Genomic DNA, 144,179 nt, shown 5'->3' with positions numbered 1-144,179 from the left:
GTGAAATTGCTTTTATACAGCTTGAAAGCCTAAATATTGCCAGCCTATTACTGTAAAATACCAAGAGTTCTTCTAGTATCCTGACATTATTTTATTTTCCAATTAACACAGTCTACTGTGCTAACACAGCTACACTACTTTAGCATGAAAGATACAGTCCATTCATTACTCTATTTTAGATACTAAGAGCTGTGTATCTTATGGTGGATTATAATCTTATTTAACAAGACGAATGTACTCCACATTTGTCTGAAGTATGAAGTCCGCTTAGTTGCATGATTAAGAATTTAAATTAAGCCTTTAGAATGCCACTGTCAAAGTGTCTCTTGACTGGGCTTTGTCCTTGGGAACACATGCACTCACGTGTTTTATTTATGGCAATAAACCCCTTTCAACTGGTCACATTTCTCCCTTGGCTTCAATGAGGACTGGAACAGTTCCTGAGATATATTCAGTTACAGAAACTGAAGTGTATAATCTTGAATAATAACGAGAAATTGTGCACCAGGGGTAGCACTACAGATTCAGATGCTCAGCCAGTGAGAAAGACTTTGCTCCTTCATAGGACAGGAAAACACATGCACATGCCCTTGATGAATTTTGAGACATTGTTATTTCTTCCAGGAACAAAATTCAGAGTGACTGCTATGCCACAAATAGATATGAAAATAATGATCCTCTCATTACCAATGCTTCTGGTTTTTGGCCTGTAATGCTTTATTCCATTTTGTCTCTAGAAAGGGCATCATTTTTTCAGTCTGAAGACTATTTCCACAATTCAGATGAACTGTGAATTATAACAAATTTAATAATTAAATATAAGAACACATCTATCCATTATCAGGAGATATCAGTAATGGAATGGTGTTTTCCATATTATGATTTATATTCCTGTTTACAAATCAATTCATCAAGGTCAGAGGAAGACACTCTCTCCTGCAGGACACAAAATTTTTCCAGACACCTGCATAATAAGCTGCATGTGGTCTTTCAAAAAGTAGTACTAGATTCACAAAAACTTTCAGAATCAATTATTTCTGTGGTGGCATTATTGTTTTTAAAAGACATGACAAACCCAGCATTTTGTGTTACTATTTTGACTTTCCCATATTTGCAATATGTGCTGGTGTTGGAACAGGGGAATAAAATACCTTTCTTTCCAGTATCCAAAATCTTTCGTACTTCTGAAATGTATGTTTTCCACCTCCACTCAACTTATTCAAGAATTGGCAGCTTCATATTGCCAGTTGTCAATCAAATATTATTTCCTGGGATTTAAAGTTTCTTAACAATTTGTCAAAATTTAGAGTTGAAGTGAATGTTGAGGCTGTGATAATAATCACTCAGCAAGCTTTCCCATTGCTATGTGGTACCACACGCTCTCACTGTTTTGTCGTACTGTACTCCACAATCTCTTTACTGTGTAATTTGGTACTGCTCCCAAAATAAACTGACCTGGTCCTTCTGCCAAGTACTCCTTTCATGCTGCATGCCAAGTATTCAGCTTCATGCCACCTATTCAGCTTCATTACCACATTGGTGTTTGCACATCAACACAACCAGACATTGGAGAATTTATCAAGATGAAAAGTCACCTTTATTTTTTACTGAGCAGGAATGAACACAGAAGGAGGGATGGTCTCCTCCAACATTGACAGAGGATTAGACTTCCTTAAGTAGCACCACTGGCCTGACTAAAATGTTTATGCATTTATAACACCAATTTTCTATCATAAGAAATATATTTACACTTGGTACTAACTAAACTATAGTTGTAAATTTTACTTGTTCTAAAAAAACATGTTATGTATGGCAGTAGACGAGCAGTGCAGCAGGCAACCAAAGCAGTTGTGGAAGCTCCATCCCTGCAGATTTTTGGACTTGACCAGACAAAGCCATGGCTGACCTAGTGTTAGTGATAGTCTGCCTTAAAGCACAAAGTTTGACCAGAAACCTTCAGAGGTCCAGCCACTTTTCTATGACCTATGATCTGAGGTACTGAAACAAAGCTGGCAAGTACTCAGTTAATCAAAACAAATCCATGACAGTCTTGGCTTTTACCTCTGAAATCTACTCTATCCTGTCAATGCAGGTTTTCAAAGCACTCTGTAGATAACATTAAGTCAAATGGAATGATGTTCATTAATAACCATGAGCTTCTAAGCCTCATCTCAGCCTTAGAGCCCTAAAACACCAGATTGCAGCTTAGATCTTAGGTCTCAGATTTCTTAGGTCTCAGATCATTTTATTGACATAGGAATAAGTTAAAATATCTCAGCAGTGAAGTCTGCAACTAGCCATTCATATATTTGCTTTGAACTGACTCATTCAAAAACCAAAGGCCAAAATTCTGATCATGTTAAGTATTGAAATCAGACCCTTCCTTTACAGAATCACATAATGTCAGGGATTGGAAGGGACCTCAAAAGATCATCTAGTCCAATTCCCCTGACGGAGCAGGAACACCTAGATGAGGTTACACAGGAAGGCGTCCAGGCGGGTTTTGAATGTCTCCAGAGTAGGAGACTCCACAACCTCCCTGGGCAGCCTGTTCCAGTGTCTCTCACCCACACTGAGAAGAAGTTTCTTCTCAAATTTAAGTGTTCCAGTCTGAACCCATTACCCCTTGTCCTATCATTGGTTGTCACCGAGAAGAGCCTGGCTCCATCCTTGTGACACTCACCCTTTACATATTTATAAACATCAATGAGGTCACCCCTCAGTCTCCTCCAAGCTAAAGAGACCCAGGTCCCTCAGCCTTTCCTCGTAAGAGAGATGCTCCACTCCCTTAATCATCTTTGTTGCCCTGTGCCAGGCTCTCTCCAGCAGTTCCCTGTCCTCCTTTAACAGTGTTCTTTAACAGTTTTCAAAATATCACTTCACCACATCTTTTAGAAGCTATGCTGAATGAATATCTGACAAAGTTTATTCTGAGCATATTCTATTACTGTTTGGTTTGAGTTTTTTTCACAGCACACTAGGAAAGTTTACTGACACTCCACTGGTTAAAGCGAGTTGTTACCCATTTTGCTTAATAAATATTAAATTATATATCTATGTAGATACCACTTATACCCTGTGGCTGCACAGGTCACAAACAGAAATTCACTTTAAATTTTTTAGCCTTCAGATGCACCAGTTCTTACATTATAATAAACTAGTACATGGATACATCCAGTGTACAATTTGTTAATGTCATGAGCAGAAAAATTACATAGCACATTTTGTAGAGCCCTGTCAAAAAGATTCAGAACAGTTCATCACAAACACTAGATAAATACGTTTTAAAGTTTCAAAACAATTATTTTCTTATCAATGCACACAGTTGGAGTTGCCACATGACAGGACCCGCTATTATTTCAGCTGATATTACTTTTAATCTACTTTAAATTTAGAATGCTCATACCACCTTTTAAAGAATAAATCTTCCAAACTGATTAACACTATTAACTCCGAGAAGCTCCAGGTTAGTGTATCATTACTCTCATTTTGACTAAATTGAATCATATTGCTACAAACATAAATTGCTAAGCATCAAGATATATACTGAAATTTGTGATAAAATCTGTTACAAAGTGACACTGTATTTAAGAAATTTTAACTGCACTAGAAGCGGTTTGCAGCAGCAGCAAAAAAAACCAGGGGGACCAATTGTTACTTTCGTGAAACAAAACAACATAACAGTTCACAGAATCATAGAGTGTCCTGAGTTTGAAGGGACCTGCAAGGATCATTGAGTCCAACTCCTGTCCCTGCATATGACAACCCCAAAATTCACACCATGCGTCTGAGGTCATTGTCTAGTCTCTTCTTGAACACTGTCAGGCTTGGGGCCATGACACCTCCCTGGGGAACCTGTTACAGTTCTTACGGTTATTTTCCTGGTAATTTTAAGAATTATAGTAAAAAAAGTCTGCTAACAACAAATCAGTAATTTCCAATTTAAAGACTCTAGTAGAAATTAAGAAGCTTGCAAACACTGAAACATGAATGCACTAGTAGTTTCCTGAGGACTGTAACCAGTGTGTCCCATTTCCTTTATATTTGTGCTTTGTTTTACTATACATTTCACTGCAGTCCTCCCTACCTTCCATAGGTTAATAACCAAGTATGTCTAATACGGCTGAGCTCTAGTCACTGCTAAGGCCTGGTCTACCAGCAAATACACAACAAATTGATCACATAGAGATTAACAAAGTATTCCCTCAGCCAGTTAGGTCTGGGTGTGGTTTAATCTGGCAGGCAGCTAAACACCACATGCACTGGTTTGTTCATTCCTCCTCACAGTGGGATTGGGGAGGAAATCAGGAAAAACAAACAAACAACAAAACAAAACAAAATGGTAAACACTGTGGGTTAAGATAAAAAACAGTTTAACGGGACAGAAAGGGAAAGCAATAAAAATAATAATAATAAAAATGATAAAAGAATCTTCAAAACCAGTGATACACAATGCAATTGCTTACCACACACCGACTTGACCAGTGCCCAGCCCACCCCTGAGCAGCAACGCCCCAGTTTGTATGCTGAGCATGACATATGGTATGGAATAATCCTTTGGCCAGTTTGGGTCAGCTGCCCTGGCTATGCCCTGTCCCAGCTTCTTGTGCACCTCCTTGCTGGAAGAGCACAGGAAGCTGAAAAGTCCTTGACTTAGTACAAGCACTAATTAGCAACAACAAATAGGTCAGTGTGCTATCAACATTATTCTTATAAAAAATGCAAAACACAATACTTTATCAGTTACTAGGAAGAAAATAAACTCTATCCTCTTCCCTAACTTGAACAGGTTTCTGCAGTAACACTACCGAGGAACTGCATATTGCAACGCATTAGTCTAAAAGCACACATAATTGCAATGGCCTGTTGTGGCTCACCACAAAAATTTCTGACCAAAAATATGAACACAAAACATTTTTAAAAGTCACAAAAATTATTTTAAAAACTCCACACCTTTTCTTCCCTAATTAAATATAGTTAGGCACTGTTATTGGAAACATTTTCTTGTGGCCTTTCTCCCACCCAATCAGTTGTGTTCATAAGCACCACCATAAGACTTTTTACTGTCAGGTAATACCTCTGTAAACTGATGAAAAAAACTAGGATAGTCATGAATTTGTGTTACAGGAAGTATTTGGTTGCTGGAGCTGTTAACAAATCCATGCTCCTGTTATATCTTAACTTTGGCCTGTTCTCAAATACTCCAAAGACAAACTCAGATGGCTGACTTTTACTTTGATTTTTCAAGAATTTTACACAAAATACACTTCATAAAGACAGAACTTTTCTTCTGACTAAGAGGGAAGTCTCATGCTGAATTCACTGGAATACCACCAAATTGAATTCTTAAACATAAGACTATGTATTTGAAGAAACAAACAAACAAAAAAAACACAACCAACTTGTTTGCCCAATTCATAATCATTCCTAAATGATGATCTTCTTTTAAATTATTCTACTTTTCTGCAATTTATTCCTAAACAGCAACACTGTCATTATAATCCTCTGGGAAAATAGATGCCTAAATAAACAGCTCTTGTATTGATAAACTGTGGGAGTCAACATATGTAGGCTGAAATCTTTTGATTTCAGTAGCATTTCACAATAGCAGGCGACCTGGCCTGTATGCTTCCCGATGAAAAACTGAAGATCTCTCATACTTAATTTGGGAGTCCAAGCACTATTGTATTTGCCTTAGTAATCAACACTCAGTATAAATTGTACTTTAGCAATACAGGCTGGCAGAAACAGAACAAAGTTTCAGCATGTATTCAATCTTCCACTGATTTAGCAAGTGAACTTAGCCTGAATGATGAGCACTTCCAATATGCAGTATTATAAATATCACAGTAATACACAGGAGTAACCCTACTCACTAGAAGAAAACCAGAATAAAAATGGTACAACTAGTTTCTATTCCCAGCAAGTGAGAGTATATGAATTGATCAATGCAGCATATCTTAATAAAAAAATCAGAATATTTCTCTATATTTATATCTATAGACAACTAATGTTATAATATTATTTTTAGAGTACATGTAGCCCTAACTAGCATACTAAAAGTACAGAAGAAGTTGCACTCCTTTCTCAAAATAAAAACACCTTAATTTTAAATAGAACACAAGCGACAAGTCTTTAAAAAAATGAGAAAACTGAAGGTGACAGAAATAGCAATAAGGTCACACTGCTGTGCAACATAACATTAGGAGGTTAAAAGCCTGCAAGACTGATTATTCCAAATTTATTTTATTTTGTGCTATATCCAGAAATCTGTTATTGCCAACTGTTGTTCAAAAGAGTTACTGTCATTGGTTGGCTCAAACGGGATTCCACACTCTTGTAAAAATTTTAAAGGGTTATATTCCTCTTGCCTGAGTAGAAGCACAGTTCCTGAAATTAGAAGAACTCAATTCATGAACAAGTTGGTAGATATAAAAGATTAGCTCTCTTTCATTAATCTTTAGTCATCTGCACTCTCATCTGATCTCAGTTTGCTTTCAGTGTGGAAACCAACCACCTGATTGTAATAAAGAGAATAACTATATCTGTGAGGCTTCCTACACACTATAATGGATAGATGTTGAAGCTATGTAGGTGTATGCACTCATAAGATTTATACCTCATTATTCTTCTTTTACTATTTTTGTTTATTTAATTAAGCAACTTTGTATCATTTTTTTGGCAAGAGTTCAAAATACTTATTCTTCCTTCAACTAAATGTAAGATCTTACATAGCTAAACTGCACACCTGACCCACTTAAACGGCCTCAGCTCACTGGTTTTCTTTGTTTCAGTACAGCTAGAACCAAACAGGAATGACACTGGCAAGATAAAACCTAACTGCAGAATCCAAACAGATACTCATTATGTATGTATTTAAATGCGAGTGATGCCTACTTAAGGAATGAGCTGAGATATTAAATTCCTCTATAGGCTTGTTGTTATATGCCATGAAGAAGAAAACCATTGTAGAGCTCAGGAAGAACTAATGGATATGTCAGAGGCCTATAAACATTCTGTGAGAAAGACCCTTTGCATAAAAAATGTGACAGCAAGCTCCATTTTTATCCCATTCATTTTAAACCATTTTTTACAGAAGCATATATTACTTCAGAATATTCAGTTTATACTAGCAATATGTCTAGCTTACATATCAGGAACAAGGATAAGATATGACCCAGACAGTAATGTAAGTTAAAATAAGATGACTCACGGGCCAAAAAATGGGATGGCTACTGTCCCCTTTGCCACTCTGTAGAACTACTACACCCCACCCTTCTTGAAGGTCTTAGTGTCTTAAAAAATGTAAGGTTATGCACATGTCAATAATGTTCAACAAACTCCATCCATGCTCTTCTGCATTCTCCACTTGTGCCACATTTACTTGTAGAAGATTGTAGCTTTACAGCAGTATTTCAGAAATGGCCTTTCCTGGTTCTTCATAAAGCTGAACAGCATCCACAAGGCCTGCTTCTCCCAGTTTGGCAACTCCATCTTCAGATACATTCTCTACCCTGTTTCCACATTGTCCACAATTATTACAGTAGTTGGTAGTACATAACGTCAATTACCTGTTACTTGGATTTGTTGGTCACTATCTCATGACCAGTATTCTAGTATCACAACAGATGTCAGCACAGATATCAATGAGCAGACTGGGATTTTTTCCCTAAGGAAGAATGATTTATTTTCCTGCCTGCAAACAAACATTTTTTTTTCTGAACGGTTGGCTCATTCTCAGCCCCAGACATTTGCATTCCACATTCAGAACAGATGGCCCCATTTATTTAAGAGAGAAATTCTGCCTCACATTTCCAAATTAGTCTTAAAAATCTGGACATCTGGCTTAATGAGAATAAAACAAAAGAAAAATCATCCACTCAGGCTGATGACAAATTAACATGATAGTGCAATAGAAAAGGAATAGGCCCAAGAGTTGAACTGATATTTTGTGAGCTGTACTTATCAAAAACCTGAAAAAGCAAGGGTATTTTCATTTGGCAGCATCATGGAACACATCATGGTAAAAGGCATGGAGCTAAAACAGTAATTGCTCAAAATACAATTTTTTGAATGGATATTTCTTAGCTTTGAGTACTTCTGTAACCACATGGATTTCGCATTTGAGTTTGCTCCTGCACCTTACATCTGAACTTTATAGAATCCTCATCTTAAGCATTTGTAGTAAGATCTGTCTTGGAATATGTTGGTAAAAAATACTAGGAGCTGAATGGATTTTGCCCAAGTGGAATGAAGTAGCTGTTACACATAACAATATAAACCCTTTTCCACATATCCACAGAATTTGCAAGGACGACCCTTCCCAGAGAAACAGACAGTTAAAAAAGTCTGGAAATCACAGACTGAGCCAGATATTAAGAGCAAGGTTAGCAGAGAGGTACAAAAATTGTGTTTATATAGACAAAGCAGTGCCACGCAGAGAGAAATGAAATAAATACCCCTACATGAGCTAACTCCAGTACTGGAAGCAGTGTACTGCACTAGCACTATGCTCTTCAAGACAACATTCTAATCCATACCAGAATGGTAACCATGGGCATTGCTACACTAATTACATCCTAGCTGACATCCTTAGATATAGCTTAAAGTACCTTTGCCCAGCACTGTCAGTGTCTTAATTACAGATGGCTCTTAGTACACAGGGGTGAGTTTTGAGACCACAGTCTGACAAGACTAGTTGCTGAAAGCTAGTTGTAGGAAAGGAAAAAAGAGGTAGACCAGTAGACTCCATAAGTCAGAGTCATCTCCTGGAAAAGAAGTGTTGAATACCTTGGGTCACATCTTCAGCAACTGTAAGGTGGCACAGAGCCACTGAAATCTCAGAGCTATGCAAAACTCTAGCATGATCACAAAATCAAATCCAGTGCTGAGCAGTTACTTCCGAATGTGTTTACTTCTGCATTATCCACTGGACTCTCCTTTCTTAATTATGGTAATCACCTACGCACCTGCCAAGATGTGTTGTATAAGTATGTTCCTTAGGCATTAATGTCCCCTTTCAGAAAACATTGTCCTAAGGGTGAGAAATAAATATAGACAGCCAAAATTCACAGATGTTCAGACTTGTGAAAAGTGGGAGCATTTAATCTTTGAAAAGGCATCTATGCATATTTAGTAGGAGCTGATAGGTGATAAAAATCAATTCTACAATTAACAGGACTAGCAGGATATGTTTAGGAAAGGGAGTGGAGACCTATCCACAGAAAACCATGGATGATAAAGCTGCCAGGTAAAATAATTTGCTGATTCTCAGACAGTCACATCACCTGACTATGGAAGAAGCAAAACAGGCAGCAAGTGTTAATACAAATGGGCTTATAAACTGAGTATCATAATGAGCAAATATGTACTATGTAGCATGTGCAAAGGACATCTAGCCTTTATTATCAATGCTATAAGAAGGAATGCTTTGTGTGTAATCGGGTTCTTAGACTTTTCATATCCAACTGGTGTGAGCAGAGATAGCGCATGTCAGTCACAGTTGAAATATAGGAAATCAGCAGCTACCTAGCCAAATTTATGCTTACTCCACAAGCTCATGGAACAGACAGCAGAACCATAGTACAGACTTCTCAAAAACAACCACACAGGTTTTTGTTTGTTTTTTTGTTTGTTTGTTTTGTTTCGTTTTGTTTTAAAAAAGGAGATAAATTTGATTATATTGTCCTAGTGGAAATCCTCTAAGAGTGTTATCAAAATACTTCATGGTATTTAGACTGCATTTAGAAGACTCATTACAACTTAGGTACAGAAACTAGCTGGCCTGGCAATACACAAAGCAAGAGCTGGGGTAGGGAACTGCATTGTGCTGGCTGGTCATTTGAGGTTTTTATAGCATTCCAGACATACACTGCATTGCATGCTCAGCTCCACACTACCACAGTTATGTGGTTATCACTATCAGAACTACTTAATTCAGGTTGGGCATGTTAGTGTGAATTGCTGTCATACCTAAGACTTCAACACAGATACTTCCTTCTCCCCTCCCTGCAAGAAAGCTTGAAAAACAATCGGTGAAACTTTAGATCCTAGGCTAATTAACCTCTGGCAATCCTAAAATCCTTGTCAAGATCTGAATGGCAGCAAAATACTAATTCTGTACGTAAACATTCAAGAGAAACTTTACACAAGCCATCAGCTTGTGTACAAGCTGATGTACAAGCTGAGCAGCTGATAAAACATTGGTGTGGTACAGACAGAATCTAAAAGAAAAGCACATAGAGAAGAACAATGCACTAATAAGTTAAAGGTGGGATGTCCAATCTTCCTTACTAAAATGAGTCACTCGAAAAAAGTTACAAGCAATGCAATAGCAAAATCTGCACATGACACAACAGTGTTGCAGATAATCAAGATTAAACACTGTGAGAAGTATCAGAGGATCTTTACAAAGCTAGGCAAATGGGGAGCCACAAATAAAATTCAAAACTGTGCCATTTGAAGCAAAGGTGGTCTAATCTGAACATTTTTTGGTTCTCAGTTAACTGTCATTCAGCATTGATCATTTCATTAAGAATTCTGGTCAGTCTGTAATAATGTCCCAAAAGGCAAACAGATAGCCAAGATGTTTAAAGAAATGTTATAAAATCCTCACAGAAAGCATCACTGTGCTTTCACCTGCAAGACACTGTTCCATTCTATTTACCTTGTTTCAAAAATTTAAAAAATTAAGAGCTGTAGGAGAAGGAGAGAAAGTTCAGCAAAGCCTCATTCTTTTAGTTTCATCCCTATTGTGTGGCCAACTGGCAGCTTTGTCTGAGCAAGGGCTAATAGTCGTCTGCAGAATTCCAAACACCTTTGGACAGCTAAAAAAATGCATACAGTGGCCCATCGCTAAGGATCACAGTAACATTCATTTGCTTCATTCATTTAGCTTTTTCTCTTGGGCTCTACTTCTCTGACATGACTCTACAAATTCTGCCTCTCTGCTTTGCCGTTCCTGCTTCGTCAAAATACAAAATACTCTGCAGACAGCCAAGTATTCATACTTGCAGATCAAACACTTGAATTATATGACTTCTCTAACTTGCTTAATTCAAATAAATACAGTGAATTTCCAAAGGTTCTGCAAATCCTGACATTTATTTAAAATTACAAAGCCAAAAATACCTGACAATCTAATCTCCTTCCCTCCAATCTCTACCACATAAAACCAGACTTCTGTACCTACAATTTTCCCACTGTTCTTCAAAGACAAACTTAATTATGTGGCATCTGTAAAGCAGTTGCTATTTTTTATGAATTTTATGTATTACTATACAAAAATATAGTAGCTGTTTCAATAAGTGTAGTTTAGTTATTTATGAAAAAGTCGAAAAAAGTTTAAGCAGATAATTTACACAAGTTAAGATACGAATCAAAGACTTTTCTTCTCTACCCTCATTGCCTCCCGAACAAAGAAGATAAATAAACTTCTCACTGAGAACATAAATATAGACTCTTAGTTATTCATAATCTCATCCTTGAAAGCTGTTAAAAAACCTGACATAGTTAGGCTTCTCACAGACTCTTTAACAGTGTACAATCATACCACAGCAATACTTGTTGAAGAGGGTCCAGAGGAGTGCCACCAAGATGATCAGAGGGCTGGAACACCTCCCCTGTGACAGGCTGAGAGAGTTGGGGTTGTTCAGCCTGGAGAAGAAAAGGCTCTGGGAAGACCTTATTGTGGCGTTTCAGTACTTAAAAGGAGCCCATAAGGAAGTTTGTGAGTGACTTTTTAGCAGTGCCTGTTGAGATAGGAGAAGGGATAATGTTTTTAAACTAAAGGAGGGGAGATTCAGGCCAGACATGAGGAAGAATTTTTTTACAATGAGTGTGGTGAAACACGGGCCCAGGTTACCCAGAGAGGTGGTAGATGGCCCATCCCTGGAGACATTCAAGGCCAGGCTGGATGGGGCTCTGAGCAACGTGATCTAGTTGAAGATGTCCCCGCTCATTGCAGGGGGGTTGGACTAGATGACCTTTGAAGGTCCCTTCTAACCCAAACTATACTATGATTCTGCAGTGCAAACAGCATCAGGGATATTTAACAAAATCACAACATAAAATGCCAAATGAAAGTAAACGAGCCAAACTTACTGAGGCTAATCATTCTACCTCTACCCAACAGACATACTTTTCATTCCTCATCAGCAAAGTCCCAGGAGAAAAAATGGAGCTTCAAAGATGTCAGCTGATGACAGGTATCCAAGATCATCAATACTGGAAGTGACAGTTGGATGAACAGCAGATTTGGGGCTTTCCTGCTCTTTGACAGGAGCGATGGTTTTGCTTTCTGATGCTTGCAACTGCCTTCCCCAGATAATCTTTATGTGACTACCTCTTTTGACTCTGCTCAGCATTGGAAGATGTCAGTTTTCTGTAGTCTATGGAACTGTATTTTAAAGAATTCATGTATGAACGGGAAATGGTGAAGCATGGAACAATAATAATTAGGAATCTAGATGGCATGATCTGTGAAAAAAGATTGAGACTGTTTACCTTAAGGAAGAAAAGAGTGAAGCTGAAATATAAAGCAAACTACAGATCCTCCAGTACCACCAAAAAAAAAAAAAAAAAAAAAAAAATAACCTGTTCTCCATGTCTTTGATGGACAGTCAAAGGAGCCATTGATATAAGTTTCTGGAGCAGAGAGGAGGATTAAGTAAGAGAAAAGCCTTAAAATGTTCAGGAAAACTTTCTAACAGTAAGGATAGATTAAGGTCTGAGACAAGGTATTAACCATGTTTTGCCCTGTCTCCTATGACTGTCACCCTGCTACTAAACTACGAGAGCTCAAGACCTCTTTTCACTTTTTAAAAATATGAGAAAACGGTGACAATTGAAGAGTTAGATTTATTCCACAACAGTCTGAGAACCAGAAGTTCATGTGTTAGAAATCCCCAGGCCACAGAATGCATGAGCTGGTTGACACCTGAATTAAAAAACAAACAAACAAACAAAACCACACACATACACAAAAAACCCAAACAAAACCAGACTTCAACAAGAACCTTTAAAAACAAGATCTTTTCAAAATGGCAGTAGAGTATATTACATATATGAGCCATGAAGTATTGTTATAAATAAAAACTAAGACACAAAATAAAGGAGTAATAACAAGTGATCAATTTTCTTTACTGAAAAAGTAAGTTGATCAGTGCAAGATCAAGCTGTTTCTTTCTTTTTAAGTGTAACTGAAACAAAACTAGAACAAAGGGTGAGTAGTAAGCAAGAAAAAACTGCAGGTGCTTCAAAGTTATTTAGGGTGGTCAAGTCCAGACAGGACTGTGAGAAGTTTACAAGAGAAACCAAAGTAATCACCAAAATGGCAAATGAAACTTGGTCTTAGTACCTACAAAATAACCCACACTGGACAGGAGAAAAAAAAAAAAAAACAAAACACCATACTTTCATCATCCTAAATTAACTGTGTGAACTTGGAAAAATAGTCTGGTATCACTGTAGAAAACTCATTAAAGATCTCAGCTCAATGCTGAGCTGTGGTAAAAAAAAGCAGACGTGATGTTTTGAAGGATAAGAAATAGGATGGTGAATAATACAGAAAGTATTGTAATGCCATGATATGAATCAGTGGTGGAGTCTCATCTGGAATGCCATATGTGCTTCTGATTACCCAGTCTCAAAAAGGATACTGCAGAACTAGGCAAGATGCAGAGAAAAGCAATGTAAATGATCAAAGGGCTCGAAAAATTACTTAGCTTCTGAAAGGAACAGACCGTCAAAGACAAATGTGTACTGTGATGAAGTATGGAGAAAGTAAATAGAGGTTTTCCTTCTTCCTGCCTCATAACACAAAACCAAGGTCATTAATTTACATGAAAATATCACAAATCCAAAACCAAAAAGGAGATACTTCATATCTAACACATAATCTATATAAAGCATAAATGTGATTAAAGACAGACAAGTGCTTTTACTCAGTCACGTTCTTTCTACATGTTATGAAGCAATTTAAAAAAATAAACTAAAGAACTACTGAGTGCTAACAAAGTTTGGATGGAACAGTAAACCAATTAGGGATAAGGAGTAAGCCAAACCCAGGAGGCACATTAGCCTCTGCTTTACAAGCAACTTCTTGTACTTTCTCAGCTACCTGGCAATGGCCAGAGTTGACTGCAGCTTGCTGAACTAAATCAACCACAAAATTGATCTTACTCTGGTCTCTTCCCTGCATCTGTGAGAGATGGAGTGATGTGTGTTGCAGCAATAGAGCTGTTCATCAGCTAAGTCAGAGCTCTTAGGAAATGACACACTACCACATAAAGAGTGAAAAGCAGTTTATAAGAGATTATTGAAATGCATTGATCAAAGTTGAATTTGGGAATCACAGGAATGCTAAACTAAAGTTGCTGACTGTGGAAGGAACAAGGATGCCCTGAACACGACTATAAAATCTAGGTGAAAGGGGAGAAAAAGTTTATTTACTAAGGCAGAGATGTGCATATGCAACTGGCAGAGGTCAAGCTTAGTTAAGGTATCTCATTCTAGGCCTCTCATAGCATTAACTAACCTATTTAGAGGTGAAAACATAACAAATTATGCTTTGTTTAAAATGGAGTATAACAGCATGACAGCAAAGCTGTGATGGCACAAGCTTCAGAAAAGGCACACGTACAAGATTTATAAATGAATTAACCTGTTATAAATAGGTGAGAAACAGCAATTCAGTCCAGAAAGCAACTCTGAAGAGTGACTTCAGTTTCATCTTCCACAAAGGTACTTAGAAAATGAACTTATATTTCAAAGTGTGCATCTGATGGACTAGAAGAGTTTTAAGCACAACTCACCCAGTCACCTAAATTCTGTAAATGCCAGAATGAAAAGAAATACAACTCCTCTTCCACAGTGAGTAATCTGTGATTTAAATACATTCAAGGTGAGATTTTCACAGAAACTAACAAGGATTATACTTTAGCTCCCATTAATAGTAAATTGTAAATTGCTATGCAGTTTTGCAAATCTCTTTACAGAACTAAGACTCCTTGGCTATTGACATCTGTTTGTTTGTTTATACATGCACATATATGTATATGTAGGGAAACTAAATGTGGCCAGGACTCTTTCCTGACAGTGAGGTCAACTGGTTATGAACTGATTTGGTCTCTACTACTAAACTAAATTAGACTGAAAAAGAGAGGTGGTACCACCTAGAAATGAATGTTGGTCAGTGCTAACTCCCAAGAACTGCCTGTGAGAAGGAGCAGCTGGCCTGGGCCAGGGCACAGCAGCCACTGTTCTGGCAGTGCAGCAACAGAGAATCACAGAATCAGAGAATCACAGAATGGTTTGGCTTAGAAGGAACCTCTGGAGGTCATCTAGTCCAACCCACCTGATACAGCAGGTGAACCCCTTCTAGTGTCAGGCACTTGCCCTAGTACTGCTTGCTAGTACAAAGCAGCTCCTGGAGCCCTTCTCCTGATTACCAGCATCTGGCCTGGCTTTTTCTTCACTTCTGGTGGCATTTTTGTCATTACAGCAGGGGAGCACATCAAATAAAATAGAATTAATTACAAAAGACCTGACTGGACAGATATTTTTCTGTCGTGCAGAAAACTTTTTTTCTTCTCCTCTGATGCACTTAGTTGACACAGAATGAAATGCATGTGATATTCAGGTGACGTCAGAGCTGGCACATGGCAACAACATAAAAGCCATATATGGACAAGGAGGCTGACTGCCGCCTTCTACTGCGCAAGGACTTATGACAACATCATACTCCGGGATTTGCATGACTAAAATTAGGCAAAAATACTGTCCATGAAAGAAAGGCAAGGCAGTCTATAAGCAGTAGCCAGAGGCAGCTTCAGACGTGTCAATTCAGCTGTGTAAAGAATGTGCCAGTCTCACTGTTGGAATAGTTTCCACACTTAATATACAGAACCAGTCATTAAAAATGAGTGGGAGTAACATGAAAGGGTGAGGCATATGGCACACAGTGTGCTACCACAGCATACCATATATTCCAGATAATAGTGTGCATTAGAAAATCCATTTACACTTTCACTGCTGACAAGTACAACTACTGCCAATTAACCTCTCTCTCCACCTCAGCTTCTGTTTCAAGGCAAATTCCTGGCCCTGATGAATCAATGGGAAATATGCCATAAAAGTTAGCAGGAAGATATTTACTTTGGGGGGTATGCGGGAAGTGGGGGGGAGATTCTGCAACTCTTTGTTTATATTGTCTTCATTCGGCTATGTATACTTATTACATATTTTAATACATACCACTTGTTTAACCTCTCCACATTAGTGTCCTTGATTTTTTGTATTATTTTGAAATAGTAAACACTGGAAAATATTTGACTACCCAGATCACTATCAGTTTCAAAAACGCCAGGTAGGTGTTTAAGAGGCTCATGCCTAGAAGAACATCTCATTTCAAGTTCCAGTCCTTCTTTGAGCTTTGTATGAATGGGTGCTCTGTAAAATGAACAATGTGAGGCATAAGCAACATCAGCCAACTCATTACTGGAGGTCTGCGTGGCAGCAGTTCGAAGAGGTGAAAGATTTGCTCAGTGCAATGAGAACCACATTCTGATGTTTCAGGGCCTAATCCTGCTCCACAAACATCAGGGCAAACCTTACCCTCATCTTCTTCTGTAACAATTGGATTACCAGTGACATCCCACTGCTTTCTTGAAAAGAAAACACAAGCACTGTTAATTCACATGTCACAACAGCGGTAGCCTAAAGGACGCAGATAATTTCAAAAATGATATGAAAATGATAATATCCCATTCCAGAGAGACTGTACAGTTTGCTCTTCCATACATGGATTGTATGGATTCACGTTGGTGACTGATTAGTATAGATATTCAGGAGCTACATGCACTATTTAAAGTATTTCAATGCAGCAACAGGTCACTTTGATCCATCACACAAGAAAGTAGGTCGGAACTCATGTAGGAAAAAGGAAGAACATGCAGAAACCTGTTTCAGTTTTGAGGCTGTTTGAATAAATATTGTGTTATGTACGTAAAGGCTTTGGGTGAAAATACAGCTACTGAATGAACTCTGACGAAATTGCCAATACGTACATGCAGAATTCCTGACTAGAAAAGGTGAACACAACATCAAGCTGCACAGAAAAATATTTAACCTACATAATACACCTCTCAGTGTGGGACAGTTTTATTTTTCCAGAAATTAATGTCGAAACATTCCCTTTGAACAAATCCCAACACATCAGACTATTGCAAAGTCCATCTGTATAACACTTCCTGAGACTGAATAGTCGCAGTGACGACAACAGTGCTATCCACACGTTACGGTACTGTTCACTATTGGGAATGCTATGACTCAGTTTGGTCTGCACATTTTATTACATTTAACCATAAATCTTAATCATAGAAATACAACTGCATGAGCTTTAATCTCATAAACAGAAAATAAAAGTACTTATTTTATTGCATTCAGTAGGTAAAAGGCCACAGGAAATCTACCCACTCCAAGTTGACTCTACCTATCTTCATCTTGTAAGAGATATTTTTAATTAATTTCCTGTGTGAGATTCTGCTATCTCGGGAACATTAAGTTAAGTGCTGATATTCAAAAGCAATCCACCTTCTGGGTGAAAAAAATGTGGTTCTTTAACAAGCCATAGGTTTAAATACATTGGTTAAGCAGGAGGGTATTTTCTTCTTATATCACAATATAGATTTGTACAGACATAAAAATTTCCTAGTCCACTTTCTGCCAGTCATTAATTAAAAAAAAAAATAATCATTCTGATGTTATTTTGTTCTTTCCAACTTCTAAGGCTGAAAAAATCTTATTCTAAGTATTAATTCGTCTGGTGCCTCTATACATTGTTTTCCATTTCTATAATCATATTTCCCTCAGCACATTAATAAATTCAACTACATTTACAGAAAGACTGAAGCAAAGACTTTTTGCTGGGGGCAAGGGGACCAAAGGGAAGATCCAAGGCTATAGTGCACTTCCTAAAATGTAGAATTATAGAAATTGTGTGATCTATTGCTCCAGTGTATAAACGAAGGAGGGGAAGGGATGGAGAGGAAATTCAGACATATTTCTAAAGCTTCAATGTAGCAGAACCCACATATGCTAACCTTAAGACAATGAGCAACTCAAGTGACTCCAAGGATGCAAACATCAGCTGTGTTTGTTGAATCAAAGCCTACAAATGCATACTGTCATTTGTTTTGTTCACAAGAAACATTTGCTATAAAAGGAAAATGGAACAAACAGCAAACTTGTCTGAGTCAAGTGCAAAGTTTGTATACCTGATGCTTTTACAGGCTTTATTTGGCAATCTTTTTTTCCATAGTAGTTCTCCAAAATAAAACAGCAATGAAACAATGCTAACAAAAAGCAGTTGTCCAAATAAGTGGGACTATGAAAATACATTCACATTACTTAAGTTAAACTAACTTCTTCTTTATTGCATTCATCTAACTTTTTAGTATGGGGACACTCATCCTCAGTCCAAGCCATTAAAAAGAGAAAAAATTAAAGTAACATAGCTGTCAAGTGAAAAAAAAATAATCTAGTAATATCACTTCATCCTAAAATAGCACATTAAAAATGAAAAAAAAAAAAATCAGCCCTCCTAGATATAAACATATTCAATGATTTGTATGTTTTTGTACCTGTGAGATTGCTAATAATGACACCAGCCAAAAAAAGCATTTACCCAGTACAGGAGATCAATATAACTATGCCCATCAAAGGTAATCAAGGAAATGAATCATATAATTTAAGCTAGGAGTCAAAGTCAATAGTTTATTTCTAAAACAACAATAAAAATAGTTTATTCTATGCGGCATTTTCCGTATTTATCATGTGCTACAATGGTTTATAAAGAAGAGAAGCATGTATGAAGAATGTTGTCATACAGCTTAAAAAGGATGATATACACCTCTGGAATGGTCAGGTCCAGAGCCAGAATAAACTGGTATCTTATGTTCCACTTAAGCCTTTGTGCTGACCCCCAGTAAAATTCATTCTGAAGAAGAATTTAAAATGGTTTTGTTTGAAATGAGAATCCGTTCCAAGGGGATTCTAATGTCAAAATCTTCATCCCACGACAATTAACGGCTGTAAATGATATTGACTTCAGTAAAGCCAGGCAAACAATTTTTGTAAAGGCATTTTTACCTGTCATCAAAAATAGAAAGACAACACAGAGAATGGCTGCTAACACACTCCAGATAAACACAGATAAACATTTCAAAAACTAAGAATTCAGAAATGTAGTCGTAGCTTCATAGATGTAATGCAGCCAGAAAACATCCCCTTAACTGTAAAAGTCTTTGCATCTTGAGATGAAAGTTTTGGTTGCTAGAATGACTTTTCAATGTCATAAGGTACAAAACTGTAACACGTTCTGAGATTTACCTTCTTAAAAGGCACAGAATAGAGCAGACAGATTTTCTGTTATTGAGGAAACAGCTAAGAAAATTCCTTTCTTCTTCCACAGAACAGTCACACATATTTCACTCCCATTTGATTCAATGCCACTTCACATGCATTCAGCCTAAGTGGCAATGGTAAATTGGCCCAATGAATTTACACCAGGTGATACTGAACAAGATGAACAAGAATTCAGTTCTTGTAGATAAGTTGCTAAACATGTGATTTTTGCAAGACCAGTGTAAGTTTGTGAAGAGTTTGGACAAGAAAGATTTGAATCAGCATTACCACACACAGGACAGACATTAAGAAAACTTTTTTTGGAGATTGAGATAATGTTTTGGTGAGATCTGTTTAATAACAGAGGATGCTGGAAACAAAAACTAAGAACAAATTGTCCCTTTGTGCCTTGGCATAGTCCTCACGGTATTGTATCACTACAATTACTTTAACTTCACAGACTCATTTTCCATTATTTCATTTTATTACCCAGTTCTTCAATGAAGTCTCTTTGTTCTTTAGTACAGTGAAAATTGGAAGCTCTATAGTAGCTGTCTTCAGGTCAAAAGCATGCTTCTTTAAGTCCCTTTTTTACTTCATTTTGTTCCTCCAGAACAAGGAGCTGAAAACAAGAGCCAAATCACACACAGAGAGTTTACCTCCATGGCAAAAAAAAAACATCAGGCCAGAAGACATGTCTATATGAAAAGATCTCCAGTCTATTCCCTTTCTGTTCTTTGGAACAGGCTTCCAAGCTTAAGCTGAAACTCAGTCCCAGCCACTGATTAATGAGTAGTCTCTTTACAGCGGCCACAGAATAAAAAAGCCGGGTTTTCCTGTAAAAGAATAGTGTATAATGCTGGTTTATTCACACTAACTGAGGCATTGTCACCTTTGTACAATGATCAAGACAGTATTTTTTCCATCAAAAAAAAGATAAATGTTTGCAAACTATTATTGGAAAAACACATTGCAGAAAACAAACCCACAATATTTCCTTCTATTTTCTTCACATGTCTTGAAGATTTCTGAAAGCTGCTAGGGAAAAATTAAAAGAAAAAATACTCAGCTGTGAAATTAAACTAAATTTAGCAGGGAAACAACAACAAGAAGGACAAAGAGACTAAAGGAAAACCAGGAGCTACAGACACCTGGACTAACTTTCTGCAGTGCTTTCCCCATTAATCCTGAAGACAATAATACTGAAGGCACTGGATTCCACGTCAGTACTTTGAAGACACACACTATCATAGAATCATAGACTATGGGCTCACTATGAAGTTTGACACTAATTTTATAGCTGTTCCTATCACAGTGTTATTCATATGGGTAGCAGTTTGCAGAATCAAACCCATTCTCCACAATTTCATTTGAAGGGAACCGAAATTGCAACAAAATAATGACTTTTTTCTGCAACATCATTTTTTTAACAAAGTACATAAGATAAACAATGAAACTAATTAAACAGACTTCTGTAATATGGTGCTTTCTGTTAATACAGTTGAGTTCATTGTTACAACTAAGTGAAATCAATAGGGTTAGTTTATAGAATACACTTGCAAGCAACAAGTGATACTCATCAGTAGATGGGACAGTAAAAGCAGGTTCTTATTTCACTCAAGTCCAACTATATTCCTTATGACTGCTTTGTATTGTGAACAGTATTCTTCAAACAAGAGAGACTGGCAGAGTTACTATATAGCTGACTATAAAACAGAAACATTGCAACTGATCCTTCACAAAGAACTCTAAAGAAAGAAAAAAAAAAAAAACAAGCCAAACAGATAAAAATATTTTCCCTAGACACTTTGGTGTGGTTTGGGTTTTTTTTTTTGTTGTTGTTTTTTTGTTTGATTGGTGTTTTTAACATCTTATTCTTCTTATAACAACATAAAGATGTCATAGAAATTGATTTTTATATTAATGTTATTTTCTTACAGATATCTGCCTGTATCCTACCACAAGTCCTTTTTTACATAATTCCATACACCAAAACACAGAATTTTGGAGCAGAATTGATCACACTTCATTTTACCACTTAAGGAATATAGCATTTTGTGTCAGTAAGTTATTAAGATGCCCTCTGTGTTCAGAGGAGACAGACAAGCAGTCTCAGAGGACAATTCTACACGCTCTCAGGGGAGGCTGCGATGGCACCTGAAATGCTCCTAAGTCCAGGCAGCTGCTTAACCCCATCCTCCCTCAGCTGCACATTCCTATGGGCCTTTACATGTTCACATTCAGTGAGATGAGGGAACAGATACAGGTGAAAATTAGCCTTCATATTCAGGTGAAAGTACTCCAGGCAACAGCCTTTCAGGAACATAAAACCCAATATGAGTCACGAAACACCTACAGAAAAAAAAAAAAAAAAAAAAAATCTCTGTGTAGAGAAAAGCACCCTGCACCCAGTTTCATTTCAAATGGTTATAAAACTGTGGCCTAAAATAGGATGCAGTTCCAGACTGCCCCTGCTTCACAGAAGAAACCTAGACAACATTATGACTAGTGAAATCATATGAAACCCACATAAATGTCTCTGATTTCCCTATAAACTACAGAGCATGGTTACGAGATTTTTCCTATGGTGCTTTTGAAGCAAGCTTTTTTCTTATATGCTCCTCAACTGTTTGTGTGAAGCTTCTTTCCAGTGAAGATGCAAACAACAAACCAGTCCTCCAAATGTAAGATTTTTTTGTCCTTACCTTTACTGTAACATTGCAGTCATAAACTTCTTCATGTGTAGTTGAGTACCACCTTAGAAAGCTTCTGGTAATAATTTAGAAAGCCTTTAGCTTGCTTCTGCAGAGTTGATAGTCATGGAACCTGAGAGCTGCAGAAAAAAAGCCTTTAATGAATGACTACTATATACAATTTCTAAATCCCTGTTGAGTGCTTCCATGACTTTTTTTTTTTGTTGGAACTTTATTCATCTGTATCATTATCAGTTCATAAATTTGAAAACCCGGAGAGCTGATCCTGCAGGGTTTCTAACCATGATGAGACAATCTCCATGGATTATTTTTAGCGAATAACTATTTTTGGAACAACCAAAAATATTCTACATCAGAAAGTACTGAAAATAATTTGGCACATACATTGGAAAAAAAAAAAGCAGCATGGTTTCTTTTTATTCTTCTTCTTAATACTACCTAATAACACAGTTTATCCAAAAAAAAAAAAAATCTTCTTTGTAAAAAGACTAAGTTTGTCATATTTCTGGTGAAAGAGTAGACTTTGCTTTTTTAAGACTCAGGATACTTAAATATACATAGAAAAAAAAAATCTTTTCAAATATTTGATTTTTATATCACTTACTCAGGCTGTTCATAAAGTTTGAGAAGACAGCACCAGACCTTCCAGATTTCCTATAAATGGTCATTGTGCCCTGGTGCAAACCAAGTTATACACGGGACACAGTTTATTACAGGAAGGTATGTGTTGAACTGGTATGTGGCTCACTGCTGCAAGACCCATTGTTCACGTGGGCATAGCTGCATTCTAAGCTATTTTCACGCCTCTCCAACATGCATCTCACATTTTGAATCCTATTCCCACCAGCCAGTCTAGTTATACGAAGACCAAATTACTTTTGTATCCTAGAGCTCACTGACTGTGTCTTTCTGGGCTGGTGCCATGCTAACTCCTGGAGCTACCAAACAGACTCACAAAAGGCTCCCTGGTCTCCTCATTCTTTGAAAAGAGTCAAAGATCAAGAAATCCACAAAAAACATAAAACCACAAAAAACATAAAACCACAGTCTATTTGAGTAAATCAATATCATGGCTGAGAATATATATACAACATACTAAATAAGGCCTTGTTAATGCTAAGAACATTCAGGTAGCTTTGCCAGAGGACAAAGTACAAAATGTAAGCCTTCAAGCATACTAGATGACCATGAGACCACAGTGCATCAAGTCTGACATTGGCACAAGGTTCTTGAAACCTTCTATAGGTAGGTGTCAGCCCCTGTCCTCTACCATCACTGTCCATTTTCCAGCCCAAGAAGTCTCCAGCTGTTAGCAAACACATAAGGTATTGGTGTTATCTGTTAAAACATATATCTGAAATCTATAATTGTTCCTGGGTCTTGGTATTGCTGTCTTAGATAGCTGTGCACTTTTCCAGTTGAACTAGTCCCAAATCACATGCTCAAAACAACATAGCCCCTTAAATAGCTGGCAGGCCTACATTGTAACACCCATCCATGAGCCTCTGATGTCCCTTTTCTTTTTATCTCTCCTGCTGACAAACATTCAATATTATGTAATTAAAAATACAATCCCATCTTAGTCAATGTTTACTTTCACTTCTGTTCCAGGATGTTTTCCATTGCCCTGATTACCGACGAGTAGCATACTTAATCTGCTAAATATACTGAATTTTAAAATAAATACTTTATCCAGGAAATGTGATTACTGACTGTTCAGGACTGTGTGTTCTCCAGTTCTCTTGGAAGAGTACCTGCCTCATCATTTTAACAACAGAAATGAACACATGACACAGAAAAAATATTAACAATCCACCTTTTTCACATGTTCAAGTCTCATTCAGGAAGGTTTAACTTTGTAAAAAAAAAAAAAACCACAGCAGTACTGTTTTTCAAACGAAAGCTGTTATAAGCAACATAAACACAGAAAATGTTTACATTAACAAGTAGTGTGGCAATAGGAGCAGATCTGTATTTGCAAACCTGGAAATGGAAAAACAAACAAAAAGCACCAGGTATATTTCCTGGTTTACAGTGTCCAGCAGAATGGAGATCCAGGCCATCAGAGATACCATAGACATGAGGCAAACCCAACAGGAGTCAGTGTTCACTGGAGTCTCTGACAAATAAAGATGTGTTCACACACACATGCAAAGAGCACAAGCGAAGGCATTACTCAGAAGCAAAAGGATAGAGAAACATGTGGGACAACTTTATAATTACCCAGGAAGCACTGACATGGGTAGTACTCTGACTCAAGCAGGAGGGAAATGCTGGACTTATCAGGGAAACATTCTTGGAAAGCAAAATTGAGACTGCCTACAAGAGGAGATATTTCAAACTGTTTCTCTTCCATTGCATCATTGAAATGGCATACTGAAACGAAGCAATAAATTTCCTCTCAGATATTTATTCAGTCTGTCATCCTGAACTAAATATCATGTAAAGTACGCTGTCATTGCTGTTTATCCCTATAGATCAGCCAGTATAGATCTGTAAAGATCTGCACAGAGTCATTTTTTGAGTGAAAATCTCCATATTAGTCATTTTTTTGCAATCTAATCTCTATGAAGACAAAGGCCTGCCTTTCAAAAATCTAAAATTGAAAGCCTCAAGTTATTGATGTAAATAACTAGACAAAAGTTTCTGAAATGTAGATTTCAACAGGACAACAAGTAAATCCTTTGTCAAACTTTTCTTAAACTGCAGCTATCTTTAGCAAAAAGAAACCATCCAGCCATCATGGTAAAGACTCAGGAACAAGTTGAAGACCAAACAGCAAGAGCAAGTTGAAAAGCAAAGGGTAAAGGGTAGTCCTACTGAAAAAATAAATTCCGCTAAGGTCTGAGCTCCCTTCTTGAAAACTACTAGCATCCTCTCTCAGTGTGCTTTTTAAATGCAGTTCATTAATGCCTAATACTGTAAAAAAATTACACACCTTAGTAGTCCTTCAATCCTGAGGATATAATCTCCACAAGTAATGTGCTCAGTCTATTATGTCTACTGGAAATAGAGCTGTTTAGTTGTTCCTTTCCCTAAACTGTTCATCTGCTGTCAGTTTAAATCTCTTGTGCAATATTTGAGCCTTCCAGTTACTGTAACAGCAATTTTAGCTTTCAGAAGGCTTCCCCTTCCTCTTAAAGACTGAAATTTGTTTTGCAATTCCGTTCATTTTATTTATAAATATTTAATTTTCATATGCCTCCTTAACATTTGTTCTAAGTGGATAGTAACATGAATTTATTATGAAGTGTATTTATCTTCCTGTACCTCATTAGTGCTCAAGAGTTCTCTTGCTCTACAAAGCATTCTGCTAAACAAACTTCTGGAGGCTGAATTTAAGCTCATGGACAGAATGAAGCACAAATTTAGTATGCAGTTCTTCTTTTATGTCCCTCTGCAATCTTCATCAAAACCACATGACCTGCTGGAGTCGAGAAACAGCATTAAGGCTGGTGATCTGAAAACAGGAGAGATGATCTGGATTAGTGTTAACTTCTCTGTTCCCTACACAATTGCATCAACATTATTTCCAGGAATAAGCCAAAGTGGCAGCTTTGGGGGTAATAAACACACACGCAACCTAAGAAAAAGGGAAGAAAAAAAGCCAGTCCTTAAAATGAAACAAGAAACTCTGAGTCAGAATGTGTAGTTGTTATCCAATATTATAATACTTTATACTAGCTGTTATCCAAAATTACATTAGGTTTACTCACTGTTCATGTCTCTCACTTAACTGAATGAATTGGACAGTTCAAACTGAATTTGAAGCTGCTTGGAAAAAAAAAAAAAAGAGAAAGAAAGAATGAAATTAAGAATATATAAAAAGTTCTAAGATTCAAAAAGAACCCCTCCTCCCTCCCCCCCAAAAAAAGCCAAAAACAAACATACAAAACCAACCCCAAAACAAACAGACAAACAAACAAACAAACAAACAAACAAACAAACTCACCACCACAAATTCCTAACATACAGCTTGTTAGTGAAGGAATAACTGATGAAGGAAATAACTAACAAAGAAATAATGGAACTTTTAGCCCATCTGCACATCTCATTATGACAATGGCTGATGACATTTTCAATGTACCTTCAATTCCATCACAGGTATCAATTATCCTGCTAACATAAATATCCTGAAAACACCCGCCAAGAACAACACAGCGTGATTTAAATCTAATTTGACTTAGGTGCATCACTACCATTTCATAGAAACAGGTTGCAATTAATGGAATTTTATTTGTAAGTTTAAAATATTTATGATGCAACTTTCTTGGCTGACTATCAAAAACTCTCTGACCTCTTCCCCATTAAGGAGAAATTAGAGAGAAGTTAGTAGCTGGGCAATTTCAAGCATATCTGCATACTTCTTCCCCTGAAGCCAGCATCACAACTACTTTAGGTTTTATTGGTAAGTTCACAAAGGGAATATGATTTTCTCATTAATACCAAATAATTTGGGACCTGGAGAGAAAAAAAGCGTAGAAGCAGTTAATTCAGTATTGAATTATGTTATCAGAAATCACTGCAATGCTAAACCCCTTGAATACAGTAACTAAGTACAACAGTCTAAGTGAAAACCATACATTACACTTATTATTGTTGGCTTAATGCAGCACAGAGAAAAAAATTAAATAACACTGCAAACATTTAACAAAAGTATTAAAAAATGAGTGCTTTTACTCTGCACAGATAAAAGGGCTAGATAATGTATGTTGAGAATGAAAGAAAATGCATTACACTCTTAAATCAGTGCGAAAGCATATAGTCAAAACTAGCTCTGCTGGTCCTCTTGAAACATCATGATTATCCATTCTCTTTAAAATGTACTGATACTAATATCTGTGTGTACTTCAGGTAGAACAACTAGTATTTTGAAAAGTTCATGCTGGTCTGCTAGAATAAATACTGCAGTTCTTCATGTCACTAAAATACCCATTAATCTGCCATACTGTGATATTTCTGACATTTGGGTTACTATTATAATAGCCTTTAAACCAGGTTTTATAGTTTAGAAATGATTAGGTTTTGCTCTAACACATTCTCTTCTTATTCCCAGACCAAACACAATGCTCAGAACTGCCAGTAAGGTCCCACAATAACAGACACACTTTTTCAAAATACTGTTCACTACAGATGCCTCTGGCATTTAAGTTTCCTGAGTAGGAACTCCTCCAAAAATTAATGTCTATGACATCAGCTTTTGTACTAACAATAACTAGATACTAGACATTTACAGAAATCACTTATTTTATTACAGAAATTTCTGGGCTTATTGGGGGTTTTCTTAGCTACTGTGAGTGTCTTAACAAGCACACTATTTATTAGCAAAGCCTTATGACATTGAAAACAAACTACCATAGCCAGTTTAGCCTTCTTGACTATTTCTGAATACCACTAAAAAACGTGGTTTGCAGTGAAGTGCTAACTTTAACACCTACCACAATTTTTAAGATTGAAGTCACTAGTATGTGCTTAGTACATGGCAACTCAGATCATATCAGGTTACAGCCTGACAATACAATTCAGTTATTGTTGTTGTTGTTGTTGTTGTTGTTGTTGTTGTTATTACAGCTTCAGTTATTATTACAGCTTCAGTTATTATTACAGGAAAGGAAAAAAAATCCTTGACAGTATAATTATTATCAAAGAAACAGAACGAAGATCCATAATCTGCATAATTCCCAAATGCCAGAAAAGTTCAGCTCATTAATAGAAACATGATTGGTATAGGCCATGTCTACTATTTAAACCTCTATACATTTTTATAGGATACAGGACGAACCATTAATCTCTCAAAAGATGACTACTGATGACTATCCAGTAAAATAATAAACAAAAACTAGGATAATAATTCAGATAAAATAGATTGATTAGTTCCTGTAGGAAACAAGTGAGCAGAAAGAACATTGATACCATCATTGTCATATATTAGTCAAGTTGGCTAGTATGGTATCAGAAAGCACTCCAATAAGGAAGTGATGAAAGTTAAAAACAACCTACAGAAACCATTGGTAGGATAATCAGCTTTGAACAGATACATGATGTAGCGTATTTGAAGGAGCAATTTTAGACATGGAATCTACCAAAAAGGAACTGAGACATTCTTGCAAGACTAAGTGGCAACAGATATGGAAGTAGGAAGCCATGAAAATAAGAGACTCAAAAAAGAGGTTTGATAGATGCATACAACACGAAAACAATCAAAGCAGTGATAGCAGTTCAAGAGATTACATGGGACTTTAACAGTACCTTACATTTTCAGCATTGACGTGCATCGTTAGATCTGTAAAAGTATACTACAGGTAGGTTTTAGATGTTTGATTTGGTGCTTAAGATCCAAAATCAGATATTCAGCATCACGACTGCTACTTGACCCTGAATATCAGCACATTCAGTTTCCATTGCTCAAGATAGCTAACATGTCTAGTACCATCTTAATTTTAATCAATTTCATTTCTGTGGATAGTTACACATTCCTCTGCTCCCCTCAGCTGTGACACCCTAATCAAGGACATCCTCAGAAAACCAGGCTGAAGACAGACAGCAAGACTCATGACAAGCATTCCCTAAAGATGGGGCTTAAAACCCATGTCTCTGTACTCCCAGATGTGTGAGCTAATCTGTAAACTGATCCTCTTTTGCACTCCCAATTAATATTTAATTATTCCACACAAAGCAAAACACCTTCAAAAGGAGCCACTGCAACCATTCCACCTCTGAGTATTTTATAGCCAGGATGCTTTCCTGGAAGATAGGAGACGCTGATTAGAGCTCCCTCCGGCAGAGGAAGGCACAAAACGCAAGCCTGCTGCCTTTTAACTGCTGAGCTAGTGCATAGCATGCATTGGGAGTGGCAGGCAAGGAACAGAACAGTCAGAGTTTTTGAACAAAAAAGGCAATATGGCCAATTTCAGGAAAGGGATCCTGAGCTGAAGGAGACCATGGTATCCAAATCCCAGACAATGACACTGCTTAAGGCACTCCCTTATCTGAAGTTCTTTTCAAGATCTCTCCCACGCAGCTCTCCACTCAGCTTGCTGGGATTTGCCATATAACCCTCCTTTTCAGAGGGGCTGCCTAAGCAACTAACCTTAATGATGCTAATTCACCAACACCGAGCACCAAGGCACTGCAAAGCTCAAAGGTACAGCAACTTGTGCTTCTCTTTGTGAGTGTGGTGCCCAGACAGTTATAGGAGAGGTCAAGAAGCAAGGTGTCACTGCCAGAGCAGTGAAATAACATGGATGACTTGGGCAGCAGCACCATTCTGAGTGGACACAAGGCAATACAGTTTAAAAGGGAGCAGCCCAGACTCAGAGCACTTACTGTAACTCAATGGAAGGTCATGAGGAAATGAAGAAAACCTTTTGGATACACCGTGACATTCAGAAGAAAAATGAGCCTACTCCAACTACACTTCTCCACATGCTCCCGTTGTGTTCCTCTCTTCCATTATTTCCAGTCTTATCACCAAACCTTCCATAATTTGTATGCCACACCAGCTGTCTTCTTGAAAGCTACCATCTTTCCACAGCCTTATAGATAATATCACTTCTCTCATCACACTTATAAAATTAGCATGATTAACCATTAATCATTAAAATAAAACATTCTATGTGTATCTCTCTCCCTGAACATACATAAAATTATTTTAGATTATTTGTAACATAGAGTGTAATTTCCCCTAATTAGGGATACTGGGTTAGATTCTCAGTTGTGATATGAATCATTATATTTCCAAGAAACTATCTGATTTACCTCACATGAATATCTCACTTGTCTAATTAATATGCATCAGGACATTATGCAGGAATGCTTTCCACATGGCATGCATGTCCATGAATTCAGTGATACATCACACACATTCCTTCCAGGCCCAAGATGTCAGAGAAGGTGTCCCACAACACTGCTACAGTTGCACCTGTTCAGGTAGGTGCGGTTGAAGCATTACAGCAATAAGCACATTAGATACACATGCAGGAATGAGTTACAAATGAGATGGCATAATAACTTCAAGATTTCCATAGGCCATTATCATTCAAAAAGAAACACTGCTCCTTTGCATTGTTTTCCTTCTTCTTTCTTGTCAGTATATCCCATAGCACAGAAATACTTAGTACAAAACTTAATACATCCTGAGCTATCATTTTTCTGACAACTGCCCAGTCATTTCCAGGATTAGACAACACATGTCACACATGTGAAAGTCATCTTATCTAGGCAAGGGTGGGTGGCACACGGACACTTCATTTACTGTACTAAAACAAACAATCATAAAGCGCAACCTTTCGCATGACATGGTGGCAGCTTCAATCTTCTTTTTTTCTTCCTTCTCAGATTAGATAAGGACTACAGCCACTCCATTTCCTAAATCCATCCTCAAGTTCTTAAACAATTCTTCCAACTGAAACCAAATCAAAAAAACACAACAACAAAGCCACATTCAAAGCACTGCAGAAACACTGCAGTGCACTTAAGTTTTTTCATGCTGTACAACAAGGAAAGAATCATGTAGAGTTCCTCATGAATGTTTGGACCTCAGCAACCAACCACCTTTCTAAAGTTAATACTAGGCTCAGCAGCACTGCACAAGATAACACAAGCCTGTATGATCACAGGTAATTACTCATACTCTGTGCGATTTGAGCTTTCATCACAATACCAAAACTGTTACAGCTGCATACAGTAGCTGTAGCAACTGAATGTTTAGTCAAGAGTATTTACATTATCTAAATGTCTCATCTAAAATGTGCACGCATGTAAAATTCAGCTACATTTTACCAATATACGTACTGAAATGCTATAGAAATGAGAAGCAACGATGCCAAGGTACATAAACCAAGGTTTATCTTGTGAAAAGTTACGATTCCTGTTGACATGTAGAAGTTCAGGCTGTTGCAATCAAAAGGCGTGTTTGCAAGTCTAACATTTATAATTACACAAACATTCCCCCACCCTTAATGTCAAACACACGGAATGCCTTTCTGACAGTGAGAGGCTTTCCAGCTGGTGAAGAAAACAGCACCAGGAATTCAATTTGTATATTATTTTAAACTTTTATCTATCTACATTTCCAAAGAGAATGGAGTTCATTTTTGTTCCAGTCTGCTACTCTAATGCAGTCAGATGCTATAATAATGGATAGGATATATAAATATCAGACATACTTATGAAGATTCACTTAAAAACTGCTCGAAAATATTGCTAAGCTAATGCATACCTTTAATAGACGGTAAACTGTTCATTATAGAATGCAGAGGTTCAACGTTTATTTATGCCTATTTAAAGTATATTAATTGCTAACAGATACATTCTCCATCTGTGACAAGCTTACACTCTCAATTAACCAGACATTAGCCCTTTGAAAACTGCTTACCATGAAACAGTATAAAGTTCAAACTAAATACACTGGATCAACTATAAAGGGGTCTGTCTCCTCCAGACAAAGCTATTTCCACTTTGGAAGGCAACAGAGTCAACCGAAAATGCAAGGGATGGGCAAGTAACCTTTCTGGCACCAACCTTTTTGTGACCCTGGAAAAACTGTCCCGGGTTCCTACACCTTCTCCTGCCTGTCTGGTGTTTAGACAATAGTGATCTTGGATAGGTATTCAGGCCTGGAACCATCCCATGTTAGTAAGATACCTAACCAAAGTGCCTGCCCCAAAAGACTAATTGCCTAGGCTTCTTGTATAATTGGTGGAGACCATGACATAAATCTTCTATTGATCCATACAAAAGCTCTTCTGTACTCCTTTGATCATGTAGAATACGGGTTTAAAAATGGAATCAAGGTAATTGATTATACCTGTGTTGCTTCAGAATAAAGAATTTAGATACATTTTCCTCCTTGACATAGTCTAGGTTTTTTTCCTATAAATAGAAAACAATAATGTATCATTTCTGAAAGCAAATTCAAAACCAGGAGAGGGGGGGAAAAGGCTGTAACACAGAGGGATGAGGCTAGATTTGACTTACAGGCCTATCTTTCTAAAGACTTTCTATATGACTCAGACATATATTGGGAAAAAAAAAAAAAAAGTTGCATATACCACAGGGAAAACTCTGAGTGACAGTAATGCCAAGATAAAACTAGCCATGGAAGCCTTTCTGTGGACGTAATTGACAGTAATCATATTCACAGGTTTCTTAATGGAGTACTGCTGCTTTCATTTTTTTCAGCACAAATGATACAGGTGTTCAAAATTAAAATATGCAGCATAGTACTGATCACATTAGGCTTCTGATTAAGATGAAAAAAATGATAAATATTAGTTGCTATTGCGTTATTTACTATTCAGTTAGGTGGTTTATTAAGGGCTGTGTTCAAAATTTCACATGCCAGCTCAAGATCCGCAGAGGCTCAAAGCAGCCTGAAGTATAGACCCATGCTTAGTTTTCCTCATAGGACTCTCAGACCACACCCTGCCTTTTCTTTCTATGATCATTCCAGAAATCAGGTAAAATGGCTAACATCCATGAGGAGGTGAAACGCTGCTTTGAATGGAAACTAATTCTGAGGACTTCATGGAACTGTGGCATCGGAATGGCTGCGGATCCACAAATCTCTTCTGTCATCCCTTCCAGGATCCAGTGGTCTCTGCACTCCCTCATGCTCTTACATCAGAAGAGCTTCTGCTGCACTTCAGGACTGACAAGACACAGAAGCTCAGCAGCAGGACTGCTTCCTGACAACCAGTTTAAAATAAATTATTAGAGGACAACACACAAAGAGTACCCCCCTAGTCAGCACATACTATCAGTGTAGCAGAGAGCAGATGCAGGTGGGTACTATCACAACAATCCACAAACATACGTTCTCCTTAACATAAGCTGCTGTAGCAGTGTGTAGAGTGGAAGAAATAAGGGTGACAGATACCATACCCAGCAGAACCACTTCCAACTTTGTACCAGGCTTTAAGTGGTAGGCGTCTCACTACCACAGCTAAGATGTCCCTGCCCTAAAGAGCAAAAATCAGGCACAATTGTATCAGTCCATATCTCAAACGAGTTTTTAAGCAACTATAAACAAGCTGGATGCTCCAGATAGAGAAATTCTATGCATGTGGCATAAAAAATATTTCATGTTGTACCTGCTTTACTAGCTAACAAATGAAAGTTAAGTAGCTCATAAGCATCAGGCTGATAATGCAACTGTTCCCAGCATAAGTAAACTGCAGTAATTATTAAAGAACAAACGAAGCACTTGGTAGCAGGACTACTGTTGAACTTGGCTGTTTTTTCCAGTTCCAGTCTAAGAACATATCGTAGCCTAACAGTATGTTTTTCAGCATTTGTTAATCTGATGAGGTCAGTCTGTTGAAGTTAATTTTTATTGCCCTATCTCAAATAAAACTAAATGGGAATCATTATGTTACCTTTCCTGATCATGCCTTCAACACACCTAGCTTCCTAGAGGATAAACTACCCTCTGCTGGAATAACAGAGAATTTACAGAAAAGAAAACATTTCCTTAAAGACTTCTTGCAAAGCTTTTTAAAAGCACTCAGCTGCGAATATAGCTTATCATTTGCTGCAGGCTTACTAAAGCTGGGTTTATTCAAATGATTTTGCAACCAGTGTCCTCTCAAAGATAACTGACCTACTACACGACTCATTCCCACAAAATTAGCCTTTTTCCAATGAGCATAAGTAGCTTTTTCTTAGAACCAAGTTTCTGATTTACAAATAGTATCCAGTCGCTTGTTGGTTTGTATTATTTTTCTTGGTCCTGGATCTTTCAGAATTCAAAGCTTAATGTGATCTAATTCACTCCATGCAAGATTTGATTCCATACAGTAGCTGTATAGCACACAAGAACTTTCCAAATAATTGCAATGGCAAGTATTTATAAAAAGGAAAAATCTTCCCCAAATTGCTCAGTCCCAGCATTTATTAGAATTCTTCCACCAGGCAATGGAAGAGCTGTTGCATTGCACTATTAATTGTTAATCCATCCTGACAGCTGGAAGCACTTTCAAACCCAACTCCACATGGGCAGGATAGTACAAGAAGAAAGTTCTATTAAACTTTCAGCTGATCGTAACTCACACCTAGCCTCAAATCACACGCCCATGCCAGCCTTCATGCTGCAGAGGTAGCATAGAGCCTCAGCATGTACTATAAAGGATTCTGCCCTCTTTCCGAAGATGTTCTAGGTATCTTCACAAAAGAAATCAAATTTCACCTCAAAATTACTGACAATCTTCTAGGAGTGCTTCACCAGGAGAACAGAGAATACAATTTGTACAGAGATAGTGCATTTTCCAGAGAAACTTCAGTTTATTTTACAAGGAGGTGTTGAAAAAAAAACCAACAAAGCCAAGTATGACAACAAAGAAAGGAATGCTACAAAACCGTATCATGGGTTAAGCCACTTCCATGGCTGCTAATCTGGCTGCAAAAATCACAGGTCCACTGACTTCATCACAGGTGTCTTTGGTACACAGCCTGATAAAAGTACGCTTGATAAAAGTTTCAGCTTTCAAACAGAAATGCTCAGCTTCAATTATTTCTTCAAAGCTACAGAATATGTCTAACGCACTCCCCAGTCCCGTTATCACACCTCCAGAAAAAAGAAAAAAAACAAAAAACAACAGAAGGAAGGTTGCCACTTGGTTGAAATTTCTAGCACACTGATACCATCACAGAGTTACAGCCAGGATCCTCAGACAGAGTGTTCAGTCTTCACATCTCTCACGGAAAACCTGCAGAATGTATCGGGTCGAATAGGACCTGACAGATGACGATTTCCTGTGTGGTGCTGGGGTGTTTCAGCTTCCGACACAGCTGTCGGTACAGCACCTTGTCACAACAAAATGAACCACCACACGCAGCCAACTGCAGAAAGCCAAAACAATGCAAACATTTCCTAATATTTACAAAGTTTATTCCGACGCTCCCTGTAATACCAATCTAGCAAGTGTTTTAAAAAGATATTAGTTTACTTAAGTGAAGGTGCCACCGTTTGTGCCCAAGATGAATTTAATTAATAACTTTTTTTTTTTTTCTGCATAAGGTCTGACTTAGCTACTGTAACTTGTTACTTGTACCTCATCAGGTAAGACCTGAAATAGCCAAAATTATTTTAAGCACTCCAAAATATGAAAATATGTTGACAGATAATTCTAATAGTGCTCTTTTATGAACTTCCCTTTTAAGCTGTTGGCCTCTGAAAGGTAAGAAAGAACTGCCAAACTGAAAAAAAAAACAACAAACAAACAAAAACCCAACATCAACCCACAAAACTGAAAAAACAGTATAAGCAACAGCTGAGGAAGAAGCTATCTTAATCTATAGTGCTGCAAAGAAACGGGCTGGAAAAAACAAACAAACATACAAACTTAACAGCATTTTAACCATTAATGCAGGCTTCCTAACTGCTAAAATAAAACTACCTACTGCTGCAGTGACAAATGGTATCACAGAGGAAAAAGTCAGTGTACAGCAAAGATTAACAGCATCGTTTAAACAGGAAAAAACCCTCAAACTGCAGTAGCGTGATTGACTAACATGGAACACATGACTGTGGAGTGAATTACAGATCTGTGTTTCTTGGCACGACAGTGTCCTATGGGGGAGCAGAGGTGCCTTGCACGCCAGCACAGCGTCAGGTCCCCTGGCAGGGGCATTTGCAGCTCTTTCCCAGACAGTCACACAGTGAGAAGCACAGGGACAGGATGGGACAGGGCTGCTCTCACTCCCCAGAGAATTCCCCTGCCCAGCAAAATCCCCTGTTCATAAAGATGTCTTATCAGGTACAACGGAAATGTGCCAGAAGTGCTAGTAATATTGCTAGCCATACTAGTAATAACCAGAACTCTTAAAATAAATTTAATACTGTTACTGTCTGTGATGATTTTATATGAAAATATGTGGGCAGGAAAATATTATAGGCTTAAAATATAAACTTATCAACTTACAATGTTACTTCTATTCAAATTATATTACAGAATTGCCTACTTCCTTTCACACATTTTTTCAGCTAACTCCTTGCATATTTTTGCTTTTCTACTGATTAATTAAAGATTATTATGTAATATTTGATCCAGTCTCTTTCCATTGTCTATTAATAATGATTTTATTTTGGCATACAGAGTTTAGTCTAATGTTTGTTTGTTTGTTTGTTTTCCTGAAAAACTTTATTTGTCAAAAGCATGACAGCTAAACAAAAAATTAAGCAAAAAGGCAACAAGAAAGTTTTCCCACAGCTAAACTTTCCACCAGAGAAAGGTTGACCCATGTCAAGTAAGTCAAGAATGTTACTGAATTTCAGATATTTAATCAGACTTCACCATGCAAGATGTTTTTCAGACCTGCAACACATCAAGAGCTCAGTCCAAAGTTTACAAAATTGGCTGTATAGCCACTTTTACTGCCAGCTGAACACACAGCTACTTCATAAGTGGAGGCCAGCGGAGCACCTCCAGAAAATAGCCACCAATTCATGTGCCTACATGAGCATTTGGGTGCTAAAATCACAGTTACATATAGCTTAGAGAGCTTTGCATAGTTCATTTGTCCATATTCCAGCTGCCTCTGAGCAACACAGGTAAGGTTTTGGACATATCAGCTGGCTAAAGGAGCTTTATAAGCAACATCACGTGGCAGCTGAGACACACTGAATAAATATGAGCCTTGGAAGAAGAAAAAACAACATCAAGTATTGTAATTTAAATATTTCACCAAGCTAGAAATATGACCATAGTTGGTTATAGAAGCTCGTTTAATCAAGCTATAGTAGTTGATTCATGTATTTCACTATTAATCTTTTAGAAATTGTGACAACATTAAAACCAGAAAAAGTTTACTCTGCAGCAAGTAAAAGTTTATCCTAATAACTTCCAGTGTGCATGTTTTCTATCTAGTATTTTTCATATTAATTAGATTTTTTCCATGGATGATTGTAACTCCAAAGATTTCTATTTTTCTACATTATATTTTTGACTTATCACCTAAGTGGTTTTCACACAAACAGAAGTTTTCCACTGGTTACTCAGTGCTACAACGTGTGACATTGCTGCTATGACAGCCTGTCTACTCATGTTGCAAGTGGAATTTCTTCAGTTTTTCAGTTCCACTTTAAGTGTCTTCATTGCTCTGAAGACTAAGGCTTTTGTGTGATTATACTTTTCATCTTGACTAGGAGTTCTAGTTATCAGAACCACCAGATCAAAGGGAAACTCCTAAAATTTACTGATTCTTTCCTAATAACTCTAAAAGTTTTACACCATGGGTAGATACAATAAGCTCACATCCACACATCTGTGACTGATTTCTATCATATTCTCTAGTTAAAGAACTATTTCACAAAACTGATCTTAATATCCTTGCACTCAAAACTATGCTTTTGTTGTTTTTTCACTGATTTTCCTAGCTTCCCTGTATTTTTAATTATTTCCTTAGATGTATCCATTATAACACAGACCTCACAGAATGAAAAATACTGTTCAGTCCTTCATGTACACACATGTGTATATGTACCCACAGAAGGACATGAGCACCCTCTACTATACATTGAGGCTTCTGAGGACATGCAGTCTGTTATGAGACAGTCAAAAGAGCTCCCAAGACTGGATCTGTGGGTAAGAAAATAAAAGGAAAAAAACCACACAGAAACACAGAAACATAAATAATTTCCTCTGCCCTTAGTTATTAAGAAAATTTGAACCACTTCAGGAAAGCAAGGTAATTATTTTCTTACACTAGAAATGACTGCTGCACCTGTGTTAACTTAATCCCATATTATGGCCTCTAATGTCAGAGCACCAAAGTCTCAGTGTAGGAAACGACTGTTGAGAAATCTTGTGCAATTACACCACCTGAATCCAGAGCTTTCTCTCCACCTGGGTCAGCTTTCCTGGAACAGAAAGCTGTTTAGAAGATAAGAAAAAACAACCTTTGTGCTGTGCTTTCTTTTCAAAGTATTTGAAGTGCTTATAATTTGCTTCTGACTATTAGGCAAATCTAACTAAGCAATCTCTACTCCCACATGTAGCTCTGTGCTTGTGACAGAACGATTCTCAAATTTTGTAAAAGATAGAGAGCTGTCAAAACTAGCAAAACATTTAAAAAGTTCTATTTTCTCTGAGCAGACCAGACTGCCACACTACTATCATTTATCTATGTATGCGTTATTTCAAAACCAACTATTTTTTCTAAAACTGAATTTTAGTTTTCAAAGCAATTAGACAACAACACTAAAAAGCTGATCAAATAAAATATTGCGTTTTTTCATGTCTGTTCATACAGCATTGAAAACCGAAACCCTTTCCCACCGTGCACATTTGTTCTTTCTCGTGTATGTTGTTCTGTCAGTACTTTTGCTGTCAGTATGTCACATTATTGTGACTTTACTGAATGCACACAAATCCACAGACATCACTTCCAAAGGCTTAAAACAGGAGAGGGTGGAGGACAGTAAGACTGGAAAAGATCAGACTTTTGTAATATATTTTGCCTTAATGTCAGAGAAGAGATTCTTGTAAGGATATAAATGTCATCCTTAGGCACAGGTTTTGTGTCCCTCATAGCAACCGATGTCACCTACTGTATTAGAAAGGGCGCTAAACCAGCTAGACCTGGGTATCAGATTCACTGCCGACCCAACAGTGTTAGCATAGATCACTACTACTTTCCCCTCCCGCAGAAACACCCATGTATGTACCTGTTGTGGTGGCAGGTTTTTGTGGATGTATCTGGACTAGAGACTCCACCACCATCACTGCCTGGGTGCAAGCCGACATGCAGGCATCCCATAAATGTGGCTGCTGTCCCTTCATCAGCCTGGCTGAAGACTGAACTAATCTTGAGGCTTTGCGAGCAAGTGTAACCCTATTTCCAATTCATACGTGGCAGTTTCGCCGTCAAGGCAAAACAAGTTGTTGAAACAAACACACAAACACATCCCTCGAAGGAACACACACCCTTCCTGAGTTCAGTAACCTCACTGATGAGAGGCCAGATACAAACAGCGCATCAGGAGATCCGCTCCCGGCAGCGCCAGCCGCCGGCCCTGCTCGACTGATGCGAGAGCGGCCGCTGCAGCCGTCGTGCTCCGGGCTGTCACCTCGCTGCGACTCCGCTCATCCCTGTAACAAACGGGCGCTGCCGCGGGTGACTCGGCAGCCGGCGGAAGCCTCCGGGGCACCGGCTCCCCCTCTCTCCGGGGGGCCGCGGGGGCACCAGCTCACCCCCTGCCCGCGGCCGGCGGGGCCCGGGACCCCGCCGGGCCCGGGACCTGCGCCAGGCCGGCGCCTCGGTGAACACGGCTCCCCCACAACGCCCGTCCATGGAAGGTGCGAGGAGCCCCCGCTCCCACCCACTAACGCGCAGGGACGGGCCGACTGAGGCACACGGTGCCTCCGTGCCGCGGAGCAGCAGACGGCCAAGCAGGTGCCCGCTCCGCGGGAGGTGCTCTCCGCTCCCTCACCCCCTTCCTTCCGCTGCCGCCGCCTCGCCCTCCGGGCGGCCCGGGGCGGAGGTGCCCGCGCCCGGCCCCGCGCAACCTGCCCTCAGCGCCGCGGCCAATGGGGCGAGAGGGCGGGGAGCAGCGGCGGGAGCTGCCCCGGCCGCCTCCGCGGCCGCCTCCGCCCTCTGCGACGAAACTCGGCGGGAGCGCCACGGGGAGTTAGACGGTCCCGCGACCCGCACCGCACCGCCGCGCCGGCCGGCGGGAGGCGATGAGCGGCGGCCACCGCGCTCCGGCACCTTCCCGCGCCGATCCCGGGGGCACCTGGTGCCGCCTCCTTCCCGCCCAGGGCCGCCCCAGCGCCGTGCTGAGCTCTCCCCGGCGTCGGGGCGAGAGGCGGTGAAGGCGGCTCCGCTCGGCTCCGCGCTCGGGCCGCCCCGATCCCCCTCCGGGCTGGGCGGCGGAGCGCTGCGGTCTGCGCGGGGAGAGCAGCGGCAGGAAGAGGCGGCCTCGGCTGCCCCGGCTGCGGGCGGTTGCTGCCGGACGGCACCCTGCTTCACCTCCTTTTTAGAAGTTTTTTTTTTCTATTTTCAACTAAACCGCACTATTATTTTTTTTTCCTCCCTCATTTTTATTTTCACGCTAAACTATCTGCTTCCCTCCTCTACTCTGCCTTTTCTTTTCGGACCCACTCTTACTTTCGCTCGACTCACCAGCAGCAGCGTGGGCATCATGTCCTTCAACCCCACCATCATGCCACCTGCGAACAGCTCTGCCAACGGGACTGCCAGCGGGGCGGAGGGCGGGAAGCCCCCCACCATCCCCACCGTCATGTTCATCTTCGGCGTCGTGGGCAACCTCATAGCTATCGTGGTGCTCTGCAAGTCCAGGAAGGAGCAGAAGGAGACCACTTTCTACACGCTGGTCTGTGGGCTGGCGGTAACTGATCTCTTGGGGACCTGCCTGGTGAGTCCAGTCACTATTGCCACTTACCTGCAGAACCGCTGGCCGGGAGGAGATGCACTGTGTGAGTACAGCTCCTTCATCCTCCTCTTCTTTGGACTCTCTGGCCTCAGCATTATCTGTGCCATGTCTATAGAGAGGTACCTGGCCATCAACCATGCCTATTTCTACAATCATTACGTAGACAAGAAGCTGGCGGGGCTCACGCTCTTTGCCATCTATGCTTCTAATGTCCTGTTCTGTGCCCTCCCCAGCATGGGGCTTGGCAAATCTACCTTGCAGTACCCTTACACTTGGTGTTTCATAGACTGGCGAACAAAGAAGGCCACTCATGCGGCATATTCCTACATGTACGCCGGCTTCAGCTCCTTCCTAATCATGGTCACTGTCATCTGCAACATCCTGGTGTGTGTGGCCCTCATTCGCATGCACCGCCAGTTCATGCGACGCACATCCTTGGGGACAGACACCACCTCCAGCCGTTTATCTGACTTTCGCAGACGCCGGAGCTTCCGTCGGATGGCTGGAGCAGAGATCCAGATGGTTATTCTGCTCATTGCCACTTCCCTGGTGGTGGTCATCTGCTCCATTCCCCTGGTGGTGAGTAAATTTTTGAAACCTTTCCTCTTTTCCACCACTCGCACCGTTGGTCTTTTCTCCTGCTAGACTGTGCCTGTAGGACAGACTCCTGTTTATCTGGTGCTGCAAATGGTTATAATAACTTAAAGGCTGTTAACATACATGCATGGGGAGAGAAAGTTGTGTTGATTTATATTTACAAGTAAAGAAACACACTTATCCCAAGTCCTGGGCTCCTTTGATTTGTTAAAATACAGCGCCAAAAATTCTCAATTATTTTTCCACTGCTCAATTGGAATCCACGCAGCAAAAATCTTACTGAGAGCTAAAGGCGCTTTAAAGTTCACTTCCAAAATTAATTTGTGATGAGTGAGGTTTGGGTCTGGCCTGCATTTCTGGATGTTTATTGTGTTTAAAAAATGTGCACGCTGTTGCTGAAGGGCACAGCAGTCCTTCATGTGCGGAAGCAGGAGAGAGCTCTGTTCACTTGGCACCAGTAACATGCAGAGTGCTTTGTGCCCAAAACCTGAGCTGAGCTTCCCCTCCCAAGGGATGCACCCACTACCTCTGGAGTGGATCCCACACAGACATCCCTCCAGCAGCTCCCTGCTGTGGGAGGAGTAAACTCTGTGGAACCACCTGTCTGTGTAATGCTCAGTTAAATGAGAGTTGGAGGAATCTGGCCCACATAAACCTAGAGATCATACTGAAATGTCAGACAACATTACCACTAACCATTTGCTAATTTTCTGAAATGGCTGATACAATTAGTGTCATTAAATTGAACATGCGGGATCCAGTTATTTCTATTCCTCCACCTTATCTCCAAGGAAGGCAAAAAGTACAATACCAGCTGGAGGCTCAGTTCTTACTTGCCACCCACCATAATAAAGCTTGGCAAACCTCTCTCCTCCTCTGGCTTGGAGACATTAAACAAATAGCTGGCTTGCCTTATTTGCCACCTTCCAAAACACAGTGTAGAGAGCCAAGCAGTGGTTGTCATACAGAAAGTGTTTTTAGAAGGATTGTTTTCAGGAGTGTTATTGTTGGTAGGGCGATCCCTTTGCCTTAAAGGGGCTACAATGTGTGTGAAATGCAGCTGGACAGCTGGGGACGTGAAACAAATAGTGTAGACCATGGTAAGGAAGTTTAGGGAAGTACATGTGAACAGGACTTGAGAGGTCAGCGAGTCCATCCCCCTGCTTTGGAGGAGCTGTAATCACAGGGGTCGGGCCTGTTTTGCCACATTACTGACATGAACAGGAGCCAGTGAAGTGTAGCTGTGCTGCAGCACCAGGGATCCAGCTGTCACTCAAGGCTGTCCCAGGTTCTTCGCGTTGTCATTTTGCATTGCACTGTGGCATGACTGAATGCGGTGCCCTGCGTTCGTTGCTTGGCATCCCGAGGAAGTCAAGAGGGGCTGTCGTGGGGTGTCGCTGGGAGCTGCACTTGTGTTAGGTGGGGAACCACGAGCAACCTGCCTGCAGCCCAGCTCCAGAACCAGCACGACTAAGACGATTTGCTGAGCGGGAGGCATCGGTTTGTGGAGTGGCCAGAACCCTGACAGTACCATGGGTTCACAGTCCCGAATTTGATTAATCGAGTGTTAGAACAGCTATTTCACAAAGGAACAATATTGTGTTTTCAAAAGACATATTCTTAATGCAGAGAATGGGTTCTGGGGATTACATACAGCGTTGTAATATGATACAGGGTATAGCTGAAAGACTTCAGCAGTTTCAGAAAAAAAGCCAAACCTTACCCTGTGGAGGAGCAGCTAGAGGAAGGCTGAGAAGTCTGAACATAAAATGCAAAATGGAATTGCTCGTATCTATCTGGAGCTATAATATTGAAACACACACACACAAAAAAAAGAAAGAATCAAGAGGGAGGGGTTACCCAAAATGGAACTGGATTGCTGACAGTTAAAATTAATGAACCTGCATGAGGCAAAGGGTTTATTATTTAAACAGTAGCTAGTGAAAAACTTGTATATAGCAGAAGGTACATCAAGGTGCAAGTGATGAAGTTGTGTAGCTCTCTCGCACCTTAATTTCAATACTTACCAAGACATATTGTTACCTTTGGAGTGTTCACATCAGTTAGTTTTTCCCTGCTAAAGCAGCACATCTTTTCTATATCTAATATGACGCAAGAAGCTGTCATTTCACTTAGGTGGATGACTAAGAAAAAAAGGAAGCTTTCTTCTAAAAAAAAAAAAAAAAAAACACAACAATAACCACATATATACACATCATCATAGTGTCCAACTGTGGTTAAAGTTCTTCCTTGTTAAGTAGCTTATATAAGTCATTTGCCTCTCCCTGTGGGAATAAGCTATAGCCATATATGCTTCCCTCTGCCATGGTGTACTGCAGTGTATGCTGCTGTATTAAGCCTGCTGGTTGCATATAGACTGAGGTTAAGAATTCAGATAAAAACTCAGAGAAGTGACACTTTTATGCTATAAATCCCTAGCAAGAGCCACTAGCAGAGATGATAAATCACTAATATAGACATACATTTTCATGAGTCAGAGAAGTTTCAGGGAGGCTCATCTATAACTGGACAGCCTGGCAGTCATCAAGAAGGTGCGAGTGGTAAGGTGCTGGTGGCAGCATGATTCAGATACACAAAGCAAGCTCAGAGGGTGCTTTGTGACTGAAGTTTTCTGATGAGCCGACTTCCCACTGATGATTTCAGCTGAATAAACCATCACTTAAGTCAAAGCAAAGCAACTTCTGAGAGACATAAACTTCTAACATTTTAGAATGAACACTTTCACAACATAATAAAATCACAGACAGAGGCAGTCCAGGAGGCTACTTTTATTAGGGCTCAACAAAAAATTTTCAAGTCTTAAAATATGGAATAGCTCTGAAATAATAAGCAAAGGCTTGCCTTGATTTTAAAAGTGGTTAAAGAACAGCAAGCTGAGTCACAAAGAACAGCAGTTTTTAATAATGAGATGCTCCAGCACTCAGTTTACGAGTAGGGTTGTTTAGTGTCTTAATGATTTATTCATAAAATCAGCAAAAATTTACAGTGACAACAAGTATTATAACAAAGTTACGGAGGATTGTGCAAAAGACTGAATGAATGAAAAGTTGAACAAAAAACATTACTGGAAGGGAAGTTTTTATATAACCTGATGGGTTCTCAATGTGCAGAAAGTGATGTGAAAGACAGGAAGAAGAATCTGACAACAGTTTAAAAATGAAATAAGGAAATACGTTATGTGCTGACTCTTGTCTGCACTCTGCACTGGTTATCTCATATTTTTAAATGTTTTGAGTTTTTAGAAAATAGTATTGGGCAGAATTTAAACTAGAGAATAAGTTATATTAGGAGAGATTTTGTCAAGAGTAGAGTAGAAATTATTATCAAGCTTTTAACAAAACAAACCAAACCCCAACCATACACTACTCATAGTCTGTAATCCACTTCCAGCAGTCTGTCAGATACTAAGATTTTTAAGTGCGTGATCTTTGTCTGATTCTGACCACTGAATTTTGTTGTTAAATTATGGTGAAGTGGAAAATAAAATGGGGATGCATATCTGGTTGATTGCATGAAATAATCAGAAGTTTCTAACTGAACTTTTAACAGTCTAAAAGTTTAGATTTTCTTTTGGCTTGGTCCATTTCAACTTTAAATATCAGGGAGTCTCTGCAGGCAACAGCAAGGTGGCAGACATGATTTTTAAGCAATGGAGTGGACACCAAGCCCTTGAGAGGCAAAGGTATTGACTTGTAGAGCTGTAAAACTTGTTCCTGCTTACTACTGTACAGTTTTTATATTTATCCTATCAGTATGTAGGGAGATTTTGAGGGCAGGTAGAATCTATGAAGACAATTACCAGGGTGACTGTAACTATGCAAGTCACTTTATAGTACTTCATAGGATTAGAAATCATCATTTGCATCTGTAGTTAGTGAAAAGGTAGAGCAACAAACAGCACACAAGACTGATCCTACAGGTACCTATCATTTGAGCGTAACCTCAACATACCTTGGAGCTATGCGCTTCTTAACACAATGGCGAACAAATTGCCAGTACTTTTAAGATAGATTGCCTGAATTCTACAGCTACAAAACAAACACATAAAATCTCTTTTGAGATTTTAGTTGTTGTAGTTTGCTTCTTTCTTTAATTAGGATTTCAAATTGCACAAATTCAAGCACCAGATTAGCTAAGTTAGTACTAGATTCCAGTTACTCGGCATTTACTTACAACGTGCAAGGCAATACCCTTTATCATACTACCTCCTGCAGCGGAAAACTTGTATCCAAAACAGGATACGTCTCTTGCTGTTCTTGTAGATGATACATAAGTAAACACTTTTTTCATCAATATGTAAAGAAATTATAAAACTGACATTCCGACACAGGTTGATTTTTACCTTATTTTGATGTAATCTCAGCAACAGGTCTGAATTGATAAATGCTTTTGACATTCAGGGAGGCTTCTAATAAAAGACATGGAACATTTCTGGGAATTAGAAACAGTTTTGTACAGTCTAAAGTTTTCACTAAATAGGTCCATTTTATGAATCTTTAACCTACATATGCCGCATATCTGTCAAAAGGAAATAAAGCACGCAGAGATAACGTAAATCAAGTTGTGCTGTGCAATTAGTGATTGTCCTTTTCAGCCACAGAGCCAGCACTTAAAGACTTTTTTGTCTTTCCATAAAGTCTGCCAGGTAGACAGAGAGAGGTGAAATAGGTACCTCAATCTCACATGCTGCTTATCAAAAGAACAATTCCACTATTAAATCACTGATGTGGAACTATAGCTCCAGTTAAAAAAAAAATTAAAAAAAAAAAAAAAAAAAAGTCAGGTCTCCAAAGGTGGACTGTGTACTTCTTCAGCCACCTCCAAGTGTGCCTTCTGGTTCTGTGATCTGGACGAATTTATCAGGAAATGCCCCTCCCTGTCACACCTCTGATCTTCCTGGTAATGACTGCCTTTGGTTGTATTAGCTGCTAGGAGGGCCCCACTCCCGCAGCGCTGTCCTTTGAACTCGGTCTCTCACACGTACCTTTCCCATGATCAACTGGTCAAATACATCGACCAGCATTTACACATTCTCAGGGTGTACTACCCTGTATAAGGAAATTTCAGTACATAAAAAGAAAAGGAGCATCCAGAAATGGCACCAGTTGAATCCCCTGGGGAAATTTGACCTTTTCATATGTTTGTATTTGTCATTTGTGTATGTATACATTTGACCTCTTATGATTTTGGGGGGGGAAAGGTCTCACACAAATGGCCAAGTAGGTATTTCAAACCCAGGTTTTAACCGATGGTCGACGACGTCGTGTCTGCCGGTTCCTCAGCCTTCCAGGCTGGAGAATCCCCACTGCTGCGTGTCAGGCCCCGCGCCGCTGTCGCCAACGGTAGCTTGACTTGCACAACGCGACAAACTGAGTCACGGAACCTGTCCCCACCTGCCCGGTTAACCCGCGGCTGCCCGTTCGGCCCGTTCCTGGCGCTGCCGGCGGGGTGCTCCTGCCACCTAGCGGCGCGCCCGGAACACTGCCCCCTTCCAGCCCTCCCCCGCGCAGCCTGCGGACGGAGAGAGGCCTTAATTAACGGCATCTTTATGGAATCGGCAATTAACACCAGCCCAACTGTCTGCGTTTAAAAATTCTGCCCTGCGGAGGGAACTGGTCTCGTCTCAGCCGGTGATACGTGGAGTCATGCAGAGGCAGGGGTACTGGGTAGGAGGCTAATCTAAAATAAATAATGAAAAAAAAATAAAGCAAGTATAGCTTAATAAAAGGAAAACACATACAAATAAGTTCAACATGCACACGAATACTCTTTGAAGTACCTGAATTGAATGTTTGGTTTAACGAAAAGATAAGGTTTGTAAATCAGTTGTCAAAAAGATATCTGCAGTATTAGAAATCATTAGGAAAGTTGCTAAGAATAAAACTCGTATTGCTCCATAAAGTCAAGATTTTCCTATATTCTGAATTCCATGGGCAGGTTTTGTTACTCATAAACCTAGAGAAAAGTGCTGAGAAGCAAAATACAAGCAATTATCAATTTGACAGTTGACTATATGCACAGAACTTATAAAGAGAGGCTCTGCATTATTTTAAACATACTCCACTGATAGCTTGGGAGCACACAGAACCTCTGAATTCTGACAAGCTGAATGCCACCACATTGCCCTGCTGCAGGAAAATTTCTCAAAAAAGAATTGCGAAAATTTTCACCACACCTAGTAAACTTCACATTCAGAGCTTCTAATAAAAATTACTTAGGAGGACTGTTCTAGTTTGGCTCTGGTTTATTCAAACACTTGCCTTCCTTCTCGTCTGTAACCTTCTCCCAACCAGGCAAGATTTGATCCATTTCAGGAGTAAAAGACCAAGGTTTAAAAAAAAGAGACAAAACCAAAACAGTACTAGATTTTTATTGTATGAGATTAAGAAGATAATTAAGGGATTTATTTTGACTTAATGAATCTGAAGAAAATAGCATCTTCCACTACCAATTCTTTTCAGTGTCTTTCCTAGACTTTCTTACCATTGAACACTGTGTAGGTCTTGCTAAAATGGAGGACAGCTACTTGAGACTGGTCAGCATAACAAACTGATATGATGTCTTCCTCTTTGGTGACACTGGAAAGATAACAATTGATATCAGAGAACTGGACTGTGCCTTTCTCACAGTAGCATTTACAAAAGTAGCTCATAAACCAGGACAGAGACTGGGTTACTGTTTTTTTTCTGGGATTCAAAGGAAGAAAATGAAGGAGACATTTCTTCGTAGAAGGCTGGAGCCTAATGAGTCTTAAATTTTGTGCATGATAAGCTAAAATTGCTACTTAAATAGTCACTTAATGCAGCAGCTTCAACATTTTAGTTTCTTGATCACTTCATCAGTATTTTTATGCTTTTGTAAGTAGAACCAAAATGCTGGCTTATGTAGGAGAGCAGAGCAGTCCAGTCTAGTGCTGCCATCACCTCATCATCTTGAGCTATTAAAAGTCTCATAGCTGGGGGACTTTTCCTTTTTTTTCTTTTTTCCTCAATTTCTCTTTTTCCAAAGCATGCTGCAACAAGCAAACACCTGAGGGTATATGAACAATCCCAGTAAGGAGATAGGTGCCAGCAAAATGCTTTTCTTAACCTGGGAATCAGCAGCTCTGGACTTTTTTCCAGAGTCTAGTGTACTTGGATTATAATCTATGTTTCAGTTTGTTTCTAAACAAACAATTATTAGACCTTTGCTAGAGGAACTGCTTGTCCAGGTCTCCTCATTCAGGTCTCTCATTACAAGTAGCGTGAGACTCAAGGTATACGAAGGAAGCAGGATATAGGATACATCTGTGCTCCTGGGTTCTGTCCCTTAATAAGGAATTTTAAAAAACAGCAGCCAGAAGCTGGAGGTTCAAGGATTAATTATGAGGGGAAGGAGAGAAACATTCCTTTCCTCCCTGTGTCAAAGGAGGCCAATTTACAGCAGTACATCTTTCTGATTTTTTTGGCATTTCAAAAAATAAACTCATGGCTGCCAATCTGAGATGCCTGGCAGACTCTTCTCTTGTCATAGCTTGCAGTTGCCAATCTAGATCTCTGCTTTGAAGTGTAAACTTTGATTTCCTGACGTAATTGTATAATTGTGTCTTTCTCTTCCCCTTGTCTCCTTGGGTAGGTCCGTGTCTTTGTGAACCAGCTGTACCAGCCAGAATCAGTGAGGGACGTGAAGCAAAACCCTGACCTGCAAGCCATCCGTATTGCCTCAGTGAACCCTATTTTGGACCCGTGGGTCTACATTCTCCTCCGCAAGACTGTGCTCAGCAAAGCCATTGAGAAGATCAAATGCCTCTTCTGTCGCATCGGAGGGGCTCGGAGGCAGCACTCGGGTGGCAATTTCAACTGCGTGGATGGCCGCAGGACGTCCTCTGCCATGTCAAGTCAGTCACCCTCCTTCATCTCCCGTGAGCTGAGGGAGATCAGCAGCACCTCACAAACGCTGCTCTACCCTCCGGAGCTGAGCGAAAGCAGCGTTGGGGGCCGCGTTCTGCTCCCAGGCCCCAGTGCCAGCTTGGCTCAGTCTGACACCACGTCAGTGAGGACTCTGCGTAGCTCGGAGACCTCAGACTCTTCACAGGGACAAGAGTCTGAGAGTGTCTTCCTGGTGAATGAAATCAGGTCTGGTGGCGGGGCCAGCTCTACAGCCAAGGGCACCCCTCTGCAGGTCACCTTTCCCACAGAGACATTGAATTTATCAGAAAAGTGTATATAAGATAGCCGTGAAAGGCATCAACCCTGGGGATACTTACCAGTACATTGGAAAAACTGGTGCAATAGATAGATGTTCTGCCTGTTTGAGGGGAGAAGGGTTCAGCTGTGCTCCAAAGGGCTATTTTTCTCTTGCTGTGTGATGGGTACATTTCTTTTAGACTACTGAGGACTGTGTGGAACAGACACTGCACTTGGGCCCTGCCATGAGAAATGGTACAAGGCAGGTCTAAAGGGACTGGAAACATGAACTGCCTTGTCTTGTTTGGGGACACAGGAGAGCTACTGAGCCTCCTGAAATTGAAAGACCCATCACTTTCTTTTTTCTTTCTTTCTTTCTTTCTTTCTTTGTTTTCCTTTCCAAATCTGGTAGAACTGTGTTTTCTCTCCCCATGGTTGCTCAGCTATCAAGAGTTTAAGCTTCTGGTACTAGAGCTGAATGTGAGGCAGCTGCTAGGAACTGGACACAGTTACTCCGACAGCTGCCTGGGGATGGATTTTAAAGTGTCTCACTAAAGCATGAAAATGTGAATTTTTACTCTTGTACATATATAAGGATTGAAAATATTTAAAAGTCTATTCTTCTCTATGAGAAGGTTTTCTATTAATACAAGGTATATAGAAACAATTGCCAGCCTTCTCTTCCCCCAATATTTCCTGCTGATAGGACATTCTTGGTTTAGATTTGTTGTCCAGGCTAGATTCACAGCTGATGTGATTATCTAGCTGAGAATACATAAGCACTTTCTGAGTGAAATGGGTATATGCGCGCTATTTAGAGAGAAAAAGAAAACACATCGTTTCAGTTAAGAATATTCCTGTTCCGTATATGTACATACTAAAAAGCCAGATTTTATTTATGTGCTGAGAGTGTTTCTCTGTATAACACATCCGCGCCTCTGTGAGTACTTGGGCCCATATTCTGCACACACTTAGGCACACACATAACATCGCCCATCAGAGTCCCTCTGCTGCCAGGGAGACTCCTGACTTGTAAAGTTGAGGACATATAGAAGTGCTTTCAATATCAGGGCCTAAAACTTTCAACCCCTGGTTAATAGTCTTAATATTCACTTTAGTTAAAGCATCACTGATGTAATAAAGGTATTTTTCGTAACATTTATCATTTTACTTTAAATAGTAAATAGAATTTTATGATTGTGTAATCTGATACTCCATCAAATAAATGTACAAAGCCATGGAGGAAGAATCTTCATTTAAAAGTATAGGTTGTATAGAAACATATCCTGGTCTTGCACCCCTAGAAAATAATTTGTTCCTAGAGTCTTAATGGCAAACACATCACCAAAAACAGCTGTTAACCACTGACAAAAAGGAGGTTTGTGTTTTATGTTGTAAGGGTTAGATCTTGTTGCAGAAACACTGTTTATCAAAATAATTCTGTACAGATATTTGGAGGATGTTTTGTCAAATACTAAGCATGTTATGCTGCTTAAAGTGTTTTCATGTGAAATGCTTCATTGTAATTTTGAGCCTTATGTTGATATGTTTAAGCAGTTGTACTGACCCAAGTAATTTTGGAGATCACAATTAAATGGAAATGTTCTGCTTGATCTCAGCAGTTTATATGAGTCTGTCATTCAGTGCCAACTCCTCACTTTAACAAGTCTCCCATCTTGGAAGGCTTTGTGCTCAGCTGCTGTCAAAACATACTTTGTTCTGTAAGTTTCTGAAACACCTCAGCATGATAAACATCAACAAGAGGCAACCATCTTCAGAAATGTCCCTAAGAGCACCAACATAGAGCCTTGAAAATTCTTCAAGCAAACAAACAAAAATCAAAAACTACACTCAATTAAACCTCAGGCTTGCTCCATTATTTTCCTTTACCAAGGGAGCAGTTGAGCTTATTTGCCTTGAAACATGTAGAAAGTGAAGTTAAATTTCTACACAAGTATTTGTCACTTTTCCACCAGTTAAGGTGGAGAACAGTATTACACAATTTCTTACTGCAGCTATGGATAAAGATCTGGCTGAATTGTTTGCAATTAAACCAGATATGCTGGCCTCAGCCCATTGAGCCAGCCTGTCCAGATCTTTGGGAAAGGGGGAAACAGCTGCCAATTCAGCAACAGGTCGTTGCACGAGCCTCGCTTCAGCACTGTCCTCAAAGAAGTGGGGTGGCACTGGCTCAGTGTCAATGGCTCAGTGTCAAGGAGGGAGCCTGGGTCACGATGGCAGCTCCTCCAGGAGGCAATGACATATGGAGGATGTCACTCTTTGCTGAAAGTGGTGTATGAGGAGAGCCGATGGGTAAGCAACGACCTAGAGGGGATTGTCACAGACAGGTGATCCTCACCACCGCCACGAGTGCAGAGCGTCTGTCACCCCGCATAGAGGTTCTGGTCTCAGTGTGCAACTCGCACTGTGCAGTGAGCTGCTCGTTCTCCTCCCAGCTGGCTGTCTTCACCTGAGGTACCCCATGTGCCACAGGGCACTGAAAACGACTTCTCTCTGGGAGAGGGAATATCTACACTCCAACCTGAAGAACATGGCAGCTTTCCTTCCTGGTCAGCAAAAAGCCAAGTATTTCTTCAGGCGTGATCTTGACATTCAGTCTGTCTTTGGAGTGCTGCTCGTCACGAATATATCAGGTGGGTTGAGCAGAGAGGAGCAAACACACAAGAGGCATTTTGGGATGCATCAGGCCCTTTGATTCTCTGGCAAAGCATGGGCACCTTTCCCAGCTAAATGGCTGCAATCAATCCCTCCTTGACAATATGCATTGTCAATAGCCTCTATAGCAGAGTTCCCCAAAAATCAGATAGCCATCATATAGTCAGTATACTGAGTAGTGGTTAAGATCATTTTCAACAAAGAACATCAGTCATGCAGAGTAAGTAGGTAGGAAGAGCTTAATGCTTCTAAAAAAATTTATAACAATTGACAAAGTAACTCCATTTTCTTTAGCTAATGCATGTAATTCCTTTATAACATCATACGGTAGCTGTTGAAAGCCTGGAGTCTGCCGTTCATGATAGATCAGAGGGCACGCTGTAAACACTTCCCAGCCACCTGCCTTCAAAGCCTCTTCTCTGCATTTATCCCACATGGTTAAATTGGTGTGCACTTGCAATTGCAAAGTAGCATTGTGGGGGAATAGATCAGGCTCTCGCTTCAAGTCTACCGGGCCAGGATCAAGGTGGTTGTTGAGAAACTCCCATAAACCATCTTTCATCAAAAGTGTTCGCTATAGTGTACATGCGGGGGCTTCATTATCAGCCAACCCTTTCTCCACTACTGCATCCATGGTTAGTGCATTTTTGCCTGATACAGATACAGGATGCCTCTCCTTCCCTAGCAAGGGAGTAGCAGAAAGTTCACAGTCAGTTGCTACCTGCACAACTACTTCCTTCTGAGCCACTGTTAAAGTAGTCATAATTTTCCCCAAGGAGATAAATCATTGCAAGCAGCATTATCTCCAGTTGCTGCTTGTTCATATAGTTCTCATCCAACTTTGTGTCATGTCTCCAGCTGAAATGTACCAGTTGTAGGCAAGTCCGGTGCATGATTAGCAATCCATTCTAATAAAGTCACTAATCAGACTCAAGATACGTTCTGACTTTGCCTCTGTAATAAACGTTGAAGGACATCTAGGCTTTGTCTTTGTTCAAGGGATAACTTCCCGCCCATGGTTCCCAATTGGTCACCTTTTCTCAGTGATGGGTGTACACTGCCATTTCTTTTTCCCGATTCTTTTTCCCAGTTGTTTCCCGGTCCGGACCCGACTGGGTTCGCTACTGGAATGACTGATTCTTTCACAGTCACATTGAAAGTCGCTGTTTGGGTGCCATTTGTAGCAAATGAGGAACAGACTCTGCTTAAGCTGTGAAGAGAGATGTTTATTACAAACTCAGGCTTGCATTTATACTTGCTCAAGTATTTTCTGATTTGCTAAGTTAGTCATTAATTAAGCATGTATTTTGTGTTCCCACCAAAGTTACTGCCATAAACGCATTTTTTTGTCTATCACAAGCTATTCCTCTGTCCTTGATGTATCAATCCCTCTGTTCTTGATATATCATGTACCATACAGTCCTTGATTCCTGTATTTCTCCACCAATGCTTGCTCTCACACTGTTGACTCTTCTAGTTTCTCACAGGCCTGATGTCAGCATACTGACACATTTTTCTGTGCCTCAGAAAGAAAGGCCCGACAACAAAGTTCGTAATAAAAGAGATGTTTGAAGAGAGAAATTCGTTTACAGCCTTGTGGTCTAGGTCTATCAGTTGTGGGAGTCTTCTGCCCAATAAAAGACTGCTGTGCTCTGTGTGTTGGCCTTCATGAGTGCTGCCAGGTGGGAGAACGTCCGTCCACTGGAAGTGTTCTCCAGGCTGTAGAGGTGGTCCAGTAAGGAAAGGCAGAAGTTTTGCCGCAGCAGCCAGGCTAGTTTCTTCTTCCTGCAACACAAAAGAAACTGCCGGGCCCAGAGGATCCAGCTCTACAGCTCTAAATCTGACAAGGCCTCCAGTCTGGGCAGGTCTGGGCCTGGATGCCTGGGACCAGGTAGGAAATGGCTCTTCCTCCCTGGGATTCTCAGTTCTGCTCCTTACCAGGCATCCTCTGGAAGGCAGGATGCTCTCCTGGCAGTATAAGCTGGCCACTGCAATTTCTCTATCTGAGATGTAACAAAGGCTCCAACGGAGGTCCGGGGGAACTGCCTTTTGAGCAGGCTCAAAGCCTTTCTGATTGTTTGCTAGCTTTCTGTGTCCCATATGACAGCAGACCTGCACAGGGAAAGAGAAACATCCCAAGATGGACTAGTTGCCCATGAGACTGCAGGAATCTGCCAGTGGCTGAAGATGCCCAGGATATCCCTGGAAACTGGGGAATGCATCCAGCTCCTTTCCCCAGGAGATCCCTCCGCTCCTCCCCATCTCTTTACCTTCCCTTTGAGGCTGAAGAAGGTGGCTTCATCAAAGCAGGCTATTACTTTTCGGTCCTTTAATGACTTCCTCAGGACCTCCGCTTCATTCAGCTTCATGAGGGCCTTTGCGCAAGAACACAGGCAGCAGGTGAGCATGGGTGCGGAGCCCATGGCCAGCCTTGTCCTCCCTCCCCCATTGCTTCTGGCATGTGTCAGCCCTTGCTGAAGCCCACTCAAACACAGTCACACTGGCTCAGAGCACAGGCAGCAGTGACCCTTCACACCACCTCCCTGCTAATGCCCCTTTTGCTAAGGTCACGGTGCCTTCTGTCTCTTGCTGCAGAAGAGGCAAACCAGAGGAACGAGTCACGGTCTGACCCCAGCCTTTCCCTTCCAAGGCCTCACAAAGGCATGCCCTCTTACAACAGCCAAGTTTTCCTGCCCAGAGCCAGGCGACTGAGAGGCCTCCAGTGGGTGCTGGTAAGCAGGGTAACTCACCATGTAGTTGTTGGAGACATGCAGGTAGGCAGCCACACACTCCAGAAGGTAGTAGAAGGCTCTGGAGGCATCGCCCATTGCCAGGTAGTGGTGAGGCAAAGGCACAAGCACTGATTCCACGATGGCTTCGCATTCACACAAGCATATGCCATTGTGCTTCCTGTTGGTCTTGCTGGGCTGCCCTGCCGCACTAGTCAGAGGAGCATTCCCAAGGGAAGAGGAGAGCAAAGGATACACAGGCAGCAGCTATCCTGCTCTTTCTGCCCACAGAGGTGGCATCAAAAGCTCTTTCTTCAACACAGAGCACAAGGTCACGGGCAGGCATGACGAATACAAGTGCTTTGCAGGTTGGCAGAATAAGTCAAGCTGGGCTTCCTGTCACCTGCCACAGGCAAACCACTCAAGTCCCTGTGGTGGTTTTTCCTGTGCAGGTTTTGCAGTGCTACTCTGTAGGAACTAAAAAGCAAGGGCTGCTTCAGTGGAGTGTGACAATCACTCTGAGCCCACAGGCTTCCTCAAGCACTCTTGCATCTCCACAGTCATCTCCTCCCAGCTCCCACCCCACAGAAAGCCGCTTCCCTAAGCTGGAGTCATGACTGGCTGCCAGATGCCAGCACTTCCTTTGTCCCCTCAGGACACCCTGAGCTCACTGGCTTCCAAAAGAATCATAACCTTGTTTGCTCACCCAGAATCATCCTCAGTGATGTGGATCCTGTTCCTCTGCAGCTCTTCTCCTGCCAGCACCAAGGCCACCCAGGTGCCTGAGTTGCCCAAGTCATCAGGGCCCTGACAGCTCCCTCCATCCTGGGTGCTGGAGACACCGAAGCGGTGCAAGGGAACCAAGTCCCCCTGGCTGCAGCTCTTGCATTGGTGTGCATACTGCTCCAGGAAGGCGGCACACTTGCGGTACACCGTGACCCGTTGTCTCTTGGGCCACAGCTCGCAGGCCACCTCCCGCTGCAGTGGATCACAGAAGGCTAGGACGCCAGGCTGCAGCACCATGATCTTGATGCTCAAAGAGGAACTCCGCATGCCTGCAAGGCAAAGGGCCTTTGCATCAGCCTAAGCTGCATCATAGCGGCGAACCTGCACTACTGCAATCCACACAGGGTGAAAGGGCCTGGCTTGCCTTGCTGATGCTAGCACAGCCCTGGGGACACAGTGCTCAGCCGTGCTCCAGACAGGAGCTCAGGATGTTGCAACCAGCCAGTATAAGCCCTGGCCAGCCCTTCATGCACTGGGGAGCCATTCTGGGACACAGCAGATTCTCCCTTGTCCACCTTACTGCTAACACTTACCAGCCTCTGCCTGCACAGAGGTGGCTGGCCCCTTGGTAGGATCTTGGGCATCTTCAGGCACCTCTGTGATTTTCAGCCACTTCAGGATGTTTTTTCTCACCAGCGTGTCCAACAGGTAATTCACCTTGTGCCTGTTGGCAGCAGGAACAACGTGTGACAGCATCTGGGTAGTAAACACAGGCCAATGACAGCTGCAAACTTCAAGATCATCTGCTCCTCTGGTCTTAATTGGTCCAGCTGAGCCAGCACAATCTCTGTCAAAAGAAGCAACATGTCTCTGTCTTGCCTGTTCCCCATGGTGAAGCCAGAGAGGCTGGAAAGTTTCAAAACACGGAACGGGGTAGACTTTGGCCTCCTCTCCTTGGGATCCTTTCCTTGCACCCACTGGGCAATCACACACAACTAATGCTGGTTGTCTTCAAAATGGCTCGGCCCCTCACCTTTCGGGGTGGTGGGCAGCACCATGTTGTCCAGGCTGATGTCTGGCTGATGTCAGGCTGATCATCCTCTGCTGTGGAGCTCGAGATTTCAGTGAGGAGCAAAGCCTCGACTGCAGAAGCTGGATGGAGCAAGGGAGCACGAATAAGGCAATTTGAAAAGTGACTGGTAGATTGCAAATGTTTCAGAATTCACCTGAAGTGGAACAAGTCCCACCTTACATGGTCCAGTGCAGGTGCACTGACCTGCCTGCACTGAACATGGTCATTAAGCAGAGCAAAACAGCTTCTACTGCAAATGTTTCTTTGCATCACCCTCCCAAAATTGTTCTGCCTTCAGACCAGCTTTCCCAAACAGTCCCTCAGTCAAAGCTTCCAGATGTCCCAGAGGCAACCGAACACCCCAGCACCGAAAGCAGCAGCAGTGCTGCCTTTGACAGTACTACCTCCACAGCCTTGAAATTGCCAGCGATAATGCCAAACGTAATGTCCGTCAGTCCTGGTTGTTCCCAAGGCCATTTGGCCAAGGTAAATTATGTGCCCGTTAGAACGCCTAAGGAATACTAGAAACACCTGTGCTGTGGAACCATTACCCCCGTGTTTTAGACCCCAACCAACCACTGCCGCAAGAATTTAGGGCCCTCCAAGCCACCGCAATTCACTTGCCCCTGCTCTGGCTGTCCCAACAGCTTGTCAGCAGCAAAAGCACTTACTGATCAGACTCTCCCACTTCTCCTTTGCTGTTTCACCCTGCCTCAGGGTCTGGAACAAGAGCAAGTCATTGCAACAAAGGTAGCGCAGCAGTAATATGGGTTCCCCAAGCTTCTCTGCATCAGGAACCTGGAGAGGAGAAGACCCGTTAGCAAGCAACGAAGAAAAGTGAAACACAGTTCAGGTGGGCAACAAGTCACTCGCGCATAATGGGGTAGCTGGCATCTTTGTCACAGCTACACCTCACTTTTGAAATGCACGGTCCTCCTGCTGGCTTAGGCTTTTGGGCCGCCTTGCACATCCAGCCTTCAAGGCAAAAGAACTGGGCCAATGCCCAAAGCAGAGAGCCCTGCCTCTCCTCAGGAGCCCAGATCATCTGGCAGAGGGGTGGACCTCTACCCCAGGGAATTCCCTACACAGCCTGGCCACCTAGACCAAGGCCTGTTCACACCCCAGCCACGCTTGAGGTCTGGATTCTTCCACCCTGTGTGAACAGGAAAGGGCTGACACCTCCCACGCTCCATGCCTCAGGAGTTGCCCACTCTCAGCTCACACCTGCAAGGACAAGGCGTAACAAGCAACCCACATCCAGTACTCGCTGGAGTCAGTGAGCAGCCCTGCGCTCCCTTTCCTGAGGGGTTGATTCCTTGCCACGGTTTGCGTGGGTTTAGGACCTCAGGAAGAGCTCCCCTGCCCCAAACTTACCTCGCTAGATCCCTGGAGATGGCCAGCTACTCCAAGGGCATGGCAGACCTTCTGCACCACAGCTGAAAGGTTCAGCTCAGCCAGGTGAAGAATGGTGAAGGTCTGGATCCTGGTGTTTGCTGCGACTTTGGTAAGTTTCTCTGTCCCTACGTAGACTGGAGCTAAGCTCATCACCATGAAGACAGGGATTTTCCGGAGCACTCTTGACATGATAATCCAGGAGGCAGGGTCGATGAAATGGGCATTGTCAATGACAAATATTCTGAATTCTCCTCCAAGAATCTGAAAAAAAGCAGGTTGTTCTGAGGTGAATCCAATGGATTTTAAAGAGTCTTCCAGGGAAGGAGATTCAGCTTCTGTCTCTTGAGAGCATGCTCTGAAGTGCCTCCCTGGCCACTTCCCCAGTTCAGAACCTCACTGACTCTTAGTTTCTTTGAGACTTAAGCTCACACTTCATACCACTTCCCTGCAGAAGGATGGAGCTTGGGCAAGGCAAGGCAGAAGACTTTTTTCCTCCTCCATGGCACACTTTACGGGAGGAGAGTTATTGGGGCTGTTTGCGGGGCTGTGTGGAGGAGATGGGGGTTTCTCAGGCCCTGATGGGCGATGACCGGGGTGCATGGTCCTCCCGCCTGCTCACACTGCTGTGGTGCAGAGCCCTTAGCTGGCAGCGTTGCCTTCCTTCTCTGACACAGGAGGAAGGAAGGAGAAATACTCACCTTCTCTAGCACTTTCTCCCAAGTTGCAAACTGTTCTTCTAGTCTTTCATTTTCATTCATCTTGCCAATCTTGTTCGAGATGGGAAACTGGCCAGAAAAGCAGAGTCAGGGAGAAACATGGCTCTGGGGCTAGGCACACCTACCCGCCAAGCAAGACCGCAGCGCCAACCACCTCTCTCCAGTGCCACTTCCAGGGTGCTGAATGAGGCACCGAGGCACTGCTGGATGTGACGTGGGTCATGAATTTACCACAGGCAGGGAGATCTCAGGTGCAGGAATGGGAGATCTTGTGCTATGACCCCTGCGATTTGCACCCCTGAGCTAAGGCACTTCCAGCAGCACGCCCACCCGACATCAGACTCAGAAAAGCTCAGGAGAAGGCCTTCTCCAGAGCCAGAGAGGCCTCTCACTCTCACCTTGACTGTGAAAAGGTCATTGAGGAGGCAATATCTGCTCTCTTTCTTGTCCCTTGGAGCTCTGTCTCCAGCCGTTGCTCCATGTCACTGCACTGTTCACAGTCCTGGAGGCCCAGGGCCCTGGCCATTAGCGTACGGAGGGCAGCATTGTGCTGCCTCACATTGACCTCCAGCAGTTCCACTGCAACAACCCTGCCAGCAAAACAAAAACGACTGAGATTCCCAACAGCCCAAGCCTTTTAAGACAAAAGAGGAGGAGATGCCCTTGGGGAGAACTCTTCAGCACCCATCTCCAGGTGCTTCCCAGAGAAGGTCAAGTTTTCCACTGTGAGAAAGCCCACAGAGGGCAGTGGTTGCCAAGCCACAGGGAGAGCGGGGTCCGGAGCCTGTGTCTCCACAGTGCTGGCCCAGATCTCACTATGTCCCCCCCGCACAAGGGCCCACAGGGCTAAGAGGTGAGGATGGAGCAAGTGATGAGTGTGCCTTTGCGCTCCAGACTGTAGCAGTCTGCCTCCCAGAGCACAGGAAGGTTCTTCTGCCACAGCGCTCATTCTGGGAACCAGGCAGAGGGCAAACAGGGCTTCCAGGACTGGCCACCCTGCTCTCTGTTGGGCCTGGAGTCAGATGAAAAGCACTGAGCAAGGAGGAAAGGCCATGGCTCAAGAAGCCACCTTCAAATCCCCAAAGAGACAGAGGTGGCAGCAGGGCATGCAGGAGCTCCTAGGGAGTTTCTCCAGGAGGCTTTTTCAGGAGGCTGCAGTCCCGGGACCAGGTGCACTGGCGGAGAGGCTGGAGTGTTCCATGGCTGTCAGAGGATGGGCAAGGACAGTGTCCCAAAGCTACAGGTCAAAAATCTGTACCTCTGGCCAGCATCCTGGGCTATGTAGGCCAGATCTGTAAGTAAGTGGCTCTTTCCAGAACCCATCAAGCTTTCAAATACCAGGATGTGCCTTTCTCCAAAATCCTGGTAGGCTCTCAAGTGGCTATGAAAGGCCACTATCTCATCATCCCAACCTGTGAAAGCAAACAAGAAAATGAGCTGCTGGGGCGAGCTCAAAAGCAAAGAGCTGTCCCTTTTGCTGGCACCCTCCACCGCTGCTTCCTGTAGGAGATTTGAGGGATTTTCTTGAGTTTGTCGTGTGGATGGGTTTCTATTAGATGGAGATTTATTATTGAACTAGCCAGGCCCAAAGGAAATTCAAGGCCTCTTCAAAAAGCTGAAAACAGGACCTGCTGTGGGAGTGAGGCAGTTCTACAATAACAGGGCCTCAACATGACTTCAATTAACAGACCTATTAGCAGTGAGACACGGGCGCATGGACAGCTCGTGAACATGGACAATATCCAATCAGCTAATGCATGCTTGGAGCGTGGACGTGTGATCAGAAAATAACTGCATATATAAGGAGGCTTATTTCTGTAACAAATGGCTTCGCTTGGATTCATATTGGATTGTGTGGAGTCCATGATTTTTCGCCCTCGCAAGGTGTGACCCCGATGTGATCCATAAGGAGAATTTATGGCAGGGGGACGACCGCTGTGGGGAGTGAGCCCCAGCTGGAACAGCTCCGCTGGACCATGACCAGGACGCAGTCTGCGGGCTGCGTGACTCCTGATTGATCGCTACGGAAGCGACAGAAGAGGGATAAAGGATCTGATATCGTTGCAACGGACACCCACAGAGGTGAGCAGCTGGGGGCGAGAGGAGATGGGGCAGAATATTTTTAAAGAAGAAGAAGAAACACTGCGGCTCCTCTTGCATATTCTCTCTAAGAGAGGGGTGAAGTATGAGGAGAGTAATCTCAAAAGACTATTAATTTGGTGCAGAGGCAATGTGTTTCCTGCTGACCTGTTAGGAGCTTTTCAAATAGAGTTAGGAAAAAGTGGGAACTGTGTTGTGGAAGGCAATCAGTCACAGTGAAAAATATATTCTGGGCCTTGTAAACACCTGGAAACTGATAATTACTACACTGAAGCAATTAAAACCTGAAAAGACTGTTATAGCATTAGTGACTCAAAACTTAAACTTGAACTTCGGGACGACACAGGGCAGAAATTATGGGATAAAGTCAGCAATGGAGATAAAGAAGGTAAATCATTAGTAACTACATGGAAGCTCATAATTACCACCTTAAAAGATCTTAAGACTGAACGGTCTGCTGCTGCTGGAATTTTTGCAGCGTTGCAGCCTGATAAGTATCCTGAAAGTCGCAATGAAGTTTACCCGGTTCATGTCTTTGATACCCTCCCTATTCCATTCCCTGCTGTGCCTTCAGCACCCCTCATGGTTCAGCAATCTGGGGCGGGGGGATGAAAAATGCTGAGTGGGTGGCCTCCTGTACCATTGTCCAACCCTCGTGAGAACAGCAAGTCCAGAGGACTGGAGTCAGACAACTTGCCCAAAGAACCTGTGAAAGCTGAGAATGGTAAGGTCGTACACAAGTGTACTATCTGTCCTTTTACCAACTTGTGTCTGCCTTTACCGCCTTTTAACCCTCCAGCTTCCATGAGAGAGCAGAAGGAGTCACTGGATAAAACCTGGATAAAGGAACTGTGTGACAGATTAGATCAGCTAATAGCGAGTGAATCAAACAGTCGGCAATGCAGTCATGCTGATCGTGACGGGAAAGGGGGTGCTCCTGGGGACTCAGGTTATATGAATAATTATGATGCTAAAAAGTATTGGCGAGAATGTGCACTGTTCTGAACCCTCCTGTTACTAATGATTCTCCAGCACCGTTCAAGTCCGTGTTGTCTGATGACTCGGATGAGGATGAGGGTCTGCAGCATTTTCTTGAAAAGTTAAAGGGAAAAAGAGTATGTGTATGTGTTGCCTCGAGATCAGATAAAAACCATGAAAGACTCAAGCAAAATTTGACCCGTGCAATGTAACAGCTATAGATCATTTAGGACAGAACGATGGGGATTTGTTGAAAGGGGCAGGTATCCCACAACTCTTGGAACAGACACTAATTGATGCACCACAATTACAGGCGCTATCAGTTTCTGAAATCCTGAGGCAGTCAACAGACCTTGCATATCAAGCTATGATAGAGGTGCCTGAAACCAACAAAGCAGCCAAATCATTTACAACCATTAATCAGGGTCCCAGTGAGAATTACATGCAATTTATTGACCATCTTCAAGAGGCCATCAATAAGCAGATTGAAAACTTAGAAGTTAAGGAAGCACTGGTGTTGAAATTAGCAGTAGAGAATGCTAATGTTTGCTATCAACATGTTACCTGCAAGTTTTACAGTACATATTACGTGCTTCTGTGTATTGCCTCTCTGAAAATCAAGCAGCTTGTCAGGAATGTGAGTTAATTGTTTTACTGGTTGTTGTTAGAATTGTTTCTTTGTGGTATAAGTACACTGTAAAACTTTCTCCCCACTTTTCCCACTCGCGCTGCAAGCAGCCCTGTGCTTTCCTCCCCTCCCTCCTCTCTTCTCATGGTTTTACTTACGAGATGGGGTCAGGAATGACTGTTTTCAGTCGTGTTCCTAAGAAATCAGTATTGGGAGGTGTTTTAAAACATAGGAAAGCAGTTGGAAATATGAGGAAGGAAGATCTTGTGAAATATTGTAAGTAATGGTGGCTGCTGTATAAGTTAAATGATTGGGAAAAGTGTCCGGAGAATAGAATCTTGAAGTATAACACTTTGTTGCAATTAATGTTCTTTTTACGGTGAGAAGAGCAGGACAAAATAAATCTTTACAAGAGATCATTAAATCATTTCAGACAGTTTTACAGGCAGAACGGTTTGAACTTCAACAAGCTGAGTATTAACTGATAACACACAGGTCAGAAAACTTGCTGAAGTCTGCAAGATGCTTTCTTTATTAACCTGTTTTCTTTGTAGGTATCTGTTTAAGCATATTACAGTTTAATAGGTCTTTGTCTGTTATATGGTACAGTAAGTTCATAGACTGTTAAACGATGAGAATACATGGACTGAAAATGTGCGTTTTGTGGTAATACAGAAGATCATGAGTAATTTAGTTCTTTGCTGCATGAACGTGATGGTAAAATTCTGTGTGTAGCAGCTGTTACTTTTCTTTATAGAATGCTAGCTTTATTCCAATATCTAGACTTGTGCAACTCTGTGATAGGCTGTGTCTCATCTCGATGTGCTGGATTTGGCTTTTTTGTATGCACACCAAGTAAAGAGTCCTGGTTTTGGAATAACAGTTGTAGCACACCAGATGAGACGCTAATAAAAGCCTTGCCCGGTCCAGCTTGCTGCGGTGGCGGGGGGGTGGGTGCCAGTTGGGCTCCAATGTGCACTGACCTGTTTTGTCAGGGAGACCCAGCGGTACCTCTGCCGGGCTGAGCAGTGAGCGGCGCAAAGGTGCGATACTAAAATTGAGATATTGGCTTGAATAAGTGTAACTCTGATCTATCTGCATATTTGAACTTGGTGTTTGGTTTTCACATCTGAGCTCAGAATTTTAATTTGCATATTTATATTTGGTACCAAAAGAATTTTGTTTGGGGAATCAATTACAAAATGGGAACCGGTTCCACTGCTAAAATTCCATCTTGCTCCCCCTTAGGATGCACCCTTACACATTAGAGTAATTGCTTATATTGTTACCTAGTAATTTTGAGACCAGAAAAGAATTTAAGTTGTTAAATTCTGATTCTCATTGAAAAACAACAGCAACAACAACAACAACAAAACACCACACCTAAATGCTATGATGGATGTGAACTTGGTATTGTATGAAGTTGTATTTAAAAGTTGCTAGAATATGAACTGATTTGGATCCAGGAAAATGGAATCATGGATTGATGCTTAATATACTGTTTTTTGACATCTGTAAATTGTAAAAGGTAAATGGGGCTGAGGAATGTAACAACTGTTGAGCTAATTGGAATTGCGTATAAAGTGTATTATGGTTGGAATGAAATGGGAAAACAAAAAAGCAAAATATCCCAGGCCTGTGCTTGAACATAAATTTCAGGCCTGTGTGAAGCTGCAAGATAAACTCAACTCATTGTAACCGAGGAGTTTGCCAGAGCCTGCCACTTCGTACCAGCGATTACGCCACCTGCGTAGCCTTGGCTACATCTGAACTGCAGCAAGAAGAGAAAGAAAAAAAAAAAAAAGAAAAGAAAAAAAAAAAAAAGGAAAATCTGGTTGCCCGCTGCTAAGTGGAGAAAGGGGGGCTTTACTCCCTCCATTCTGTCTTTTTTTTCTCCTGAAGTGTTGTCATCTATCCTTGTTGTGGCACTGCATTGCTTCTTGGCTTTGAATCAGGGGTTGTTGGTGTTGTTTATTTTTGCTTCTGTCTTGTCTCCTAGGTTTTGACATATCTGGGGAGAGAGCTCATCATTTTACCTCCTTGCTGAAGTCGGTCTTTTCACACTGGTCAGCTTTTGGGGATCAGAGTGCTCAGTGCTTCTCTGGGTCAGACTGGTGCTAATTTGGGTGTGGAGTGGAGCCAGGTTGGTTTGATGTGGAGTTCGAACTGATTTGTTTTTGTGCTGGGCTGGAGATCCTGCCATCTCAGATGGGGGCGAGAGGGAGGTTTTATTCCCCCCCCCAGCAATGTTACTGCTAGAGAACTGTAATACTGCATGAAGGAGTCTGAGGGTGAAATTTAAAGGCATCGCCAGTGGGTCCATAGTTCTAATGAAGCTGGGAAATTAAACCAATTTTTTTTTTTTTTAATAGACTTACTCTGTGGTAACTGGTTGTAAGAGACTTCTCAGTAAATTTACTGTGCTAGTTTTTGAGGTCATGGGAGAGAATGAAGGAAAGGCTGTTTTTGAGACCAATAGAATGCCAAATTTGGAACAAGGTTTTAACACATGAATTCTTGCAGTTGCCAGAAAGTCCTATACCTCTTTTGAGTCAAGATTTGTTAAGTAAGTTGTAAGCTCAAATAACATTTTCTGAGAATTGTTTAGTTGCGTGTCTTACAAGAAGCTGCTTGGATGGTGCAGGTCTGCTTGCTGCAAGTGAGAAATCTCCAAGGAAATTTCAAATGCTGTATTTCCACTAGTATTAACAGCCAATGTTTCGATAAAGCAAATAGTACACTGATAGAACTAAAACAGAACTTCGATCTGGTAAGGGAAAACAACATCCAATAAATATGACAGCGAAAATGGAGTTAGAAACTTTGAGAAATAAATTTATGACAACCTTACAGGCTGACTGCATTCGATTGGACTTGCAGATTTGTCTATTTATAGCTACAACATAGAAACAACTTGTGGCTACCGTGGGACAGTATGATGAGATTGCTAACAGACTAATACACTGATTGTTACTCTGATCAAGAAAAGCAGGGAATGAATTTAAGTCTTAATAGGCCATGATCATTTTGTCATATATGTACCATTTGTGAAATTTAATTTTGATTTTTTTATTTTTGCAGTCTATGTCCTTGTAAATTGCACTAGCTGATTTTCTTAACAGCACAGCTTTTGGCATGCCTAAATGTAAATTGCTGCAGAACCTGCAGAACATCAGGTCACAGACCATACTTGTGTCTGGTCTGATCCTACATACTTGCACAGTTTTTGTTGATGGTTCTGGGAAGTCTCATAAAGCTGAAGTGGTTTGGCGTGAAGATAACAATTGGCATCATTCTGTAAAAATTACTGAAAGTTCAACCCAATTAGCAGAACTTGGTGCAGCTTTACATTACTTAGAACTTTTTAAGGAGGAACCTCTAAATTTGATTTGTGATTCTGAGTATGTAGTCAAGGTCTAATGCATGTATCTGATTCTGAACTGTTTGTTTTGTTTTGTTTTGTTTTGTTTTTTTAAACAGAAATGGGAGAGAAGTAGGGAAAACACCACAAAACCAATTGTCAAAAGCATTGTATGTGATGAATGGGGTGCAGCCCAAATTTGCCCTGTGATGAAACACTTTGCAAGTATGACCCAAATAACATGCTAAATCAGAAAGAACCTACGTTAGTTATGGTCAAATCACTAGTTAATGGTCAATGGAAAAGGCCACATCAATTGATAACCTAGGGAAAAAGGTTATGCTTGTGTCATTACAAGCCAAGGATCGAAGTGGATTCCCGTGAAATGGGTCAAGCCATGGCTGAATAAAGACAACAAAGATTTAACAAATGCAGATGGACAGGAGGGAGATAAGTTGTGAGAACTCTTTCAGATGTAAACCATGGATCCTAATTCAGTGTTATAGATGCTCACAGACCTGGTGGTCTAGAAGCCTGTTAGCAAGCAGGTGGTGTACCTTCTATAGAGAATGGTAAATTGAACAAACAGCAGGAGAGCCAAAAGGGCGATATTACACTTAGATAATCAATGCAAAAATGAGGTAAGATTATGAGACATTCCTACCATAGTATGTACTGCACTCTTTCTCTCTAGTCTAGCAGCTGGTAAAGCTTTAGGAGACATATCAAAGTTAAGCTATTGGTCCTTCAAACAGGCTAATCTAACTTCTGAGATACTAACTCAATTAATAGTAGATGTTGATGGTATTAGGCACATTACACTTCAAAATCGTGTTTCTATAGATTTTTGTTGTTATTGTAAGGACATGGTTGTGATGAATTTAAGAGAAAGACGTTGTATTAACTTGTTTAATCATTCTGGATCTATTCATAGTACTTTAGACAAACTAAAACAGCACATTAATAAGATTGTCATAGTAGAATTAAGGTTTGACAAATGGTTTAAAAGCTTCGAAATAGGTGGGTAGTTGTTTGATCTTATTATGTAAGGCTTAGCTACATTATATGTAACTGTAATCATTGTTGTTAATCATATGTTGTATTTCAGTGCATTTCAAAGATGATTCAGCACGTTGTAAACAAGGCCTGGCTAGTACAAAAGCAAAAAGGGGGAATTGTGGGAGATTTGAGGGATTGTGTGGAGTATATGATTTTTCGCCCTCACAGCTTCCCACCCTGCCACCACATCCCCCATCTGCCTACACCCAGGCCTCCTTCCCACTCACTCATGTCAGCTTTTGCACCTCTGCCTTCCTCAGGATGGCAGGGGCCTGCCTGCCCCACAGCACAGCTCCCCTGCCCTCTTCCTTGTCCTGCCCCGCTCCCCTTCCAAAGCCACAGAGGTTCAACCGGCCCCACACAATTCCCCACATTGATCCAGCACAGCACTGGAAGGGATTACTTGACTTGCTTCAGGCAGGGAAAAGAAACTGGGGTAGAGAAGAGCGAGATGTTCTCCATCTACCCAGCCAGGGGCTGTACTCTGACCTCTTCTTGGTAAGACCTGTGCCAAATGTGCTACAAGAAGGGAAAAAGAGAACCCAGGTCCATTATTTGGTGAGAAGACAGGAGACGTAGAGAAGCAGCCCGGCATGGAGGGCCAGGGTGTGCTCCTCGTGTACCTGCTGTTCCCCTGCACGTTTCTCCAGGCAAAATTCAAACTGACACACTAGGACAGCTTCAAGCATAAAGAAGCCCAACGGCCTTGGAAACACAGGAGGCCAAAGCCAGAGAAGTTTGGGACAGGTGAAAGAAGGCCATGTGCACTGCTGGGTAGCAAACAGCTCTACCATGTTGGCCAAGAAAGAGAAGAGCCTTGGAAAGGAGGACTTGTGTCACTGAAAGGGCTGGGATGCCGAGCACTGGGCACCATAATGTTTCAAGTCCTCATGTAGTTTCAAAGAGACGGCAATGTTAATGGCAATGCCGATACACCAAGGACAGGCTGCTGAGGTTGTTCTCCCCTCCTGGGCTCACCCCTAGCAGATCTACTGCCACTAATCCCCAGCACACACCCCTGGCCTCCTGGAGAGCCCGTGCTGCAGAGCATGGTGCACAGCACACCCTCAGTGATGTGTGGCCTGTTCCTCTGCAGCTCTTCTCCTGCCACCACCAAGGCCACCCAGATGCCTGAGTTGCCCTGACAGCTCCCTCCGTCCTGGGTGCTGGTGACGCCGAAGCGGTGCAAGGGAGCAAAGTCCCCCTGGCTGCAGCTCTTGCATTGGTGTGCATACTGCTCCAGGAAGGCGGCACACTTGCAGTGCACTGTGACCCGGTGTCGCTCGGGCCACAGCTCGTAGGCCACCTCCCGCTGCAGTGGATCACAGAAGGCCAGGATGCCAGGCTGCGGCGCCATGATCTTGATGCTCGAAGAGGAACTCTGCACACCTGCAAGGCAAAGGGCCTGGGGTGCCTATCTGGCAGGATCCGTGCTCAGAAGCTCCTCCTGCTTCTGAAATAGCCCTCTCTGGAGATACCACAGGCCACAGACTCAAATCCATGTGAGAACATGATGTTAACATGGTAACGGCCTGGTGTCTGTAACCTCCCAGTCAACCAAGCCCACACACTCTGTTTCCTGTGTCCCAGTCACAACTGTGCTTCTTATAGTTTTATAGCTATTACATGACCTCAACATAAATTAAGCAAGCACTTGCCCTCAACACTAGGTTTTACCTCTTTCCCTTTCATTTTAGGATCTCCGGGACACCTACCATGTGTGACCGAGTTGAGTTTCCAATGGCACCCCTACAATCGTGATCCCCAGCACCAACAAATATTCAGCTTCCAGGAACAACAAGAGTAAATCAGTAGATTTGCTTTTTTCCCCTCCATCACTGCTTCTCAAATCCAATGAGATTATGACATTATCAAATTACAGTCACTGTTGTGATACATGATCCACACTTTTAAACTGTCCTGTTTTGTGAGAAAGGATTTATTCTCAGCATCACCTAAGTTTAACACTTTAGAGATACTTACCTCCATCTATAAGAGTGAAATTCATCTGCCCGGTTTCAGTATTGGAAGTTCACTGCCAGCCAGTCACCTTCAGCTTCTTTTGTAGTCAATGGAAATTATTAGGCACCTCATTTCAAGATACTTATCTATTGCAAGGCATAGGAATGGCCCTCTGAAGCTGTGTATTTCTTTCCCCCGCATATAAAAGGATTCAAAGGGAAAAACTATATTTAAAATGTTTAATTGTGGATTTTAAATTAAGCAAAATTAATCTGCCTTAACTACTCTTGTTGCTGAGATTTCCTCTTTAACAACATTGCAACACTTCAGCATTTTAATATATGCTTCATGTGGAAGGCAAACACATGGCAACTGCCGCTAGTGATTATGGAGAACAATAAGAATAAATTTCCTGATTGCAAAGATAAAACCGATACAAGAGATAAAAACTATAACCTGTTTTTAATAACAAAGGCCTTCTCCTTTGGGTCTCTCTTATTTGGATTATTCTTGAGATGTCCTTTTTTTTCTTTGCCTACAACACCTTGACATATTCAGCAGAGAAAGAAGCAGTCAACTGATGAAATGAGCATCATTCTGAAGTGATTAACGGCAACCCTTTTTCTTGTTAAAACTAAAAGAACACATAGGCATAACTAAGCAGCACAGTAGTCAGGATTTTATTCAACCAGATCAAAAAAATCCCGTACATGCAAAACATAAAGACTTCTGATAACAGAGAACATCTGACACTTCAACTGGAAGAAAATAATATTAGTGAATAATGATTGAGATAGATTTTTTAAAACTTCCTCTTTCTTTTAAGGTTTAAATAAAAGCTTATTAATTACTGGGAAAATATTGACATTACCTTGTAAAATTATGAAGTACATAAAGATAAAAGCAGATGTCAGAATGCAGTTAAGCATTTTAACATTACATTTGTTCATAATATTTTTAGAATCAACTCTTGGCTTTCTTCTCCAGTAATAGGGATGTATCAACAACGCTGTTCATCGCTTTTCCAACTTTCAAAAGAAAAATAACTCAAATTCTTTAACACGTGTAGGTTCTCCCACTGCTTAAAAAAACAAGAACAAAGCAAACCCAGTACAATAAATAACACTACCCCTTACAGCAGTATGGCAACCCATGAGGCTGCCCTATCGGGCTCTGATGAAAAGGGTTTCATCAGGAGTTGTAGGACAATTCTCCCTCTCAATAACAGTCTCTACTGTACCTGAAGCAGACACAATGACCACTGTTTTAGCTGCTGAAAGAGCTTTCTCCTTCTCTGCAATGGCAGCACAGACTGCCACAATTTCATCACTTTCAAAGTCATAGTCTGGGATTGATTCTTGGGCAAGTGCTTTTCCTTTTGCCAGTGCTTGCACTTCCTCGGTCTTTGTTGCCTTCTGCTGTTCCTGCAGTTTTCTCGCCCAGGAAAGGTCCTCTTTCCATACTTCAGGGTTCATCGGAAAGATGTGTAAGGATACCTGGAAACTTCGGATTGCCTATGAACAGAATGAGGAAGAAACAAGGAATGAACACTTTAAAGCCTACGTATTTCATTACAGAAATTAACAAAAATTAAAAGTACATCATTCAAAAAAGTGATTTTGTATCCCACTTTTCTCTTATCCATCATCAGATGTACAAGAAGACAAAAGCAGACAAACATGGTTTGAAGAAATACAAAAAGGGATGACTGGGATTTGAATACACACAATCGTAATGCTACAAGTAATCCTAGCCCTGGGATAAGCAGTTTCTGTAACAGGTTTGCAGTTGCAAACACACTGACTTAAATAGGGAGAAGCAGACAGATAAACTCCCAACTTGGAGAGTTGCTCTAAGAAAGAAATTCTATAATCTTATAGATCGTGTAATATTAATACAAGTAAGTATCATTGATGCTGCTTGTTCTGTCTTTCAGCTCAATTGGGAAAGTCCCACAAATACAAATACTCAAACGTAGAAGTTGTTAAGTATAAAAAAATGTGATCATCTAATCCTTTGGCAATAAGAAGCGATTGCTACAATACTGGGAAAATGCTAGACCAAGAACTACAACTGTTTTGCATTTATAGTTCCATCAACAGTGAAAAGGTCAAGACTGACCTTACATACTCAGCTTACATGTATGTAGACACAGGCACATGTGTATTTCATGTTTATGACTGTTTAGTCCCTTATGGAAATGGCCACCTGAGTGTCCAAACTCATGTGACAATGTACAGAAGCCTTTGTGACAGGTAGGAAAACAGGATTACAAATCCATATCAACAAGACAACAGGTGTGTGAGATGTGACCAGGTAGACAATATGTTGAGCCTGGTAACAGAGGTAAGAGAGGAAGGAGAAATGTTATGAAGCATCAGGGACTCTGAGAAGGAGACAGGTTGGTGTGACCAGTGAGACCTCTGGCCTCTCTGAGACAGGAACCAGAAAAAAAAAAAAAAAGATCAAGCCTCCAGGGCCCCAGGGTAAGGGCATCAACAGGAAATTTCACAGCCTCCTACGGTCCTCGCACTACTACCCGTTACTGGTCTTTCATGTGGGTGGCGACGATGTTCTAACCCGTAGTCCAAGTGCCATCAAAAGGCACTTCAGAGCCTTGGGACAGTTGGTAAGGGAATCGCAAACACAGGTCATTTTCCTGTCTCTCCTTCCAGTTGCAGGCAGTGACATTAGAAGAAGCAGATGGACACACTCTATTAATACATGGCTCTGCGCCTGAGGTCACCACCAGAACTCTGCATTTTTGGTAATGGGATGGCCTAGATGGCACCAGGTTTGCTGACACCAGATGGGTTTCACCTTTCTGAAAGACTGCAGAGGGTCTTTGCTCATGAGATAGTGGAGCTCATTGAGAGAGCTTTAAACCAGACATGATGGGATACGGCTGTCTTTCTGGGCTACAAGCACACATTGCTGGGTCATGTTGAGCTTCTCAACCAACGGCCCCGAGTTCTTCTCCTCAAGGCTGTTCTCAATCCATTCTCCACCCAGCCTGTATTTGTGCTTGGGATTGCCCTGACCCAGGTGCAGGACCTTGCAATTGGCCCTGTTGAAGCCCACTTCTAAAGCCTCTCCAGGTCCCCCTTGATGGCATCTGTTCCCTCCAGCTTGTCAGCCACACCACACAGCTTGATCTCATTGGCAAACTTGCTGAGGGTGCGCTCACTCCCACTGTCCATGTCACTGACAAAGATGTTAAAATACCAACCCCATAGGAACACCACTTGTCACTCATGGCAAGAACCGTACTAATGAAATATCACTGTGAAATTGTTACTGCTTAAGTTGTCATCACCAATACAGTAAACATCATTTGCAAAAAACAAACATTTAAAATTAAATAAGGGAAATTGTGTATTGACCGTTACTCTTTGGTTATCACCATCTAGCCAGTTCTTTGTCCACTGAACAGTCCATCAAATCCATATCTCTCCAAACTACAGAAAAGGATGTTGTGGGGGACCATGTCAAAGGCTTTCGAGAAGTCCAGAAGTTTCAGATGAATAAGGTGCTTTGATGCAAATCTCTGATTTTTCCCACTTAAAATGTTTTGGTTTGCATCATGGAACGGTCTCAGACTACATAAGCTACATTACTTTCTGATTAACCTCAATAATGAACTCAAAGAGAGCACCTGAAGAGCTACTCTGAAGTAAAAGAAAATTAGTATAATGTGAACATTGCGTCCACAGTACTAGCATCTCAAGATATCCACTGCTATTGGTGTGATGTGACTTGTCAACGTAGACAAATCCTGTAGCATCCAGTGAGCAGACCTGTTGGTACAACTAGTATGTGTATATCAATATCTAAAATCACAGAATCACAGAATCGACTGGGTTGGAAAAGACCTCAGAGATCATCGAGTCCAACCCTTGGTCCAACTCTAGTCCGTTTACTAGATCATGGCACTAAGTGCCATGTCCAATCTCAGTTTAAAAACCTCCAGGGACGGCGAGTCCACCACCTCCCTGGGCAGACCATTCCAATGCCTGACCACTCTCTCTGTAAAGAATTTCTTTCTAATATCCAGCCTAAATTTCCCCTGGCAGAGTTTAAGCCCATGCCCCCTTGTCCTATTGCTGACTGCCTGGGAGAAGAGACCAATCCCCACCTGGCTATAACTTCCCTTCAGGTAGTTATAGAGAGTGATGAGGTCACCTCTAAGCCTCATCTTCTCTAGACTAAACAACCCCAGCTCCCTCAGCCTCTCCCCATAGGTCTTATGCTCAAGTCCCTTCACCAGTCTTGTTGCTCTTCTCTGGACTCGCTCCAGCACTTCAATGTCTTTCCTGAACTGAGGGGCCCAGAACTGAACACAATACTCCAGGTGTGGCCTCACCAATGCAGAGTAGAGGGGAAGGATCACTTCCCTTGTCCTGCTGACCACGCTATTTTTGATACAGGACAGGATACCATTGGCCTTCTTGGCCACCCGGGCACACTGATGGCTCATGTTGAGCTTCCTGTCAATTAGTACCCCCAGGTCCCTTTCTGTCTGACTGCTCTCCAGCCACTCTGTGCCCAGCCTGTAGCGCTGCAGGGGGTTGTTGTGACCAAAGTGCAGCACCCGGCACTTGGCCTTATTGAACTTCATCCCATTGGAATCAGCCCATTTTTCCAGTCTGTCCAGATCCCTCTGCAGAGCCCTCCTGCCTTCCAGCAGGTCGACACTCCCTCCAAACTTGGTGTCATCAGCAAATTTGCTGATGATGGTCTCAATCCCTTCATCTAAATCGTCAATAAAGATGTTAAATAGGACTGGACCCAACACCGACCCCTGGGGAACACCACTAGTGACTGGCCGCCAGCTAGATGCAGCCCCATTCACCAGCACTCTCTGGGCCCGGCCCTCCAGCCAGTTCTTAACCCAGCAGAGAGTACACTTGTCCAAGCCATGGGCTACCAGCTTTTGCAGGAGTATATTATGGGAGACAGTGTCAAAGGCCTTGCTGAAGTCCAGATAGACCACATCCACAGCTTTCCCCCCATCCACCAGGTGAGTTACCTGATCATAAAAGGAGATCAGGTTGGTCAGACAGGACCTGCCCCTCCTAAACCCATGCTGGCTGGGTCTGATCCCTTGTCCATCCTGAAGGTGCTGTGTGATTCCATTCAGGATGATCTGCTCCATAACCCTGCCAGGCACCGAGGTCAGACTGACAGGTCTGTAGTTGCCAGGGTCAGCTTTGCAGCCCTTTTTGTGGACTGGGGTAACATTGGCCAATTTCCAATCATATGGGACCTCCCCAGTGAGCCAGGACTGTTGGAAGATGATGGAGAGAGGCTTGGCAAGTTCTTCTGCTAGCTCCCTCATCACCCTAGGATGGATCCCATCTGGTCCCATTGACTTGTGAGGATCCAGATGGCTCAGTAAATCACCAACTATTTCCTCTTGGAATACAAGGGCCCTATTTGGGTTCCTATCTCTGTCAACCACCTCCAGACATGAGTTGTCCTGAGGGCCACCTGTCTTACTGGTAAAAACTGAGGCAAAGTAGGTATTAAGTACCTCAGCTTTCTCCTCATCTTTGTTAACTATATTTCCCTCAGAGTCCAACAGAGAATGGAGATTTTCCTTGCCCCTCCTTTTGTTGTTAACATATTTGAAGAAGGACTTTTTATTATCCCTGACAGAATTGGCCAAATTAACTTCAAATTGCACTTTTGTTTCCCTGATTTTTTTTCTGCATGATCTAGCTATTTCCATAAATTCTTCATAAGTAGCCAGCCCTTTTTTCCACAGTCGGTAAAGTCTCTTTTTATTTCTGATTTCATTCAGAATCTCCCTGTTTAGCCAAGCCGGTTGTCTTCCCCGCCGGCTAGCCTTTCGGCACACTGGTATAGCCTGTACACTGGTATAGCCACATTACAGGAACTGTAGCTTTTTTATAGAATAAGCAGCATCAGTTATCTCAGATTCTTTCAGGAAACAAAATTTTGAAATTTCTGAGACTAATGCATTTAGAAATCTCAGATACAATTTAGAGCAACAATTTCAGACACTTAAAAGGAAATAGAAGATTTACAGATTGTTGATCCTGACAGGACAGATTGTCTAATCTTACCTTCTACACCACAAAAGCCATGGAATGTGACCAGTTATGTGATGCAGATATGTATAGATTTACATTAAGTATTTCATATTACGATACTGCAACAACATAAGGTAGCACAATACACATCTGCAACACACAGCTTTTGTCTTAGTTATTCGCATCATCTCTTTTTGTGTGTTTGTTATTGATATCGCACCTTACTACATTTTAAATAGAAACTGGTTTTGCATGATCTGTTTTCCTCTCTCAAAAGATTAATAATTTTTTTCTTATTTTTGAAAATTTTCAGTCCAAACCTTGTAACTTTGCAAAAACACTAATTAGTGACTAACAAAGTTATTTGTATCAAACCAGCACACAGCTACTTCTATTAGAAATAAAACCAGTATCTATTTTTTATCTGAAAGCTCCTGATGAATGATTTTTTTAACGTACTTCTGTGAATGTGTCTGAATTAAAAAGTTCACTCACTATGTTTCCATACTAACTAGCAGAAGACTACTACACTATATATGTTATGTTATTCAGAGGGGCATAGCCTACAGGCAGAGGGTGATCAGACACAGGGAAGAGTCTCCCTTTGCATCATGTTATGTAGCCAAGACAGTACCATGGCATGCAGCTGCAGCTGGGGAAAAGGTGCATTCCAGCTTCTGCAAAGCATTTCAGCCTTTTTGCTGTCTTACTAAGAAAAGAAACTTCAACCACCACACGGGATCAGGGAGCCAGAGGAAAGCATGAATGAGCACTCGTGATTCACTGCACCTGAAGCAGGAGAGGAGGAGACAGGGAAATCAGGATACTACAATTTTATTAGCAGCCGTGTATAAAACCGAGCCTGAATATCAACTGGGACTTCACAGTACCTTCATTTTTAAACTATGGTGAGCTGTGCTGTAGTAGTACAGGACCCAGAATGTAATATGTGCACTTATATCAACTTAATCATTCTGCTGCATAAAGCCACCATAAGACATAAAAGGCTTCCACAAGTTCAGCAAAAATAAATAAATAAATAAATAAAAATCACAGACAAAGCCTTTGTGAAAACCAAAGTGGAGGAAATACTGCAGATAAATAAGAACCACCTTTTCCTTGCCTACTTTCAGGTTACATACGGCTATTAAGCTGCCTTGGTATTTCTGTATTTTCATGGTCTCACACAGAATTCAGAGGATGAGGCTTACAAGTTTAGAATACTAATGTTGTCAGTTTTCATACCAGTGCTATCTCTCCTAATCCAAGCTGGGCACGTCCCAAAGTCTGCCAGGCATCCCAGGAACGCGGGTTTCGCTGGACCGCCATTTCTGCTGCATGCACTGCTGGGAACATTTCATGTAAAGACATCAGGACCTATGACAGAAAATCAAGAGGAATAAGGCAAATGGATAACAAATTTAAGTCTTCTGAGATTACCCAGACAACCACCATTGTCTCAATAACTAGGGGCAGCTCCATCTCATCTAGCTTTTTCTAGTTTAAAAGTTACTTGTCTAATCTCAGATAGTCACCCAGGCTCATTCCATAGCTCATGTAGAGAAACACATGTAGAGGATGATCATCTGAACTATCTAAGTAAGTCTATTAGAAGGAGATTAATTTATTTTGATGGTGTCCTTCCCCCTCCCTTCCTCCCTGTAAACCCCATACTCTGTAAAAACAAAAGAGAATACACTGAAGGACAAACACATTGAGAATTAAACACAATAAATAAGCAAGTATTATTAAAAAACTCCTGGATTGCACTTTTTAATAAAAGACTGGAATCTACCAAATACAGTTGCAGTGCACATGACATAATTACAGAAACAATCCCCGTAACTCAGCACGGAAACAGCCCTTAATGACTGTTGTGTTCAGAGAGTACACATTCTGCAATAACAAAGCCTAACTTAGACATGAAGTCATCTACACACAGAGACACACAAAAGTCGTTTCCGAATGTGGAAATCTCTTTACTCAGCAGCACAGGTTAGTGTCTGCCTGTTACCATAGTATTCTACTCCTCACATTATATCTCCATAACTAAGCCTATAAATCATAGTTAACGATATGTAACATGGCTCAAACCTTGCCTTATTTTTCCAAGACCACCATGAGATTGGCACATTACCTGAAGACCTACATCACTCTGAGATCATGACTTCAGACACCCACATGCAGTAGTGATAGATACCAGCGTAAGAAACTAATGACAACGGCATTCCTACAGGATGATGAGAATGTCAACCACAAGAGTAAGACTCATATGTGGGCAACCACTTTAATCCCAACTGACCTGCTAGCATGATGAATAATGTTATAATATACAGTATTAGGACTTGCAGAAGTGCAAAAAGCATTTATTCAACCTTACTGTTCTGTAATATATTAAACAGATGAATAGGAGTGTGGAGCAGAGGATTCAGATGCAATAATTTCTGAGTATTTACTTTAATGTAAAGCACTTGCACAGTGTTGAAGTTAGTAAAAAAAAAAAAAAAAAAGAAAAAGAAAAAATAAATAGCTTTACTGCAGAAAGTAATACTGTACTCAAGAAACACAAGAAGCATATCTTCCAGTAAACCCTTTGGATCCATATTCCTGCTGTTCTAATAAGTCTAAATACTAGTCCTATGGCTTCTCTTTAATTCAATTCAATAGGCTGTACACTGGAATTCTGAAGTACCTAAAACCAAAAAAAAACAAACCACAGCTGTATGTCACGTAATTTTCCCTTTTTCCTCAACAATTCTCAATGATTGTCCTTTGTAAGCAAAATTTGTAATGAATACTACGTATTTTTCCAAAGCTTTCAGTTCAATGGCATTTTTGTGTGAAGCTTCTCTTATCTGCAGCAGATCTGTAAGCTGAATCAAATCAAACTGTTACTAGTGGATAGATGTACATCCTGTCAAGATTAAGTGATTCTACATCTATCAGCTAGCTTTTACATTAACTTCTTAATGTGTGTGTTCTCATAATAGAAAACAAAGACACAAACTCACTTGAACATAAATGCATCCTGAGTATTCAGTACGTCCTACTAGTACTTTCTACTGCAAGACAATTCTAAAATATCTACATAAATTCTCTCTGAATTGGAGACTATGTACATAAATTTTCATTGTGTTGGTTATGTTGTCTTTACTGTTCATTTCCTTGATCCCTACGCATCCCACCATAATGGACTAAAGCCCATTTGACTTAAAAAATTAGACACTCAATGAATGTCTTGTTCAAAGTCTTACTCCCACTTTTTACTGTATACAACTTCATTTTCTTCTCTTAAGAATCTATATTATTTGTTTAGTTTTAGTTATCTCTTTTTGAATAGTTATTTTATTTGCTTCAATGTGGCATCAGCATTATGGTTTGTTTTTCTGCTTCTTAGAAAGATGCCCCAGATCCTCTTTCATTTCAGCCCATATGCTTGAAATTCTTGAGCTAATTAGAAAACTATTATCATTTCATTCAAATATGTGAAAAACATAAATCTGGAAACCAGCAGCAGCTTCTAAAACAAATTTGAGCAGAATTCTTGCTGCTATTCTTACCTTTGCTCAATTTTCTATAATTGTCAATCGCTTTTTTATGTCTGTTCACTCTTAGACACTTAACTTCAGTACAACTGATTCTGAACTGCAAACCGCCATCAGCATCAATTCAGACAATTATCCAATCAATCCATTCAATTATGTTACTTCAGCAGTAACTTTGTGCAATCTTGTTTTATCGAATTTACATTCACATCAATTTCCACGTGTTTTTGGTGGGTTTTTTTTGACAGAGAGATAATAGTCACCCTTCACTAGATATTTCCTGCAAAACATTCATATTACTAGTAAAAACAGGAATAAGAAAGCTTTATTCTAAAAAGGTCAGAAACTATTATAATAGGGTACTTAGACGCAACATTTGTTTTTTAAACAGATTTTTACTTTTTAGAGAAACTAGTTCAGTTAAATTAGGTTATTTTTCACTGACCAAATAGCTTGATGCTTCACAGGGGAACTATGTGTCACTGAAGATTTCATTTAAAACCCTCTTCCTCAATGTTTTAGCATTAATTTAGGATCTTTAGACAGCCACACATTCAGAAAAAGGCACAAATATAAGCTTGTCATTTGAGAATATGAAGATATTAAGCTTTCATTTATCATAATTATGCTGGGGAAAACCATCATAAAGAGACAATCCTACCAGAAAAATAGTCTTTAATCTAATTTTGAAGCAAGCTATGATAGAAAAGGCGTATTTTGCCAGTCACCTAAGACAAAGATGACTATGTGTTTGCTTAAGAACACCCTTTTAAGAGCTGACACAAAGATTTTATCCGTTTCCTATTGCTTTCAAATTAATTTCTTAGATGAATTGTCTTCTGTAAACTTCATTAGCAGGATGGCACTCAAGTTTCACAGTGAAGGAATCTCATACCATATCTGATTTATTTTCCAGTTATAACACTTCATTAGAAAACATTCTTAAAACTAATCAAACAATTAGAAAAAAAGTCTTCCAAAGTAGAAAAAAAATCTCATGACTCCCATGCACATATGTATTAAAAATCACTAGAGGGAAATGTCTTATAAAGACATTAAGTAGATGGATATTCAGAACTTACTTTATTCCAACATAGATTTACCATTATCACATGCAGTAAAAAAAGAACATCCGTGTCACTACAATTACTTAGTTTAATAAATCTAGCTTTAAATGTGAGAACAGATTAGAAGAATCTAGTGGCATAAAAACAGCTAAACACAGCAACTGTCATCAGGAGACTGACCAAGTACTAAAAATCCAGACAGCAGAATGACCCATCCTGTCCTACCCACAGTATTTTGGAAGTGTTACGAATCTGAGTAAGTCCTGGTGTTAGATGAGCTCACTGTCTTGAAGCTGAATCATTATATTTAGACACATTCCAAGTCCAGTGAAACTGACCCAATTCCTTCTTCCATACAGAAAGCCAGTTCAAAACACTGATGAATAAATTTCTTCCTACCCATAAGCAGTTTACATTTATCCATGCTGCAAAGCAATTATCATCGCACTACACAGCAATACATTGCTAGGTAGCTTTCTGCAGTTTACATCAATGTTTTGATGGTAAATTCTTCTCACTACATTTAAAAATAATATGCAAATACTAGCTGATTTGTTATAACCTAAACTTGGGTTCATGAGTCTGGTCATGTATTAGGAATCTTACAATTTCTTAAGCAGGAAGAGGGATGGGTAGAAGTTGGTATTATTTCTTCACAGAGTTAAAGATTAAGAAAACCTTTAGAAGAGAGAATTTAATTACTTGAATGTGAGTATGATGAGTTTTGCCTATTAAAAAACAGAGATACACGCCTGAAATCCTGATCCTGTTCAATGCATGCAAATAGAGCATGCAGGGTTGTGCAGCAACTAGATCCTCAAACAGCTGGTGACATCCAAAATTGTATTCAATTGAGATAAACCTGTTCATTTACATTTGTATTCACTTGTTTCTATAAATATATATAAACAACTGTATCATATATTTTAGGAATCCTGTAATAGTTATACAGCATGTTTGACAATTTTATCTGAAATCTGAGGAAGAAATACCACCGGATGAGCAATATGAACCAGGTAAATCCTCAGGAGGGGTGAAGAATAGCGAGTGCCTGATTCCCAAGAGAGTTTGGTATCTATATCATAATGTAGTAAGTCATTTGAGATCTCTGTTCACCCAGGTAAGAGTCCCAAGTGGTCCAGTATATAAATGTTCAGATGCAAATTCAAAGAGCTTCTCAAATCCTGTTCATCCACTTTTGTAATTCAAGGCAGCTATAAAATAATCCAGTCATGTTTAAGAAACTTGGCCCACAATGAATTTCAATCAGTCTTAGCAACTGCATTAATATAGGTAGTCTTCACACTCTCCTTTGAATATACTTATGACACTACTTCTCTAATACTACAATCCAACACTAGGCTGTTTTCAGGGTTTCAATTTTTTTTTTTTTTTTCTTTAAACAGAAGTATGGAAATGAACTGCTTGCATAAACTTTTACTTGCCACTAACTGCTCTTGCAACAGGGGAGCAGTTTAGTAATGGAATATCAAGTTTATACAGTGAAAGATCTTGCATGCGAAGAAAAGTTTGAGTGCACCCCTAACCTCTCCATACACCATAATAATCTGTTTTTAAATGGATCAAAGAGTAGCTGAGAGCAATGGAGAAAAAAATCTCATCAACTTTTATGGGTCTTTGAAGCACGACACCATTGAGCAATTCCACAATTCCCATATGTTTTCCTGGAAACACACTCACTGCAAGTGCCGTTGACAACTGAGAACTTGAAATACTATTTCCGCTCTTCAGAAATACTGAAGGACATTTGTCCTACATCTGTTTAAAGACAGATCTTCAAGAACTTAACATAAATATTTACATATTGCTACTGTGTCACCAGCAAATTTGTCTGAGCTGCATACTAAACAACAGGGTACTTAAAATGTTAAGTTCACTGCTGAGAAAGTAAAAACTCATGAAGGAGGAAGCTGCTATAGAACACAACATAAGATTATCATAATAAATGTAACAGATACACACATATTCAATCCTATGCAAAACCCTGCATCCAATGTTAAATCTCAAAAGGAATTACTTCATGAGGAGACTTTTCCTCAATGAAAGAAAATTAGTATAGACCATAAAGAATGTCAGCTAATCGCACGAAGTCATTCTTAACATGAATCACGTCCTCTAGTATGTGACGCAGGTACCAAGACAGGCAGATTTTGATATGCCCAAACCTGGTCAAGCCCTTGCTGAAATTGGTGTACAGTTCTTACAAATCTGGAGCTACGAAAACTTTCTCCTTTAGCTACACAACAATAGCTGCACTATTTGTGCTGGTGTGCTGGATTGGAATAACATATTCACTTCTAAAGCAGTATCATTTAAATATTAACCAGAGTATTTTTTTAATTAATTACGTATTTTTGTTACGGTAAAAACTGATTTTTACAGCTCACACTAAGGCCTTTAAAAGTAGAAAGGTATCAAATTATGCACTATACTAATCAGCTTCTAGTAAGCATAAGTCATACTGCAAAAATAATCTGTAATAATTGTGTGCGTGTACTAAAGAGATGCTACCTATTTAAAGGTTAGAGGTTTTGTTAAAAAGATTCAAAAAGTAATTTTATAAATGCATAATATTTTGTACATACACTTTTCTTGTGCTCTCATTAACAGTGTAACAGGAGCATTATGCTATTTCAGGAAGCGCATCCAAAGAGGAACAGTGCAGCTGCCCAGCAGTGCTCTCCTCTTCTGCAAAGGTAGCAAAGGCACATGGTGGACGCAAAGGCCAGTCTTCCTTTATTCTTTCAGCTCTCACTAGAATGGTTTAATTAGACAGGCAAAGAAATTTTACAAGGTGAATCAGAGCCACATAGCTGGTTTCTGGTAAGCTAATGTTCTCTGTTCTCCTGTTATTTTCACTGTGAAAATATTTAGTTTTAGTATGATTTCAATTAAATGGAATATATTTGGAGAGCTAGCTTAAGTCCTGCATTCACATAAGACCATAACAAAGAACTGTTAAAAGAGAGCTATTCACTAATTTGTCCCACTGAGCTTAAATGCCCTTTTCAACAGCTTTCTCTTGACTTTAAGTCAATGAAATTCTAATTGATAAATAAAGGCTACTTCAAAAACACCATGTGTTCAGGAGACAGCATCAGAGCACATGAACCATTTCTTTCCAACCTAGAAGAAATCCTACTAGATGGTGTTATACTCGATACAGAGTTAAATCTTTAAACTGCAGTAAAAAAAAAATATATTGGACCGATACTATTTTTGCATCTTAACATAATTCTTTACTAGCAGAGTTAAAAATTAAATGCACAAATGAACAGCTGCATAAGCTAACAACCTTTACAGCAATGTTGAAAGCTGTTAATTAAAGCAGAATTATATTATTCTGTCTCTACCAATAGCGCATAATTAAGATTTGGGACTCTTTGACACATAGCTCTGCAGATGATAGAAGTTTACATAAGAACAGAAAGCAATGAGACAAATTGTTGGAGAAAACTCTTTCAAGCACTTCTAAGCACAGAGAAGTCCCAGGGCCAAAGCTTGCTGGAGGCTGGGAAAAGCGCTGTGCAGGAGGAACTGCTCCACACTTGTACCGCTGCTATGACTCTTGCCCAGCCATCCACTTTTGGATGCTGTCAGGGTACTAAGTTAGAGCTTTCATTTAAGCCAGCACTGATATAAAGGTCCAAATGCAAGTAAATATTTAGTGGTGGTTTACATGTTCAAGATGTTTTGTTACCATGGAACTTAGAAGCATGTAGGACCCAAGCACCTAAATTATACAGGAGACCTGTGAATGCTCATATGCTATCCAAATAACATATAGATCTGATCATAAGCATGCCCAAGTTAAGAGAAAGTGCTACTGCAGAATTTCCACAAGGCTTGAGCAACATGCCTGAAGTGATTTTATTTTTTAAACAATATATGCCTCCTGTTTTAGAAGTTAGGAAGAAATAATTTACTATAAATCTGGCCTGGTAAGAAAGCGGGGAGAAAAAAATGCCCACTTTTCAGCATGATGTAGGATATACAGAACGAAGGAATTGCACTAGAAAAATTCAGTGATATAAACTAAAACAAATTACTGCATCTTACTACCAACACCACTCAAATTAATGAACCAAGTCGGAAATCAACGCTTCATACACACACCTCCTTGAATTTTCCCTGACACGGTCCAGTGGGATCCCTTCTATACATATGGTATGTTGGAAAAGCAATCCGATTCTGTCAAAATAACTCTGGAGGAACAAACCTTTAAAGCCATAAAATATTTCTCAAACCAAATGCAAAGCCAAGTAAGTTCTAAACATTCTGCAGCTATATAAAATTAAAGCCTCCTTCCGCATTACTGTATTGTAATAAGCTTATGATTATTCAATTAATTATTTTGCAGAATCAAACTTCTTTACTTCACAGAAAACGTGACTGTGAGGAGAAGACGTGATGGCATCCACAAAAAAAAAAAGCCATCACCACACCTTGGAAAACAGCCAGATTTGCTTCCTAGGTTTTAGAGGATTTTTTTAATTGTGTAGTTATTTTGTTGTTGTTGGGGAGGGGGTTTGCTTGTTTGTGGGGTTTTTTTTGTTTGTTTTTATTTTGCAGGTTAGTTGTTTGCTTGGCTTTTGTGTTTGTTTTATTTTGGTTTGGTTTTTTTGGGGGGGGGTGTTATTGGTTGTTTGGTTTTGTGTTTTCATTTTTTAGAGGGCATGGGGGTGCTCTGTTTTTTTTAATACAAGAATTCAGTAACAACAAAGATTTTAAAACTAAACAACATAGAAAGCTCCCTAAAAGTTACATAACACATTCACTGAAGTACCATGATTTTACTTTCTCTTTTCCTTTCTCCTAACTTTAAACAATGTATTTTTCAGTCATATTTTGAATAGCTACCTTCCTAAAAATATTTTTTTCTGTTCTAATTTGTCCATTTTCTGGACTAATTTTCTGTCTAATTTGTTCTTGTTGTCATCCTCAACCCAAATTAAAATAATTTTTGCAGAAGAATATTTTCATTTAATACAGAAAAAAAGTATATTTGAAGTATATTTGTACCTTTGCACATAGATGGGGACAAAAGCTTCCCAATCCAAACAAAATAATGGATTCTGCAACTTTTGCCATCTAAGCTATGCAAAGACATACCGAAATTACAAGGTGATCTCATAACTTCAGGGAGGTGTTGATGTCTGCAAGCCTTTTTCCTCAAAACAGCTTTAAAACAACAGCCCAGATGAACTGACATAAAAAGTATACTCTATTTAATGCTCTTTTCCAAGATAATTAATCTTTTTAATATGGAAACAGACTGGAGTATATATTTTGCATACAGTACCCCTATTTAATGTTGACAGTATTAAGGCAACTCTTTAGAAAGAGCAGGCATATTTTTAATGGTCAAATTTGCTAACCACAGTAAGGATGTCCTTGCTTCTCTGAATACAATTTTTAAATATTTCTTTTGTTTTTCCACATTGTAACATCCTAATTCATGTCCCAAAGGTGTTTTTTATTGTGATTGGCTGGAATAACAGCATTATTTTAATTCCTGTTAAAAGATACCGTTGTGTTGTGAAAAATGAAAACCTTAAATTGTGCTGTAGTGTATGCAAACTAAAACTACACAGTGTTGCACAGTACATGTTCACAAGCATAACGTTTTCCTTTTTATCTTCTAAACTGATAAATAATTGCCATGCTTTACCTGTGATTTCATCTCATAAAGCGTAGCGTCCTCTGGAGTTAACTGAAGTGCTTTGTCCCACTTGTGAATAGCCTCTCGGTACCTGTAGTTAAAACAATATTACAGTCTCACTATATTTAAAGATACTGGATATTTCTATTCACATCCTGACATTGTTCTAAATAAAATGCCATGGCTTCTCATTAGTATTAATGATTTTTCTATCCACTTCCCCATAAGGCACACTGAACTGTTTTCAGGATTTCTTCTTCTCACCAAATGTGTGCAGAGCAGTACTGTACAGCTGGCCTCACGTGGATTTACAAGTCAACATAGGAAACCTACAGCAAAGCAGTGACTTAAAACTAGACAGCTTGGACCAAGTCCATTTCCCCTCATTGTCAAAATCATCCTTTGTCAGGCATAAAGAAATACAATCTGAATCCAACACACTTTGCTGCCTTCATCATTTAAAATTCCTTTTCAGCCTAAAAAGGCCGAAACATACAAGTTGCCCTCCTGCACTTCTGTACTGTAAGATAAAGACATATGAGTAACTCTGGTATGTAAATATAAGACAGAAGTTGAAAGTCCTCAGGCTTGTATTACACCTCCAGGTTTTCCAGAGCAGTTACATGAAGAATTCAGGAAGTTGTGAATTGATTGGGAATAGAAGACAGCTTGGAAAAGCAGTGCAACTGAAGCCAAACTCTCATGATTCAGGTACTACTGGTTTGTAAATGACACTGATGGGCATGCTGCACTCAAACATCAAACGATGTTTCAACAGATTTTCACATTTCCTCAAAAATTTAGGCACCAGCTGTGCATTTGTCATCTCAGTTCATGCCCCACAGGAAGGTGTTCACACTAAAGGAAACATCACATCTTCTACATATGTCAGTAGAAGCCTTAAGCTGTTATTTAGTCAGCAATAACTACTTTTTGAGTAGATTATACTTTTGTTCAAGACCTAGCACAGACATCACACAATAAAACCTACACGAGTAAGGGAAGTCCTCAGCTCAGTGGTGTCCTGCCCTTGCAGCAAGGTGAGATATTGTGAGTGTAGCAAAAAAGTTCAGAAAAAGACTATTTCGGAAAATGGAGCACATACAGTAATGACATCAGTAACCAGAAAGGAAGGAAAATAACTGGCATTCTGCAAATAGAAAGATAAAAAAATAACAGTTGCATTTCAGGAATCTTCATTTTTATTTCTATGGAGGGTACATCATTGCTCAAAGTGTCAATCTGAACAGGATAAAAATTCATAGCAAGAACACTCTACCTCTGAAGGGAACATAAAAACTAAGCAAACATCCCCCTAAATCCTGTTGGTTTTGGTGACGATGTCTCAACAGTCTGCCAACAGAATAAAGTGGGGCAAGGGAAAAGAGGTTGTCCATCCACAGAAGTGCTGTGCCACACGTGTTCCATATATGAAGAGTAAGCTACTCAACTCTGCCCGTGAGCCTGAGAAAGCACGATCCAAGAGAAGTGATGACAGAATGCCGAAATCACTTCCCAGGACTGAGAACACAATCGAAGAGGGCTAGAGAAGGAAGATTTATCTCCAGGTACATGCTGAACCAGCTCCTAAAAGAGACTGACTGCTGGCTACCAGTTTACACTGTGGAGATATCCACACAGCTGTGAAATACTGATCTTTTCTGTGCATGTATTTCCTCAAGAAGAAAGTCTGATACAACATGACTTCTATTATTTTAAATACTGGAGAAAACAGATGTTTCCATTGTTGTTCCAGGAAAAACTAAGGACACTGTTGTTATTAAGAGAAACTGATCTTGTTCTAGTAATGCAAATTTAGGAAAAAAAATCCTTTATATAAAGATGGTGCATTAATCAATTTTATCCCATTATTTTGAAGGAAAAGATTATATATTGTATTAAATATTAAACACCCTCCTGAAAAAATTTCCTTGGGATTTAAGATACAGTTGTAAAGCCAATCTTCCAGTAAATGTTTTATGAAAACCATAAACCTTGGCTAAAATAAGTAGTGAGCTAACACAGGGGTAGTGTCGTAAAATAAATAATTAAAAATTAGATACTTTTACTATCTCTCAGTATATTTTTGAGCGGAATTGTACAGGATCTTTACCATTATAAGGACGGAGAACTAGTTTTGAAAATGAAATCTTGAATATAAATATGACATCTGCTTTGGGTTTAACACAAACTTAATGAACATTCCATTTGCTATTCCCATTTCTTAGCAAATAAATAAGCTCACATACAGTTGAATGACTAGCAAGTAATGAGCTCGTCTGCATCAGCTGAGCTGCAAAAAAATGCCATGTCATGGCTAACAAAAATGAAGTAACAAATTTTAACTTAATGCTTGTTCCCCTGAGGTCCTGAACTTATTCCCATATGCTTGATATGGAAAGCAAATACATATGTTTAGAACACATGCTATGGTACAGTTGATGCACAGTAACATGCATTTGAATCTCATGTCCTTTCAGAAAAAGGGATACCAAACCTAGCATTTCAAAAATAGAAATAATTTCTATTAAAAATAGTATCTCAGAAGCAAGAATAAAACTCAAGAATCGCAAGGATTACCAGCTCTATCCACTGGTAATGCTATAAAGTTTCTTCAGAAACCTCTGATATATACCAAAATGAAGATTAATCCCAAGCAAGTTGACCTTGCTTTGAGCAGGAGTTGGAATATAAAATGACCTAGGACTAAGACATCAGCAACCTCAGTGATACATAATTAAAGATGAAATATTATTATCTTTTGGTTGAATGAAAACAAAGTTTAAGCACAACATAATCCATAGATCAATTAATTTTTCGATGTCTGGGTTTACTATAAAAACTTGCCTAATATAGCAGTAAAGAAGTCACAGAATATTAATAATGGGCATATATTGATTTTTATAGATTATCAAATCAATATTTCCAGCAAAAGTAAAACCCTAACCTGTATATACATTGTAACTAAAGATCTAAACTTGAGTAATATAAAGCATTTTTAAACTATCATATTTTGAAGTACTGTATTATTTATGTGAATATAGAAATACAGTATACTTTACCCACAGTAATTTCAGTGAAGTAGTATATCTCACTACCAAAAATTACACTATTATAACCAGAACTTAATTATTTTCTCTTCTTTGTTGCAATGACATAAAAAGGAATAAATTATTCAGAACTGGATATATCCGGATGGCTTCAATGTAGAAGACTTGATGAATCTTGCCAATTTTTATTTCACAGCATATGAAATCCCATATCTCCTGAAGCACTAAAACTGTTCTGTTCAGATGTGTTACTGACCATCTGGGAGCTATACACACTTGGCACGTTTTACTACAGCTTGCTAAACTTTTGAAACAAACATCTCATGCTTACACTTCACTTTTTCAATACCACTTCTGGGAAAACAGGATCCCTTGAACTCAAATAAAAGCCTTAAATTAATATTTCCATGAAAATATTTAATGGGAGACTTCTGGGTAAGAATAAAAACCAAACTCTGGTCAAGTTACACAGAGATCAGTTTTTGAATGATACATATATATATAATGCTAAAAATCATCACTACGGATGACGCAGGACCTATAGTCTTGCAGCTTTCCTTGCCAGAGCTGATGCTTCAGGAACAGACTGAGACATGGCACGTACAGAGTGACCCTGAAAATACTGAAAAGACACTGAAGAGAGGAGATGGTACCATCTTCAGACAAAATGAGACCAGCTTGCAGCAGAGAAGCAGATCACAGGACAGTGTCAGTATAAAGGATGAAGCAACATAACTCCTGGGAATTCTCAGACACTCGGAGGGACACTCCTATGATCAGATATTATAGGAGAATTAGGAAAAAGCATGAGCTAAGGAAGAGGAAAACAACATTTTAAAAAGAATATGGCTAATTGTCAAATACTTGTATCATAGAGAAAGAACATGAATGGTCTGTGGCCCCCAGGAATGCTAGCTAGAACAATTTTAATCTAGTGTAGGGCCAAATTCAGACTCTGGTGGATACCAGAGAAAAAGAACCCTAGTCAGTAACTGTACAGAGTGCATAAAAAGTAAATAGAAATTAAAAGCAAAGTGTAAGTTGATTACAGTAATAGACTTCTTAAGCTGGGAGATGATGCAAGACTGGATTGTGGTGAAAAAAAAGATTCCAAGAACAGGTGAAGGAGGAAACTAAAAAGAATAAAGGAGAATGAATCTAACATGCCTTTTTTGACTCAGAAAATCCTTCTCCCTAGTTAGTGCCATATAGCACATATTACAGAATCATGTAACACATGTAACCTCACTGGTAACCTTCACAAGATCAGCAGGTTTTCAAACACATGAAGTACAACAGTATGTTCTGTTGAAGCCTTAGCAACTTTTTTTTTTTTTTAACTGCACACAATTCTAAAACTATTGATGAATCATTACTGATGTTCAAAAGCATAGCTATTTTATGGTAAATAAAGTGTCACATGTTACTTCTGATTATAGAGGGAGTAAGTTAAAACCTTTACTATCTACTAATACTTCCAATAAAATATTTTAATCTAACAGGCTGATTTAGGCAAGGCTACACTAATTACCACAAGTAAAGAGGTGCCTGAGAGTTCTTCAGTGGCACATGACCATACACATGTTCTTGCCCCAGAGTAAAGGAGAGATACACTTGCTGTAATTGCCTTCTGAGTAGGTAAATTATACTGATTTTACCATGGGGTAAAACAGTATGCACATGATTTCAAAGCTTAAGTATTCATTAGTTACTACTCTTGCACATATCAGACTCCTCAATATCAGGTCGTTGACACCTGGACACTAGTAGTGCATATAGTGAAAATAAGTTGGATTTATACAACAGAATCTTTTCCTACACAGCAAATACAAAGTTCTGTTATGAATAATCAACTGGATACACCACAAAATTAAACAGCTACACAAATATTTCAAAGAGACTTATTTCACTTAGGAGCTTCCACAGAGGAACACATTGGAAATTCCACTTCATCACACACCTAAAGCAATTACCACCTATCTTCACGCTAAACTATAAAGTCAAGTTTGACGTAAGTTTCAGTTGCCATTTTCCCAAATTTTATTTCAGCCAGACATGTAAACATGGACACTTTTTATCACTGCATTTATTAGGCACATACATTTTTGAAACTACCCTTTTGACAGAAAAGGTGTGAAATCCAACACTGGAGAAAGATGAGCTTGTAACTAATATGCCAAAGCAAAAGCCAGAAAATCAGGATGCTAGTATTGTCTCAAACAGTGGCATCCTGTCTCACATGGGAATAACATTTTATTTCCTCACATACAGCATGAAAAAGTAATCTCATTAAAAAAAACACTCACTACTTCTTCACAGTTATTTTATTGAGACCTAGGATTGGTACGCAACACAGTAAATAATTTTAACGACAAATGGCAGAGGAGTAGATGCCACAGAGTACTAGGTAACAACAGAGAATTAACCGTGCCTACACTTGACACTGTGCCCTAAGTGTCTTTCACAAACACATTTTCTATTGAATGGTGAGCTGAAAGCTCTGCTGCCTTTATTTTACACTCTTCTTCACAGTCCACCCCACTCAGATACTGCACTTATCTGTAAGGAGACAAGAAAATTTGCAATACAAACACAACACCACTGGCTGCTAATCAATCAATTATCTTGCTGCTAACTAATGGCCACTTTCCTTCCTGTGCCTTGTACAGCCGCGCTATCGTCTGTGTGATTTCAGGCCTCTGTCCTCACAGAGAGCTTTGGAAGGAGTGTATGAGCATATGCTCCTGTTCATTCTTCAAACATGAAATAATTACTTCAGCTCTCACTAATATAGACATCTACAGCTGACTGACAAGCACTGGTCGAAGCTAGACCCAAGCACATTTTCTTTTTTAAAAAAATCTTCATATTCATGAAAAACCCAAACTCGTGGCATATTACCAAACAAAACCTTAGTTAAACATGCCAATTGCATGCAAAATTCTAGAGACTGGATGTTCCACAGCTTTGTTTCTGGCCTTTCAACAGAAACTCCCTAGACCTGGCACTGCTACTTTTTATTTTTCCTGAAAATACAGATGTGATACAAAATTCATATAACACAGAGGAATTTACTTAGCTGCAATACGATTACATCACAAAGATTGTCACAACCTCACAGAATTATATTACTAATTACAAGGACCTCCTGATCTTTGTAAATGATCCTACAAAAACACTCAAGAGTCAAAATAAGTGTAATTTTATTTTACAAGCCTAAGTTAAGTTTAATTATTTGTGGTAGTGTCGAGGACTTTGTAGTGTAATTCTTAAGTCAGAATGGTTAATAGCAAAATTTCTCTCTACAAGCTGTTAACTTAAGACATCAGGATATATAGAGAGGGGAGGACAAGAACTGGAAGAATTTATCATGCTTTCTTCAATTAAGTGGTTATTGACTGTCATTTTATGGAAGAGGGCCCTGTAAGAAGCCAAAATAAACAGTGACATACACAGCTAGAACTGAGGTTTACACACGGAAATTCAAATCAAGAGCAGGAATACAAATTTTATTACTCCTGAACCTGCCATTTTATTATTTAAGCAATAAGAACAGAGCATCATGACCTTCCAAGCTTCAAAAGAGACATAATTGTATAGTTTCATTAAAATCAACTCACTGTTCTAGTATCCTAAACAAAAGCTGCAAATTAATTAAATATCAAGTATCAGATATTGCAATAGTTATAATATTTTAAGTATCCACAGAGCAGTAATGTATTTTTTACTGCTGAAACGATGTTTTAAATACAAAGCTTTAGCTCCTCAAAATAGTTTCAACAGTAGTTCCTCTGAAAGCAGCAGGAACAAAAATGTAGAAGAAAAACTGTTACGCTGCATTTGACGCACTTCTGAGGTCATATTCCTCTCTTAAAAATTCTTTGTTCAGACAGGCCTCAGAAACATAGTACTAAAGTTAGAATATGGCTACCATCTGTTTTCTTCTTAGTTGAGTAGGCATTTAACCCTAACCTTTTAATTATTTGTCCACAGATGGCTGACAGCTCTGTCTTTCTTACCTCATGGTACGATCCTACTGGTTCTCAGAAATCAGTCATGGAAAGTAGGCCAAGAAGTCAAAAGCTGTCAACGGCATCATAAAAGTTTCTGTGATCTGGATGACAGTATATCTCTATCTTTCCCAAAATGACTTATTGCCAAAACATGCTTAAGGGTAGGGTATTAACAGGGCAAAACATTTTGGAAAAAGACGATACACAAAAAGCAATATTCTGTTCACATTCTATTCTGAGCAGTTCCATTTCATCTAGTTGACATGCTCTTGTTATCTGTACTAACAATGTAGTTCCCCTTCATTTTCTTTGTTGCTCCTGGCCTCTGTACAATCTTTGCTGATGTCGACATCACAGTAATAAGGACAGAAGTTATACAAAAACAAAGAGATAAATACAGAAGAAACATGTAGTTCTCTATGGTGTTTTAAGCCTTAAAGGGCAATTTTAATTTATTTATCATGAAAGTACCAATAAGTTAAGTAGGCAGGTACCCAATAAACCTCCCCACACAGCTGAAACAATTAGAAGGTACTGATGTAAAACGACTATGAAGTACCAATGCAAATGCTAGTCAGCAAAAACAAAGTCTCCTGAAATAAGTGAAATACAGATATGCAACAAACAGTACAATCTGCCTACAAGGACATAATACACACATACAGATTGTATAAAGACTGGATGTCACCATGCAGAACTAAGGGAAAGTATCAAACTGTTCTAAATCCCAAGATGACTTACCACGCAAATCACACACATTAAAGTGGCAAGAAGAGTGGGAACTCTCACTACTAGCCCTGCAGAGACCGCATGGTGAGCCTCAGCATCACTATGCAAAAATGTTCTGTAAAGGGACAGATGAGGCAAGTTCGTGCTCCAGTTTCCATGACAGAGCTAGTTAGTCACAATGCTCTTATGTTTCTACTGATAAGCAACCTTACAAGAACCAATAGATTCAGACTGATGATTTTTGTTGGCACTGTGACTTTGCATACATATAATAGTGCCTGTCTAAAGAGAATAACCGCAAGAACTGTTTGAACCATCTCCTTCAAGTTTTCCCATAGCAGAGTATGAGATGCAGAATAAAACATTAAAGATTCACGGAAGAGTAATATTTCAGATGTTTTTATCTACGTTAATTACTGGATAGCAATATTTAAGCCATTTAGTTCACAGTATCCTATGCTTCTAAATCCTAACTTCTAAAGTTAATTCTTCCTCTTATTTTGTGACACAAATCTTGTACTCCCCCCAGCAGAGAACATTCAGAAAGAATCTTTTGAGCCCTGGAAGGACTCCATTTCCATTAAACTACCCATAGATTTACAACACATTTTCACAAAAGTAAACAGGACAACAGACACTAGTTTGTTGCAATAATGCACACAGCTGTAATGCATCTGTCAAGTGGAAGATCTCTTCTTCTGAAGGAAAAAAAAGGAAGCAATCAAAGCTTGATAGCTTCAGTGTTTCATCTGGAAAAAGGATTCAGGACTCAATTATAAAAATGTGCCGTTTAACATATATAATTTACTGTAATACCTTCTCTCTGTAAACATTAGGTGGATCTCACTGATTAGATTAACATATTTAAGTCTGGCTTGCAAATGCCTCATCTCTCTACAAATCCTCTTCCTGGATTTAACAAAAGTTATCATTCAGAAACTCTGAGAGCATCAATGAATTTTCTTTACATAGAAATTTACTTATCTTGGTAGGGGTTTTTTTTCAGCTTTTCTCAATCTCAATTTATTATCAGAATATGATGAACAAAACTCAATAACTTGCACACCTTCACAATCAGTTGAAATACATTAAAAAACTACAAATTACAAAAAGTCACAAAGATTTCTCCCATACTTACACAATGTTCCAGATAACAGTTGTTTGCACCTGTAACTCACATAAAACTACTTTGGGTTTTATGACAGCAATTTGTTCTGTAAATTAATTATGATATTTTAATATTTCTTATTCTAATTTTAATTTTAATATTTCTTTCATTCTGTATGTCAACAACATTTCTAAATTTTTTTTTTAGTATTGCTTGGAATTCCTTTCTCCCTTCAAATCCCACAAAATAAGTCAGCTACTAAAATAAATAATTTCTGAAACCTCATTAATTCAATTCCACCCACAATACAGAAGTACTGGAATTCTGCCACATTTTTGAAAGGCAAATACAAATGTCTTAACAAAGTTGTAGACTCATTCTAAGCGAGCCCTCAAAAGTCAGTGCACACTCTCCTTACCTTAGTCTCATTTTCTTGCCCCTGCTTTGCACTAGTACAAAAGCTTTTGCTTCTAAATCTAATCCAGGTTATGACCTGTCCAAACATTAGCTTGTTTTACAACACCAAGCAGCTCCCCAGTGTAATTCTCCATTTGGCTTCAAACACAAAGAAAAGAGCTTTGTTTAGGCTGCAATGACACCACTATACTGTAAATGGTTTCACATGACAGCTACACTTTAACAACTTAAGTATATGTTTGGACCTTGAAGAAGTTCATAGTCCTTACTTTACTAAACAAGACAAATCTTGTGACAGTTGTGAAACTGAAAGCATTGTTAAAAAAAAAAAAAGGTGTCTTCAGCAAATAGCTTCCTATCACCCTCATACTTAGAGCTCTACAAACAGAATTTTTAATATGGCAGGGAGAGAAAAATGGTCTAGCACGGGCTGACTAAAACAAAATCTGTTTTCTATACTGGGAAACATTTCAATCTCAAAATGTGATCCTATCCCTCACAATGCTTTATACAACCCTCTTCTTTATTAAGCCCCTATTTAAGTCCTTTTTGAAGTCTCAATAAATACTAATCAAATTCAGATCAGAAACGCCCTTTGAATGAAAATTGAAATACTTCACTAGTCTACAATTCTATTTTAGAACACATACTCGCAGAACCATAGAATGGTTCGGGTTGGTAGGGACCTTCAAAGCTCATCTAGTCCAACCCCCTGCCATGAGCAGGGACATCTTCAACCAGATTAGGTTGCTCAGAGCCCCATCCAGCCTGGCCTTGAATGTCTCCAGGGATGGGGCATCTACCACCTCCCTGGGCAACCTGGGCCAGTGTTTCACCACCATCATTGTAAGAAATTTCTTCCTCATGTCTAATCTGAATCTCTCTTCCTTTAATTTGAAACCATTACCACTTGTTCTATTGTAACAGGCCCTGCTAAAAAGTCTGTCTCCATCTTTCTTAGAGGTCCCTGTTAAGTACTGAAAGGCCACAATAAGGTCTCCCTGGAGCCTTCTCTTCTTCAGGCTGAACAACCCCAACTCTCTCAGCCTGTATTCACAGCAGAGCTGTTCCAGCCTTCTGATCATTTTTGTGGCCTTCTTTGGACCCCCTCCAACGGGTCCATGTCTTGCCTGTACTGAGAGCTCTAGGAAAATAAGTTATGTGTGAGCAATACCAAGGCAAGTTAACCTTCTGACAAACAGAAGAGTTTCACTGACAGACTAAAGACAATTAAAAACATTTAGGTCAACGTCCAAATCCACTGAGGGTGAATTTATTATCACCAAAGAGCCAAATGTCAGGAAAAGGAAAGCTTGTATTAAAGCTTCCAGACAAATACAACTTCCTACAGAGAAGCCCAGGCTGCAGAACTCCTTTTAGTAAGTTTGTGCAATTTAACATATTTAACAGGTGTCTTCCATTTTTAACAGTAAAATAGGTTTGTGGAGCCAGCTGAATCCAAGCCATTACTCATTGCCAACATCTCTTAACCAAAGAACCTTGTTTAAAAACAAAATCTACAGTTATGAACTGCATTTTGTCTGAACTGTCATTTCTTAAGTTTTGCAGAAGACAAAAAGCTTATAAGTCACTGTCTACTACATTAGATTTTTATTACCAGTCGACAGATCAAAGACAAAACAAACAATGTTTCTTAAGATCTGCCACTTAGCTGCTAGAGCCACTAGAACTCCACGGGCTGGTGAGGAAACATGTCCAATACACACTGAGAATGGCAGCCCGTAAAAATAATCAGTTTGAACAGGTTTCAAAACAGCAAACTTCAAATTCTTCATGAAAACAAAATTTCTATGACTGTTTTTCAGAAAGTAAGAAAGAGGGGAGGGATGCATTATGTCTGTCATATGGTATTAGTGTATCAGGCACCATCCAGAGGTAGAAAGGTCTACAACTTTTGACTTATGGTATCTATGGTAATAGAAAATTGAACATATTGACACTGTGATTCTTGAGATTGGGATGGATGCATTGGTCACGCAAATGACTTTAGTAAGAAAAATGTACAATGCCTATCACCTGTTTCATATATGTCATACGGTTTACCAAAAGTACTGGGTAATATGTTAACAACTTTATTGTTTTATGACCCTCTCTGCACCTACCCCCCACGTACTGCTAATATTATGGAAAATAACTGCTCCACATATAACATATTAGCACAGTCCCTTATGAACTAGGAGTAATTTTTTCATGGTCCAGTGGCAAGGCGAGAGAACTAGACACATTTTATTTGGCCACTTAGATTCTAATATCTGTTTTCCTGCCTGTTTTGGCAAAAGCACTTGTGAACCAGATCACAACCAGCAACCGGAAAGACGTTATTTTCCAGCTAGGCTGCTTCTCCAGTCCAGTCACACACTGATACACTGAGTTGGCTCCCTCCCAGGGTAAAACAGAAAAAAGGGACCATCGCAAAGGGATCAAAATTACAGAGCAGGAGAGTTAGGTCACATTGACCTTAACTGAAATCAGCTTAACTAGCGATAGAACTGCAGCCTTTAACTGGATGCTTGACTTGTGAACAACCAAATACGGGTAGCATGTATACCAGTCCTTGCTTTCAATTAACTCGGCCCTGATTTAATTTAACAATTGTCTACAAAAATTATTAAATAGTTAATGCCCATGTAAATAAGTGGACAGGACAAAAAGTAATAGAGAAAGTCACGTCCCACAATCAAATAATTTATTAATTTATCACATGTTAGTGTACAAGACCCTTATTAGTTATTTTTGTTATACTACATTGTGTAGTCAAGTCTCAAACAGGTAGTAGTCCTATAACATCAAATATTTCCACAAAGAAAAAAGAGAATGTACTATTCTTGATTATCCCTCCCTGCTATTTGAGCTAACCCTTCAAAAGACCTGACTGAACAAGACACTGTTCCTAAACAGTTTTTATTCTGAGCCTATACTGCCAAACATCATGATACTTTCATGATATGCCATAAGATGTGGAAGAAACAATTTAGGGAACTAGAAAACAAGTTGACATGGTATAGAAACTAAGATCTTTGTAACAAAACGTACTGTCATATCCTACTCCTTTAGAAAACTCCTGAAACAAAAGTTGATGGGCAATTATGATATCTTAAATTCAGTACATTTTTCTTTTAGAAGATATAGAACATGGTATGTACCTGCTGTCCTTGAGGATCATGAAGGTGATACTGAATTACTGGTTCAAAATCAAATACCATGAACCATAACGGCAGTTGAAGCAAAAGGGGTGGTGGGGAGTATTATTGTCAGCAACAGTAACTAGGTTTAAGAGCAACTGGACAAGGTATTAAATTAGGAAACCACTTTATTTTTTCCCTGTAGCTTCTCCTATGAAGAAAAACAATACTATGAAAAAATTCATTTCAAAATACAAAGGTTTTATTATTAAAGTAAAACCAACTAGGTGTATTTAACAGTAGATCTGGACAATAAACAAAACCACAAAATTGTAAGTTTAAAAAAAGAAATACCATCACATTTTGCAGTATCCAAGTTGCAATACACAACATTATTAATACAGGGAGTTCTGAACACTGTGACAGCAGTACTATGGAACAACTCTTGCCAGTGTCTATCAAGCAAAGGATGTGGAAAAGGCCCCAGGTTGTATTTTCCTGTGAAAATTGCTCAGATTATTAATCTAAACTAGATTTTTCTAAACTGTATTATACTATGCGTACAAACTATATCATTCTCTACATTTAAAAGCTGCATTATTAAAATGTCTAAGGGGCAAAATCTCTTAGCTCCAGTAAGAAACATGTTATTTGATGCAAAAGTCTATCTAGCAAGTTAAAGTGTTTAAAAGGACCTCTACCCACCATCCACCAGTACAGACCTGCTAGCAGAAACTAGTTTGTGCAGGATGGTGATAGTGCTGGTTTTACTGCCACCATGTCTACTGTTTTAAAAGACGGTCCCTGTCCCAGACAGTTTGTAACAGTAACATGCAGCAAGTGAAAAGGAACTAAGACAGTTTCAGAGGTCAACTCTGAAAACAAACCAGCCAACTGTAGGGAAACTCACAGTGAAGCATTTCATCTTAACTCAGCACTAAAGAAGAAATGAAAACACACCAGGTGCACTCTCCTGTAAGCACTTATTATCCCTCATATGCAGCAAAAGGTTGTAAGGAAGAATATCTCGAAGTCTGCAGAGCATACATGCATCAAAGAAAAACACGGACTGTCAAAAGAATAAAGCCAAAAAAAAAAAAGGTAAAAAGAGTAATTAACTCTATTTATTTTTCATTTACAAGGCTAGAAATATCCCAGCACAAGTGCTTTCCAACATTTCTTGAATTAATTTTTAAAGCACAGCTATGACAATGAGTGATAAAAATTAGATGTAAAATATTGTCACAATAAGTAACAGAAATAAAAATAATAAAAGAACAATATTTAGATATTATTTACAGTCCATTATGTTATGTAGTTCTTTATGGTTCCTCAATTAGTACTAAAGAGTTATTCCAGGATTAGATGCAAATATTCTATTTGGACATAAACCAAATCCATCTAGAAAAAGTGTTAGGAATTAAACAGAAGCAATATAAGCAGATAGCAGCGTAAAAATTCAGAAACTATCAATTCCTATCCTACTGTTTTCTATGAATAAAATTCAATTTTTTTAATGACCTCTAAAAATAAGTATTCATTATTTTCCAATAACTTCACATGCATCAGGACAGAAGAAAGTAATTGTCACACATAATTCCCCTATATAGAAATATTAATATATACACAAAAATTAACATATGTTGATGAAATTTAAGAACCAATTTTTTTTTTAATGCTTCTTCAATTCCAGTAACATACTCTACATCGTTAAATATTCCTGCAGTACTGCATCCAGCTCTCGGGTCCTCAATACAGGAAAGATATGGACCTGTTGGAGAGGGTCCAGAGGAGTGCCACCAAGATGATCAGAAGGTTGGAACACCATGGGTAAGTCTTCCTTGCTCTAGACCTTCTCTCTGGTACCATGGGCCTGGGGTTCCTGAAGGCAAGTCTTACCAACAAAGACAACATTGAGTACCTTGGCCTGTTCTCCATCCTTTGTCACTCGATTCTCTACCCCATGCAGCAGAGGACCCACATCTTTCCCAGTCTTTGTTTTGCAACCAATGCAGCTGCAGAAGTTCTTCTTGTTTCCCTTCACATCCCTCACCAGATTCAACTCCAGGTGGGCTTTGGCTTTCCAGATCCCATCCCTGCATATTCAGACAAGGTTTCTGTGGTCTTCCTGGGTCACAAGACCCTGCTCCCACCTCTTGTATTGTTCTTAAGCTTTTATGTTTGGATTTTGTCAGGAGCTCCCTGTACACCCATGCAGGGCTCCTAATCACCTCTTCTTGGTTTCTTCCTCTACAGGATGAACCATTCTCAAGCTTCCAGGAGACAAGTTGAAAAAAATGCAACCACCTCTCCTGAACCTTTCTTCTCTCTAACATGCCCCACTTCTCCATAAGGTAAACTCAGCCTATTGAACTGCTGAAATGTTTGTGTTAAAGATAGCTGTTGGATCTTCTGGGAAGTCTCTTTATTAACAGTATATTATGTAAGTAACATCAGTTATACTGACTGAAAATCAAAAGGCAATTTCAACACAATTATCTTTGCCCTGTTAGCAATTTTATTACTTTAGCACTTTCATAATTTATTAGTCATCAAAAGTTTATCATAACCTAGCCCTGAAAGACACAGGTAAACTGAACAAATGCAAACATTATAAGAACATGACAGAAAGGTTTTTTCAGCTTCATTTAAGTTGGTATTACTCTAATGCTCTACCTGCTGAATCTGCCTTTATTTCCGCCCCCCGATAACAGTTAACTGACCACTACGCTTACAGCACATTTTAAAGGAGTGTGCCTCATCATCTGACACTAACACCTTACAATGTCTAGTTCAGAAAGACAATCTCAATGACAGCTTATGTAGCTAAGGAACCACAAATGACACATGTTGAAGTGATGTTAGCCTATTAGCATCAGGGGAAAAAAGTCTCAACTGCTAAAATGTGGAATAAGGAGCACTTGACAGAAGCCCATTTTTTAAAAACATGTTCGAAAATTGAATTCTCAAAGATTAATTCCTTTAGAAAAGTAGATAGATTCATTAAAATTGACCTATTATCTGGTCTCATAATACTTTGCAATGCCAAGGGGTAAAATATTATTAATCAGTCCAATTTACTCATGAAATCGTAGAATCACAGAATCGTAGAATCACAGAACCGCAGAATCATTTGGGTTGGAATGGACCTTCAAAGGTCACCTCATCCAACCCCTGCAATGAGCAGGGACATCTTCAACTAGATCAGGTTGCTCAGAGCCCCATCCAGCCTGGCCTGGAATGTTCCCAGGGATGGGGCATCTGCCACATCAGATGATATCAAGTGATGCAACCATTTATTTTAACATAGGTTAAACTCTACAAGCTCAGACAAAACATGCATGTACCAGCTGAAAACATGATCTTCCCACACCCGTACCAGCTTTAGAGACGGAGATTTTTTTAGTGTAACCATAGAATCATAAATTAATATCACCAGACGCAAGAAGTAGTATTAAGCTCTTTTTAGCAAAATCGAAAAATTAAATGCAAATCAATAAGAAATTAAAACCAGGAGTGTCTCTTCGCAAAATTAAGTATTTAGATGACCAGTTTTTGCACTCTTCAGGGTACATTGCAAAGAGCTCTATCTCCACCTACTGGACCAGCTACAAAAATGATCGTAGTTTGAAAACAGGACTGCAACTCAGTTATACTGAAGATACTAGTCTGACAGAAGTTTTTCTTCTCCTTGCTGTTACCTCTCTACATGCCATATGTCTGAGGACATTACATCTTGCCTAAACCTGTTCTTAAGCTTGTGTCCACGGCCAAAAACTACCTACCTACCATGCAAAACACACTGCAACTACAAACCACTGTGTTCAAGATACTAAGGCTGACCACATGAACTTTTATCCTTGTGGATTGCGCTGGATTTAAAACAGTGTAGGACTATAAACACACACACACACACAAAAAAAAAAAAACACACACCAAAAAAAAAAACCCACAAACCACACACACACACAAAAAAACCAAAACAAACAAACAAAAAAACAAAAACAAAACAAAAAACACAAAACAAACAAAACAAAAAACAAACAAACAAACAAAAAAAAAAAACAAACAAAACCCAACCAAACAAACACCCTAATCTGGATTATAATTGTTGGTTTTGTTTTGTTTTTCATTCCAGTGTATATGGGCACAGCCATACTGGTCTCTCAAGCTGAATAATCAGCCAGCATTATAAATTTCATATAAGCAAAACCAGTTTATCCTCTGGAATATTCCTAATTCTTTCCACCATCAGACAATATTCTGATACCCAAAAGACTGTGTGTATATTTGTACATTTGTTTAATTGCTCCTTCCCACACATTGAAAGAGCACACAAATGTGACACTTCTCCCACATAACCTGCCTTTTCTTTCTGTTCTGACAGTGAGATCACTCATTCACAAGTCATCTTCATAACTGCCTATTGATCAAGTTTCTCGGTCAGACTTTCCTAAGCCCCATCTTCCACAATGACATACCCATTTGGATAATCAATATAGTTCAACACCTGTTTCTGGTAATCTCACCATCTTTCTTCCCATCTCACAAAAGACTACAACATGGATCACAAACTTTCCTTCAGCACTGTTTTTCTTCTGTGTGTGTGTGTGTGTCTCAGCCTCAGCCTAACAGATTAAAGCACACACATTACAGCAGGTACAAATACTCATCAAGCAGCTCCCACAAAAGCTGAAAACCCACAGAGGGCTGCCACCTCCAAAACAATTCACTCATGTCACTCGAGCAACAATGGGCAAAGAAAGTAGGCTATACAAATTCTGACCCCCAAGAACTCCATTATTCCTTGCCCCTGAGAAGCACTAAGACTCACTTTACAAACAAAAGTCAAACAGACCTCACTCATCCACAGACTTACTGCATACACAGAGACAAAACCATCACTTGCCTTCCCCTTACCAAAAAATAAGCTAATGGACTAACCAAGCATAAAGGAGGTAAACACTATTCTACCTAAGTAATAGTGGATCCACTTACAAAATTCACCTTTCATCATATGAATTTTAGCATGCACATTACCTCAGAGTCTCCTTTCCATAAGAAGTGTAGTTGAATTTATTACTTTCCATTCTTCCCTTTATTTAGACTCCTGCTTCTTCCCAAGTCTGTTTTTTTTTGCAGGATCCTTTTTTCTCCACTCCACAAGTAACATCAACTAAGGTACCACCTTAGTTACCCTCTAGTGCTCAGTCTTTGCTTTTTCTTCTGAGTTTATTCAATGGAAAAGATACCATCTTTTTACCTAAATGCTACACAATCCAACCCGGATCTTTCTTTAACTATTATACTTAGATATTTCAGGAAACAATCTAAGTATTTAATTATTTACATCAGTCTGCTTATATTATACAAATGCATATTCAAAAAATAGACCATGTATATCTGAAGCACACTTACAGCAACCACTTTCCACCAGAGAGAATAAACATTCCTTTCAGTCTGCTTCCTCAAGTTCCCTGTAACGGCACATCAACTATCCACCTGCTTAAGTAATAAAATCCTCCCATTGTGAGCTTACCCTCTAATGTAGGCAAAATCTTTTCTCAAGAGAAAGATCTTTATGAAAGTTATGTTTGCAGACACCACCATACTACCGTAAATGCTCAAACTGTACAGAGAGTGCTAGAGTAATTGATGGAATGTACCATTTCAAGTTAGAACTTCTCTTAAGCCTCAGACACAAGAGCATTAACACAAAAGAGTGTGCTAAGCCTCCCAAACCCTGCATTTTATTATAATATGTTGTTACTTGTTTCTCATACTTGTTATAAGCCATTCAGTGCTTCTCAGTAGCTCTCATAAGCACTTCTGATGAAATTCAGTTCTCACTAAATTCACAAAAAAACCTTCTGTTGCTGCTTCTGGATGGGTTAAGCTTTTATATTGTTCTATAACTGACAGATGAAGTAAAACTCAGTCTCTAAAACCAACTTCAGATATTAAAAGCACCAAAAATAAAATAAATAAATGCAGCAGTCTGTATCTCCCTGTATTAAACAACATATACAGATTATTTGCTGCTGTTCAAGAGATTTATTGCACTTTACATAATAGATAAAAACAACAACAAAAAAACAACAAAAAAAAAGAAACAAAAAGCACCAAAATCCACAGAGAAAATATAAACAACATCCAATGCAAAATACAAGGAAGACAAGAGGTAGAATTAAAGACAGAAACAAAAATCCATCTGTTTAATATATGTAACTATAGTAAATATTAGTGATTAGCAGATGTAGAATGAAAACACTTAGAAATACTTGTTTTCTCAAGCTTAAAAATACAGTCTCTATATCCTGAAAAGGACAGAATAGACCTTTCTGTAGACCACAGTATGATTTATTCCCAGTGTTAAAAACAAAGATAGATTCCTAATTTGTATATTCTGGGTTATCAGCTAGTAATATCAATGTAACCAACTTCTGCAGCTTTTGCATTAAAGGTATTTATACAACACCAGCATGCTTAAAACTGATTTAGCTTAATTTGATTTAAATTTAAAGTCACTTTTAAAAGGCTTCAAAATTTTGTTCAGGAGTTACAGAACTCAGGAACACAAAAGGAAATACTGAAGTGAATCACTGTCCCCTGAACAGCATCACCATTTGAGTGAACTGTAGAAAGCAGAAATTGTATTTAAATATTTGAACAAAAGCCTTTTCTCAAAGACATTTTTATGTATTATTTTTAAATCAGACCAGACCATACACACTGTTTGTTTATTACCATATATAAACTTGCCTCCTCTAAACTTCCAAGTTGTTCTCTCCTCTATATTGCCTAGGGAACCCTTTCTTACAATGAGATCTCATAACAGAAAGTTTAACAGCACAGGAGCACGTATTGACTTATTATGGAATTGTTTCTACCAGAAAAATAACGTTATATTTGGTCTGAGACAATAAATTAAGATGTTAATGTAAGTAAGGTAAGGATACAGATTTAGATGTAAAGCATTCTGAAGATTTTAAGGGGACTATTCTTGAAACTGTTTTTTCCCCTTTCAGAGGAGATCTAACCAATTATGTAGTTAATATGTAACTCATAGTCCCTCTTTCCCTCTTCTAATCTTCCCCTGCTCCAAAGGTACTTTCTGCTTGAAACATTACAAGACAATGGAACCATCTTTGCAATATCCTTCCAAAATTGCTGAAGTCTCAAGACAGGCTCAATACTGCTGTCAGAAGATGTTCATACCAGCTATATGAACCTGACTTTTCAAAAGTATTAGACAGATTAAGACTGCACTAGCTGCTCTGCAGTATTTGCTTCAGCACTGTACACATGCAAATAAGCTTACTCTTAATAAGAGAAAAGACACATTTACAAGAGAGGAGACAGCTACCAGAGTAGCTAAAGCATCACTTACAGTGCGGCTTATCTTGCTGTATCTTAATTAGCCTTTCAACTTTCACAACTCCTCAGTTTTTCATCTCCCTCCGTAATTTTTTGTTTATGTGAATACACAAAAATGAGACAGAATACAGACTTCATTTCACAGCTGCCAACACCACAAAAGGAAACAACTTATTTAGCACCAGACAGCAAGGACAGAATGAAAGGAATGATCACTTTTCCAAACATGAAAAATGTGAATGTAGCTGCTAGCAAACAACCTAGTGTTTATAGAGATGGGATTAAAATACCATTCAGCATTTAACCAGTCAATGAAAAAGAGTAAGATAACATTAGTACCTCCTATTTTCAGCCAAACTTGCACCTTCATCCTTCAGCTGCTTACTTTTCTTTACACAGTCTTCTAAAAGAGCTTCCTTTCTTCTTTTAGTTGCATGCACCCAGTTACCATCATCATCATCAGCCACATCCTTGTCATCTGCAGCTTCCGCTTCAAATTGCTGAGAAGTAGCTTTTGACACTTTCTCACCAATCTTTCTCTTCCACCCAAAAGAAGCCATTTGGAGAACTATAGAAAAGCACATTTTCAGTAGTTAGCTAATTCAGTTTTTAAGCACATGCAAATAATACACCTCACTCCTCCCAGTTCCAAAACAACAACATGTAACAGGCTGCCACTCCTCCACACAAATTCTGTCTGTCAGCTTCACGGAGATGTTAGTCAGGCAACTATAGTTTCCAGCCCAGCTGGCAGAAATTCTCCAGCAGGGAGAGAGGACAAAAAAGAAAAAATGAAAGAAAGGCCAGAGCTCTGACACACCAGAAAGCCTTAAAAAGTTGAAGCCAACACACCAGAAACCAGACAACAGCAGAGCAAAGGACTGGGTCCCAGGTGAGTGACACCCCGCGGCACGGCCGCTCGCCGCTACGAGCCGTGCAGAGCCGCACGGCACAGCCCGAGCTGCCTCCGGCCCGCCCGCTCCTCAGACAGCGCGGCAGCCCCGGGACGGGCCCCTCGGGGGCCCCTCGTCCGCCCCACGGCCCGGCGGAACCCGCGGCGAGAACCGAACAGCCGGGACGGCGGAGGGAGGGCCGCGTCCGCCCCGCCCCGCGCTCTCCGCGGAAGCGGCCACGGCACCGTCCCGCATCGCCCCGAGGTCCGGGGCCCGTCACCTGCCTGCCCGCGCTCCTTTTCCGGCTGGAAGCCCCGAGCGACCCTTGACCTCCCGCCGGCAGGAAAAGGAAAGGGAAAGGCGGGCGGCAGCGGCGGGAGGGGAACACGGGCCCCTCCCGCCCTGGCGGCACCGACCCGCAGGGCATGCCGGGAGCTGTAGTCCGACCCGCAGGGCATGCCGGGAGCTGTAGTCCGGGGCGCGGAGCATGCCGGGAGCTGTAGTTCGCAGGAGCGGCTCCGGCCCGGCAGGCCGCGGGGTGTGTGTGGCTGGCGGGGGGGCGCAGCTTTCGGGAGCCGAGCGGGAGGCGTCCGGGCACCGGAAGGGAGCAGCAGCTCTGGGGGCGAGACCGGGGCCAACTGCATGGCGGGAGGTGCAGGATTGGTGAAGCACAAGAGGTTCCATCTAAGCATGAGGAGAAACTTCTTTACTCTGAGGGGGCCAGAGCACTGGAACAGGCTGCTCAGAGAGCCTGTGGAGCGTCCTTCTCTGGAGACATTCAAAACCCGCCTGGACACATTCCTGTGCAGTCTGCTCTGGGTTTACTTGCTTTAGCAGGTGGGTTGGACTAGGTGATCTCCAGAGGTCCCTTCCAACCCCAACCATTCTGTGACTCTGTGATGCAGCTCTGGAGATTTCAGTAACCTCTGCCATGTGCACATGATGCAATTCAGTACAGAAGTACCACTGGTGCAAGCAGCTCTGCAGCCACCACCTGCTAGTGATGCTCAGGTCCCAGAGGGGCAGGTGAAGGATGGTGGCAATACCACCAGTGTGTCACGCACAGCCCCACAGCACTGACTGCTCTGTGTGACAACCATTGCCTCCCCACGGGGGACATGGCTCCAAGCAGTAAAAACTACAGGGAAGAACAACCAAAACTGAAAATGAGGGGGATTTTCCTCAAGGGAAGAAAAATACACAGACTACAGGGTTTAAAATCGCTCCCTGGTTACAGAAGCAAACACCAAGACAAAAGAGCCACCCACAGTGCACTGAAAGAGCGGACTGGAAGATGCCAGGCAGGGCCAGTCACCACAGGGCAGGGCGAAGGGGACGTCTGCACCGAGTATTTACTGTTCCTTCCATCCGCAGCCCTCTTCTGCAGTGAGACAGTTTACAGGATCTGTGGGAAAAGGGTCAGGCAGGGGCCAGGCTGGTGCAGTTGGTGGCCCAGCCTGCTGTCCTGGGTTATTTTCTTCCTCCTAGTGTGTATAGTGCTGTGTTTTGGGGTTACAACAATGTGGTAACACACTGATGTTTTAGTTGTTGCTAAGTAATCAAGGACTTTTCAGCTTCTCACCCCCCTCCCAGGTGCACAAGACATTGGGAGGCGCCAGGACAGCTGACCCAAGGGATATTACATACCACGTGACATCATGGCCAGTATGTATCTTGAGGGAAGCCAACCAGGAGAACTGCGGCTCAGGGACAGACCGGGCATCAGCCACAAGGTGTTGAGAAATTGCATCATTGTGCATCACTCATGTCATATATTCTATTCATACTTTCCCTTTCTGTTCTATTAAACTGTCTTTATCTTAACCTACAAGGTTTACCGTCCTCCCACCCACCCAATTCTCCCCCATCCCACTGGCAGGAGTTTGTGAGCAAAAAGCTGTGTGGTGTTTAGCTGCCTGCCAGGTTAAACCACAACACTGCCGTGTTGTTGAGAATTCTGCAGTAATTTGTTTAGTGCTCATGTTGCTGCTTATTCTAAAAATCATAATTGCTGTCACTTTTAAAACAAGTGTAACAGTCTTTATCCATTAATTTATAACATATATAACTCTAGAATACAGCATGTACACAGTTGCAGACAAGATGGTTCAGTATTTCATGTTTACTTAAAGTTTGAAAGTTTAAAAAGTTATACAGTTATAAACAAGCATTTTTGCCATTCAGCTTTGACAAAAGAAATTAACATAGGAAGTAGGCACATCTTTGTTAAAGAACAGGACTTCATATTTTACAATGGCAATCAACTGGTAAAATAAAATTTATTTCCGAGTTTGTAATAAACACTCAAGACAAACATGACAGATTTTGCTTTAATATTGCACCACCAAAATTAATTTTTATCCATTACCTAGTGAGTCATATTGCACATGGACAATCAGACTCATCCATGGTTTTGAAAAAATTACAATTCAAAGGCAAAATAATTCAACATACTCCAACTGGAGTAAGCTTGGGAATACAGAGTAACATACTTGACCAATCTCTATATTTGCATAAGCTGCCTCCTTATAACCCTGGCAGCTTTCTTAGTGAAGTTGCGCCTCACAGCCTATTGGCAGATACTAGTGCGATGCTAAAAAAGGGTCCACAAGATCAGTAGGAACATGTGAAGAAAGCAGTTTCAACAGCAAGAACTACAAAGCATAGGAAAGTCACACGAAAGACAAATGCTCGGGGTTCAGCTAGGCTGTCACAGTCCCCCTTTTGCCCTTCCCTGCCCAATATAAAAATCTCAGTTCAATCAGAAAACTTTTGGCCATCAAAACTCATTTCTCACACCAATATATTTTACTTTATTTAAAACTACACATACAGTACACTTCTGCCAGAAACTTAATTTAACCTCCAGATAACCAAGACAAAGTAAAAAACAGGGTTATCTTAATGCACAAGAGGGCCGAAAAAGTGTATAAAAATTAAGAGCTATTTGCACCTTGACACCTTGCATTTGTGGTCAGCATTCCAAGTTTGCAAACCAAGAGCAGATATCATTTGTAAATATTTAGTTTAATATATGCAAGAGTGATCCCAAACCAATTCCAGATGAGGAATTACTACAATAAAAAAAAACTGTGCGTTTGTTGTATTTGTACAAGTGCAATGCTTAATTTCAAAATGAAAGGGTAGCAAAAGTGAACACACAGATTTATTCAATACATCAGAACCAATTTTTACAAGACTAAAAACAGGATGTAAAAGCATGTTTTGCAGCTGGTCCCTCATGTTGACATCACAATCTCAGGAGTTTAAGCCCAAAGCTTTATCTAAGGGAAATCTACTCTGGGATACAGCAATACAACCTTGTGGTACAGGGACCGTGTGTGACACTTGAGGGTAAACAACTGAAGTTGTAACCTGTACCCACACACTCAGCAGACCACACCATTGCCCAGTTCAGAACACACTTACAGTAGTTCCAGGGCTTAAAACAGCTTTATGTTTCTTCAAATTCTGTGCATGTTCATAACAGACAAATTTATGGACTGAAGCCAGTTGGCCTGAATTAAACTGTTTTATCTGTAGCTAGTGGTTTTCTGTGCATGGTCTCAGACTCACTGGTGATTGGCAAGAATTCCCATCTGTTTTAAGAGTCCAGGTTTCACTGTGCATAGTAATGCCTTGATTTCCAGTCTGGCCCTGGGAGAGCAGCCCTTGAAACTGAGTAGGTCATGAAGTTTATTCTGAAGAGAACATTAATTATTGAATGCAAAACTAAACATTTTATGACATACAGTTTACTGTTTATGTCTATTAGTGCTAGATGAAAATGGAACTGTGTCTAAATATATCCAATTTACAAGAGACTAAATGGTTTTGTGCAAGTACTAGTTGTGATTTTAACATATAAGATTCAAATTTCTTCCTCAAACATTACAAAACCATAAATGCAAAAGAATTTTTTACTGGTAATTGCAATATACTGTTGAAAACTTGAATATTAGCACTAAGTTGTCATGATCATTTTTCATATTCAACTGAAAAGCTGGACTATCTAATTTCACAATTAATTTAAACAGCAAAGCTATAAACATGGCCTGGGAAAACCTAAGCTACATATGTAGTTTCAACTGCAAAGTGAATTCTATATAGTATATGCAAAGTTAACTTGTGATAAACAGTTGTATCAAATTATTAACATAAATTTTTAAAAACTGTCCACTTCAGATTCTGGAATAGCATGCAATAGCCCCTGGGCTGTGCCATTAATTACATGCACATTTCTAAGGAAAAGGATTATCAGCCTGCAGTAGCAGCAGGGAGCTGCTGTGCTGTTACAACACCAAGGTATATGCACAGATCAGGAGCCCACTGTCAGTTCTCCTTCAAAGAGCAACATTTTGGTTTAGCCCATGGGATGTCAAGTCTTCTCAGCATTAAGCCTCTTGCCCTCATTGTAGACTCAATTATTCTACTCACAGGCCACAGAATTTCACCCTTAGTGCACTGCAGAGCACCTACATGCACTTCCAACTGCTTGGATTTGCATGCATTTAATCAAATTTATCAGTTGTTAGAAGCAGTACATTATAACACATTAAACTATTCTTTATAATTTACCATCAAATAAGGGGGAAGAAATACAGCAGTTTTAACACATTACTGTTAGAAGATGTTGATAGTTCTGACCCAATGAGGCACAATTGTAGATGGTGACCAACAAGTCATACTTAGGTCACTGAACTAGTAAATGTATATTTACTTACAGTACATCAGATCTATGTATTACCAGTGAAAAGAAAAAAAAAAACAAGAAAGTCCGTCTAACTTAGATGTTATATACAGTCTGATGTGCATTCAATGAAAATTGTTACAGACACTGCCCCAAGGGCATGTGGTTTCCTGTACCTGTGTTACACTATCGGACAGCAGACAATCAGAATTCACTCTGGCTTCAAAATAATATATGTAACTCCCCATAATCATTTCAATACCTGTGCAAATTGCATTCTGTGGCTAGCTTTTTCAGCGCCTTAGTTAATTTGACTATAATCGGAAGCATCTGACACTATGCTTTAGGCATGCTTATTGCTGTAAAAGAAATAAGCCCATCTTCAAAATTATTGTGCAAGTATTTTAATAAGATTTGCACACATCTCAAAAAATTCTATTGTATGACTCCCTGGCCTTGGAGTTAAGTCAGCTGTAGAAGACTCAAGCAAAGAGCTCACTGATGAGGTAAGGGATGTATCTGCAGATTTTCCTTGTGCATCAGCATCTGAATCTTTTTGACAGGATCTATAGTTGCTCACAGAGCCTGATCGCTGTGGAGTTGCGGTCCCAGACTTTGCTTCAGTAATTTCATCTGTCGGGGGAAGGGGAGAGAGGAAGAAAATTAGTAATCAGTACTACATCAGTTATAGGAACAGCACACGTTTTCCCCTTCTCTTAGTTCTAAATCCCACTGTGTTTTGGTTGGGCTTTTTTTGTTGTTGTTTTCATTTTGCTTGTTTGTTTTTAATCTTGATTAATACATAAACAGCTTTTGCAAACTGTATATATTTGATACAAAATCAAAGCTCATACATACAGCAACACAGAAGCAAGTGTCCTTATGCAAATTACTCCTGTACTCTGAACTGTGCTCCAGAACCATTTACATCTAGTTTAGGCCAGCATGCACCATTTTTTTTCATTAATTAATTTCTGCGGCTAATAGTTCAATTTAGATTCCTTAAAACAAAAACAGGAACACTTAACTGTGGTGGAGAGAAAGGAAAGTCAAATCAGCCTCACTATTGGAAGAGAGATGGTAAATCCACACCCTGGGCTTGTGTTTCCTCAAGCACTGAAACAAGGACTGCAGCAGGCTGCCCTCCCGCAGGCATCTCCCCTCCAACGGGGATGGCATTTGTCCTACACTGCTACAGGTCAGTACAGGAGAGTGGTTAGTTGCCCGTATCAAGTACGGCTGGATCTAAGCAAGCACCTGTATTGTTGGAAGGAATGAGGTAAGAACTGCACTGCCAAGCCAGATCAGATTAAACTGTCATGTGGCACAGCCACCCTGTACTGCAATCCAGCCACACTCCAGTAAATCCTTTTTCCATGCCACATGTTTTACCCTAGACATGTCATCTATACCACTGGCTGTAGGTAATTTGCTTTAGCCTACTATGCCATAAATAAGCATTATGTCTAGTCTCTATTAGCTCCTGCATTTGTTTTCTGAAAGGTATCCAACCAGGATTTGTATGCCATGTTACTGTTACACTGCAGAAGAAATCTTTGCACAGGTTAGACCAACTGCTTTCAAGAGTTCATTTACTGCAAGCATACAATTCCTATCTCAAATTTTGTCACTGGTGGGTTGACTCTGCCTGGCACCTAATACCTTAACACAATGGGGATGAGAATTGGAAGGGCAAAAGTGAGAATATTAATGGGTAGAAATAAGCATAGTTTAATAAGAGGATGAAAGAAAAAAAAAAAATTTATGCCTACATCACCTCTTTAAAGAAGACTGATGACCAACCAGTCTCAAAGCAACCTTCCCCAAGACCCCACACCCTCAGTTTCTTTGCTAAGCATAACATTTTATATCATGGAATATCCCTTTGGTGAAACTTGCTCAGCTCTCCAGACTGCATCCTGTCCCAACTTCTTGCTCCCCGCACCAGCATACTCATTGGGTGCAGCGGAGTAGGAAAAAAAAACAAGGCAACACTGCAAGTACTGCTCAGCAACAACCAGGACACTGCTGTGTCATCAACAAAGTTTTAGTCACAGATTAAAAACACAGCACCATATAGGCTGCTGTGAAGAAAATTAACTCCATCTCAGCCAGACCAAGTACAGCAACGTACAGTCCAAGTCAAATTTAAATGCCCAGATGTCAAGCTTTATCTTCACTAGGAAATGTTATTCACATGCTTACTTCAGATCTAAAATATTATTTCAATTTGGGGATGAGGCTCTAAAGACAGTTCACTTCCAGCTCTGTCCCCTTTTGCGCTAGTGGTAGTATTGCTGGTGCAGACAAAATGGAGCAGTTCAGGACTGCTAAATAGCTATTATTTAGGTGATGAAACAGCTCACAATCTGATCAAATGAACACTAGAGCAGGAAGGAATAAAGGAACACTACTATAGATCTAGATTGGCTTAAACTAATACATGGCAACTTCTAAACAATTAAGACATGTTTGCACTACTTAGAATTATTTCTATTAACTTAAGTAAGTCTTCACATACCATCAATGCTACGGAAGTCCAGTAAGTATGTCCTGCTGTCCACCTGATACAACTGTAGACTCATTTTGGAATATGCACTTGTTACTGGATTCTTCCTTCGAACACGCAGATAGTAAGGATTTACAACCTAGTACAAAAGACATCTGAATTAGTTACCAGAACTGCTTGAGAGCACTGCATATCACTATAGTCATTTCAACCCACTGGTATTACACAATATCAGGCTTCCCTGACGGGGTTTTGTGGTTATTGTTAGGTTCATTTTTATTTTAGCTAACAGAAAAACATTCATAGAGCTCCAACAGTAAAGTTACATGTTTGCATGACTTTATTTTCCTGTCAGCCTGAATAGCCTCCCCCAAACCCCTTCCTGCACAGCAAGCCTAAACAGTCAGCGCAGGCACACAAGACTATTTTCCAGCACAGGAGAATATAAGTTTCAGACTTCTAGGCTATGTAACTACACAGTTCAAACAAAAATTTACTGTTATCTGCTGTAAAGATTCTTTATTCTTTTACCTTCCATTCATAATCCAGCTGTTTAATTGCTCTACAAACTTCAGCCATGATATCATTTGGTCGACTCTGACTCCGTATTCCCAAGTGCCACTTAGCTCTTCTTACACCTTGGTGTTTTGACTTCTGTGGATTCAGCTCATCAAGAGTATGGCGAGGACGTGGTGCTTCAGCTACTAAAAATGGCACTCTTTCAGGATGTGGGCGAGACAGATGGTGATCATCAAGAAAAGAATCTGGTGGGCTTGTAGCCAAGTAGAAGTCTTTGGCCTCATTCATTATTCTTCTATTATCTATAATGAGGTGATAAGCAACCGCTAAAGGGTCTTGATGATTTCGGCTGTATAGACAACTTAGCACTTCTTCTTCAGTACATTCAAACTTCTCACAAACTTCTTTTAAGGCTTCATCATCAATCATGGTAGAGCTATATGATGGGTCTTCAGGAAACAAGTATTTGGGAAGGTCCTGCTTAAACCATTCATGTTCCCTAGATTTAAAAATAAACAAAGCAAATATTTTTAATATTAAATTACTTAAAAATAACATTATTTTTAGTCTGTACAAAGAGAATAACAGTTGCCAGTCCAAGTTCCCTTCTATGCAGCCCAGACAATGACCAGTACCTAATAGAAAGTAATCCCTTCCTTCACAAGGTTTAGCTAGAAATTTTGCAAGAGACTGGGAAAACTCTTATTTCCTGTAAGTGTTTCAACTACCTGAGCTCCAAAAATATCTTTGTATAACTCAAAGAGCTTTTTATAAAATTGGTGGGGTTTTTACTGCCACTATGTTCGTTTTGAGATATTTTCAACTAAAATTCTTATACATCCCACCTGAGTTGTCCCTCCCCAAGTACACAGATAAAAAATGTGTAACAACACTAAGAAATGTTGATGCAGAATCTGTTTCTGGTAGATGTTTTGACACGGATTTTTGAACATTAAAGTCACATGGCATGACATTATTTTTTAAATTATTCTAGTCTATTCTAGCATAAAGACTTGCTAGAAGTTTAAGAGCAGTTATACGGATATTGTGGTTTAACCCTGTTTGGCAACTAAGCACCACACAGATACTTGCTCATTTTCCCCCATTAAGATGGGGGTGGAGAATCAGAGATAAGAGCCAGAAAGAAACTTCTCAGTTTCTTCACAGCTGAGGTGCAGGCCCATATGGAAGAGTGAGATTCAGTTTGAATTATCAGAGTTGACTGCCCAATTCACACACAGCTGGTGCCTCCATGTCTGTCCAGCTCATTACTGCCACAGTGTTGGTGTATGATGTCAGTGGACTCCACAGAAACTTTTGTCACGTGGACTGTGTGTACTAGATTTCATCCAGGTCTTTGGGTACCTGGTTGTCATCCAGGTTGCTACAGATCACCTCTGCCACAGCTAATTCCCTAAGATACCACATACCTCCCTCAGTGGTGGTCCACATGCTTAGGCAATTTTAAAGAACTTCCTTGGAGAGATACCCATGCTTCACACTTGACAGAAGACACCTCCAAAGACTGAGGATTCCTGCCCCTTTTACAATCCCTTTGTCAATGGCCTTATCTCTAACAAAGGATCCCAGATGCCAGGCCTCATAACCCTTTAATTCCTGGCTATTCACCTCAATATCCCAGCACTAGCTGAAACCTTTTTGCGTACCTCACAGCTTACTTAGGGATAGGCAGCAGGCGGTTTCTGCCTTATTTATGATTCCAGTCTCTTTTTCCTCCTGTTCCTGTGACTGTTCTGCTGCAGAAAAGGCTCCCTCTTCCAATTCTCTCCTCCTCCCTCTTAGGAGAAGCTTCTTCATCCCTTACAAAACAAGCTGACTTCCACTTTGATTGTTTCTTAAGTTGGTGCAAAAGTAATTGTGGTTGGGGACCGTGAATTTTAAATCATTTATAACAAGGCTCAAACACATCTTTATTAATCAAAATAGGAACCATTACAATCAAAACATTTTGCCAATGAGAAATAAGCTTGTTTATTCCTGTAGTGTAAAAATCCACGCTTCAGGATCGACAAACTCTTGGAAAACATTTTCTGCATCCTGCTGGTTCTGGACACATTTTCCCTGCAAAAAGTTACCAAGATGCTTGAAGAAGTGGTAGTTGGTTGGCAAGAGGTCAGGTGAATATGGTGGATGAGGCAAAACTTCATAGCCTAACTCGTTCAAATTTTGAAGCGTTGGTTGTATGACGTGTGGTCAGGCATTGTTGTGGAGAAGAATTGGGCCCTTTCTGGTGACCAATGCCAGCTGTACATGTTGCAGTATTCAGTGCATCTCATGGCTTTGCTGAGCATCCTTCTTAGTGTAATGGTTTCACCAGGATTCAGAAAGCTGTGGTGGATCAGACTGGCAGCAGACCATGACCTTTTTTTGGTGCAAATTTGGCTTTGGGAAGTGCTTTGGAGGTTCTTCTCAGTCCAACCACTGAGCTGCTCATCATCAGTTGTTGTATAAAATCCAGTAACATCACACGTCACAATCTGATCAAGAAATTGTTCATTGTTGTTGCGTAGAATAGGAGAAGACGATACTTCAAAACAATGTTTTGGTTTTTCAGTCAGCTCTTGAGGCACCCAATTGGAGCTTTTTCACCTTTCCAATTTGCTTCAAATGCCAAGTGACTGTAGAATGGTCAACACTGAGCTCTTCAGCAACTTCTTGTGTAGCTGTAAGACGATCAGCTTCAATGATTGCTCTCAATTGGTCATTGTCAACTTCCAATGGCTGATCACTATGCTCCTCATCTTCAAGGCTCTCATCCCCTTTGTGAAACTTTTTGAACCACCACTGCACTTTACGTTCATTAGCAGCTCCTGGGCCAAATGTACTGTTGATGTTGGGAGTTGTCTCTACTGCTTTATAACTCATTCTGAACTCGAATAATAAAATCACTCAAATTTGCCTTTTGTCTAACATTATTTCCATAGTCTAAAATAAATATAAAATAAACAGCAAGCAGTAAGTCAGTAGCAAAAAAACGAAGTGAGAAAAGCACATTAAAATGACGTACAACAAAACAACATTTAAGAATGTATTCCAATATCGAAGAGCAAATTTCATCAATGCAAAACACAATTTCTTTTGCACCAACCTAATCCTGTGAAGAGATTTAACTCTATCCCGGCCAAAACTAGTACAGCGGACCAAGCTCTAGTCAGTGTCATCCTCAGAACCTACCTCAGCACAAATGTGTTGAGCAAAATACACTTTCATCAGAAACAACCACCTAATTCGGAAATAGAAAGATTTTCCTATACCACGAAAAAGCACAGCCCTAGCCGGATGACTGAACCCACTGGGCCTTTCCCTTTGAAAGGACACATACCACTAGAAGAATTAAAGTATCCGATTAAACTCAGTTTGTCTTTTAAATTGTGAGATGACATGTCTTAAGACTAATAGGACAGAACTGTTCAGGATTAGAACATCCATGCTCTGTAACCAACATTTATCAACATATTTTTCACACCACTTCTCTTCTGGACTTAATGTGACTGAGATAAGCTAAATTCTTGTTCTCCCAAGTTTTACCATGCTTAGTGCTCACAGTGCTTTGACTTCTGCAAAAAGTACTTCCCATTGTAATTAAGTAGCAAGTGATAAGTGCACCAAATTTACTGAAAGAACATGAACACTGTCAACTTCCTAACTTCCAGCCCTACGAGAAGCAGCATTTTCACTAAGGTAGTGTATCAGAGCTCTCTCCTTAGAGCTGCTTACAAATGAGAACTGGAAAACCTAATTAAGCTGCTGCACAAATTACAGCTCTAACAGTTACCATTTTTCTTTTTTTTTTTTTTTTTTTTCTTATTTGACCTACTGTACACTTGTCAAAGCAGTCACCTTCTCCGGAATCTCCTCTTGGAATCTGGAGCCCATGATGGCTATATGTACCTACAAGCTTTAACTTATCACTCATACACAAATTCATGCTAGGGTTTTGAAGCTAGAAAATGTTAACTTGCATGTGGAATATTAACAGTCTTAACACATGATTTTTCAGAGTCAGCAGAAGTATCAATAAAATCAGTAGTTATCAGATTAAAGACCTGTAACTTCCTCTCAGACATTTACAGTACAGAGAGGGGTTCTTAACAGTAAAGACTTTTTTTTTCTCCCCAGAGAAGTAAATAGAGTGTAGTTTTTGCAAACCATTCTGCAGGTGAATAACTTTGCTATAGCATTCTTAAACGTGGAGTTTCTCACAATTTTTTAATGTAATATATATAATTTGTTTTACTGTGACCTCCAATAGATACTTCATTAGCCAGTGAAGATCAGAACCACAGCTAAAGCCAAACCAGAAGCAGAATATTCCATCTCTGTCTATAAAACACAGACAAGTTCTATGAATGATTCATTTGTTCTGCGTATTCACAATGAGATTATCATTCTATTTGCACTGAGATTATCATTCCAGCATCCTGTGATTAGGCATCAGCTAGTGTCTTACCTAATGTCTCTGATTGTTGCTCTCTTCATTGGATCCACTTGCAGCATGTGCTTCAAAAGACTAATTACAGATGGATTCAGGTACTGAGGGGTATAAAAGATACCATCACATATCTTCTTAAAAAGGGTTGGCACATGATCATCATCAAATGGAAGCGTTCCACATAACAAAGCATAGAGAATAACCCCACTGCTCCAAATGTCTACTTCTGGACCTGCATATAATCTGGGAAAAAGTTAACTATTAGTGATTTGTGTTTAACACATTTAATTTTTTTCCCCTCTACTTTCTTACATTGTATCACACTGATTAAAAGTGTCTGAACTTGGGACAACTAATCCCCAAGTACTGTTCACGTTCTAGCCCTCTGCCATGCCTCCCTTGAACCTCAGCATCCTTCCCCTTCAAATACATAACAGGGCATGAGTTCATAGTTTTCTTCTCTATTGTATAACAATAACCCACAAACGCAATTAAAGACAATGGCAAGCTGAAACTTGCACCTACTACTACTAAGAAACCCATGTTACACATTGTTATTGCTGTTTTAGCAGAATCTGTGAAAAGTCATCTATCACCCAAATCTGAGAGGCTGAAAGTTTAAGACAAGTCCACATGGCAGAACTTGTCACATATTCTGTGCTGCTGCCTGTATAAAAGATATTTGGCCTCCACTCAGCAAGAGGCAATATTAGGTTGGGTAGCTGAAAGCCGCAGATTTGACAGTCATGAAGTTCAAAAAAGTAGAAGCTACCTTCAGACTAAGTATCTACTCTGCAGCAGATACCATCAACTTCACAGCAGACTTTGCCTGTAATTCTATCCGTACCTCTACTTCCAAGATTTGAGCTGTAAGTGAGATTTGTAAACCAATTCAGGTACGCTGAACACAATGGATTTGGGGAATTAGACATCATATCCACCACAGAGGAGCTATTTAAAGCTAGTTCACAGAAACATTAAAAACTCAAGAAAAATTATCACAATAATTAAAAGTTCAGCCCACAGTTTCTCAGCATCAAGCTTCTTAATTGCGCTAGTTCTGCAGCCTTCAGAATCAAGCAGCAAAATGACGGAAGTACATGCACACATGTATCCAATATAAAAGAAACTACCTTCCTGAAATTACTTCTGGTGCAGCATAGTTAGGGGAACCACAGCTTGTTCTTAAAAATTCTCCATCTGACATCATATTTGATAGACCTGAAAGTGTATAAGAGTAACTACTAAAAATTGAGAGACCAAAATGATTTCACACTGCATATGCCACCTAGAACAAATCACCAGTTAACTCAAATTAGAAAATTACCAAATTTATCTCATTAATAAGTATCATTGTTTGGAATTACTGACATTTTTACGTGAGCATGCCACATAATCCTCCATTAAGTTTACAAGAAATTTGAGTAACATCAATCCTGTATTGCACAACCTAAAACTGTTTGAGAACATACTCATTCCAAGAGTTCAAAAAACAGTCCCATTTGGATGACACAAGCATGACAGAGAACAAAGTTGCTCTAAGGGAGATAGAGCAGCATAGCAAGGGAGGGTTTTGGTCATTAACAATAAGGTCTTAAAAAACACATTTGCTCCTAAATGCTCAAGTGAAAGATGCTACAACAGAATTGCCACCAATTCTGTAAGAGGTTATACAGAATAAGGGAACTGAGGAGTACACATGACTTCTCCGCAATTTAGACATCTACGCTGCTCAACTGGTTCCTGAATCACTGCAGTTCAGTAGTGTCCTGGTTTTGTTAAAAACAAGTTTCTCTTTCAGTGAATTTTGCCTGTCAGCTAAAGCCTTCATATTAACTGCATTTTCCTGGAGAACCAGACACATGTTTTGGTAAACCTAGCAATGGAATGCAAACTTATTGATAAGCATGGATGGACATCTCGCGAGAGGGGCAATGAGAAACAAGTGACTAAGAAACTGACCTACTGTGTATAACATTCCATTCACGTGAATACTTCATATAAAAGTGGGAGATCACGAGGATCTCGTCCCTTTTTCTTCCCTTTTCCCTTTTTCCTTATGGCTGACATTAGGAGAGGACCTTGCTACTCATCCCTGTGAACTGAGGCCTAGTGAGAGACTGAATCCAGCTCCAGTTGGCTGCGGAGTCTAATCCAGGACTTTGGGTGCCGGCTCTGCAGTTGCTGAGACTTTCAAGATTGGTTTTGTATATTTTGTATTATTTTCTCTATTCTTATTAGTAGCATTAGTAAAAAATCTTTAATTTTTCCAACTCTCTTCTCTCTGTTCTTCTTTTGCTCCCGATCGCCTGTCCTGAGTGGGAAGGGGGGAGAGGGAGGGGCAAAAAGGGGGAAGTGGGGGGGGAGAGGAGGTTAACAATACATCTGCCAGGGTTTTATTGTCACCCTGCAATCTTAACCCTCGACAAGTAGTTTGATTTCAGATATTCTGTTGGTAATTGAAGCATACTTCAGAACCAGGCCATCTTCACTCACCAACCCTCAGTATATTCTAATATCAGTAAGAACTACCACTTCTAGAATAGCTGTGGAAAATATAATTAGTCTCCCCAGTGAAGGCTGCATGATCAAAACCACCATAAGCCAGATAATTCAGTCTCCAAGAAGGAATTATGCCTTTTTACGGTGTGTGTGGCAGGGAGATAAGAGTACAACTTGGCTAGCTTTCATATTCTAATACACAAAAGCTTTTATTAAGCTCTTGTTTAATACACTAGTCACAATTAACTGAGTGCTAAGTTTTGCTGACACTTTAGTTACAGGAAGGTATTTTAATAAGTTACTGCACTGCATTTCTTGACCACTTAAGACATTTCACCCAAAGCATTTTCTGCACACAAGAAATCAATATGATTCCCAGTGCCCACACACTTTAACACCATACTTTTAAAATATACTCAGAATACTCAGTATTACCTAGCACATTTCATCAGAAACTTCAAGTGCTTTACAAGTGCAGGTATTATACACTATGTCTACAAGAGATATATCACGATTATATAGGTAGTAGGGATATTTTATTGTGCTTATATGGTGAGGTTTCCTGATTCAGATAATTGCAAGGATTAGCTGCCAGTCTTCTCAGCAACTGTGTCACAAACAGCTAGTATAAACAATTAAGCTTTCTGATTAATTAGACAGGTATATGGAAAAAAAAAGCATAGGCATTTGCAAGATTAACTGTTCTTATTCTAGTTTTTATGCATTAATTCATTTTTTTTCAATTACATCTTTAGAGTTTTTAAAGTTAGAGTAGTTTAATAGGAGGATTAGTGTATTTTACTATAGCGATGTGGTTCTTAAACATGAACTTCCCTCGCACTTCGTTTCCAGGAGATCTAAACATCTACATTTTACAGATGGTAAAATAGGCAATAGGAGTGAATTTTGAAATGGAAAGGTCAGGAACCAAGTCTGCTTAGCACTTCAGAGAAAATGCTGTTAAGCAAAACCAAACAAGTCATTCCACAATTTCACCCACTAGCAGAAAATACCGGAAAAGAAACCCTGAGATATATAGTTTTGTGTTACATTCATACTCTTCAGGTTCTTGTATTGTGTCCCACCACCAGGATATTCAGTTATACACATTTTATTAAATGTTTCCCATAGTAATTAACAGGGTCTAAATAGCACCAGAAATGCAATCAGATATAAAATAGCAATGCTTACCAAAGTCAGCTATCTTAGCATTCATGTGTGCATCAAGCAGCACGTTTTCAGGCTTCAGATCTCTGTGTACTACCATATGCCTGTGACAGTAATCCACGCCAGAAAGGATTTGCTGGAACAGACGTCTACTTTCCTTCTCATCAAGCTGAGACAGACAAAGGTTTTAAACAACCATGAGACAGTGGAAGATAACTTGTTTTTCATTTATATGAATTAAATGAATTTTTCCCATAACCTAACGTTATAATTTGCGGGTTTTACATTTTACACAGCAGATTATCAGAACCTGCAGCAGAAAGCTTCATACCCTACCCCATTTTGTTTGTAACACAGCTCTAAAGTGACTAAAACAAAACATATCCACTAACCCAGAAAGTCACTGAAATTCGTCAATCACTTTTGAAATTTCTTGGTGAGATGTTACACACTCAGTAGCTAGAAACATTGGCACTCAAACATTGTAACCTCATCTAGGTGTTCCTGCTCCGGCAGGGGGATTGGACTGGATGATCTTTAGAGGTCCCTTCCAAATCCTAACATTCTGTGATTAACTCTGTCTAATTGGAATATAAATAAACTTTGACATTTAAGCACAGCATAAAATTTAATTTGACAAAAGCTGCTGACATATAGCAAAGAAGTGATACATTTTAGATGCTATTTATGATATTAGCAGCTAGCCCTAAACAGGAGACCTAGCTGGGCTTTTCCTACAAACATGCTCTAATCCATGTCAAAGCTTTTTCTAACTACTAACTAAAAGTATCCCAGCTATCTAGATGGTTTGTCAAAAGAGATTTCAGACCTTCACAGAAATACTTTTACTAGTAGAAGAGGGTAACAAGGGTACAATGGTAGCTTTTTAATAATAGGTTATATTGAAGAAATAGTTTTCAGCTACTCCAGCTGGATACATATCCATCCAGTTTGTATGTAGTAATTGTAAATTAACATATCAATATCAGTAGAGAGGAAAAATGCTATGACAATGATCTGAAACATGTTAACATATAACCATTTTTACTTTCAGAACAACATGTAGTCATAAAGTATATTTTAAGTGCTAACAGCAAAATTAATGCTGAATACATAAAACCAAACCTTAATTGATGTGACCGGTACCCCTGCTCCCAGTCCCTGGTAATGTGGTTAGCATAAATAACACCAATTTATGAGCAAGCAGCCATTCTGTGACTGAGCAAGTAATGTATTCGTGCCCTTTCCCTCATTATCAGGCTGTGAAGGTCTTGTGAACCAAGCAGACAAACCAAACAGGTTTCTTCTTCCCCTCTCTACTGGCTTCAAGGTGCCTGGGAAGCGGGCAGGTCACTCTCTTCCTTACCAGCCTTGAAGGTTCCTGGCACCCAGTCAGGCACTGGTGATGACTCCATCACAGAACAGGGAAGCATAACAGCACTCAGAGCACTGTCCGTAAAATCAATTACAAGTCCTAAGCTGGAAACCTGGACCAGAACTGCTGCTGGACAGCGAGACCTGGGAACCCCCATAACCAGGGCTGCCTCCACAGTCATCTGCATCCTCCAAGGATTGAGTGATTTGTTGTCTTTGATATGATTTTTGACTCTGGACTCTGTTTGTTCTATTGATACAGCAAACCATGTATTAAGACTTGAGCCAATCTGTAGAGAGTCCAGGTGATTAGAAATCATAGGTTTAGTTGTATTATAAATTCTGTATTAGGCTACTTATAAATTGTACTAATTTGATTCTGTTTGCAGAAATCCTGCCACTCTAATAATAAATTATCTGCTACACTAATCATAATATCCTGCTAAGAAAATAAAGCTTCAATTATATCATTCTGCCAAGGATCCTCAAAAAGAATTCATCTGACCCTCAGTGTCAGGTGAGGCAGGAATGTTGCAAAAGCAGTAACAGAATGCAAGTCATTGATTTTTAGATTTGGACCACTTCTTACCCTTCCATTTTTACAGATATAATCAAACAGCTCTCCTCCTGAAACATATTCCATCACCATGAAAATGTCAGTGGGTGTACTGATGACCTGGTACCTGATAAGACAACGTATCTGTTAGTCTATGCACTCAGTAAAAGATGCTAGTTACATTTAGTTAAAACCAAAGTTGTGCAAAGAGTCAGATAAAAGCATACTTTAAAATATTTATCAGACCATTTACAGCTACTGTAATGACAATATTTTTCAGAAGTTATTTCCTTTCCTTTCACTACATGATGCCACCATTGCCAAGACTAGCAAGAAAATTGTATTCCCCACCAGGAGTAGCAGTCTTTGCACTTTTAAGAGAACCACACTTAGTCCAAATGATTTATATGAAACTATTTACAGTGCTGCCCCGTAGATAGCTTGGTGCAGGAAGGAAGGCATTCAAAGGGTCTTTGCTAGTGTCTCAAAAATATACACTTTTCAACCTTAGTATGCAAAAAACCTGACTTGTTATAAATGAAAAGTGTACTTCGAGACTAGAAAAAGAATCTTCTTAGTAACCATTAATATAATCTTTTACAAAGAGATTCAAATGTGTCATTTGTGATTAAAAGTATCAACACTCTGGTTATTATATTTTAATCATTCTATATCAATTAAGTTTTTTTTTAAAAAAAAAAAAACAAAACTTCGAAGCTTTAAAATAACTAGTTTATGGCCAAATCCACATTTAGGAACTTTTGATTTTGTTCTACATATCCTTACCTAAAAGTTGTTTTATTTCTTCCCCATACAGCATATTATATTGAGAAGATAAGAAGCAACTGGATGAAAATTAATGTTTCAAGGTACCACATCTAAGCATTCAAACATTTGAATTGTAATAAATAACTGAACTCACACATAGAGAACTGCAACATTTTTCAAAATGCCAATTCCAAGACAAAGGGGAAAACAGATGTGCTTCAGTTTACTCAGGCAAATTATTCATGAACTACATAGACAGCAGTGAGTTCAGACTACCCAGGTGAATGTGCATGTGCACCCATTGTGTATCTATTTTAACAGCTTAGTATTATAGTGTAACATTTCAATAATCTCAATACCCTTCTGAGGCAGTTATCAACACGAGATCTTCTAAGTTAGTTCTACATAAAATCTTACAGTCCAAGGTACTTTACTGTTTCTAATTTTCTAATACCTTGGTTGAAAATATCTCATGTACTTACACATCAACAACATTCTGAAGCCATGGCTAACATACTGCTACAGAAATAGTATTTTAATCCTTTCAATCCAAAAGTTACAGGAGTGTTTCTGTACAGTCAGTTCCCTTTTCTGGTTACGGAAAAGGAGGTTGTGGAATAGCAACACACCTATAATATAAATAAGTTTATCAAGCCAAACAGCATAAATGACCAGAATGCAAAAAGAGCCAATTTTATGTAGGAAAACAAGATGCATTCTATTGTTAGCAGTCAAAAATCAGAGAAGATGCTACACAGTTTCTTATTTAAAGCATGGTATAGAAAGAAAATCTTATTGCCACAGGCTTGCAATGCATGTACTGTTAATGCCATGTATAAAGTCCTTCATAAAGCACAGCAGTGTTCCAAATTGGAAACTGTCTGATTTGTAATATTAAACTGAAGAGATCAGTTTACCTTTATCCCAGCTATCTTGAGCTGCTATCTAGCAGTTCCCTAATCCAGTTCCTAATATCACAAGCATCATGATCCTAAATTACCAGCAAGTCTACCTGCACAATGATATCAATTGTATCCCAAATGCTATTTACACACAGGCTAGTAACACTTCTGGTTTAGAAATGCAGGATGACTAACTGAAAAGTTTGGGTTCATCAGTTTTTCCATCACCTCCTACATCTTGCCCTGTCTCTCCACATACAGGAGAAAAAAATCATCCTCATTAATTCCCTGAGAAAGAAACTGTCATCTGAAACCTGTTAAACTGACTTAACAGTTTAACAACACCAGAAGTACACATTCCTGTTCCACCTCCCTATCTAAGCTGGTACACTGACACTTTGTATTTGTTTTGGTTACACCCATGTCTTTTGGACTCATTAGTGAACTCTGACTGGCAGCATTAGCAACTTTGTAGCTAAATCAGCTCAACAGTCTCCCAAAAACTAACATACTGAAGAAGTTAGTGACTTAATTTTACAGAATCCAATCTAGCTTCAGTGTAAGAGCTGTTGCTAAACTAAAGGGAGTGTAATGAGATGGCAGCTGTCAGTGGCAGCGGGGTTTCAAGACTGACAATAAAAAAACCCTAACAACAATACCATGACTAAGACAGTGAAAATCAGCCACGCTCTACAGGTGCAGGTTAACTTTACAGGAAACGAAAGCAAAAAATCAACAGCATTTATAAATTATTTCCTCATACCAGGCACAAGGGGTCTACTCTGGGACATATTTAATTGTACTCTGAAGTCCACTGATGAACTATTGATCACCGAACAGATGTAAAGAGGCATATTCTAAATACCACATTTGGACAAGTGGTAGCAGCCATACTGAAGAATTCTGAAATATCAGCACCATTTAACAACCATACACCCTTCATTCATAAAGATCTCACAGAGCACCATCTACATTGGAAAGCCATAGATCACTGACCAGCAGATCATTAAAAACATATTTCAAGTAAGAAAACACAATAAGCTTAGTAGAGAAATGCCATTTACAATATTGTTTTTAATAACTCATTTTCAAAGCAGAAAAAAGATCAAATATAACAAGGAAAACTGATGTAGCAGCTAAAAACAGTGATGGATGCTAGTAGAAGCATCTATCGTGCCATTACTTTTTATATGCCTGTCCAAAGAATTTGTAAACAAAGATCTAATGGAAGCTCTCTGGCCTGAAGAGATCAATTTTGCAAAAACACATTATAGAGGCCACTAAAAATGGTTGCATACTTGAAAGATAGTTACTTTCCTGACAAGTTACAGCTAGTAGCATTGCCCTTTAAACATTTCAGATCCATGAGAGCAAAAAGAGATTAGTGATCAAATAAGTTTTATCACAGAAAGCAAAACTTACAGCTTAATTATATGAGGATGCCTGAAGAGTTTGAGGTTCTGAATCTCCCTGCGTATTTTTCCTACAACATCCAGGCTGCGAATCTTCTGTCGATTCAGGATCTTCACTGCAACTTTATGCCCAGTTAACTCATGTTTGCCAACTGCAAGGAACAAGGAAGTCTTTAGTCAGGGTTTTCAATTGCTCCGTAAAGACATCAATTTGCTCATTTCAGCTGTAGCAATAAATACTAGTTAAGATGTCAGGGTTCCACATCTCCCCATTATATTTGGGGATATTGAAAACCAGATGGCACATTATTTCTTCTGCCTTACTCCAATTTCTCCCACAATTCTATCATTAGAAGATGAATGGGAAACATAAGAAAAAAAGTAAACCTAACCCTCTGAAGTCTTGCAGCATGACTACATTTTTGCACTATTGCAAAGCAAGCGTATACCAAAATATTGCCAACCTTGCTAATTAGGGAGACCATTTTCTCTCCCCGTGTAAGTCACTCCAAGCTGTTGGATTACTTGGTAACTCACTCAGACATGTTCTACAGCTCTTCTACTTGATCACGTCTACTAAAGAAATCAGGGCTGTCCTTCCCCCAAGAAGCCTGTTTCAGTAATTAGTCTGAATTACCACTACAAGTATCTGATCAGTTTACTTGAAAAATATTTATCTGTCCTTTATGTAGTCTGACCCTATAAAACTTCATATTCTCTGCAGTAAACACCAGAGCTTTATTATGAAAAATAAATGGCAAAAGCTACAATAAATGCACAAAATTAAATCCAATAGTAACTATGAGAAGCAGTGCAAACATACAACCTCATACATCCCTGTTTCTTTCCTACTTCTAGGAGATCATTATTTTTTCAACAGAGGAACTCAAAAGTGTAAAATATTTCCTAGACGATTATCCCTCTTAAAGTCCTCCATTTTGCAGATGCTGTTGGAAGCAGCCACAACAGAGTTGCTAAGAATATCTTCTTAAATCCAACACTGGATCACAAACTACCAAAGACAAAAATATTTTCCACTAGAGATGCTATCTGCATAGGTTTCTGCATACAGTGATTTAACACTGCTAATATCATAAGTACATCGCTTTCATTTGCCACCCTGATTCCCATCTGTTGAAGGTAAGACAGATTCCAGTGACACCTACACGGTTCATACTTGTCCACTTGAGCAGACACTGCTAACAGACCTGTAGTGAACACATTACTCACTTATCTGGGTGTCTCTCCTCACTTGAGGACTTAGAAATAAGTCTCAAGCTTCAGGCTTTATTCAAATATATCCATGGGAAGCTGTGATAAACACAAGTGAGCTACAAAAATATTTCTGCATTCAACAGCTAATTTGGATAGAATTAGCAAACACTTATTTATCTGTAAACCTCATTCCCAGCACAAGTCCTTCCTGCTGCCTTCTGCCCTATCTTGACCCAAAAAACAATCCAAGGGGAAAAAAAAATTCTTAGCAGAGAGACAAAGGTAAGATAAGCAGATGAGTAATAATTCTTACAACAAAACAGTCACTGTGCAAAACAAAGCAGTATGTCTGAATTCCTGTAGGGAAGTAACTAAGTAGTAGGTTACCCAGACCCTGGACCATCAACAATGCAGTGGTGAGATGCCTTTTGTACCCAAGACTACAGAAAGGCTCTAATTACGAGGTGTAAAAACACAACCCCTCATGCTGAGGAGGCATTACCTAAAAACAGCCACAATAATCAAATACTGTACAGGCACATTTGCACTGCTGAGCAATGCAGGACAAAGCCCACATCCACCACAAGTTCTAGACAGACCGCAAAGCACTAGTAGGTGAGTGCCTAGAACTGTAGAATCGCGTCACCTGTGAGAATTATTTGCTTTCAACCAGATCTACAACTAAAGTAATCACATCCCCTTTGCTTTCTTCAGCTCAAATGTGGCTGGACTTTTAAAGGAACCCACCAAATTATATCACATACGTTCAAACCCTAATAAGTAATGAATCAATAACATTCAATATTAGGAAAGCAACTAATACATTTGAATTACAAAGCCTTTGTCTATCAATAACATGAGCCAAAGTAACTCAGAAGTATTTGAAAAAAAAAAAATTCTTAATAAGCAAGTTAAAATTTAACATTAATTTTGGTTAGTAAAAAACAGCTTCTTAGAAACTAACCAAAAATCAGTTAAGACACATGAATTTGCACCTCCCTTTGCTTTACAAAGTACATTTGAGGTGTTTAATTTAGTAAGCAGCAATTCAAGCAGTTCTACAGCTAGCATATAGATACTCAGTTCTGACACATATTGTGTTACAAAGTCTCTTCTATCAGCAAATTTGTTTAATTTCTGATTTGTCAGTCTTAACTTACACAAAAGCTAGAATTTCATTAGAACTCAGAAAAACATTAGAAAGTAATTTATTAGCTACAGCAATTCACGTTCAATATGCAAGGCACATAGTTTTTCAAAACACATTTTTTCTTTAAAAGTAATTTAACAGTAATGCAGTTGACTGAAATCAATTCTAGTTGTAACAGCCTTGATTTTATTCACTGACTGGGAGATAACAAGATTTTCCACTTCTTCAACTCTGCTTGCCAACCTCGAATAAATTACTGTAACAAAAGCATACTGTAGTTTTGTGCCAGTGCAAAAAGATGTCAAAGAGCCTGTACACTTGCTTAAGACATTCCAAATTGAAATGCTCTTCAGTAATTTTTGCCTCCCTTTTAAAATTCCATTTAAGCCTATAACAAATATAGCTTTTCCAGATACAATTTTCCAATGACCATCTACTTCATGAAACAAAACAGTTTTCTTGGATATAGTTCAAGGTATCTGTTATCTGTGAAACAGCAGACACTAACTGGTAACAGACAGCTGACTACTTTTGAATTTGGCATAAGGACAGAACTGAAGGCAAGACCTCAGATGACAGTATCACATAGAAAAGTAAGAAGGCAGTGTTATCATTCCAAAAGCTACTGTGTATTATCACTTGACAGAAGTTTTACCTATAAAAGGGAAGGATCACAAATCAGAAGTAAGCAAAATATTTATGTTATTCACACTAATCCTCAACCAGCTATCAGTCCTTCAAAAGAATCACTGCAAGATGTTCATTCCACAGGTCTAGTATTCCCCTATATTTCAATACCAACTGCCTTCAAGCTTCACTATGGCTGCACACAGCACCAAGATTCCCAAGACAGTGATAGTCTCAAAGCAGCAGTGACTTCTTTGAACTGCTGAAGTGCAGGTGCAACAGCCTCTAAACTTCATTCAGCAGGCCTTCAATTGGAAAAGAAAACTGATTACAAGTCCATCCAGAGTAAATGCAACATTCTTACGGAATACAGGTACCAGTCATGAAGTTTGTAGGAAAAAAAAACTGAAAAGCCATATGTTGTATTTAATGAAACATTTCTGCAATATGCCAAAAAAAAAAAAAACAACAGCCTGAGGGTCAGAGGAAAGTAGTCTTTAAAAGTATGAGCTAAACAAATGTCTCCACTAAGACAAAAAAATACACGAGTTAATGCTGTGCAAAGGCATATTGCTGCATAACAACATTACAGAGCAAACTGATCATCACTGTCCTTTTCCAGGTCTCTTATCGTTGCCTTGACCAAGACCTATTTACTTCAGTTTTGAAGTCTATACAGACCAGGGTTTTTAACCTACTTCTATAGACTGGAACAAATACCATATATTTACAAACTTAAGCAGCATCCCTCATTTCCTCAGCCCAAATCACTGGAAACCTGACTACTTCCTTTTATGAAAGCTAACTTTATTTAAAAAAAAATATCTGGAAATAAAAGTTTGTATTTGGCTTCAGCAGAAAACATCAGTAGTGTCTTCTGGGGTTCTGTTTTGGGTTTTTTGTGTGCATGTTGAGGGCTTTTTTGTTGTTTGTTTTTGTTGCTGATGGTGGTGGTGGCTGCTCCTTGGTTGTTAAAAAAAATCACAACAATAAAATTGACAAAAATAGGGATAGATGTTTTACACTGAAGCCTGGTGAAATTTAACTAAGAATGTGTCTCACACAGTTGATTTAGGTTCAGTACTCTCTTTTACCTCACAGCTTTTTACTTGTGTCATTTTAGCTCTGCCTGGATATTGGCTAGAAACAGCTGCCTCCTCCATAGCTGCCCATATGAGGCACAGCCAAGTGCACTAAGTAAGTCAGTAGTTAATTTCAGTCCAGTAGAGCCAAATGAACAATTAAACTGGAGAAAAATAAAATAAAATTTAAAATAAAAAAAAAATAAATCACACCACTAACAGTTCTCTGTGAGGGTAAAAGGGTAAGCAGCAGGGGAAACTTATCGGACAGCTACCTTGACAGCAAGAGATCTTTAATAATTACCAAGTAAAGCACTGTTTTTTCACTTCAATCTTCTCAGGCTGCCACCAGTGTAAAATTAAGGACCCACTTTCAATAAGCCATATGCTTGACATCCTACATCACACGAGTGCAAAGAAAATCATAACTGAATTTAAAAAAAGAACATATTCACTACAGTTTTTCACTTTATTGTCAAGTGATAAAACCATATCAGATTCACCAGACAAGGAAAGTTATGATGACTACAGGAAAACAATCACAGATCTAGCATTAAATGAAGAAACTATGTGCTTGGGAGGAAAACCAGTGCATCGTTGATAAAATACATCCTTCATTATGTACAGCTAAAGCAAGACAAAATTAACACAGCACATAATCTAGGGACAACAGTAACAAAAAACTTATAACAACTAGTATATGAAAACGAAGTATTAGTCCATGAAGACTAACGCTTGCAGATCCTAAATAAATTCCAAGGCCACTTAAAGAAGACATATAGTATATAGAATGATGCTGCATTTCGTCACAAGGTGATTTCTCTTACATACTTAGCAAAAAATATTTTCACACATGCATGTGTGTACTCTTCACACAATCAATAGTTAGAAAGCAGTCTAAAAGAACACCTAACATCAATCGAATAATGCAGACAGACGTGTATAATGGAAACAGAGCAATAAAACTGGCAAATTATTTTTTTTCAATTGTTTCAAGCTAACTGTATTTTATGAAATATTAATAGGAGTGATGTTCAATAATATACTAAAAACGTAACAGCAGCTCCACAACTGAGCATCTTTCAAGGTTTCAACTTAAGATGCATTTTTGCCGATAGGGGTAAGAACAGCAGCCGTAGAGCAACAGCACTCTCTGAAATTCAAAAGCAGATTAGAACATTTACGGGTATACCAACTTCAATTCTGCGCAGTCCATTGAGGAAATACAACACATCTTAGATTCCTCTTCTCCCCTCTCACTAAGTAGTCCCTCCAAGATGAAAGGTAATTTGATGCCTGTCTTCTGCCTCACCTCATTTCCTCTCTCTTTAAGGCGATGCTCGGTTCCCAAAGAAAGGAATGGTATTCCAGCTGCCAGCTGGGGGTCACGGCCCCCCAGTGGCTGGGGGTGACACTTCATAAGCCTGCCTTGAAAAAAGGAGGCTCAAAGGACTCTACTCTCAAAATATTTTCCACTGCTTTCCTAGATATTCTTATGGACAAATATACTCCTATTTTCTATACATTTGTAATTTGTTCAGAACATGCCAATAGTTGAAAGAGCTTGTGCAGAAAACATACATTAGGAACATCTACACTGAAAAAGGTATAATGTTAAAATACAGCTAACACATTAGATACAACAGGATAACCTGTGTTTTTTTAATGCTTGTAGTCATGAGCAATTCATGAGATTAACGATAAAAAAAAAACACACCTTACTAAGAATAAAACCTGAGTCTAGTCTAACCCACCTGTGAAAGGATGTTTTCAAGTTGCATACCTCAATATTTGAACCATTCTCACAAACAACACAGCAGAAACAGTGTAAGTTATTTTATTTCCACTAGGCTTCAAATCTGTAGCATTGCATCTGCACCCCTTTTTTAGTTTTTAAAGTTCGAGCTGAAAAAAAGCTTTGATAATCACTGGTCAATGAGATTTAGCATAATGTCTTTCCATGCTTGTGTCAGCTGTGATGCCAGTTAATTCAATACTCCCAGACTCAACTTTGTATGCTTATTCCTCCCTTTGTAGAGGGAGAAATCTTGCCTTCCTTACAAGAACACCAAGTGTTAGTATTTCTGCAGCTAAATGCAATGTACAGACAGCTTGAGAACCACGACTGCCTACTTTCACTACACAGCCAGTGCAATTTGAAATAAATGCAGCATCATTAACTTCCAGGAGTTATTTCCGTCGATACAGAGCTGAAAGCTGTTCCTGCCCCAGCCATTACTTCCCGCTGCGGGACCAAAAGTTCCACCCCGCCGCTCAGCGCAGGCAGCTCCGCTTCCCCGGCGCGCCGGTCGCTGTTCCCGCAACACCGGGGTCGGCCGGCGGCCCGCACCCCGCAGTCTCCGAGGCTCCCGCTACCTGCCCTTCTGGCGCTGTCTCCCCCCGGCCCCTCTCCCTCCGACCCCGCCGGACCGCGGTGCCAGCGCCGCCGCAGCCCCCGTGACTCATCCGGCCCGGCGGGAACGGCGGGGCAGCGCCCATCAGGCTCAGGTTTCCCGGCGTCTCCCCCAGCCACCTCGGAGCTGAGGCCGGGAGGCGCAGCGGGGCCAAGCCCGAACTGAGGCAGCAGCGGCCCGGACCCCACACACTCCCTTGGGCCTCCACACACTGCTCGGCCAGGCCTCCGCGTCCACTCAGCCCCACCGGACCGGCCGCCGTGAGGTGACGGCAGTGGCAGGAGCGACCCCGCTGCTCAGCGTCACACGTCCGCCAGCCTGTTCCCGCTCCCCGCAGCCCAGCCGGGCCGTACAGCTCCGCTCCCCGCAGCCCAGCCGGGCCGTACAGCTCCGCTCCCCGCAGCCCAGCCGGGCCGTACAGCTCCGCTCCCCGCAGCCCAGCCGGGCCGTACAGCTCCGCTCCCCGCCGCTCACCCTTGACTTTGCCGAAGGTTCCGACGCCAAGGGTGTCGCCCAGAATGTAGTGCCCTATCTTCACCCGCCCGTGCTCGTGCTTCTGTTTATCCGCCGCCGCCATCTTGAGCCAAGGGCCGAGTCTGCGCATTGTGCCCGCCCGCGCCGAGACGGGCCTGAGCGCCGGCGGGGGAGGAGCAACCACACAGCGCCCGCCCGCACCCAAAGCGGGAAGTGAGCGCTGCGCTTGCCGCCTTCCCGGCGTCCCCAGGGACAAGCCATTGCGGTTCGGGAGAGGGGGCGGGTGGGCCCGGCGGCGCTGCGGGGAGTGCGGCTGCTGCTGGCGGGCTGAGAAAAGCAGCCCCACAAATCGGAGGGGCCGGGAGGGGTTCCCGTTTTTACACACACTGCGGAGCGGAGAGGATTCACGCGGGTTTCGTGACCAGGGGAAGGCGGACGCGGGGCTCGCTCCCCATCGGCCCTGCCCGCTCGCCTCGGCACCGGCAAGGTGCGAGGGGCTGGCGTGGGCCCCCGGTGTCGGAGAAGCCCCCGCCCGGAAGCTGAGGCTGCCCCGCGCTGTGGCTCCGCGCGGCAGCAGGCGGCGGGGAGCTGGGGCCAAGCGCTCCCCACAGCGCCAGTTGTGCCTCCCGGCGCCCAAGTGAGGAGAGACAGGGAATGCAGGCGTACTTTTAATAAAGAAATCTCGCTCTCGCAGGGAGGCGGCTTGGCTGTCCACATTGCCGCCGCGGCTTCTGGGGCCGTTCGGGTTGTTCGCTGACACTCGCTGTGCCAGCCGAGGGGCTGATGGCCAGCAGACCACAGGGAGCAGGCTTCGCTACCGCACCACCTGTGGTCAGCTGTGAAGAGAGGTCTGTGGCAGGTGCAGATAAAGGGAGATGGTATAGTCGTGTTTCTTCCTGCTTCTCACCCCGGATCTAGCACAGGCAAACACCCATCTAGGCCTGCATTACAGTTATGTCAGGAGGGTAAACTGCCAGAAGATCAGTTTACAAAAAATGAGTACCGAGATCCAAAGACAGAAAATATGGGAACTCAAAAAAATAGACCTCTCAAGTTTCTCTATTTGAAATCAACCTTCCAAATTAAATCTGTTAGTTCTCCCACTTCCTCTTGTCCAAATCCACACAACTCCCATCCCTTCAAGTCCTTTCCCCAGAACTAACTGAGTGATGTCACTCAGTGCTTTTTCTTGCTTACTGCGAGCACAGCTCCAAATGTGTCAGCGAATAACTAAATCCAGATCCTATTATGGGTACACAAAGAGAGCTAGGACCATTCTAATTCCTACCTTCACCACATAACTTGTCCTCCAGTTTGTCTGGCAAACTCATTCATTCATTCATCCATCCATCCATCCATCCATCCATCCATCCATCCATGCACATCTGCATTTAGGCCAGTAGTCTTCCTTCCATTCACGGACTGTGCATCTTCTACATAGCAAAGACCACGTTCTTTTATCGTTCACTACAACTGTATTATTTTTCTATCACTTTCCACCCCTGCCTGGAAACAAACAGATGAACCCGGAGGAGTGACAGCGTATGTATGTACAGAGGGAGCATGGAGGGGAGATGAGCAAGTGTCAAGAAGCTTTCTAGCCGTCTGTACGTGATCTCCTACAGTTCTGCCTAAACTGAAACGGCGTCCCCTATTTTTAAGGAAAACCAGAACAAGTTCAGGGCTATTGGCTTCCATAAACATGGCTTTTAAATGACTTGTTTCCGTTCTAATACAAATCAGCCCTTACCTTTAAAAACCCTAGTATTAAAGGGTATTTGACATTGATTAATATCAACTCATCAACTTTTTACTTGGTAGCATTTTTATCCACCAGCACTCTGCTTCCTATATTCCACAGCACAAAAATAATCAGCATCAGGGCCAGACACTGTTACGTTGTGTCCTGGTTTTGTTAAAAAACAAGTTTCTCTTTTAGTGAATTTTGCCTGTCAGCTAAAGCTTTCATATTAGCTGCATTTTCCTGGAGAACCAGATACGTGTTTTGGTAAACATAGCAATGGAATGCGAACTTATTGGTAAGGAGAGATTCACATCTCGCCAGAGGGGCAACGAGGAACAAGTGAGCAAGAAACTGACCAACTGTGTATAACATTCCATCCACGTGAATACTTCATATAAAAGTGGGAGATCACGAGGATCTTGTCCTCTTTGCCTCTTTGCTCTTTCGTCGTCCCTTTTCCTTATGGCCGACATGAGGAGAGGACCTTGCTAGTCGGCCCTGCGAACTGAGGCCTAGTGAGAGACTGAATCCAGCTCCGGTTGGCTGCAGAGTCCAGTCCCAGACTTTGGGTGCCGGCTCTGCAGTTGCTGAGACTTTCAAGATTGGTTTTGTATGTTTTGTATTATTTTCTCTATTCTTATTAGTAGCATTAGTAAAGCATTTTTAATTTTTCCACCTCTCTTCCCTCCGTCCTTCTTTTCCTCCCGATCGCCTGTCCTGAGTGGGAAGGGGGGAGAGGGAGGGGCAAACGGGGGAAGTGGGGGGAAGAGGAGGTTAACAATACATCTGCCAGGGTTTTATTGTCACCCCGCAATCTAAACCCTCGACACATTGAAAATGCTCTCTGTAGAATGTTCATTAGTAGATTCTAATCTGAGAAACCTTCGGTAGTGCCATAGGAGAAAACACAACAGAGAGAAACAAGAACAGTTGGCAGAAGTCACAGAAATTAAAAAGTAAATACAACCAGAAGTCCGGTTCCAGGAGTCTAACGGTGCTCGGTATGATGCGTCTGAAGCAAGTGAAAGCTGGGACCTTCTGCAGCTACTTGAGCCAGCACCGGCAAAAAGCCCAAACTAGTCTACCAGTATTTCTAAGGTATATGGAGAATATATCTGAAGAATGCACCTATGTGAAAGAGGCACTCACTCAGCCAAACCAGCAGCAGTTTGGTTAAGGCTCCAAAGGAGCTAAAGGCCTGAGCTGCAGCTGGGCCACGAACTCCTTCTAGGAAACCCGCAAGGAAGCAGGACGACACACTGAACACCAATAAGTTGTGGGCGCAAGGAGCCTTGTGCAGACCTTGCCCGCTGTATGTGATTTGACTTTAAGCCAACCCCTTTATTCCACACGGATGTCAGCCTGGGTGAGCCTGTTTTGAGCTCTCTCTGCTAAGCAAGAGTGGCTCTTTGGCAAAGGTCTTTTATTGCTAACAGATCACTGGATGGGCCCAATTTAAGTTTTGTATCAAGCATTCAGCTTAAGTACGTGTGTATGAATCACTTAGAATTACAAGGTCGGGTGATTTTTAATATACTGTCTGCTTCATGTTACTTAGTAAGCTGAACGTGTTGAAATCTTAAGCTGTGTGTTGTAAAGTTTGGCTCGTATTTACCAAAATTGCATCTACTTAATGTCACGAAAAGTGGCTACAGACTCCTATGGACACCTGTGAGGTAAGGTGCGTTTTGCACTTTGCTAGGAGGAACAGAATTTACTTGGGCAATATCGCACCATCGAGGAAAACAGGAAGCAATACATGACTATGAGCACCTACAGCATAAGGCCTGTTTTGCACTTTGCTGGACAAAAAGGATTCTTTCAGACAAGAAAACACCTTCAAGGATGGCACAAAGTGGCTATGGACTGCAAACCATGTGTTTGGTGCTGTGCCCCCATCACCCTGCAGACTCTGACCCAGGGAGGCTGGGCCCCATCCAGACCAGCCTGGCCCAAGGGGCATCTGGAACCGAACACAAAGACCCTTCTGGACAAGGGAGCGTGTCCTGCGATGTCTCCACAGGGCGTGTGTGGTGCAGCCGCCCTCAGCAAATGGACACGCAGGGCTCGGGGCTGGAGGCAGCCAGGGGCTTTGATCCCCCCCTGGGTAGAACAGGATCCCTGAGAGTCAGCCAGGTGCTGCCTGTGACCCTCTGTGGGGGGAAGAAGGGGAGCGCAGAGGGATGGCCAGCAGTGCTGGGGTGCAGGGAGAGCCCATGGGACTTTGTGCTGCAGCCTCCCAGGGAGGCAGGAGGCGTTGTTGAGTGAACCCTCTGGTCGCATGTGCTCAGAGACGTCAGCCATGGTTGTAGTGACCTGACGGGACCCTGGGGAGACATGGGCGGGGGGTCGGTGACTGGAGTGAAACACGGTTGTTGAGCTGAAGGCAAGAGATGTCGCATGGAATGAACAGTGGCCTTGCAGTGACACCACGTATGCATTTGAGCACTGTGGGAGATGATGGCCCATGGTGATTTGGCCAAGAGAAGGACGGTGATGTCCCTGAGCGATGGACGGTGACATCACCGAGAGATGGATTGTGACCACGCATCCCTTGCTGCTTGTATCCGGGCGCCGAGCCTGACCCCATCGGTTTTTGCCCGCACGCCAGCTGAGCGAGGACGCGAGGTTGGAGTGTTCTGCGAGGCGGTTCCTGGTGCTGAGGTCGAGTTCAGGGAGTTCTTCAGTGCAACTCTCAGTGCGCGACCCCAGAGCCATCAGAGGTTTTTGCCCGGCCCTGGCTCGTGCAGGCAGCCGGGACACCCAGGCGGAGCGTTTGCAGCAGCAGAGGTGAGCTGAGAGGGGAAAGCTCACCCTGGGGAGCCAGGAGGCTCTCCTTCTTGAGGGCCCTGGGCATTGCTTCCAGCCCTGCCCGCACCAGCGATGGACTGTGGCCTCTCTTCTTTTCCTAGCGTGACACCCGCTGCTGCAGCGCCAGCGAGAGGGAGCAGCGTGACATCCCCAGCTCCCCACAGCCCACTGCCGCACGTGGAGAGCATGGCCGTGGAGCTGGACACCCGCTGTCCAATCTGCCTGGACAGCTGGGAGGAGGCCAGCTACGTCCTGCCGTGCCTCCACCAGTTCTGCTACCCGTGCATTGTGCGGTGGGCTGAGACCAAGCCCGAGTGCCCCCTCTGCAAGAGGAGGGTGACCTCCATCTTGCACTCGGTGCGGGCGGACGACGACTATAAGGAGCGGGTCGTCCCACCACGTGTACGATCGGTCGTCGTCCCATTGACCGGAGGGGCTCCCGGACAGCCAGCCGCCCACGGCCTCCACCAGCCTGCAGCAGCCCGGCCACCGGCTGTGGGGCCGCTGCCCAGGGCTCCAGTGGGCGGCTTCCACGCCTCCACCTGGGCGGCCATCTTCCGCGTCCACCCCGCTGTCCTCCAGCCCCTGCTGCCCTGGCTGCGCCAGGAGCTGGGGCAGCTCTTGGATGCCCAGGAGGCAGCAGCAGCAGCAGAGAGACTCCTCATCTCCAGCCTGCGTCGCTTCGGCCTCATCGAAGACTCTCTGGTCCGGGTGCTGCAGGCCTCCCTGGGCGGGCGCACGAGGAGCTTTGTCCAGCAGCTCATCAACACCATCGTGCGCCTGTGCAGCGGGGAGGTCCGACGTCAGATGGGCCTGGAGGACACCCCTGCTGCTGGGGAGCGGGAGAGCAGCCCTGATCCTGCTCCGGGCCCTGCTGCCTCCCACGGGGAGCCTCCTGCCCCCAGCCCAGCTCTTCGGGGGGGTCCCAGCAGCCCCCGCAACGCTCCCCATCCAACCCACGGGGAGCGAGAAGATCTGCAGGAGGACCGCGAGGAGGCTGCGCCCGGGCCCTCCACTTCCAGCCAGGGCAGCCAACGCTCCCGTGGGAGGCCCCGGCGAGCCCCGAAGAGGAGGGCTGGCAGCTCTGAGGAGCCCTCCCAGCCCTGCAAGAAGCCACCCCACCATCAGTGACACTGGGAGGGTGGTTCCGGGACCACAACACCATGGCCTGGATGGTGGGCTGGGGTCCAAGCCAGTCCCCAAGATATCCTGGGGAGACATGGCCGACTGCTCGGTGACTGGAGTGAAACACCGATGCCAAGCAGAAGACAAGACATGCCTACACCTGGGCGTCCCTATTCCATGTCCACGCCGCTGCCCTCCAGTCCCTGCTGCCCTGGCTGCATGAGGAGCCGGGGCAGCTCTTGGACGATGCCCAGGAGGCAGCAGCAGCGCAGAGACTCGTCATCTCCAGCCTGCGCTACTTCAGCCTGGATGAGGAGAGTCTGATCCGGATGCTGCAGGCCTCCCTGGGCGGGCGCACGAGGAGCTTCGTCCAGCAGCTCGTCGACACCGTCGTGCGCCTGTGCAGCGGGGAGGTCCGACATCAGCTGGGCCTGGAGGACACCCGTGCTGCTGGGGAGAGGGACGGCAGCCCTGCTCCTGCTCCTGTGCCGTCTCTTTGCGTGACATCCCTGCAGGCCCCCCAGTGCTCATGTTTCCAGCCACGGAGAGCAAGAACACCTGCAGGAGGACCGCGCGGAGGCTGTGCCCGGGCCCTCGGCTGCCAGCCGGGGCAGCCAATGGGAGGGACAGCTGAGCCCCGAGAGGAAGGCCGGCTGCGCTCAGGACCCCTCCCAGCCCCACAAGAAGCCGCCCCACCGTCAGTGATGATGGGAGGGTGCTGCAAGGGCTGCTAAACCATGGCCGGGCTGGCAGCTGGGGCTCAGGCTACTCCCCAAGAGATCCTGGGCCCTTACATCTAGTTACTATGGAATAAAAGAACAGAAAGGCACAAAATTTGCAGAATATGTCTCAGGATTACTGACAATGCAGTTGGTGTTGCTGTCCCCTCCCATGCTGCTTTCTCTCCCTTTTGCTGGTGCTGCACCCAAAGCTTCCTCATGTGTCTGTTGGGCCCTACCATCTCCTCCACCCAGAAGCCTTGAAAGTGGGTACAGATCCTGCAGGCTGGTAGTGGCACAGCCCTGTCACGTTCCTGGGTGACAGGACTCAAGGGGCGGGCTGCACACACCGTGGGCTGCAGAGGAGTGGGGGCAGGAGATGGGACGAGGCTCAGGTCCACGGAGGAGCAGAGGCACAAGCCTCTCTGCTTCGGTTCTCCTGGCCAAAGGCGGCCATGCCTTGCAGCAGCCCTTTCCTCAGGGGTGCTCTGCATCAAGTGAAGCTCTTGTTTCTTTAGAAATATCCCCACTCTGGTGGGATCTGGGGCCGTTACTGGTGTGTCAGGGAGGTCTGAGTGCAGGTGGGCTTGTGAGAATGTCTTACATGTTTGTTAAAATGTCCTCCAGTTTAGTCAGTAGTTAGGACTAATCTACTTTTAAAGAAATTTTTTGAAGAAAATAAAATCTTTTGTTCCAGTGGAATTACTCCGAATATACAGAGCTGGACAGGTCTTCAGCACAACTTTGTCATGGAAACTAATGTAATGACTGCTTAAAAATGGTGGGGAGTACTGTAGTTCTATATTCTTATGAGTAAAATAGTGAAGTAATTTAGACGAGAGACGACTACAATAGCATAGCACAGCATCTTCATCGCATTGCATCACATGACGTAGAAGAATAGGATAGGATAGGATAGGATAGGATAGGATAGGATAGGATAGGATAGGATAGGATAGGATAGGATAGGATAGGATAGGATAGGATAGGATAGGATAGGATAGGATAGGATAGGATAGGATAGGATAGGATAGGATGGGATAGGAGTAGAATGCAATGGAATGGAATGGAACAGAATGGAACAAACTAGACTAGACTAGACTAGACTAGACTAGACTAGACTAGACTAGACTAGAATAGAATAGAATAGAATAGAATAAAACAAACAGAACAGAACAGAACTGTTTTGCTTTTAAGGGACCTAAGGGATCATTTAGTCCAACCACCTGAACAATTCTGGGCTTACCAAAGGTTAAAGCAAGTTATTAAGGGCCTTGTCCAAATGCCTCTTAAACACTGACAGGCTTGGTGCATCAATCACCTCTTTGGCAAGCCTCCTCCAGTGTTGAACCACCCCCTTGCTAAAGAAAAGCTGCCTGACATCCAGTCTAAACATTCCCTGGTGCAGTTTTGAACCATTCCAATGTCTTATGTCACTGGATAGCAGGGACAAGAGCTCGGCACCTCCTTGTCTACTTCCTTTTCTCAGGAAGCTGTAGGGAGCAATGAGATCAGCCCTGAGCCTCCTTTTCTCCAAATGAGACAAGCCCAAAATCCTCAGCTGCTCCTCACAGGACATTCCTTCAACCTTTTCACCAGCTTTGTTGCCCTCTTCTGGACACATTCAAAGACCTTCACATCCTTCTTCAGTTGTGGGGCCCAGGGCTGCTCACAGTGCTCAAGGTGAGGCCACGCCAACACTGAATCCAGTGGGACAATCCACTTTTCTGACCAGCTGGTCATACCATGTTTGATGCATCCCAGGATGCAGTTTGCCCTCTTGGCTCCCACGGCACATGCTGCTGATCATGTTGAGCTGCTGTTGACCAGCATCCCCAGATCTCTTTCTGCAGGGCTGCTCTCCAGCCACTCCTCTCCCAATCTATACTTGTGCTCAGCGTTAATCTGTCCTAGGTGCAGAATGTGGCATTTGGATTTGTTAAATTTCATCCCCTTAATGACTGCCCAGTTGTCAGATCTACTGAGATCCCCCTGCCAGGCCTCTTGTCCCTCAAGAGAGTCAACAGCACCTCCCACTTTGGGATCATCAGCAAACTTGCTAATGGTGCCTTCAGCTCCTGCATCCAGATAACTTATATATATACTGGACAGAACTGGCCCCAGAATTGAACCTTGAGGAACAGTTTTGTTTATTTACATGGGCTTTTTTTTCAGCAATATTTTTGCTTACTTTTTCCCTCAGTTCTCCAAGGAGGCTATTTTGAAGATGTTCCCTCAGTTCACACGCAAATACTAACAGTGAATGTTTTATCCCCAAGTGAGAACAAAGTTATGTTTCTAAGCATTTATTCTGTACAAAGCATGAACACACATTTGCTTGGGAATGTTAAATATTGTTAGGAAAATGTCTCATCTCCTTTAAAATTTTACTGATGGTTAACAGTGAAATGTTAATTAGGAAATTTCATATTTTATGGATGGCTAATAATGGTAGGCATTTTAGCAAAGCCTGTTAACAATTACTTCCATATTGTTAATTAATATGTCAGGTATTAGTAGGTGTCCAGCTATAAAACTGGACATGTGAAAACAATTCCACAGCACCTCAGTGGCATAAAATGGTCTGTTGGTCTCGTTATATTGCTCAATAGGACCACCAAACTCTGCTGTAGGGGGCTCTTGATATGCAACCCTGCGTGGACATCTGCATCACAGCTACAGAGTCATCATTGGTGCATCACCTGGCAGGGAGTATCATGAAGCATAAGGACTCCAAAGGTTAAAAGAACTAGCCCTTGTTACACATTCTAGCAGATAAATCCCTCTCTGTTTCAAACACTGTGCCACCAGAAATTCAAAGGGCCATCCCTTTCCCTGGCCCTCAACATAAATATGGATATCTTGTCACCTCCTGCAGAGTACTGCCCTATCTTTGTATTCCCATTCCAGCGGAGGAATGAAAAAAAGCACTATGGATTTAATTGGCTGGGGAAATAACCCTTCATACTCTCACTTTCCCTTTTCTGTCTCAGAGCCTGATGCTGCATCAGAATAGTCTCCCTTAGGCACAGCTTGGGAAGGCAGAAAAGCGAGAGTGGAGCGGCCTTTCTCTCTGTGCATGATCTGGAGAGATACAAGCAAAGGTAAAAAGTATAGTCAAGACCCTAAACCTTAGGGAAGTGAACTCTGAGTTGTCCAAGGAACTGGGGGATGGAAACTCCTGGGAAATTGACCTCTGGGGTAAAGGGGCAGAAGAGACCTGGCAGCTATTTAATGCTGGGTGTGTTATTTTGGTTTTGGGTTTTTGTTGATTTGGTGTAGTTTGGTTTGGTGTTTTGTTTGTTTGTTTGTTTCTTAAAGCACAATAACTCTCTATTTCTATACCAAATAAATTGGGCAAGTATTGCAGAAGACCAGCATGGCTTAGTAAGGAACTCCTGGCCAAACTGAATGGCAGACAGGGGGAGCACAGGCAGTGGAAGCAGGGGACACACTTCTTGGAAAGAATGCAGGGACACTGCCTACCAGTGTCGGGATGGGATTAAGAAAGCTAGCACACAGCTGGAGCTGAATTCCATTGGGGATGTGAGGAACAATAAAGAGCACCTCATACTGTAATTTTAGGAGTGCTGAAAAAATGTCTGGGGCACTGGATTTGAGTTCTTCTTTGGACAAGTGTGAGATTGGTTGCAACCTCAGCTCTGGGTCATGTTTGATTTTGTAATCTGAGCAGCTCTCCAGGGAGATCACTCTTCAAGCTGCTAATGCCAGGCAGTCGGGTCTGCTTTTGAGGGGCAAGTCAAAGCTGCAAAGCAGTCGAACAGTTGTGTACCTCTAGTGCAAGGGAAGCCCCAGTCACAAGAAGGGAGTAGGGCCAGAGCTGTGGACCCAGAAGGAAGCACAGGGGAGAGTGGTGAGTGGAGCCCCTCTCTCATGCTCGCCATGCTGGCAGGGCAGTATTATGGGTGCATCCGCACAGCCCCTGGCCACGATGCCAGTGGGCCTCTGGCTACCGCTAGCCATGCAGTGGGCTGCAAGTGGTGGTGCCATGTTGCTCAGCTTTGCAGCTGCACCAGGTCAAAGACAGACTTCAGGTATTCCAAGTCTGAAACAGCTAGGAACTTAGATGTCACTGGGATGCAGTCAACTAGATGCCAAGTGCTTCATCCTTTTTAACTCTTGTCAGAATTCTGGTTCAAAGTGATTGCTCTTCTGCACTCTGTTTCC

General features: G+C 40.9%; 3 protein-coding genes and 1 long non-coding RNA gene across 11 annotated transcripts; 1 reads left to right on the top strand and 3 right to left on the bottom strand.

The window, feature by feature from the left end:
- Positions 1–18,181: 18,181 nt before the first annotated feature.
- LOC309451118 lies at positions 18,182–40,584 on the bottom strand. Of its 2 annotated transcripts, none has more exons than XR_014186185.1 (3): positions 40,522–40,584; positions 22,110–22,230; positions 18,182–20,240 (listed from the first exon to the last, which is right to left on the bottom strand). It is a non-coding gene; the product is annotated as an uncharacterized lncRNA (long non-coding RNA). The 2 variants fall into 2 exon arrangements; XR_014186186.1 differs by lacking the exon at positions 40,522–40,584 and adding an exon at positions 25,057–25,100.
- Positions 39,757–50,908, top strand: PTGER4 (prostaglandin E receptor 4). The gene is made up of 2 exons (XM_082074575.1): positions 39,757–41,091; positions 48,745–50,908. Exons 1-2 carry the CDS (start codon positions 40,261–40,263, stop codon positions 49,336–49,338), a joined length of 1,425 nt encoding a protein of 474 aa, XP_081930701.1. The 5' UTR covers positions 39,757–40,260; the 3' UTR covers positions 49,339–50,908.
- Positions 50,909–69,354: 18,446 nt separating this feature from the next.
- TTC33 (tetratricopeptide repeat domain 33) lies at positions 69,355–106,189 on the bottom strand. 3 transcript variants are annotated; one of them, XM_082074315.1, is made up of 5 exons: positions 106,063–106,189; positions 105,225–105,453; positions 85,058–85,139; positions 75,999–76,130; positions 69,355–70,211 (listed from the first exon to the last, which is right to left on the bottom strand). In XM_082074315.1, the coding sequence occupies exons 2-5, from the start codon at positions 105,443–105,445 to the stop codon at positions 69,861–69,863; spliced, it is 786 nt and encodes a 261-aa protein (XP_081930441.1). In that variant the 5' UTR covers positions 105,446–105,453; positions 106,063–106,189; the 3' UTR covers positions 69,355–69,860. The 3 variants fall into 3 exon arrangements, with proteins under 3 accessions (XP_081930441.1, XP_081930442.1, XP_081930443.1); XM_082074316.1 differs by having other exon boundaries at positions 106,059–106,121; XM_082074317.1 differs by lacking the exon at positions 106,063–106,189 and adding an exon at positions 105,738–106,052.
- Positions 106,190–107,885: 1,696 nt separating this feature from the next.
- Positions 107,886–133,745, bottom strand: PRKAA1 (protein kinase AMP-activated catalytic subunit alpha 1; the record flags this gene model as incomplete). 5 transcript variants are annotated; one of them, XM_082075282.1, is made up of 9 exons in its annotated part: positions 107,886–111,101; positions 112,990–113,116; positions 113,509–113,995; positions 117,968–118,192; positions 119,083–119,170; positions 121,643–121,787; positions 123,582–123,675; positions 126,641–126,782; positions 133,593–133,745. In XM_082075282.1, the coding sequence occupies 9 exons, from the start codon at positions 133,720–133,722 to the stop codon at positions 110,857–110,859; spliced, it is 1,683 nt and encodes a 560-aa protein (XP_081931408.1). In that variant the 3' UTR covers positions 107,886–110,856. The 5 variants fall into 5 exon arrangements, with proteins under 5 accessions (XP_081931408.1, XP_081931405.1, XP_081931406.1 ...); XM_082075279.1 differs by lacking the exon at positions 117,968–118,192 and having other exon boundaries at positions 133,593–133,722; XM_082075280.1 differs by lacking the exons at positions 119,083–119,170; positions 121,643–121,787; positions 123,582–123,675 and having other exon boundaries at positions 133,593–133,721.
- Between the last annotated feature and the right edge of the window lie 10,434 nt (positions 133,746–144,179).

The sequence above is a fragment of the Streptopelia decaocto genome, assembly GCF_964273445.1.
Source record: "Streptopelia decaocto genome assembly, chromosome: Z".
Taxonomy (NCBI): domain Eukaryota; kingdom Metazoa; phylum Chordata; class Aves; order Columbiformes; family Columbidae; genus Streptopelia; species Streptopelia decaocto.
This window is presented reverse-complemented; position numbering and strand designations above follow the sequence as displayed.

Bases quoted from the DNA above. Each gene is read 5' to 3' on its own strand.
- PTGER4 (XM_082074575.1), top strand. From the start codon at position 40,261: ATGTCCTTCAACCCCACCATCATGCCACCTGCGAACAGCTCTGCCAAC. The intron at 41,092-48,744 runs GTGAGTAAATTT...CTCCTTGGGTAG, and splicing joins TCTGCTCCATTCCCCTGGTG to GTCCGTGTCTTTGTGAACCA.
- TTC33 (XM_082074315.1), bottom strand. From the start codon at position 105,445: ATGGCTTCTTTTGGGTGGAAGAGAAAGATTGGTGAGAAAGTGTCAAAA. The intron at 85,140-105,224 runs GTACTAATGTTA...TTTTAACTACAG, and splicing joins AGTTTGGCTGAAAATAGGAG to GTACCGAGAGGCTATTCACA. The intron at 76,131-85,057 runs GTAAAGCATGGC...TTTCTGTCATAG, and splicing joins TTTATGAGATGAAATCACAG to GTCCTGATGTCTTTACATGA.